This window comes from Thrips palmi, unplaced genomic scaffold (assembly GCF_012932325.1).
Source record: "Thrips palmi isolate BJ-2018 unplaced genomic scaffold, TpBJ-2018v1 HiC_scaffold_17, whole genome shotgun sequence".
Lineage (NCBI taxonomy): Eukaryota > Metazoa > Arthropoda > Insecta > Thysanoptera > Thripidae > Thrips > Thrips palmi.
Genome location: NW_023144626.1, coordinates 1 through 113801, shown reverse-complemented (window position 1 = coordinate 113801; position 113801 = coordinate 1). Strand labels below are relative to the sequence as shown.

The window sequence follows — 113801 nt, the reverse complement described above, 5'->3', positions numbered from 1 at the left end:
GCTGATACCAAATTCACCAGTTACCCCCTCGGTGGTGAAAGAAAAGTGCACCCTAATGGGGCTGATGACCTCCTACCTTGCGCCAGCCAGGGCCTGATGTGCATCATGGCGTGGACGAAGCACTCCGTCACCTTCGGGTCGCTCCACCGGCACTGGCTGATGTAGGGCGCTGCGAGACAGAAAGAGAAAGAACAGCCCCCAATTAGTGCCGAGCCATCGAGTCAAAAATAACGCGGCGACCGAGGCGACATTGCGCAATGTCCAAGCGAGGTGCGGGCGGGGCTAGTGCTCCGATGGGGCGTGGCGTGGCGTGGCGGGGCGGGGTGGGGCGGGGCGTGGCGGGGCGGCCAGGTCTCCAGCACTTTCACTGTCGGCACGTGCTTCTGTCAGGGCACCGCGGTGGCGGCGGGCCGCGCGGACAGCACACTGATTCCGAAAGTCGTTTTCGTCGCTCTGTCTCTCTCACACTGACGGGGCGTTCGGTCCTCTGCGAGAGAGACAGCGCGACGAAAACGACTCTCGGAATGAGTCTGCCGGGCGGGCCGGGTGCAGCGCCAGCGCTCCGCAGAGTGAGTGCGTTACGCCCGTTGCACCACGGCGTCCCCGCGGAGGGCGCAGCCTAGGCGCAGCACAGCCATAGGCGCTCTCAGGGCGCAGCACGGCAGTGCCTGCGTCCTCCTCATAAAGCCAGACGCTTCGACGCGTTTTGTTGTTCTGTTCCACACCAACAGCTTGCCAAAGTCCTGCAGGCTGATGCCGAACACGCTTTCGTCGCGCTGTCTCTCTTGCACTCATGGGGCGCCCCATTAGGTGCGAGAGGGACCAAGCGACGAAAGCGATGTTTGGAATCGCTCTGCTGCCGTCCTGTGCCACCCGGTGGCCACGCAATGCGGCCATCGTAAACGCGCCGGATCGTTTCTGGAGGCGCCGCCGGGCCACGCCACGCCGCGCCACGCCACGCCACGCCACGCCACGCCACGCCGCGCCACGCCGCGCCACGCCACGCCACGCCACGCCACGCCAGGCCACGCCACGCCACGCCACGCCACGCTACGCCACGCCACGCCACGCCCGCCAGGCCGCGCAACGCCACGCCACGCTACGCCACGCCACGCCACGCCACGCCAGGCCGCGCACGCCACGCCACGCCACGCCACGCCACGCCAGGCCGCGCACGCCACGCCACGCCACGCCACGCCAGGCCGCGCAACGCCACGCCACGCTACGCCACGCCACGCCAGGCCACGCCACGCCACGCCACGCCACGCCACGCCACGCCACGCCACGCCACGCCACGCCAGGCCAGGCCAGGCCATGCCACGCCACACTACGACGGGGCGATGGAGCGGCGGCCGGCCTGGGCAGAAGACTCGCTGACCAACAATGCCGATTCCGCGGCCCGACGCCGCAAGGCTGGAAGGTTGGAAGGAGCAGCGCGGAAGTCCTTAGCAGCCGCGGCGTGGCGCGGCGCGGCTTTCTCCACAGCCGGCCGCTCCTGCAGGCCGAACAGGGCTTCGTCGCTCTGTCTCTCTCGCACCCTCAGGGAGCACCCCTCGAGTGCGAGAGAGACAGAGCGACGAAAGCGCCGTTCGGTGTGCTTTAGTCACGGCACGCCGAGGCGGAAGCGCCTGGCAGGTAGGCAACGCGTGGCGAGGCGCGCGGGCCTGCGTTACGGGTCGGCCTGCCTGCCGGGCTGATCATTATCATTAAGGGCTAAGGAGGGAGATGGTGGCTGGGGCGTCTGCAGACTGATTCAGAGAGTTGTTTTCATCGCTCTGTTTCTCTCGCATCTTACGGAATGCCGCATGAGTGTGAGAGAGACGGACAGGACAGTGCGACGAGTAGACGATTTTCTGAATAGCCTGCTGAATGCATGTTGGATAAGATATTGTTGCTGGTCGCGGCATTTGGTGGTCGTGGTGGTGGTGGTGGTGGTGGTGGTGAGATGATGGTGGTGATGGTGGTGTTGACGGTGGTGGTGGTGTTAACAGTGGTGGTGGTGTTGCTTGTGGTGTGGGTGGTGGTGGTGGAGGTGGTGGCAAGGTGGTGGTGGTGGTGGTGGTATTGGTGGTGGTGTTGATGGTGGTGTTGGTGGTGGTGTTGGTGGTGATTGTAGTGGTGGTGGTGGTTGTAGTGGTGGTGGTGCTGGTGGTGGTGCTGGAGGCGGTGCTGGTGCTGGTGGTGGTAGTGGTGGTGGTGGTGGTGTTGATGGTTTGGTTGTGGTGTTGGTGGTGGTGGTTGTGGTGCTGGTGTTGCATGTTGTCTTGGTGGTGGTTGTAGTGGTACTCACGCAGGGTCTCTGCGGCGATCGCCACCCCCGCGAGCTGCGACAGGGCGACGCTGGCGATGACCAGGATGACGACCATGATGGCGGCTGGGTCTGCGGCAGACAACGTTCACTCGTTCACTGCGCGTCGGTCGACTTGCAGTGGTGCATACGCAGACCGGGCATTCCCCACCCCTTCCCCGGCCTCCTCCACGACACTCGTAGTGACGGTCGAAGTGACGGACGCCGCGTCCAGCTTTGAGGTGACGCGGTTTAATTGGCGCCCAACGACGTTTAATCGCGTTCCATTATTCGCACGCGAGGCGGAGTAAGACACGCAATCCTGCCCAACATGAGAGATTCTACTGCTTGGACCAATCAAAGCGCGTCTTTAGGTCATGACTCCATGTTTGCATTCACAAATATGCGAAATCGTTAATGAAAATGCTCTCAAGAAGCGCTTTGATTGGTCCAAGTGGTAGAATTTCTCATGTTCATCATGATTGATTGATTGCTCGTTGCTCGCGATCTCTTGACGAAACACGGCTCAGGGGGTTCTGCATAGGGGTGCGAGTGCAACAGAGCAACGGTACGATTCTGCTGAATCGTTCAGCAGCAGACTGATTCCGAGGGGGTCGTCGTTCTCTCTCTCTCTCTCTCTAAAATTACTTTCAATAAAAAAAAATTGTGTTAAAAGTTATCAAACAAAATGTAAAAACGGCATTCACCACTTACATCAAAACCTCAAGAAGCATAAAAACAGCATGCTCATTGTACCAAATTGACTCTAGTCCTACATCATCCCAATGATTGTTAATTCAAATCCCCCCAATAAAACATTTTTATAAACTAAACTCTCTCTCTCTCTCTCTCTCTCTCTCTCTCTCTCTCTCTCTCTCTCTCTCTCTCTCTCTCTCTCTCTCTCTCTCTCTCTCTCTCTCTCTCTCATTCCGTGGTCTCTCCGTTAGGGTGCGAGAGAGACAGAGAGGCCGTCGGCACTGACGTGAGTCACGTGGCGGCTGGAGTGGACCGCACTCGCCGACTGTGCGGCCGCCTCAATGCCGGTGTCGATTCATCTTGCACTAAACACTTTCTCTCTCTTTCTCGCTATCCTTTCCACCCTTTCACGGTGTGTGAATGTGTGTCCTTCCGACTGTTGCGTAATGCGTCTATGGGGCGCCGCTGTTGGTCTAACGTCGTGCTTGAGTGTGTGTGTGTGTGTGTGTGTGTGTGTGTGTGTGTGTGTGTGTGTGTGTGTGTGTGTCTGTGTGTGCACCCACACTCGCACGCGAAACCACACACACGCGTACACACACGCGTACACACACGCGCGTACACACACACACACTCACACACTCACACCTACACACACACCTACACACACACACACACACACCTACACACACACACTTGCACCCTTACGGGTCAACGCCTCGGTGACACGGCGGCGCCAAGTGCTCCGACCTCGCCTTCGTCATGATTGCGGTTCGAGAGAGAGAGAGAGAGAGAGAGAGAGAGAGAGAGAGAGAGAGAGAGAGAGAGAGAGAGAGAGAGAGAGAGAGGGAGAGAGAGAGAGGCGCCGCAGCTTCTGTACCGCGCTCACCCCAGTGAATCCGTTCCGGGCCGCGTCGCCACCACACAGTGGCCTTGCTTCGCGGTGCTTTGCGCTCCGCGCCAGTCAAACTGATTCCGAGGGTCGTTTTTGTCCCTCTGCCTCTCTCGCACTTTTAGGCTCCCCGTATAGGTGCGAGTGAGACAAGAGAGACGACAACGACTCTCGGAATCAGTGTGCGGGGCAACTGCAGGACGGCATGGGAAGGGAAAGGGGAGAATCTTTCCGTCGGCGATTCAAAGAGAGGCCGGAGCGGCCAAGCGGAGCAATGCACAACGAAAATAAATACAGTGTACTGAATGCAATGTACTTACATCAAAAATTACCCTTTCCTTTCTGACTCTTCAGTTTGCAGGGTACCATTCGTATAGTGCCGTTCAAAACAGAATAAGGCTACTTCCTGCCTAAAAATAACAAAAAGCATAAGGGGTAACGTGACTTTTTGTAATATTTATTGTTTTTAACGGCACTATGCGAGTGGTACTCTGCAACCTGAAGAGTGAACAAGGGTGACTTTTAGAGAGTCAACCCAAAGGTTGGCGCTTGCTACCGTGTGACAGGCATGCTGAAAATAAGCGAGTTCATGGATGGCTAGTACAGTCTAATTTGCGGCCGTCCTGCCCCGTCCAATAACAAGCCATGTACACTTGTTTCTGTCAGTAAATAGACAATCATTCCCAATCATTAGCATCCTTCTGGTTGACTATCTGTAAGAGTCTCTATGAGCGTCGACCATGTACAGTCAGTTGGCAGAGTATGAAAGAAGCATTCACTCTGTATACGGAGTCAAATGCCAGTTGACAATGACAACCCTCCAACACCTCCCGGCTGTCCGGCGGCGCGGTCCGGCTCACCTGCGCGACGAGAGACTCGCTAGTCCTCCGGAGGTCCTCCCACGGGCTGCGCGCTGCGGCTTCTGGCGGTTCGCAACTGCAGTCCCCCTGGGACTACCGTCAGGCCACCGTCGGGCCAGCGTCAGATTCGCACGCCGACCCGGCCGAGCCTAAGGAAGGGAAGTGCCGGCCAGCGGGGGAAGGGGGCGGGGCGGGGCGGGGCGTGCGGGGCGGGGCGAGGAGAGGTAGGGCGGGGAGGGCCTTTGTATACGGGGCGGGATGCACTGAGGGTAGGGATGGGAGTGCTGGGTGGGGGCGAGTGGCGGTTTAACCAAGCGTGCGGCAGCAGAGTGGAAATAAATGCAAGAGCAGCCGAGCGATTCAGAAGACCAGTCGCTCTGTCTCTCTCGCACCCTTACGGAGAGCTCCGTGAGTGTGACAGAGACAGAGCGACGAGACGACTCTTTCTTAATCGCCCGGCAGTCTGCCGCCTGTATTAACGCACAGCGAAAAAAAGACAGATTAAAAGTTTCGTAAAACAAAAAGGAAGTGACTCGGGGGCTATGCACCCATTACTCATGGAGTGCTTCGCTGCTTTGCTGCTTCGGGCTTCGAGGCGGGTTCTGCATGATCATCTCGCCGCGTTTGCATTTCCCGCGTCTTTGTCCGCCAGTGTGGCGGCAGTGGTGGCAGTGGCAGCAGTGGCGGCGGTCGGGGGCCGAAAAACTCGACTGGAGTGTTGGCTTTCCGACTTAGCGACTCTTATTTTTATTTGAGACTGGAAAGGAATTTCAGCTGAGCTCATCGGAAAGGTACGTGCAGGAATAACAGCGTACGTTCGTTGCACCCGAGGCGGGGATTCTCCTCAAGGCCATCTCTAAAGAGTGCACTTTTAATTAAATTAAAATTGGTAGGAATATTAAGCACTACTAGCTGTTTGCACTCTGAATGTCTTACGATGGAAGGCTGCACCAACATATGACGGTGAAGATTTTCTCCATAATATAAACTAAATTCGTCAAAATGTCTGTAAATCTCAGAGGTATCTTATAAAGTGAGCTGCACTTCCATAATTCTACTCTATACGACTTTAAGAGCGTCCATTATGGCCCATCTTTAATAAACATAAAATTTGTAAAGTGAAAAGAAAAAAGAAATACCAGGAAGAGTCATTCTATCATGACTCAAGGCTTGGAATTTGAAACGTAACCCCTAAATTGAGCTCAGTTTGACTGCCGTGACCCTCGCCTGTCTAAGGGCACTCTCACACACTGTGCGTGGGAGAATATCATGGCGTGACCTCTGAGCGTAGTCGTACACTTTATTCTAGCATACGCTTGGAGACTTACGCTCGAAGTCAAGCAAGCCTAAAGAAGAGATTCTCCCATGAATTCGGATGGGAGGAAGAGGAGCTGAACGCAATACCACGCTTGATGTCGAATATAAAAAACACTTTGCGTACACTGGTAAAACAAAGGCATAAAAATTACGCCCTTTAGGGCATAAATACTCTTTTACGCCCTTGCAAGGGCATAAATCGTTTTATGCCCTTGGGAAGGGCGTAAATGGTGTAGGAATTTCAAGCAAAATTTTAATGCCCTTCCCAAAGGCATTAACGATTTATGCCCTTTAAGGGCGTAAATCGTTTACGTCCTTAAAGGGCATAATTTTTATGCCTTTGTTTCACCAGTGTAGTAACCACTATGCGAATATGCGTAGTAACCACTATAACCACTATGCCCAGTAACCACTATGCCTAGAAACCACCATGCCTAGTAACCACTATGCCTAGAAACCACTCTGCCTACTATAGAAACCACTATGTGACCATGCGTATAGTACTAACCATATGTGACTCCGCAGTCACCACTATGCGCTGTAGCCACTACGCTTAAAAGAAAAGCGTAAAAGATCGCCAATGGAGCCGAGGCAGACGGCCAAACTGATGTGATTGGGTTAGGGAAATACTCTTAATTTCTTTCGCGATGTTTATTTTGGCTGTATCGTACACTGGCGTGGTATGCAAATCGCGGCGAAGGCGGCCTCTAGCAGCGGCGCCGTGCGAGGAGGCAACCCAACCTACTCGCCTTCTCTCGCGAGGCGCGGCGAGTCCCGAGTCCTGCGGAGTCGGTTGGGTTGCCTGGCAGCGAGGCGCAGGCTTGCGCAGGCTGCAGCGCACTCTTCTTGTCTTGGGAGGTCTTTTACTTTCACTTGCGTACGGAACGGATGTTTTGACTAGACTGGGTTGTTGACGCGAGCGAAGGGCCGTGCGTTGGACAATCACTTGGGAAACAAGTCCTCCAGCGGGAACTTGTCGAACACCTTCTTGGCCACGTCCCGCAGCAAGGTGCTCACGGCCTCGTTGATGACGGGCTTCAGCTCCGAGTACACCGCCTGCCAGTTGTCGCTCATGAACTGGTTCATCGTGTCGCCTTTAAACAAAAAAAATAGTTCAAAATTTGTTTCAGTTATTTTTGGCTGTGATACAAGGAATGTGACGTCATAGTCGTCAGAATGTGAATCTTTTTCACGTTCGTTTATTCAAACGATATCATATTTGTTCGAATGTGGCACTTTCGTTTTAGTAGGATGGTACATTCGTTTGAGCGACGGCCACCATATTAAAACGGTCAACATTGTAACGACTGTGTCACATTCGCTTGAACGTGGGTCCACATTGAAACAAATATGTAAAATTCGTTTGAACGTGGGTCAACATTGAAACGACTGTGTCACATTCGTCTGAAAGTGGGTCAAAATAGAAACGGACTGTGTCACATTCGTTTGATCGTGGGTCGGCATTGAAACGATTGTGTCACATTCAACTGATCGAGGTGAAAACGATATCGTCTGAACATGGGCCACCATTGAAACAAATGTCGGATTCGTTTGAACGTGGTCAACATTGAAATGGCTGTGTTTCATTCGTTTGAACGTGGGTCAACACATTGAACCGAATGTATAACAGCATATTTAAATGAACGTAACAAAATTCACTCTTATACAAATATGACGTCACTATTCGTTGATCGTCGTTGATCAACAGCGCACGTCACTCTCGATTTGCTCCACGCACCGAGGACTTTGTTGCCGTTGAACAGGTTGTCCATGTGGATGGTGGCGTGGCCGACGTCCACGTCGAACTTCATGTCGTCCATGCCGAAGTAGGTCTTGTTCTTCTTGGTGACCTCGTGGCCGGTGATGGCAGCGCGCCCCTTCACCATGGCTGCAAAACAAATAGGGGAAATTGGTTTCTCGGTACTGTGGGTCGAACGAAGATCGCCTTATGGTAATGCTGAGTGTCGCGCCGGTGCGTCACCCGCCACCAGTGCTGCCACCGGCTGCCACACGACACGCAATTCCAACCATTTGCCAGTGCCGAAAGAGTTGCCAATCTCAACCACCCACTGTGGGAAAAAATCACAGTATTCATTTCTGATATGAAGAATTAGTCCGTAAATTACGAAGCTTTTTCTTTGTAAGCAAATGCATGCTCAAAATACTTAGTTAACAACCTGCTTTTGTTTGTGAGGTCTATAGTACAGTTTGTAAGGTTTTCTGAGTTTATGCAGGCTGAGTTAGGCAACCCTATTCTGCACTGGTGCATGGTGGAAATTTTTCGCTACTTATGAGACAGCACTGCACGACACCCGGCCAATAATAGGGTGCGTACTGTAGTTGCTCCAGCTGGGCCCGCTGCCGGTGATGGGCAGCACGAGGATCTGCCCCTTGATGTCGTAGTCGCCCCAAGTGTAGAACCAGTCCAGCGACACGGAGATGTCGATGCGGTAATTCGGCAAGTCGACCCTGGGAAGCAGAAGCCATGCCGTGAGACGCACAGTGGACTAAAGGCTAGTTAGTGGAGGTGGCCAAAACTCTAGACGCGTTTTGAGCTTCGGAGTCGCTGTGCAGAACTCAAACCAAACGAGTGACCCTACCAATGGATTCCTTGTTCAGAGAGCAATCCATTGATGGAGTCGTGCGGAGAATCTGGAGCCTAAACCGCGTTTAGAGATTTTGCCGCCTCCACCAGTCCCACCCACTGTCGGCGGTGCCAAGGAGGAGAGGTCGGCCCCCACCCGAATCGAGGGGTCGACAACTCGCATATTTCTTCGCACGCGTCCAAGGAACGGAAAAAGGTCACGGTGACGTCAAAGGAGCTCAAATTGATGAAACTTAGTCACACATGGCATCAGTAACCTTAATTTGCACTCTGCGAAAAAATGACGGTAAATCCTGGATAATTTTTTTGCCAAACTTTACCGTACTTCAAAAACCAGTATCCTCCGTACAGTCTACAGTATTTACCGTACTTGTTTTACAAAATATTCCGTAGTCTTTTAACAGTAGTTACCGTTCTTCCGTACAGTTCATGCCGTAGGAAAGACCAGATCTGGTCCCATCAAAGGCCGCTTCCAAGAAGTGCCCACATCAGGATCTTGAAAAACGGGGGTCGACCGACTGAAAAATTTTATTGCACCTTTCAATAGGTCTCGTCAAGACCTTTCCAACGAGTGGTCGGAAGAGGGGTCCAGGAGTCCGACTTCAGCAGTTGCGTACATCAGGAACTTGGAAAAAGAGGGTCAATCGACTGAACAAAATTATAGCAGTTTTTGATAGGTATTAAAAGTACGGGATTGCCGGGGGAAAATGTACGGGATTCCCTGTAAAAAAGTACGGCGTTTCCTGTAAAAAAAGTACGGTATTGCCTGTAAAAAAACGACGGCATTGCCTGTTAAAAAAAGTACGGTGAAGTCTGGAGTAATCAGTACAGGATTTACCGTGATCTTTTCTCGCAGTGTGTCTCGGTTTTTTGTTTTAAGTTCACATCACAATCATTAAAAGGATATCCATTGACGGGCATGTGTACACTCCCTCGTACACAGATGCTAATAGCAGTTGTCGTCCCTTCGACGCAAATAAAGACGGTAGTTTCTGGTAGGGAACTAGGTATGATTGGATCTTGTGGTGTCAATGGTCTTGAGCCTAGCGGAATTTGGTTACAACTAAAGAAGTCTCTTGGTCTCCGCACGGCAAAACCAACGTCCGGGTTTCCCAGACGCACCCTGGAAAAACAGGGCATTTTTCCAGGGTGCGCCTGGGAAACCCGGACGTTGGTTTTGCCGTGCGCAAGAAAATAGCTATCAACAAATTCAATCACCCTTAGAGCACTCCTTACTTGACGTCGTGGACTTTGACGTCGCTGAAGCCCTGGATGTGCAGTTCCTTGAAGGTGCTGGTGATGGACACGGGCCCGTTTCCTTGGTTCAGCGAGATCTCCGACACCACCATGGGGTCCAGGGAGTTCACCCTCAGTTCCGGGATGCCTGAACACAAAGCAGACAACGGTTAGCTCTTCACTGGTACAGCTAGGCGTACACCGCAAAGCCGGTGCCAAGTTTGCCTGCCACAAAACTGGCAAGACTGGCCCTAAAATACTTCCCAGCTTGCCAAAATTTGGCCTTGCTGGTGGCAGAAGCCCCAAATATTGGCTAGCTAATGAAGATTTTGGGTCAAAGCTTGCCAATGTTCGGGATTTAAAACAGGTTTTCAATTTTGTACCACACAAACCTGCCAGTGTATTTGCAATGTAAATGTGTCTTAGAACCAAGCTCTTGAAGATTTTACGCTTGAAGTTGACTGGAGAAAAGCACCTATGCATTGAAATGTCTCTTAACAGACGGGAGAGGACCGACCGAAAGTGTTCCCACATCTCCACTGGTAAAACTAAAGCGTAGTATTACCCTCTGTTTTCAAGCGTAATCAGGTTACGCTTGAAATCAAGCGTAACAGGCCCCACCGCCAAGATTCCCCCTATCTAAATGCATGGGGGAATTTCCAGAGTGTGCTTCATTTCAAGCGTAACGTCTTCAAGCGTAACTTTATGCTTGACTCAAGCCTAGAGTTACGCTTTAGTTTTACCAGTGTCCTTACCCTTCTTGAAGGTGGATCTTAACCCCATGATGGACTGCTTGACGCACTCGTTGAGCTCCGGGTCACTTCTTTTGCAGAGCTTGAACAGGTCACCTGTCGGCAAAGCGAAGAACAAGATGAGTCGAAAATATAACAAACGAGCAGTCGGCAACAAGGTCCCTGCGTGCGGAGAAGTTCAGAAAAAGGACCAGAAAAACGTGAATCCCTGCATAATCAAGGAAAAAGAGAAGTAAAAATTCGACTCGTCAGAGGGTCTGAATATTTATCACCATTTCCGCCGGCTGCGTCGTTGTTGCACTCAAAATGTGCATCCTCGAAATCACGCAGGGTCGTTTGATGTCTCGGATTTCAAAGCGATCGAACCGTTTATTAAAAATGTTAATTTAAAACAAAAATTAATAAGGACACAAGTAGCTACGAATGTGACACGGTAACCATTGGTATGTCCAGTCACATCATTGTCACGTTCGTTTGAATGCGACTTGCCCGAATGGTCATATGTAAACAACGTGGCATTCCATAATGAGCAAAATCAACTAAGACGGATCACTTCTTCCAGCGACCCTCTCCGATTTGCCTGATTTTTTGTAGGCTAACAAAAGGAGAGTCTAAAGCCAAAATATTATGTCCGGCAAAAATTTATTGCCAGAGATATGGCCAACTTTAGTTTAACTTTTGGAGAAAAAAACACGAATTTGGGTATTTTGGACTAATTTTACACTTTTCATAGTAGAGGGCTAAAATTTGGTTACATGATGTAAAATTGGCCAAGGAACAAGAATATAACCTCAAATCTGACCTCCGGCGAATACCTGAAGAGTAAACCCTCCACCCCCCCTCCAAAAAAAAACCGTTTTTTCTTGGGGTTTCTGGGAAAAATATGTGGACAAAATTTCTGATTATCTTATCTTGTAGAAAATGACACGATGAATCGAATTAGATCATGCGCAGATTTTTATGTCAATTCGTTTAGGAGATATAGCTGTTTAAAGTCTGCAAATTTTGCCATTTATGTTTTTAAAATGCAGGTTTTGAGCATTGTTTGACGTTTTTTGCCTCCTTGGTGTGTGTGGGTGTTCTTACCGTGTGGAAAAAGACGCGCTGAATTGAATGAAACCACGCACAGACGCGCACAGAGTTGTCTCTCAAACCGTTTAGGAGATATAGTGGTTTAAAGTATGGGCACGAGAGCTCCTGCAAACACCCGACAAGGCAGGCCCGCCAAACACGCCTGTTGGGCGGGCGGACTACCGTGCCCATACTTTGAACCGCTATATCTCCTAAACGATCCTATTATGCTTGCACCAAATTCACGGTGTAACATGACTCAGCTCAAATTTTGCTGTAAATCACGTGGAGCACTCTTCTTCTGCTTCGTTTCTTTGTTCGCCGTTAATTTTGGAAAACTGCCTGGCTGCACTCACCTGCTTTTATGGCCGTGACGGCGCCGCTCAACGACGCGATCACCAGCGCGCAAAAAGCGAGACGGGACGCGGACGGCGACATGGCGACCTGCAGAAGAAAAAGAGAGACAGACTGTACCATTGTGTTAATTGTGATACAATGCGCGTGTGAGCGAGCGCCGCTGTCGCCAGCGGACTGACCGCCCGTCTTCGGTTTGAACGTGTGAGAAAACCGAAACCCAGGCAGCCAAAGCAGACAGAGCCGTCTCGCGGATTTCCCAGAAAATAGTACGACCTTTCAGAGAGGCGTCTGTGTGGTGTGAAATTTGCGCAAGGAGACGTGCTGTGCCGCACTGTTGAAACAGTGTTCTGCACACTAAATGTTTTTTGTACAAATTTTGTACGAGACATCAAAGTTTTTTGTGCGCACGAACTTCTCGTACAAATTTGTACAAAATTGTACAAAATGGCGAAAAATGTCCACATTTTCGTACGAAAGTTGTACGAAAATTTCGTGTGCACTAAAAACTATGATGTCTCATACAAAATTGTACATAACATTTGGTGTGTGTCAAAATAACTGAAACTTTCATTCTTTGTCGCGTGGAACCCCCTCCCCGCCCCCCCCCCCCCCCCCCAAAAAAAAAAATAAATAAAAAAAAGTGGGTCCTTTTGCTTAGAGTGACTCATGTCAAGACATGAGCCTAAAAAACTTGCATCATGATGACAATCGAATTATCTATTATCTTGACTATCGGCACTTAAAAAGCACTCAAAAAAGCACTTAGCCACACTAACACACTTTTTTGGGTGCACTGTAATTGTTACATTATCGCGCAAAAGACTTTTTCTGTCAAATCAGCTGTTCGAAAAGAATTGCTATTTTATTCGTTTTGATTTAAGGCTCGTTCTGTGAGTGCGTAGCCGCCTCGCTCCACGCAAGGCCACGGCAACAGTGTACCCGCACTACGCACTGGCGCTGCTGCTCCTCCGTCTGCATTCAGAAGCATTAGAATGGAGTCGCCGGAGGACAGCGGCGACTGTTGTTGTTTTGATCCGCTCCAAGCCAAGAGCATTGTAGCGACTCGGAGCCGGGAAGGACGCCCGGGGCCACCGCGACGCAGCCTGCCCTCTCCCCCTCTCTCTCTCTGCCTAGCAGCCCAGTCACACGTCGGGGCGGACGCAACACCTCGCCCCGCCCCGCCACGCAAGTCAGGGTCAAGGGCGCGGCGCACGCACGTCTGGTCTAATCGGCCCCGGCGTGCACCGAGTCCGGTCCAGCCTAGCAGGACGCCGCCGGTACGCGTCCACACTGCAAAGGTCTTTAAAAAAAATATTTTCCTGAAGATGATTTCGCTGAGGTGAACCAACTTAGGGCCATGGGCCAGTTCGATACACGGTAAGATTCAGTCCTGGAAGATCCAGGACTGAGTCTTACCGTGTATTGAAAAGACACAAAAACACACCGGCAGCCACAATCCGCCACAATCTAAAGCTTGTTCAACGACAACTAGGGTGTGTTTTCGTCTACTGCCTGGAATGTATTGAGCCTATCGAACAGAGTTGATCACGAGGGGGAAAACGACTGAGAAATTTTGTGTACATCGGATGGATAACCCCGGATAACTCGCGGCTTACCTCCGGATTCCATGGAAAAATTTCCAGGATTATCATTGGATTACGCCGGATTACCCCGGATCACCCCAGAATTTCCCCGGATTACCCCGGATTACTTCGAAATTTCGTGTTATCCGGATAACGGAGTACCAATTCCGGATAACTGAAGTCGTTTCCCCCTCGGTTGATCAAGTCCTACAAGTCTTTTCTTCCGTGTGTATTTTTTTGAAGATTTTGGTGCACTTGGTACGGTAATGCACACTAGGAACTGCTGTGGAGGCCTTCGAGGGTGGGAGCGCGCCGCCAGGACGACACGGTGGGAACTCCTGCCGGGCCACTCCGAAGGATCACTTCGTCACTCATCTGTCTCTCTCGCACCCCTACGAGACGCCCCATGAGTGCGAGAGGGACGGGGCGACGAAACGATCCTTCAGAATCGCTCGGCTGCATCGGAACTCGGAACGATCTGCATTCTGCAGACTGATTCCGAGAGTCGTTTCCGTCGCTCTGTCTCTCTCGCACCTACGGGTCTCAAGTGCAATAGAGACAGAGCGACGGAAACGACTCTCGGAATCAGTCCGCTGCGGTGGCGTGCGCCAAGGCGTGCGACGGACGGCGGAAGCGTGCGCCGCTGCGGAACGACCGCCCCGATCGCCGGCAAAACGGCCATTCTCTGCCTTCGCTCTGTCTGTCTCGCACCCCTTCAGGAGCCCCCGGAGTGCGAGAGAGACAGAGCGACTTCGGAATCAGCCCGCCGATAAAGCCTTCGGAGCGCGACGAGCCCCGCGGAACGACAACGATGCCGTCGATGCCACGCACCGATGGCGCGGCGGGGCGGGGCGGGGCGGGGCGGGGCGGGGCGGGGCGGGGCGGGGCGGGGTGTCGCAGTTCCGTTGCGTACTCGGCATGCAGTGGGCGCTCTGCGCGACGCGCCTGGCGCTGCGGGAGCGGCAGACTGCAACCGCAAACCGCAACACCGCGTCACAGCGAAGCCAATAAGTGTCGGCGAAATCTTCCACCGTGGAAACGGGCACTCGTTCAAAAATGGGGCGGGGAAGGGGTTGCTCTCCAGAAACAGACGCGATGGGTCAAGCAAGCGGGTTGGTCTCCGGACCGCCGCGATTCGGCTGTGCACAGTCATGAGTGTGGTGTTTGAAAGAGAGTCAGCAGACTGCTTTCCAGGTCCGATTTCGTCGCTGTCTCTCTCGCACTCATGGGGTGTTCCGCAAGGGTGCGAGAGAGACCGAGTGGCGGGCAGTGCTCGGAATCAGCTTACCGCCGCGGTCCACGGAACTGCGGAGAGCTGCGGTGGCGGTGCCGGCGTCTCGTGGTCGCCGTTCCTACCTGTCCGGGGTCTTGTTCGCAGCGACGACAAGTACACCTGTAGGCAGCCGGGGCTGGCGCGGGCTGGCGGCACGCGCGACTGGTGCGGCGTTGTCTTGGGGAGACACTGCGGGGGCTGCCGGTGCCGAGCAGGCAGCACACTGGCCGCCGCCAGGCCGGCGCGTCGTCGAGGGCCTCGCGGCCAGCCACGCACCGCCACGCCACGCCCCGCCGGCCGCTGTGTCCGTGGTGGCCTACCAGCCGGGCGGAGGCTGTCTGGGGAGGGCAGCGAGGCGGATTGGTTGCCTGCCGGCCGGGCGCTGCGCACAGTGGGCCAGAACACCGGTGGCGGCGGTAAAAATTCTAGATGCGTTTTGAGCTCCAGAGTCGCTTAGTAGGATTCGAACCGAACGTGTGACCCTACCGATGGATTGCTCTCCGAACGAGGAATGCATCAATGGGGTCTCACGTTCGATTCGAGTCCTGTTTAGCGACTGTGGAATGGGAAACGCGTCTAGAATTTTTTACCGCCCCAACCGGTCTTCTGGCCCACTGTGTGCGTCCGCCAGACGGTTTGCCTGCCAGCCGGGCGTAAAGCGACTAACTGACTCTTCGCGCTTCCGCCGCCGGAGTGCGCTGTGGTGCGCGCCGGACTCGAACCCGTCCGTGGCCGCGCCGGGCTGGGCCGGGCCGGGCCGCCCTGACGAAACTTGGCCCCCTTGACCTCGAGGGAGAATGCACGCCTGTGCGTCTGGCTGGGCCGCAGACAGGGACTCGACTCGAGTAACTCGACGTCTCGATGCCGTTCCGTGCATTCGTCGCTGCGTCTCTCTCGCACTCATGGGGCGTCCCGAGGGGACTGCGAGAGAGGCAGAGCGACAAAGCACTGTTCGGTTGGAATCATGCTGCAGGCTTGTGCGCATTGCGTGTGGGCGTTGTCCGAGGGGCAAACAACTTGAATTTTGGTGTACATTTTCCGTGAAATAACGTGAAATAACGGTGAAATAACGTGAAATAACGTTGAAGTAACGTTGAAATAACGCTGAAATAACGCTGAAATAACGTGAAATAACATGAAATAACATGAAATAACGCGAATTAACATTGAAATAGCCTTGAAATAACGTTGGAATAACAGTGAAATAACGTGAAATAACGTAAATTTGAAATAACTGTGAAATAACGTGAATTTGAAATAACAGTGTACAAATTTAGGCGAAGTTGTTAGACGGCGTTGCCGCGCTGCGCAGACCGATTCTGCAGACTGCAATCCTTACAAACTGTTTCAGGCCTTACAAAGGAAAGCAGCAAAGAATGTTGAGCATACACAAGCTTACAAAGCAAGTACTACGTAATTTACGAAATTTCATCGTGTAAATTTGGCTGAGCGATAGCGAAGCCCTTGCCGAGTTTGGGCGCTCCAAAAAGTGACTGGTCGTGCGTCTGTCTGTCTGTCCGTCCCTCTGTCTCTCTGTATGTAATCACTCACGTTTCTCAGCAACTACTGGACGAATAGTACCCAAATTTCACACCTGATGTCTCCTAAACATCCTACAGGGGGAGTTTATCTCAGATTAACAATTATCATCGTTTGAAATATTCAAAACATCGTTTTGAACTAGGTAATTAGCGTGGTTAGGTTGGTAGCAGTGTGTGGTTGACCAATTTCTCATACCGGCTGCCGCGCTTGCAAGCCATCCTCAAGACGGGACGGCACTTATGCAAATAAACAAACTAAAGAGCAAGGGGTTCTCAAATAGGTACTGAGATAGTTTTTTAACATTCTAGAATGATTGAAACCCTTCCGGGGTGTCAACAGAGGAAAATACGGAAACTAAATGTGAGAATGGTTTACGTGTTTCGTTCCCCTGTCCCCCCTCCCCCGTCACAGGGGAATCTTCCTTCAGGTCAGTGCACTGTGTGTAGTTGTGGATTGTAAATAGAATGTTTTCTTTGCCTTTGTGTGCATTTACTGATTTTATTCTCTCTTATACTATCCTTATTTTTAAATTTCATAGTAAATCAAATCAGGTAAATGCATAAATAAATTCTGTTGAAATTAGAAGAAATGTTAATTGTCTTGGTTTGTCTCGGGGAAATGACATGCTATTGCAATGCTGCAAGCTAACATAAATATTCTAGTACTAACATCTATTGATTAAAAGAATCCATAAATAGATGTATTTAGTGCAGTAAATAATCCATATATTTAGTGCTAACAGATTGAACTGATATTCGGTTCAATGAGACGATTCAGGTTTTGAGCGGCGGGTGACTTGGTAATTGGATTTAATGACACGATTCCTTTCACTTCACCAAAGCTTGTGTCCGACAACTGGAACTAAGTATTGGTAATGGTTTAAAAGCTGGGTCTCTGAATGTAAGCACAATGTTAATACTATACTGTATTCTTTTACTCTAAAGACAAAATATCACGAGGCATGAATAAGGTAAATTATGTTGGCGTATTGAGCAACAAGTGGCCTCTGCATTTGACTTTATGAGACGATTCACTGAATTTGACAAAACTTGTTCTCCGTCGAATGCTTCAGATCAGCCTGCCCTAAACTGAGTCACTTAATATAAACTATGATTACATATTCCAGTCTATATTGTTTAATTCACTGGTTTAAAATGAAAGAATGACAAAAGGCTTCTCAAATATAACTAATAAATTTGTGAATTTATAGTTTGAAGAAAAAGATGTATCGAATAGTGAGTCAAGCAGACGAGTACCTAATTAAGCGATTCAATGCTGGCAATGGAATGTTACTCGACTGAAGGAATCGCATTGGTGTGGCATCAGGGTATTGGTGACGACAAAGGGTGATCCATGAAGACCAACCCAGACCCATTCTTTACCCATAATTGACCAATTTGATATCGATATTTTTCAATCGAATCTTATATTGATTCTTGGAGTTTTTGGAGTGCTGATTATGAAAACCACCTCCATTTCGACTCTAGACTTGTATTTCCATCCCAAATTAGGTCATTTTGGACCAAAATTTTCAAATCGAGTTTTTTATTGTTTCCTGCAGTTTTTGATGCGCTGAATTCAAAAATGACTTCCAAAGTTTTCCCAGACTCACGCATTACCGAATTTTGACCAATTTTGGACCAAAATTTTGGAATTGATTTTGACGTTGATCCCAACAGTATTTTGTGTGCTGATAACGAAAATCACTTCCATTCATACCCCAGACCTACATTTCACTCAAGATGGGCCCACAAGCTGCACATTTCGTCTACCTAAGCAAAGTCCAAAGTGCACAAACTAATTCGCGTCGCTCAGCCACACTACGCGCCCACACTAAACGGCGCGTACCCCTAGTTATGTATGCTCAAAATACTTCGTAAAGTTCGTAAAGCGTCTGGTTGTTTTCGTCTCTCTGTGTCTCTCATAACTAGAGACGCCCATGAGTGCGTGAGAGACAGAGCGACGAAAACGACTCTCCGAATCAGTCTGGTGCACGTGCACGGGCGAGCGGAAAGCTACGCACGCGGCACAACCTAGAGAGAGAGAGAGAGAGAGAGAGAGAGAGAGAGAGAGAGAGAGAGAGAGAGAGAGAGAGAGAGAGAGAGAGAGAGAGGCCGTGGCGGCGAGCGCGCATCTTCCTGGTGCATTTTCTGCCGGGCGCGTAGAGCGTGGCGAGCCTCACCGCGTGCCCAAGGACGCGGCGCCTCGGCCAGTGTGTCGACGCGGCGTGCAATGCGTGCAATGCGTGAGCACTGAGCTGCAGAAACTGCGGGCCGACCGCTTCTGGCGAATAATGACACCATGGCCCAGTGCCGAGAAAGCTTTGCATTCAAAAATGGAAGCCTTGAATTTATAACACTGAGAAGTTTTCTTCAGAAAAAAAGACGAATAACGCGAAAAGGTGTTTAAGTGTGTGTGTGTGTGGGGGGGGGGGGTGTAAGTCTCGTGACGGATTCTTGTTCCACATTCGGGACGACAAACGCCTGCAATATGCCGGGTAGGCAACCAGTGACACAACGGTGCGCGCCAACCCTATGGATGCCTACCCTCCAGGCGTTTGGACCTTTCAACTTCATTACAAACAGATTGTTGGCCTGTAAATTTTTGTTCCTGGTGCATACCTTAATCATATTTAGTTGAAAGAAGTGTAGAGGATAGTTCATCATTCATTCATCCATTCATTCATCCATTCATTCATTCATTCATTCATTCATTCATTCATTCATTCATTCATTCATTCATTCATTCATTCATTCATTCATTCATAAAACTGTGCCGCCTGTCCGTCTGTCTGTGTCTGCTTGTCGGTATGTCCGTCCGTCTGCAGTGGGACCCATGAGCCGCTAAATGCGCCCTAGTCCCATCCTTGTCCGCCCAGTGGAGTAACAGGCCGCTGGTCCGCTACTCCGCCGGCCGGCGCGTCCAGTGTGCTGCCAGTGCCGGTGCCGATGAGGTAACCGAGCGGGGCCGGCCTGCAGGGCCTGCAGCTCCACTCCGAACCGCGCCGCGTCGCTCCGTCTCTCTCGCACCTCTACGGACCAGCCCGTGAGTGCGAGAGAGACAGAGCTGCGAAGTCACCGTTCTGTCGAGCTGCTGGGCTGGGCAGGCAAGGACCTCTGTGGGGCGAGGGAGGGGAGGGGGGATGGAGGGAGGGAGAGAGAAAGAGAGAGAGCGAGAGCGAGCGAGCGAGAGAGCGAGAGAGAGAGAGAGACAGAGAGAGACAGAGAGAGAGACAGAGAGAGAGAGAGAGAGAGAGAGAGAGAGAGAGAGAGAGAGAGAGGTGTAGGGACGCAGGGAGGGGCCCAGACCCTCGCGGCTGCATGTCCTGGTGAGGGAGATGGAGATGGGTCCCGGGCCGAGTATGGTGAGGCGCTGAGGGGCGAAAGGTCCAGGATGGCGTTTGCAAAGGCAGCCGGGCGGGATGCGCCGAGTGGGCGTGTGGCGTTACAGTGTGCCACGCGGGGCACCGTCGGCAAGGCGCGAGGCATGGGTGGAGCAATCGCGGGACTTCGAGGCACGTGTTTTTGGTGAAACAAAAAATTGGGGCGAATCGTTTGAAGGCCCAGCTGGGTACAGGTTGTCGCAAGGCGAACGTGTTTTAGGTTGATTTTTTTGAGCGTTTGGGGAAAGGGGGGAAGAGGCGGGGGAGGGGCTGTAGAATAATGCATGTCTAGGCCTAGACCGCTCGAGTTTGAAAAGTCAAAAACGTGTCACGAAAAGAAATGCAAGTGCTTGACTAATTGAACAGGGCTGCACGAGGGCCGACTGGATGCAGAAAGCTAAGGCGCATATTTTGAAACCGTTACCCGTGAGGCCAGGGCAACAACCTCGCGGTCCTCTTGTTGTCGTGGTCAGAGGAAGGGCTAGAGCAGATTCAGGTTCCAGCGGTCGTCATTTCGAACGGTGCTTTCGAGGTTCGAGTTCGAGGCGGGCAGCCCACCTCCTCTTGGCGTCTGGCGGTGCGCGAGGCGCAGAGCGGTGGGGAGGTGGACCGCACTGCCGCGGCCGCCGCGACGGGGGTGGGGGCCTCCTCGCCTTGCAGTGCACCTCGCCGGCCGGCCCCCCTCCTGGCCGCCCCTGGGCTGGACGCGGCGCGGGCCGCCCTGCCCGAGGTCTGGCCGATGAGAGTCTCAGTGAGGTGCAGCCATGTGGTCCGTGCTGGGTGGAGTCCTGCTGGCCGTCGTCGCCCTCCCCGCGCCAGGGCGCGCCCAGGACGAGCAGCGGCCCCTGCGTGAGTACGATGACCCGCGAACCACCGCATAGCGAAAGTAAAGCTACTGGCCAGGGCTAGGCCTCCAGCCTCTTTGCCTAGCTAGCACTGTATTAGTTCACTTAGCTTTGCCTGGATAGATTGTCACATAAAGCTGAACCTATTAAGCTTGTACAGTACAGCTTAGCCGATAGACTTAAAATCGTACGAAGTATTTTGAGCAAACGTACACTACCTGACGAGCACTGCACGAGTACTCCCTGCCGAGCACTCCCTACCGAGCACTCCCTATCGAGCACACCCAACCCAGCACTCCCTGGTGAGCACTCACTGCCGAACATTCCCTGACGAGCACCCCCTTGATGAACACTCCCTGACGAGCACTCCCCGACGATCAATCCCTGGTCAGCACTCTCTAAAGAGCTCTCCCTGACGAGCACTCCCCGACGATCAATCCCTGGTCAGCACTCTCTAAAGAGCTCTCCCTGACGAGCACTCCCCGACGATCAATCCCTGGTCAGCACTCTCTAAAGAGCTCTCCCTGACGAGCACTCCCCGACGATCAATCCCTGGTCAGCACTCTCTAAAGAGCTCTCCCTGACGAGCACTCCCCGACGATCAATCCCTGGTCAGCACTCTCTAAAGAGCTCTCCCTGACGAGCACTCCCCGACGATCAATCCCTGGTCAGCACTCTCTAAAGAGCACTCCCTGACGAGCACTCCCCGACGATCAATCCCTGGTCAGCACTCTCTAAAGAGCTCTCCCTGACGAGCACTCCCCGACGATCAATCCCTGGTCAGCACTCTCTAAAGAGCTCTCCCTGACGAGCACTCCCCGACGATCAATCCCTGGTCAGCACTCTCTAAAGAGCTCTCCCTGACGAGCACTCCCCGACGATCAATCCCTGGTCAGCACTCTCTAAAGAGCACTCCCTGACGAGCACTCCCCGACGATCAATCCCTGGTCAGCACTCTCTAAAGAGCACTCCCTGACGAGCACTCCCCGACGATCAATCCCTGGTCAGCACTCTCTAAAGAGCACTCCCTGACGAGCACTCCCCGACGATCAATCCCTGGTCAGCACTCTCTAAAGAGCACTCCCTGACGAGCACTCCCGTCTCCCTGTCAGCACTTCTAAAGCTTCCCTGACGAGCACTCCCCGACGATCATCCGGTCAGCATCTCTAAAGAGCACTCCCTGACGAGCACTCCCCGACGATCAAACCCTGGCAGCACTCTCAAGACTCTCCCTGACGAGCATCCCAGATCAATCCCCGTCACACCTCTAAAGAGCTCTCCCTGACGAGCACTCCCCGAAGATCAATCCCTGGTCAGCACTCTCTAAAGAGCACTCCCTGACGAGCACTCTTGCCGAGCACTCTTTGCCGAGCACTCCCAGACGAGCACTCCCAACAGAGAACTTCCTGACGAGCACTCCGTGATGATCACTCCGGAGATCACTCCGATCCACCACGAGCAATCCCAGCAACCCCTCGAAAACCCGCATGCAACCGCGTCTGGACGCATAATTTGCGCCCCTCGACCTTTGGGAACCAGGGACCCGTCAGTCCACCACACCGTGCATTTCGTTGCGGCACGTCCCGGCGTTGCGTGGAGTTTGGGACGTGCCAAGTGTGAGCGCAGTGTGTTGAAAGGAAAACCGTCCGGTTTGGGTATTTGAAACGTGGACTGCAGGCTGCCAGCGTGAAGCGTGCCATTTTGGCGTTAGGTCAAACGGCCTGCTACTGTTTGGATAGGACATTTTTTTCCACTTCTGTCCCGCACGGCGGCTGGACAGTGTTGTTTAAGATTCGCTTGCTTACCAGCCATTCCGCAACGCCTAGGCCGCAAAGTGGCAAACATTTGCAAGACGCTGGCAGCAGTCGTGGGAGAGAGAGAGAGGGGAGGAATCGATGCCCCCTTCGGAAAGAAGCCTATCTGACCATTTCCGGGAGACCTAGCCTATCTTATCGTTACCGTGTGAAAACGCCGATATCGCCCTTGAAAGGTTCTTAGAACGCACTTATTGTTTCTGTACAAATATTGTGCGAGATGTCACAGTTTTATGTGGCGATGACTCTTTCGTACAAAGTTGTTTGTGAGGAAAACGTACAGTTTTACATGTTTATCGTGCGTAAAGTTCTTTACAAACACTGTAACGTCTCGTAAAAATATTGTTAGTACAGTTAGTGTGTGTTCGTCATATTTGAACGTCAACACATCCGTTAAGACATTCCAAACATTCCTTTTACTTGCTATCCAGGAATGTCACATCTCGTTCGTTTGAACGGAAATCGTGTCACGTTCGTTCCAACATGATGCCACATTCGTATGAATTCACATGGATCTGACTCGGCGAAACCTCGGCCAAAAGACGCCTGAAATCACTTTCATACAAATGAGATCCACTCGGAAACGGCATCACTGTTTTTCAATGAGTGTGACATCGTATTCGCTTGAAAGTGAATTGTGTCACGTTCGTTTGAATATGATGAATATGAACGCAACACAATTCACATTCTAACGAACGCGACAACACATTCGTTGAAAACCAAGGAAGATAGGCTAGTTCTCTCGGCAACGTTCAGATGGGGAGAACATCGTAAAAAGAATAAAAAACCAAATACTTGTCAGCAGTGCGGAAACAGAAAACAGGCCTCTGCAATTACTCTTTATAATTTTTGGCTTGAGAATGGCCCGGCGTCATAATCGGTTTCTGCACGCACCAACGTGTGGACACCAAGGCCGGCGTTGTAGAGCAGTTGGGGTCGGAAAGTCACCTGTTTCACGCGGAATCCCAGCTGTCCCGGGGGGGAGGGGGGGGACGTTATGTGGGGGAAGCGGCTGACTTCAATAGAGCGTCGGTTGGGGTGCGCACGGAGCACTCAAAAAAGGCCTACGAAGCATCTGAACTACGAAGAAAATAAAGGCATTTTAGAATTGCTTCGTATTGTGAATGAAATGCTTCCTAGTACGAGGGATTTGGCTTCATAATACGAAGCATCTCTTCGTAGATTTTACGAAGCCTTCATTTTTTTTCACTGTAAATGTCTTACGGTGAAAGGCTGCCCCAACATAATATGGTGGAGATTTTCTCCATAATACCAATGAAATTCGTCAAAATATCTATAAGGTAGTGAATTCTCCATGGTATGTTATGAACTCAGCTGCACCACCCTAATATTGAACATTTCAACCATAATATGGAGAATCTTCACAGCCGAACATTTAGAGTGTTTGTGTTACGATGCGATGTTTCGTAAACTTATTTCTGTGAGAGGAGTGCCGGTATTACAAGAAGTATCTAAAAAGCCCATAAAAGGAATTCAATTTTGAACGTCCATTACTCGTAAATGATACGCGTTGCGAGCGTCATGCAAGGCAATTTGTTTCGGAAGTTTAATTTTAAAACAAAATTGGTTTAGTGTACCCACCGTAACGTTCTCCTTGACAGATTAGTGCGTACTCTACAAATCAAAGAGTGTACATAGTATGCTCTAACTGGAGCATGCCTGCAAGCACGCTCTAGCTAGCGCATGCCTGCCAAGCATGCACTAACTAGTGCATACATGCCATGTACACGCTTCCTGATGCAGAAAACTCCCTATCCCTTATGCAGTAAATGTATGCTTCAGTTAGCGTGTACATGGCATGTATGCACTAGTTAGTGCATGCTTGGCAGGCATGCGCTAGCTAGAGCGTGCTTGCAGGCATGCTCCAGTTAGAGCATACCATGTACACTCTTTGATTTGTAGAGTACAGCTGAATTCGGAATCAAAGTTAAGGAAGCTCTTCCTGTTGCGATCGGACACTTGCACTCTTAAAACCTTACGAACCATAATTTTAGGCCTTTCAAAGAAAGGTAGCATGTCATAACATAGTATTTTGAGCATATATAAGCTTACAAAGAAAGTTCTTCGTAATTTATGAACTATTTCTTAGTATAACAAACTTACATATGCTCAAAATACTTTGTAAGGTTCGTGGCAACCAGCTTTTAGGTCGCGGATTTTCGTTTGCAGCTCTCGAATCCAGCCTATCGAACAAAGTTGACCGCGACAGCAAACAAAGCATTTTTCCCGTGCGTGCGCCGGCCGGGCTTCCGCGGCTCAGGTCGGGCCCTCGACACTGGACAAGGCCGAGGACGCGGACCGCGGTCTGCGACACCGTAATGTCGCCTGGGAGCCGAGCTCGCAGACGGATTCCGAGAGTCGCTTTCGTCGCTCTGTCTCTCCTGCACTCGTGGGGTGACTTGTAGAGGTGGGAGAGAGAATGAGTGAGGAAAGCTACTCTCGGATCCGTGTCCTGGCGGCCTGGGGCACGGCGTCCGGCAAGGGGACCTTCTTGTGCAGGCGCTGCGTGCGTCCTGGCGCGCGAAAGTTATCTCAGTAATGACACCCTCGGCAAGGCTGCGTGTGCCCCCCCCCCCGCTCGTGTATCTTTTTATGGCTCAGCCCCAAGGGCGGGCCACCTTTGAAGGGCGTAAGCGCGCAGGCTGAAGGCGACTTTGCGGCAGTTGTTCCGGTCTCTTGCTGACAACAGAGATGGACATCACTGCTATTCCTGTGGCCTGTTCCCGCTAATAAGCTAAATGAGCAGCTTGCCTGATCTCCCCCCTTCCTTGCCCATCCTCACCCAATTATTGCTGACCTAGTGTGGCTGTTTGTTTAACAATGGACCGAACTGGGCAGAACTGGACTGAACAGGGCGCCAAATTAGCCTGGTGACTTAAACGCGGGACGATTACTGAAGTCTCTCAAAATGTACTCACAGGGAGTTACGCTTCATTTGGAATTACTTGACTTGAAACAGCTTGGACCATGAATGATCCTCCGCTTTTCGGGTCCATACGAGTGTTGACTGTTCTCCATCACAGCTCGCAAGTCAGCGGAAAGAGATAAAAGAATAACACTACCCGATAAAAAATAAAATGATGACCGACAACTTGTTCTTGTCATCCTTCCCGGCCTTCGCAAGCCCTTTCGCCCTTTCGCGAAACAATAAAAGTAGGCCGAGGGCGTTATTCGCACAGAGCGTTTGGGGGGAGGGGGGTCTAATTAAATCTGTCCGTAGTGGTCACAGCACTGGAAAGAGAGGGGGGGGGGAGAAGAGGTCCGAAATCAGGGGGCAATAACGGCGTTGATAATGATTCGGTGAGCAAACAGCAGGGTAGAATTGTGGACTAGTTGCAAAACCATTCCCGCTTTTTGCGAATGCTCAGCTCGTCATCCAACAACAGGTTTTGTTGGAGATGTGTGCGTGTGTCTGTGTGTGTGTGTGTTTATTCTTTTATGAGTGCTATGTGGCTGTGCATGCTCCTGTGTACGTGCGCGTGACAGCGTGTGTGTGTGTGTGCGTGCGTGTGTGTCCTCGTCGTTGTTTGGCCCACATTGTACACGGCGCACCGCGTGGCTCTGTTCCAGCCGACTACTTCAAGTCATGCATTCGCGGCCAGCCGGACTTTGACCGCTGCGTTATGGACGCCCTCAACCAGCTCAACCACCTCTTCCCAACCGGTGAGTAAAAGTAACAGTCCCATATCCTTCAAGGTCAAAGGAGGCGAGGAGACGGACTGAGGGAGTGGGCTGAAACCGTTTTGCCTCGTTCCGAAGCCATATTCTAAAGGAATTGTGCTAGATAAGTATAAATCGGTTGGTCCCTGGGCCACCCTGACCCTTCCGAACTGGTCCCCCGATCGTGTCTGTCGAAATGGATGTTTGGTGGGTTGGGTTTCCACTTCATCGCCATAGTCACCGGTCGAATAACCCAGCCCCCCCCCCCCCCGCTTTTGCAGGCGTCCCGGAGTACAACGTGCCGCCATTCGACCCCTTCTTTGCCAAGGAGATCATCCAGAAGCGCGGCAGCGGCTCGCTGCACTACAAGCTCACCCTCAGAGACGTGACCGAGTCCGGCTGGACCCGCTCCAAGGTCATCAAATTCAAGTAAGGTTAGGGGGAGCGTAGCACGTGCGGCACGCATGGGTGGGTCCAGGGGGTTTGGGGAGGGGAGGAGGAGGTGGGGGAGGAGGAGGAGGAGGGGGAGGAGGAAGGAGGAGTAGGAGGAGGAGGAGGAGAAGGAGGAGGAGGAGGAGAAGGAGGAGGAGGAGAAGGAGGAGGAGGAGGAGAAGGAGGAGTAGGAGGAGGAGGAGGAGAAGGAGGAGGAGGAGGAGGAGGAGGAGGAGGAGGAGGAGAAGGAGGAGGAGGAGGAGAAGGAGGAGGAGGAGAAGAAGGAGGAGGAGGAGGAGGAGGAGGAGGAGGAGGAGGAGGAGGAGCACAAGGAGGAGGAGGAGCACAAGGAGGAGCAGGAGGAGCAGCACTTTTTGCCTATTTTTGGCTCAAAACCTTGCGAAGAATGTGTTCGCATTACAAACCATTTGGTTTGCAGCTTGTGAAGAGTTTGGCTTGATTGTATTACGAACTGATATTCCGCAATTTTGCGAACAATGTGTTTGCAAAGGGTTCGCAATACAAACAGGTTGTTCGCAAATTGCGAAGCGCTTGTTCGCAAGCTGCGAGCGAACTACTAGTGCCTGGTGAACGTCAAGCGAATTGGACGAATACTGCAAATCAAAGTACTATGATGCCGCTTTGCACATCGATAGTTGGGTTTGATTTGCAATACAGATGCGTTCTTTCCATTGTGAACAAGTCAGGTTCGTTGCAAGCTTACAAACACATCGGTTCGGAAGGTTTTAATAGTGAGGGGCAAAGTGTTTGGATTTTGTCTAACCTTTCAGACGTCTATCTAGGGATTTAGGGTCTCTCTCTCTCTCTCTCTCTCTCTCTCTCTCTCTCTCTCTCTCTGGATCCGCGCTTGCCATGACGCAATATCGCGAGGGGCCGACTCGAGCCGATAACAGTGCCAAACAGTTTTTAGCACCGCTAGTAGCGGTTTGGTGGAACGGCGTTGTGCAGTAACACTACAGTAACAGTGTGTGTGTGTGTTGCTGCAGGAGCGACCCGCGCAACTACCGCATCCGCTACACCCAGTGGTGGCCGGAGAAGTACCTGGCCGGCGAGTACGAGTTCGACGGCAACATGATCCAGCTGCCCATCGACAACAAGGGCCAGTTCAACCTCACCCTGTGTAAGTCACCAAAATGCACACTATCATGTTTTTGGTACCAATTTCCGCAGTTTTTTTTTGTGCAAATGATTTTTTTTTTCAATTTTACACGCGATTTTTCACAAAAACGGGTGGAACGTGCAGTTTTATGCGTGAAAATCGCATGGAAACTTCATTTACACAAAGGGCTGTAACCTCGTGCAAAATTATTCATAACGTTTCTCGGTTTTAGAAAGTGCGCCCGGGAAAACACCCCTTACGAAAAAGAGAGTAACCTGTTTTTTTATTTGCTCCTTCTGCGAATAGACAACTTCACGCAGACGACGACGGTGACCCGAAGACCCGTGCTGGACAACGCCGGAGTCTTCGTCCGCTGGGCCCCCATGAAGGTCCAGATCAACGTGCTCAACTCGGGCGATATGGCGCTACACATCAGCCACCTCCTGGGCGGCCGAGTCATCATGGGTCAGTAGTCACAGAGCACTAGTGCGTCGTTGGTTCACGCTTGAAACCTTACAAAGTATTATGAAAATTACAAAATTTTCTCTTTGGTTTACGAAACACTAGTTTGAAAATTTCAAAGTATTTCGAGTATTAGCGTATGTAGGATGCTCAAAATACTTTGTTATGACAAAATTCCTCACTACGTGAAGCCTGAAACAGTTTGTAAGATTTTGAGAGTATTCAATTCTCAGTTCCCTCCGCTTTTTTTCTAGAGCACTTCTTTTGACCTTGCGTCGAATGCAGGGCTTAAAGTGTCGTTAGTCCCGCCTTGAATAGCAAGTGCCTTTCTCCGTTGCCTCGCTGGCTGGAACGCACGGACGCGCACACACACAGGCGCACGCTTGCCAGCGAGGCACCGAGGCGCTCGCACCGTTCAATGGCTTGTATCACACTGCACACCGATTCCAAGAGTCGTTTTCGTCGCTGTGTCTCTCTCGCACCTATACGGGACGCTCCATGAGTGCGAGAGAGGCAGAGCGTCGAGAACGACTCTCGGAATCAGTCTGCTGCTCCGATATCACTGCCTGGCCGCTCGGCGGGCGGTGCGGCGCGGTGCGGCGCGGTGCGTCGTCGGGCCGCGGGGCGTGGATGTAGGTCAGCAGCCGTTGCACCACCGCGATGCGCGCAGCATCAGCCTGCCAGGCCACCGTCCGAAAACGAAATAATTAAAACCCCTTTCTGTCGGCATTCCAGAGAACATTTTGGACCGGATCATCAACGCGGCGTGGCGGCCCGGCTTCCTCGTCCTCAGGTCCACCATCAACGACCTGGTGGGCACCGCCTTCACCAAGATCTTCAACGACGGATTCGTGGGCTTCGACCTCGACAGGATTCTGCCACCCGCGGTTCAGAATGCTGTCTAGAGACCGCCACCAGTGCCCACCCTGGTAAAACTGACACGCTTAGTGCGCGTTTACAATGACGCTTGGAGACTTTTCGCTTCGATTCAAGCGAAAAGAAGAAATTCTCCCTTGCATTTAGATAGGCGGGAGAGGGGCGGTTCAGTGTACTACACTGGAAGCCAAGCGCAGCAACCACTACGCTTTGGAAAGGGCTAAAGTACGTGTCAGTTCTACCAGTGAGCGGCGCCCCTTTCGACTGTGATCTACCGAACAAAAAGGCGTTGTCATTATTCCATTTTACTCTGTTTCTCGTCCGAAAGTGGGACGAGAACGCCGGTGAGGTTTCATCTTTATCCATTTATGTGTTCATTCATGACGTGTGAGAAGGTTCTCGAAAGCCCAGACGGCTGATTTATTGTGTATAATTTGTTGTTTTCTTGTATACTGTGTATATACTTCTGAAGCTCATTGTCACCTGATTCGAAGCTCAACTTGTGAAGACTGACGATGATTTGTTCGTAGAATATTGATAAAACGAATTTAGAATGTAAGGGAACGCCTGAAAGCAATAGACCGTTATGTGTCGCATGTTACACCAGGCCCCTGCGCACACGCAAAATGCTAATGGACATTTGGTGCGAAAGTATTGACGTAGTTGTGATCAAATTCGCTCATAAATTAAGTACAATAGTATAAAGACTTCCAATACGTAAAAAATAATACTTAAATTTTGTATGAAATTGTACAAAGCTAACAGATGTTCGAATGTGTCAATACTTTTCAACAATGAAAGTACGTAAACATTAAGTGTGCAGCGCAACCCACGGGGCCTGCCTGTCAGATGGGTTGCCTACCGTCAGGCGCCCAATGCGCTATGCCACGCGCTCTGCCCAAGGGGAAATTAATAACTCCATCCAAATTTGAACACCAAAATTCATCAAACTTGTAAAATTAAAATTCATCGAATTTTGACTGAAATTCATCAAATTTCGACTAAAATTCATCAAATTTCGACTGAAATTCATCAAATGTCGACTGAAATTCACCAAATTTCGACTGAAATTCATCAAATTTCGACTGAAATTCATCAAATTTCGACTGAAATTCATCAAACTTCGACTGAAATTCATCGAATTTTAACTCAAATTCATTGGATTTGTACACCGAAATTCACAGTGATTTCCTCTTGGCGCTGCCTCCGAGTGTGCTTCTTTGTCTCACGTGTTTTCCGCCAGGGACCTGAAAGAAATACACTGACTCGGTTAGATTTATAAATGTGTATTTATTGCTTAACTCGTGCTTCCACATAGAACTACATAACGTCTTCTATGACGGGGGAATATGGCACTTGGGGAGTCTCGTCCGGCCACCTCTCAACATCAGGTATCACATTACTAACTTACACGCTCCAATTCTTAACCGCTATGTAAAAACAGTCTAAAATGTGAGACTAGAAATAACGTCTTTCGCTTCATACCGATTCTCATGTTTGGCATGGGGAGGCAAAGCACCGTTCTGAAGATGACCCCTCCTCTCACGTTTGCACGATCGCACACTCACACACGGACAATGTACACACGCTCACACGCACGCGCGCACACACACACACACACACACACACACACACACACACGAAGAATGGGAGCGCTCCGGTAGTGGCGAGGCCGACAGCACCTGGAAGTGCACCGAGTGGAACCCACCGACTGCACAGCGAGGCACTGCAATGCGTTGCACTTGCTCACGCGCATGGCCGTCCAGGCCGTCTAGGCCGTCTAGGCCGTCCCAGGCGACAGCGTGGTCGGCTCGTCCACCCTGGTCGTCGTCGTGGTGGGGTCGCCCCTCCACGCCTCCAGAAGCACCTCGGCCGCTTCCGCGAGGATGTCCTTGGCCACTTCACCGACGGCCTGCCCGAGCGCGGCCAGCGACAGGCTGGCGTCCGCTGGGTCCGTGGCGTTGGCCGCGACCAAGAAGGCCGAGTCAACGGAGGCGGTGTCGACGGAGGCCGTGTCGGAAGCCACGTTGACGGAGGCCCTGTCCACGGAGGCCGCGTTGACGGAGGCCGCGTTGACGGAGGCCGCGTTGACGGAGGCCGCGTCGACGGAGGCCGTGTCCACGGAGGCCGTGCCTACGGGGGCCGTGCCCACGGGGGCCGTGCCCACGGGGGCCGTGTCCACGGGGGCCGTGCCCACGGGGGCCGTGCCCACGGGGGCCGTGCCCACGGAGGCCGTATCCAAGGAAGTCTCGTCCGCCGCGCCGCGAAGGTCACGGTTCAGAGCGAGCTGGTCGTCGTCCTCGTCGGCTCCCGTGGGGATGTTGTTGTCGCCCTCCGTCGTGTCCTCCAGCGCGTCTTGCGGCGTTGCGGTGTTGGACGCGGCCTCGGCGGCGTCCGACAACTCCACCACGAGGTGCTTCGTGTCCCCGAGATCCTCTTGAGGCGGTGTGGCGGTGCTGGACGCGGCTTTGGCGACGTCCAACTCCACCACGACGTACTCCGTGCGCTTCTCCTGGCCCTTGTGAACGAACACGACGTCCTCCACCGGCGGGGCGCTCGTTGGCGGTGACGGTGGCGACGGGCTGCTGCTGGCGACCAGCGTGAAGGCCGTGTCCAAGGACACGATGTCCCCGTCGTGTGCGTCGCCGGGGTCGGGTTCCACGGACTGCGCCGTGGAGGCGTCGTCAGCCTCCTTGCCGCTGACGGTGTCCTCGCCTTGCGCTGCACTGTCCACCTCCACCACTGCCACGACGGCGTCCACCTGTTCCCCTAACCTAACATCATCCGATTCGGAATGTGCTTCGTAGGCAACGCCCAGATCCTGGTCCTGGTTCTGAACCTGGTCACTTAAGACATCCCTGGGACCTCCCTCAGCTTCTTCAAGTGGTGCACCATCTTCTCGCAGCAGCGTGGAAGTCGAGGAGGATGTAGTAGTTGTGGTGGTGGTGGTAGGGAAGGTCGTTTGAATGACTGTTGGGGTGGTCGTTGGGGTGGTCGTTTGGGTGGTAGCTGTAGAGGTCGTAGTTGTTGGGGTGGTCGTAGGGGTAGTCGTTGGGGCAGATGCTGCAGTGGGCTCTGTGGTGGTTGTTGTGACGGGTGTGGCAGTGGTCGTCGTCTCAGGGGTGGGGATGGTTGTTGGAGAAGGAGTGGTCGTAGGGGGCGGCGTGGTGGTCGTGGTGGTCGTCGTCGAGGTGGTGGACGTCGTCGGCGGCCTGGTCCACTCGAGGGGCGGGTACTCGTCGGCCTCGTTGTCGTCCATGGGCACTTCCAGCAGGTGCAGCGGCAGCACTCCAGCCGGGAACAAGTGGCGGTACGGGATGTTCATCATGAGGCGGTTGATGCGCTCGCGGAAGATCTCGGCAAAGCCGCGCTGCACGGCGTCCTGGAACGACGCCCACGACTCCTCGGCCTGCTCGTTCAGCAAGCGGCTAGTCGCCTGGCCTAGAATAACGCAAGGGGAAAATGACCGTGAATTTCAGTGCGCGAATCGAATGGATTTCAGTTGACTTTCGACGAACTTTGGGGCAAAAACTACTGAATTTTGAGAGAAATTTCGATTATTTTCAATGAAACTCAGTGAATTTTTAATGCAAATCTTTGGTTGGTGTACAAATTGGGCTGAAGTTATTATCCCTTGGAATAGCGTTAAAAGAATGACTTCGGTCACGTTTTCGGTGTAAGAAGAGGACGGCAAAAGTGGCCAGGAGACTGAAATTGCCACCCCAGGGTCCCAAGGTTTGAGCGACTTTTCAAATGTGTCCAAATTGGCACCGCTTTGCAGACATAGATTTTTCACGACAAGAAACACCAAAAATGTAAACAAATATCACAGGTTGGGATAGTAAATAAATCAATTATCAAACATCAACAGCGATAGAAAGGTCTAAAACGACAATTTGGTATTTTTTAAGTTTAATCACTTTTTTATTCACCATCCAAATCTGTGACCTGTGTTGACGTAGTTTTCTCGTCGGGACGAGTTTACTTTAAGAAGCAATGTCAGTTTGAACCACTTTAAAAATTCTTGGCTTTTATCCTTTCAAGTTCCAGTTCGAGAGGGTGAAAAATGGGCAAAAGGCAACCCTGTACCACTGTAAGTGGGCAAAAAGCAACACATTGCCCCGCAAGTAGGCAAAACGTGCTACTTTGCCCCTCCCACCAATTCTGGATGGATGCCACTCTGTAAACCTTACAAACTACTTCATGCCTTACAAAGAAAAGCTTTTTATAACAAAGTATTTTGAACATACATAAGCTCGCTTCGTAACATAGGAACTACAACAAAGTAAATAAGTTTTGTACTATGTATTCTCAAAATACTTTGTGAGCGTGGCCCTCCTAGGGTGCCTTGCAAGGGAAAATAACTGCAGCCAAATTTGTACACCGAAATTCATCAAACATGTAAAATTCACTGTAATTCATAAAAAATCATCGAAATTTGACTGAAATTCATCGAAATTTGACTGAAATTCATCGAAATTTGACTGAAATTCATCGAAATTTGACTGAAATTCATCGAAATGTGACTGAAATTCATCAAAATTCGACTGAAATGCATCGAAACATGACTTGAAATTCATCGAAATTTGACTGAAGTTCATCGAAATACGACTGAAATTCATTGCATTTGTACACCTAAATTCACAGTAATTTCCCCTGGTGCCTTGACGCCGGCTACTCACTGTACAGAGACGGCTCGCCCTCGGGCGCGGAGAAACGGAACGACCCCCTGCTGGGCCGCATGGTCCATCGCAGGCTGGCCACCCGGAAGTGGAGGGCGTCGTCGGACACCCGGCGGACGAGGTGGCCCTTGACGAGGAAGACGTTCTCGACGTCGGCTGCGAGCACGGAGCACAGGTTGTTGTTCCGGCCGTTCATTTGTACACACAGGGGGTCGAAGTGAGGCTTTCAGGAATTCCAAAATAATTGCAGCGTAGTGACGTGCGGCGCGCAGCATGCAAAAGCGGCGCAATCCCCGCCATTTATGAAGTGCCTGCCCGCGTGACCGCGACGCGCCGCGAAGGCAGAGACACGTTCCCGGCGAATTCACTTCGTTCTCCGGTTGGATAAAAGTGATAAAACCGGGGAAACGTTATCTATACTGTTTTACGGGCTACTTACTCAGGTTGTACTGGCAAGTGCCGTCGCCGGATAGGGCGAGGAACAAGAAGCGGCCGTCCATGTGGTACCGCGCCCGGAAGTTGAGACTGGGAACCCTCATGGTGATCTCCAGCGTCAGCTCCTGGAGGTCGCTCCTGGGAAAAGGGCGACGTCAGTAGGGTGGGCCAACCGGCCACTTCACTTCCACTCAACAGAGACCTTTCGTAAAGCAAGGCCATTTCGAACAAAAGTGAATTCACTTGTAAAATTCAAGTAAGTGAATTTACTTGAAACATTCAAGTAAGTGAATTTACTCGAAAAATTCAAGTAAGTGAATTTACTTGAAACATTTAAGCAAGTAAATTTACTTGAAACATGCAAGTAAGTGAATTTACTTGAAACATGCAAGTAAGTGAATTTACTCGAAACATTCTAGCAAGTAAATTTACTTGAAACATTGGAATAAGTGAATTTACTTGAAACATTCAAGAAAGTGAATTTACTTGAAATAGTCATTTACGTGAATGTTCTGGAAACATTCAAGTACGTGACTTTGATTAAAACAATAAAGGGAGTAAATTTACTAGAAACAGTCAAGCACGTTCACTTGTTTCCAATAAGTAGGCAGTAGGGCATCTTTGTTGTAGAAATCACCGTTGGGGAAGTGATGTGTCCCTTACCGGACGCCGGTGACGACGTAGTCCCTGAAGCCCTCCATGGTGACGTTGGTCATCCTGAGGTTGACGCGGAACTTGCCGCTAGCCTCACTGAAGTGGATCTCGTCGGCAGACAGCGGGTCGATCGGCCGCACTCCGAGCTCCGGGATGCCTGGCAGAAACATGCCATTGCATTTGCTGCGATAATATTCCTCGGTCGGAACATGGAATTAGACTTACCGTCCACGAAGAGGGGCCGCAGCCCCTGGGCCGTCGTGGCCACGCAGTCGTCCCAGACCCTGGCACGGTGCCGGCACGTGTGGAAGTAGGGGCTACCTGGAAGCAGCATCATTTCAAATCAAAACACGGTCGCGTATGGCCATTTTATTGGGACGGAAACTGGCTCATCAAAGTGCGGAGAAGCTACGAGTAGCGTGTGAGAATTTCCAGTATAGGCCACGAGTGAACCCAGCGGGAAAAGAAGGAAGCCAAAAAATTCCGTTGCCGTCGTCCCAGCAACAGGGATCTATCCAGGCCTGCAAGCTGCCTCTCATGTGCCATTTTGCAGCACGAAAAAAGAAAGACTTTGTGAGGTGTTTAATTTTGTCCGACTGGCTGAATTCGATAGCTTGCTATCAAAAATCCGGTACCCACAACCAAAATCTGGTTGCGTCGACCAACCACTTGCCCGACATCCCGACAGCAATTTGCAGCTTAGTTATCCTCTTACAAAGGGTCATTCGAGGCTACCAGCTTTTTTGGTCGTGGGTATACCTGATTTTCGATTGCAGCTACGCTCTGAAAACTGCACGAACTATTTAAGCCTTACGAAGTGAAGTAGCTTCATATCACAAAGTATTATTGAGCATACGTAAGCTTACAAAGAAAAATGTCAGTAGCTCACGAACTTTTTCTTCGTATCACAGACTAAAAATTTTCTACCTGAAATATGCTCAAAATACTTTTCGTAAGGTTTTGAGCATGTGTCGCGCATTCACTCTATCGGACAAATTCATTCACCACTTCAAAGGTTTTTTTTATTTTTTCGTGTGTATTTACAGCAGTGGTTTGCGGGAAGCACTGCCTGGGAGACGGGCACTTTGTCGCGGCTAAACGGACCGGCACTGCGGGCTCTGCCTGGGCTCTGCCTGCTCACTGCACAGTGGGCCAGGAGACCGGTGTAGCGGCCAAAACTCTAGACGTGTTTTGAGCTCCAGAGTCGCTAAATGGGACTTGAAACGCTCGTGTGACCCCGCCGATGGATTGCTCTCCAAACGAGGAATCCATTGGTGGGGTCACACGTTCCTTTTGAGTCCTATTTAGTGACTGTGGAAGCTCAAAACGCGTCTCGAGTTTTGGCCGCTGCGCCGGTCTTCTGGCCCACTGCGGGCAGGTGCGGGTGGCGTGCCCAAGGCGTGCCATGCCGCTGCACTGTCATTGAACGGCAAGTGACGGGAATTTTCAAGTAGCGTTCTTGTTATGTCGACGCGGTCATCACGGAGTGCACAATGGGTTGCCTCTGGGCGCAGCGCGCAGCCGCCGCGGCTCGCTGCGAAGGTGATAATCAGTGTCAAGGTCGCGCGCTCAGGGGGCGAAGTAGCACGGGTGGCCCGTCAAGATGGCGGCGCGGAACAATGAGCCTCCCATACTACTCTAATGTTTCAGCCAAACAATGTCACAATGTGCTTTGATCGAACAGGCGAAAACACCGCTTGCGTTTCCGCGTCCCACTGCTAATGAAACGTGTATCTTATCCGAGCGCCTCCACGCAGAGCGACGCAGAGCTTGAAGGTGACCACAAGCCGTCCGTCCGACAACCGCAACCCGACGGTGGACCAGCCCTCGAGACCGGCTGGCGGCCGCGCCGTCAAACGACGCGAACTCCGTCAGCCTCGAAGCCGCGGACATGAACAAAAAATTCGATACGATCTCAATCATGCTCCTCTGACGGCGTTCTTCTCACGGCCCATCCAAGGCATCGCGGGCGGTCTGCTTTTCCCACCAGCTGTCTTCTCCGCGAGCCACACTCCCGACGCTCTGTCTCTCTCGCACCCCTACGGAGAGCTCCACGAGAGGGACAGAGACAGAGCGACGGAACGACTCTCCTGACTCGCTCGGCTGCCGGCAGCGTCATTAGAGGCGGATTTTTCGTGCCGCGACACCAGCAGACTCATTCCGAGAGCCGTTTTCGTCGCTCCGTCTCCCTCGCACTCATGGGGCGTCCCGTGCTGGGGGCGAGAGAGACAGAGCGACGAAAACTTCTCTCGGGATCGGTTTACAGGCACACAGTAAATGTCTTACGGTGAAAGGCTGCACCAACATATTATGGTGGAGATTTTCTCCATAATACCAACGAAATCCGTCAAAATCTCTATAAGGTACAGTGGATTCTCAATGGTATGTTACGAAGTCAGCTGCACCACCATAATATGGAACATTTTCACCATAATATGGAGAATCTTCACTGTAGAACATTTAGAGTGCAGACACAGGGCAGAAGGTGCAGCGGCGCATACAAAGCGCGCCATCCCAATATATAGCGCCGCATATCGGTCCTGCATGGGAATGAGCGCCTGTGTCGACACAGGAAGCACTCCTGCACATACTCCTTCACATACAGAGAGAGAGAGAGAGAGAGAGAGAGAGAGAGAGAGAGAGAGAGAGAGAGAGAGAGAGAGAGAGAGAGAGAGAGAGAGAGAGAGAGAGAGAGAAGGGAGGGAGAGAGGGACGGAGGGAGCAGATGAGTGCAGTGAGGAGACAGAGGGAGAAGAAGACAAGGCAGGAATGCACCGAGGGGGGGAGTAGGGGAGAGGGGGAGGCAGGCGTACAAACAGGCACTACCGTGCACATGCTGCCCTGCGTGCGTGCGCGTACGCCGACGAGAAGGCTGCTCACAACGTCTTCATTTCGACGTCACAAGCATTTCAACGTTTTCTTGAATAACAATTCGTTTTCCTCAAAGACGTGTGCGCGCGCGCGCGTGCGCGAATCCGAAAGGTGCGAGACTCACGAGACCAGTTTGCTAAACAGGCCTCATCCTCATTGTTAAAAATAATAAGAAATAAACAATACAAATTTGAAAGAGGTTGCCAAGCGGTGTGTGAGTGTGTGTGTGAGTGTGTGTGAGTGTGTGTGTGTGTGTACTTGGCGCGTGGTTTTCACTTTCGTGGACGCAAAGTATGCAAATCAGCGCCGCCGAAACACGTCTCGATGCCGCAGGGGTCATCCGACCGACGTGATTGGACAATTTGTCACGAAAGACCCCCGAAGAAGATCCCCCGGTATGTTTTGCCCCCCTCCCCGGCCCCTCCCCGCCCCCTCCCCTTTTGGACCCTCCCCTCCCCTCTTTTGGCGGTCGGTGCACGACATGGCGCGTTCGCCTTCAACCAACACAAAAGTTGTCACGTTCGCGGCGCACTTTCGTTGACTTTCCTGTCCGTGGCAATTATTTCTCATAACTCGCTGCGGCAAGGCCACACGTGCGTTAACAATAGCGCACGGCGCGGCCGCGGCGGCGGGCCGTGCGGACGCGACGATGAATGGGGAATAAAGTCTGCCGAAACGGCACATCGCGCCTCTGAGACTAAATTTAGCAATTTGGCACTTCCCTCGGGCAGCGCGTCCAGCACGTCCAGCGGCCACGCCCACCCCGCCGTGACAGCGGCGCTTTCTGGCGCTAATCGCGTGGCGTGGCGACCTCCGCATCCCCCGGCCACTTTACGCCGCGGCGCCACTGTAGCAAGTAAAGATCCAGGGGGAGGGGAGGGGGCAAAAGGACAATTGATCCCCCTCCAGCGCCCTAGATAGCCACCTGAAAGGTAGGCAAAATGTAAGTAAGAGTAAGCTCCTGTAAGTAAGTGAAAGAAAAGTACTACTTTGTTTCCGCCCTCCCTCCCTCAGGCTGCCTCTGGATGAGCCACTGCACTGCAAATCCGTGATGATTGTGACAAAAAGTCAGAGACACCTGCGGATCTTTTCCAATAATCCCGGCTCTCGACTCGACAAACGCCAAGAACTCGGTTCACCAAGGCAGACATGACAGGTGCCATGCTGCAGACTGATTCCGAGAACCGTTTTCGTCGCTCTGTCTCTCTCGCATCTACACGGGACGCCTCTTGAGTGCGAGAGAGACAGAGCGACGAAAACGACTCTCGGCACGAGTGCCGTGCTCACTCACCCTTCTGCCACGGTGCGGCCGCGGCCAGGGCCGGCGCCGACAGCAGCGCGACGACGGTGATCCACAGGGCGGACATGTCCATGGCGGCCGTCTCGGCCTTCTCGTCGGTCGGGGGGATCGGGCAGGGCCTCGGCCAGGGCGCCACGCTCACATTTTCCCCGCGTCAGGACGCCGCCGATGACGGACGCGGTCTGCCGGCCGCGCTGCCTCGCAAGGTTAGACTGCCGGCACACCACGGCACACACCGCCATGCCGTCCGGAGACACTCTACCGCGCTGCCGCCACCGCGCGCCGCTGTGTGTGTGTGCTTGCGTGTGTGTGTGCGTGCGTACGAGCGCGCTCACGCGTCGGCGTGCGAGCGAGCTGGGAACACTCGGAGGCTCGCTGAAAATAACGTCAGTGTGATCCGACGCTGTTGGGGTTGTCAGAGGCGGATCCAGGGGCGGCCGTAGAGTTGGGCAAAGTCGGGCAAAGTTGCACCTTTTTGCCCACTGACAAGGGTAAAGTGTTGCTTTTAATTGTCAAGAGGTCAGGGAGGAATGGGGGGTAATTTCCGGTTATTTCTCTCCCCCTCTCTCTCTCTCTCTCTCTCTCTCTCTCCCCCTCATTCTGGATCCACGCTTGGGGGTTGTCCGGGAAGTCCAGGGGGAGGGTGCGAGGTGGTGGCGTATGGCGGCGTTGTTTTGCTGGCGTCCGTCTCCGCTTGGCCACAGCGACGTCGCCGCGTCCCACACACACATGCATAAACATGAGATCGAAAAATGTCAACGGGCACGTCGCGTCGCTAGACAATAACCACAGTGGTACTCCCAAGCGCGCCAAGCGCCGAAAAGGCCCGGCGAAGCGAAGCACAGTGGGCCAGAGGACCGGTGGAGGCGGCCAAAACTCTGGACGCGGTTTGAGCTGCAGAGTCGCTAAATGGGACTCGAACCGAAAGTGTGACCCCTCCAATGGATTCCTCGATCGGAGAGCAATCCGTTGGTGGGGTCACACGTTCGGTTCGAGTCCTGCTTAGCGACTCTAGCTCAAAACGCGCCCAGAGTTTCGGCCGCCTCCGCCGGTCTTCTGGCCCACTGTGCGAAGCGCCGCGGAACCGTCGCGAATACAGTCGGAATACATTATCCGCGCGTCGCACGGCGAGGGGGTGGCGGAGCACGCCGAGGTTCAGCTTGCTTGGGATTGACTGGACGTCTTCGCTGCGGTGCGTGAAGGCGTCGCTGTGCACGTGTAAGTGCCGAGCATAGAGTTGCCGCTTGTCACCGCGTACTGGGGCAGAGAAGAAATGAGTTGACAAGCCGCTCTTTACTTTTAAGTACTGCGAGATAGGACTGGACTGCAGACTGAGAGTCGTTCCCGTCGCTCAGTCTCTCTCGCACCTATCCTGAGCGCCCCATGAGTGTGAGAGAGACAGAGCGATGGAAACGATTATCGGAATCAGTCTGCTGTTGAAGCTTTCACGTGGACCTGTGCCGTGGTGCTGATAATATGCCACCACGGCTATAGGGTTGCCACCCTGGACTGCAGACTCGCCGGGCCTCTGCACCATGGCTGAGACTGCGGCGCTGTTGTCGACGGCAGTCCCTGGCGGCGCTTCTCACAGTGGGCCAGAAGACCGGTGGAGGAGGCCAAAACTCCAGACGCGTGTTGAGCTCCAGAGTCGCTAAATTGGACTCGAACCGAAAGGGTGACCACACCAAAGGACTGCGTTCTGAACAAGAAATCCATTGGTGGGGTCACACGTTGGGTTCGAGTCCTGTAAAGCGACTCTGGAGCTCAAAACGCGTCTAGAGTTTTGGTCGCCTCCACCGGTCTTCTGGCCCACTGTGCGTTCCGGCCTAGCCCAGCCGCACTCGAGAGACTCTGCGTGGGGTATTGGCAATCACTCTTGCGGTGGCGCACTCCGCTGGACTAGCAGTGTACTGACGGCGAATTCCCGTGAGAACAACGTGAGCGTGACAATACTCCACGCGCTCCCATCCGGCCGGTAAAAATGACGCGCGATGCGGAGTATCGTCGTCCCAAGATGCCCCTCCCCCTCGCGCAGACAGTCTAGCAGTCTCCGAGAGTGGTTTTCGTCGCTCTGTCTCGCACTCGCGGGGCACCCCGTATAGGAGCGAGAGAGACAGAGCGACGAAAACGACTCTCGGAATCAGTCTGCTGAAGCGCTCCATTCCACTTCGCATTGCAGGCGGACTTACTTCCTGCACGCAGTACCGCCTTCCGTTCACACTTTTCTCCATTTTTTTCTGAACCGGTTCGCGCGCGAAGGTCCCCGCTGTGTTTGGTTCGATGACCCAGCGACTCGCGACATAGTCGCTGATGACGCCAGAGTGGTCGATGCCCAGGATTGAGCACCAAATGCGAGCACCGTGCCGTGAGCTGGCCATTTTCTCGGGCTGGAAATCGTGTTGTCACCGGTAGTCACCGTCCCATCCACCCCGTCCGAGGGCTCTCCCTCGCACTGAGAGAACCTTACAAACTATTTTAAGCCTTATAAAAAAAAATCAGTTCGTTGCACACTAAATGTTATGTACAATTTTGTACTAGACATCACAGTTTTTTGTGCTCACGAAATTTTCGTACAATTTTCGTACGAAAAACTGCACATTTTTCGCCATTTTTGTACACACAAAATTGTTCAAAATTGTAAAAATTCGTACGAAAAGTTCGTGTACAAAAGAAACTTTGATGTCTCGTACAAAGTTTGTACAAAAACATTTAGTGTGTATAACAAACTATTTTGAGCATACATAAGCTTACAAAGAAAATACTTCGTAAATTACGAACTGTTTCTTTGTACAACAAAGTATTTTAGTTTCTATAATGTATGCTCAAAATTCTTCGTAAGGTTTTAAGCGTGCGCGGAAAACGACAGTGTGAAAATTTGTTGTCACTTTATGACAAAATCGTGGATGATATTTTCATCACTTTCAAATGATGACGGTCTCATCACGAATAGATGACACTTTTATCAAATCTCCTATGCTTATTGCATTGGCGAGACAACAATGTCATCAATTCTTGATGACACCTCTTGTAAGGAAAATTAGCCTTGAAATTGTCATCAAGAGACGAGTCCAATTTTCACAGTGGCGGCGGAAAACACACACTACTAAAACAAGGTAGGTTTACGCCAGACCGCGTCTTGTCGTAACAGGCTTCGCGATGTCTCGCTGCCTGTTCCTCCAATCCACGCCTGGCGTACCTACCTTGGCCTGCGGCGCTAGCCTGCCTGCGGCAGGCAATGGCTTGTCCGTTGTCGGTTATTTTTTAACTTGTTGAATGCTGGGGGGCTCCGCCCCCCAGACCCCCCTACATTGTAAATAGAGTTTTTTATCTACAGATAACACGATCTTGACCCTTGTCACTTTTTAACTTGTCGGGGCTGGGGGGCTCCGCCCCCCAGACCCCCCTTTCTCCAAGACAGAAGTGGTCTATCTGCAGAAATCTCTATTTTTCGCCGTTTTTTAGGTGTTTTTCGCCTATAAAAACTGAACCAGTTGAGCTAGGATGGTGAAATTTCGCGTGTGCCGAGCCAAGGACATACCTAAGAAGTGTGCAAAATCTCACCGAGATCGGCCGAGCCGTTCAGGAGGAGTAGTGCGGACAGACAGACAGACCGACAGACAGACAGACAGACAGACAGACAGACCGACAGACAGACAAAACTTTTCAACCCCACTGGAGTAACAGGCTTCGCTATCGCTCAGCCAAAAAACACACACTACTAAAACTGAGGCGAAAAGAACCCTCTAATGAGGGTTAGGTTAGGTTTGGTTAGGAACCCCTTATTGAGGGTTCTTTCTCATTCATTTAGATAGAAGTAATTTGATGTTCATGCTCCTGTATGCTTCAAGAAGTACGCTAGCACTACTGGTACTACTAGTTTACTTGAAGAAAGGTGTAACGTTACGCCCGAGTTTTACCAGTGAGCACGGCGGCTGGTCGGAAAAACCGCGGCGCGTGGCGGCGGAACGGAAGAGCGCGTTTGTCTGCGTCCTGGGAGGAGGAGGAGAGTGGAGGGAGAGGGGAGGAAGCGGCGGGTCCGTGACACCCGGAGGATCCCAGGGAGGATCCCGGAGGCGGCGGGGCGGTGATATCCGCCTCGCGGAAGTGGATCGGTTCATGGTTCATATATAAGCCGCAGAGGAAGCGGCACATGTGACTCAGTTGAACCGATCAGTGCCGCTCTACCACCATGGCTCGCTCCACGTGCACCACCGCTTCCACCGCCTTCGCCCTGCTCTGTCTGCTCGGCTGCGTCGCCGCCGCCAACCTCGGTTAGTACCAGGCCCGAGTGCCACCATATTAGAAGTCACTCCACTATAAGGAAGAGAGCTAGTATACATAAACAGTGGAACGCCCAATGCTCTCCCCAAATGGAAGCTTCCATCGTCCATGACTATTGGCATATTTGTGCACACTCTAAATGTCTTATGGTGGAAGGCTGCACCAACAAATTATGGTCATGATTTTGCTCAGAATACAAACGAAATTCGTCAAAATATCTGAAAGAAAAGGTACAGTGAATTTTCAATGGTATGTTATAATCTCAGCTGCACCTCCATAATATAGACAATTTCACCATGATACACAGACAATCTTGACTATACAACTTTTAGAGTGCACATACACAGTAAATGTCTTACGGTGAAAGGCTGCACCAACATAATATGGTGGAGATTTTCTCCATAATACCAACGAAAATCGTCGAAATCTCTGGTACAGTGAATTCTCAATGGTATGTTACGAAGTCAGCTGCACCACCATAATATGGAACATTTTCACCATAATATGGAGAATCCTCACTGTAGAACATTTAGAGTGTACACACTAAATCTTTTTGTACAAATTTTGTATGAGACATCACAGTTTTCTTTTGTACACGAACTTTTCGTACAAATTTGTACAATTTTGAACAATTTTGTATGTACAACAATGGCGAAAATGTGCAGTTTTTCGTACGAAAATTGTACAAAAATTTTGCGTGCACAAAAGACTGTGATGTCTCGTACAAAATTGTACATAATAAGCTAGATGTACAACTGAATACGTAAATAAGAATCATTATTTCCAAGCTTAGAAAATTTAAGAATTTGTACCTTATTTGTGCATAAATTACTCCTGCACAAAAAGTTGTGTACAAAAAGTGCATGGGGATTTAAGCATTTAACGTGTGGCAGGGATAGCGCTGCTTATGATTTTACCACGGTAAAAACGGTACCTGGTTTTCCATGGTTTTTTGCAGGAAGCCTATGGTAAAGACTTAGGGGCTTTGCGATTTCCAGGGGCTTCCTGTGAAAACCAGGAGCCGTCTTTACCGTGGCTCATTTCAAAAAAAAACACTTCGTTCAAACTGGGAGGAGCTCTGGGTTCTGGCGGTCAACGTCTACTGCAGTGGTGGCCACGAGGGGTTACCCACTCGGTACTTGGGCGTACACACGATTCCGGATTCCCGCGATTCCTGAACAAATCTTGCATAAAAGGAAAGGTTTTTGAAGATTTTTCTTACCTTTTGAGTGTTTTGTGTCTAATTACATATCCCTCTCCATTGAAACTTTTAAGATTTTCGATAAAAATTTTGAGCAAATTACGAATGATTCCCGGACTGAGTGAACACACGATTCCCGGAGTGGGTAACCCCTCGGGTGGCCAACATGGTAGTGGCTCTCGTTGCGAGAGCCCGGAGTCAGAGAGCCCAGAGTTCTTTCCAGTTTGAACGCAGAACAGGCCTTAGATTTATCAGTGCGACAGTCCGACATGTCAGACAAAGGTGAGAACGAAGTAAGTCGTCGTCCCGGGCGAGGCTGGCGCCCGGTGCGTCGGCAGCCCATCGCACAGCGCACCGCGCGGCGCCAAGGAAAGGCACCGGCCGGGCGCAGCGCCGCGGCGACCTTCGAGGAGTCATTTCATTTCGTGTCCGTTGCATAAGGCGGTCCTGCCGTGCCCTGCCCTGCCGTGCCCTGCCGTGCCCTGCCGTGCCCTGCCGTGCCCTGCCGTGCCCTGCCCTGCCCTGCCGTGCCCTGCCGTGCCCTGCCGTGCCCTGCCGTGCCTGCCGTGCCCTGCCGCTGCCCGTGCCCTGCCCCGTGCCCTGCCGTGCCCCTGCCGTGCCCTGCCGTGCCCTGCCGTGCCCTGCCGTGCCCCTGCCCCGCCGTGCCCTGCCGTGCCCTGCCGTGCCCTGCCGTGCCCTGCCGTGCCCTGCCGTGCCCTGCCCTGCCCTGCCCTGCCCTGCCCTGCCCTGCCCTGCCCTGCCCTGCCCGGGGCGCGGCACCTTTGTGACTTGGACTTGAAACCGGCGTGCTTCTGTTCCAGCCGACTATGTCGTGCCGTGCAAGAGCAAGGACCCCGGCCTCAACGAGTGCGTCCGGCAGGCCGCGCAGGACATCATCGTGAAGGGCGCCAAGGGTAGGTGAACTCAAACTTGGAACTGACGCTATGTAAACTCGTCTGAAGCGTAGTGGTACGCTTCATTCAAGCCTAGAACTGCGCTGGAAGACCTTATGCTTGAAGTCAAGCGTAGAGCAGAAATTAAACCAAACATTTAAATTTAAGGGAAATGAGTCGAGCGGACTACTGCTGCGCTTGAAAACACGCGTAAAGTGCGCTTCAGTTACTCGGGCGCGAACCAGGGTCTTGGCCTTTCTGACACACTTCTACTCAGGCATCCCGGAACTCGGCATCCCCGTGCTGGACCCCGCGAAGGTGGGCAAGCTGGAGCTGGAGAGGAACGGTGCCCTGACCATGAGCCTCGTCTTCAACAACTCCACGCACTACGGGCTGGCCGGCATCAAGATCCGCAGCGCCAGGCAAGTCCCCGCGGCCTGGCAGACACCAGCACACTCTTAAAAGCCTATGAAGCATTTGCTTCATAACTACGAAGAAAATTACGAGCGACTCTTCGTAGAGTTTTTCCTGTGCTCACAGTGTGCGTCATCTTCAGCGGACTCACTCATAATCGTGTCTATTCGCGTTCCAGCGTCGATCCCAGAAACAATGTGTACAACTTCTCGGTGCTGATCCCGCACTACGTCGTGTCCGGGGAGTACGACATCAACGGCAGGGTCATCTTGCTGCCAATCAACGGCCGCGGCCAGGCCAACCTCACTTTCAGTAAGTCTCTCAGGCGCACTCACTCAGGCGCACTTACACACTCACTCACTCAGGCGCACTCACTCACTCACTCACTCAGGCACTCACTCCATCAGGCGCACTCACTCACTCCATCAGGCGCACTCACTCACTCAGGCACTCAATCAATCAGGCGCACTCACTCAGGCACTCACTCACTAATTCACTCACTCACTCACTCACTCACTCACTCACTCACTCACTCACTCACTCACTCACTCACTCACTCACTCACTCACTCACTCAGGCGCACTCACTCACTCACACAATCAGGCGCACTCACTCACTCAGGCACTCACTCAGGCACTCACTCACTAATTCACTCAGTCACTCACTCACTCACTCACTCAACTCACTCACTCACTCACTCACTCACTCACTCAGTCACTCACTCACTCCACTCACTTACTCACTCAGTCACTCACTCATTCACTCACCCACTCACTCCCTCTCGTTCCAGCCAACACGGAGGCCGAGTGGAGCTTCTCCGGCGTGCAGGAGCAGAGGGACGGCCAGACCTTCCTCCGCCTGGACAAGCTCGTCACCAGGATCCACGACGACTCCCCCAAGAGGGTGCAGGTTCACTTCGACGGACTGTTTGGCGGCAACAAGCTCCTCGGTGAGATAGACACATGGACCGGAAAACCGGTGGAGGCGGCCAATTTTCTAGACGCGCTTTAAGCCCCAGAGTCGCCAAACTGTTCTTGAAACGAGCGTGTGACCCCCACCAATGGATTCCTCGTTCGGAGAGCAATCCATTGATGGCGTCACACGTTCGACTCGGGTCCCATTTCGCGACTCTGCAGCTTAAAACGCGTCTAGGATTTTGGCTCCCTCGACTGGTCTTCTGGCCCACTGTGAGACGGCAGCCTAAATCCGATTCCGAGCGGTTGAATAGGGTACTTTCGTAGAATCCTGAACCGGATGCAAGCAGACCAGCAGACGCCAAATTGGCCGGAAACTAACCTCTCTTCGGATCCAAAACTATGGCCGAGCTGTACAAATATTGCTCGCGAAACACATATGCACTGCAAACAAGTATCAAACGACTGTTTATGTTCAAGTGTGGCCGATACCTTTGACGAACGTCTCTTTCCCATGTCAAGTTTGGATCTACTTCCGCCAACATGGCGTCTGTGTGCTTCCGGTTCAGGGATCTACGAAAGTACCCTATTGGGCGTAACTTTACTGAGAAAACAAATGTGAAGAACTACTCCGCAAATGAGATGACGCGGTCAATTTTCTAGATGCTTTGCCGCGCCAAATGATGTGGTTATTTTAGTCTGCATCCAAGCTGTTTGAAGCCTAATCCTTGAGGCGCAAACGTGGAGAACTCTGTGGTTCGAAGACGAGACAAACCGCGTTTCCTGGTGCCAGCCACGCACTCTGCGTTTGGCGCCGAGAGCACTACGTGCATTTGTACAATTTTGTACCTGGTCTCGCACAGTTTGAAAACATGCGAACCGTTTGGTACTAATTTGTACCTAGAATCGCACAAATTCATGTGAAATATACGCACGAATTTGTATGAAAAGCACGGATGCGCTGACGAGACCACGTACATTGAACAAAGGAATTTAGCGTTTGGCCAAAGTAAGCAAGCACCGCGTCACGTCATGCGTGAAACTGTCCGCGTTCGCAAACTTGTTTTCTCACCGCCGAACTTGAACTTGAACTCACTGTACCACCTGGTTTCCGACAGGCGACACGATGAACAACTTCATGAACACCAACTGGAAGGAGATCACCCAGCAGCTCAAGCCCAGCGTGGACGCGAGCTTCAGGCGCCGCATCCTGCCCGTCGCGCAGCGCATCGTGTCCAACTTCCCCCTCAGCCAGCTCTTCAGCGACCTGTAACGCACCGACCTCGACCGCTAGAGAGTCTTTATGCGAGTGCTGTAAAAATGTGTTGTCACTTCATGACAAAATCGTGTATGACATTTTCATCTCCTTGGAATTCACTGTAAAAAATTCCGTACTTTTGTACCGAAATGGTACAGAAAAATATAGTACGGAGGTACGGAGAAAAGTACGGAACGTTCCGTACTTGCTCCATATGAACCCATGTAAATGGGCACGGAAAAAAAGTACGGAACGTTCCGTAGTTGGCAAGTACGGACGGTCCAGGCAAATCATTGACCAGACATGTTCCGTACTTTGTCCGTACTTTTTTCTCACAGTGAATGATAAATGATGACAATGTCATCTTGAATACATTTTCGTCACAGCTCCCATTGTACGGGCGTGACAACGATGTCATCAACTGATTCGATCAAATTACGGAAAATTATCCTGGAAATTGTCATCATGTGACAACCAAAATTTTCACAGTGAACGCTCGCATGCAATGAATGACGCCAGAACGGAGCGCTCACGCCCTCTGCAAGAAGGCCGTGGCAGAAGGGTTGCCTGTCGCCCGGGCGCTCCTGGTCTTCCTACCTCATAGCAGCCACTGTTTGTCATTTATTAATTAACTTATTTTGTCAAGTATTTATTTGTGTGAAATGATGTGTGTGTAGAGTTTCTACATTTGTGTGATCGTGTATGTGTGTAGATTTGTGTATGTGTGTGTGTGTGTGTGTGTGTGTGTATGCGAGTGGGGGGTCTCCTTTTTCATTCATTTCTCATTCATTTAATACGTCTAGTCATGCATGTCTTTGTGTCATTTCCATCTTGTTTATTTTCAAGTGAATTTGTGCAGTGTGATCAAATAGAATACAAATAATCATAAGTATGTTTTCCCTATTTTATTGAACACAAACAAACCGTTTATCCCTGCCACTACCGAACAAAAAAGAGGTCTAGGTGACTGCAGCTACGTCGAGCCCATGTGTCGAAAGCCGAGCCGAGTCGAGTTGAGCCGAGCCGAGGCGAACCGAGCCGAGTGGAGCCAAGCCGAGCCGGGCCGTGGCGAGCTGGCGTGCCGGGGCTGCCGGAGCCGGGCGGGGGTGCCCGGTGTGCCGGTCGACCGCGTGCTGGGCAGCGCCATGGCACCGCCCTGCTGATAGTCTTGGACCAGTGGAGCTCCGAGTCGCCGCCGGAGCGCCCTGCCATCATCATGCCGTCTGTCTGGGTGGCGGTGTGTGTCCTGGTGCTGGCCGCGCACCAAGGAGTCGCCATCAAACTACGTGAGCAGGCCAAGTTTGCTTGACTTACTTCGCCAGGAAGGCCGCAGTCTAGTGCTGTCTTTTGTTTTATCGCTGTCATCGCAAGAGGGTGTTATGATTTCTCCGTCTGCAACCGGATCTTGTGGCTTGAGATCGATACCATCGTCTGCAGCTTGAGCACACTCTCAGCCGGTTACTGACTTTTTCTGATTACGAGACACATTTCTGAACCATAATACTATTGAATTATTATGTACACTATTTTACAATACTAAGTATTAAATTGGCCATTGCTCATTACTGCAGTATATTTTTTTTTTTTTTTATCGATCACAAAGAATATTTTACCTTCTTATGAAAGAAATCTAAGTACTAAGTTAGCTTACAGGAATACGTCTTCTGATGAGAAAGTGTCAGTAACGGGCCAAAGAGTGCATGTCTGCAAGAATGCTTTAAAAAAATATTTTTAAGAACAGTTTTCAATGTCAGGTGGCTTATTTTATTTATTCACAAATGAAAGAACGCTCTTCAAAAATCTGCATCTCAGTGGGAAATAATAATTGCTGTGGGTTAAAATGTAATCTATCGCTGAAGCCTTTTCCTGTGTGTTCCTCGACGGAGGCACGAAAACATGTATCTCTGTACTGACTTCCACTTGACACACACTCAACTTCTTATGCTCGTTTTTATGCGTATTACGATGGTTTTTCATCGTAAGGTACGCATAAATTTGCACATACGTAATATGCATAATTTTTCATCGTATTACGCATGAATTTCAGCGTATTACGCATGTATATCATCGTATTACGCATGAATTTGATCGTATTACGCATGAATTTGATTGTAGTACGTATGTTCTCATTTCAACGTATGTTACGATGGCCCTTTCATCATAAGAATCTGAGGGTGCACCCTCTAACTGTACACACCCCAAATTTAGGTGTGAGCGAGTGTAGGTTAATATTGGACAAGCTCGTTGTACACACGGTAAATGTTTTTGAACTGTTTTGTATGACCCTGCTCTCAGACAATTTTGAGCAGTTGAACTTCTTGTGCGAGTTGTGTGAGCAAAGTTTTTTGAGACAGTTTCGTTGAGGCAGTGTTCACTCTACGATTAATTTCTTCTTTTCTTCGTAGTTATAAAATAGGATTCAATGAAAATATTGCACTCTTGACCTGCATCCAAATTTCCACAAGCGTCACAAGTGGAATCCATCGCGTTCTTTTTTTTCTAGTACAGATGAAGCCATGCAACAACACAGCCAAACCGGGGATTCCAATGCTCCATTTTATTATCTCTGAAAAATGAATCACTGACCAACTGACTTCCATCAAATTATAATAAAGAGCCCGAAACGACAAACATTTATTGAGTTTACAACTTCTGTAGCCTTAATGTGTTACAAATTTAATGTGACATGTGCAGATGTACTTTTCGTTCAAATTTGTACTTGAAACTGCCAGGGCAGCTTGGGATCCATGCACTAACTATCCAATTTTTTCTTGTAATAATAGCTGTTGGGCTGACGTGTTACTCTGGTCACTAGCACTGCGCAGAAAACGTGTACTTGGTACAGACTAAATGTTATGTACAATTTTGTACGAGACATAACAGTTTTTTGTGCAAACGATTTTTTCGTACAATTTTTGTACGAAAAACTGCACAAATTTCCCCTTGTTGTGTAAAATTTCGTACAAATTTGTTCGAAAAGTTCGTGTGCACAAAAAACTGTGATGTCTCGTACAAAATTTGTACAAAAACATTTAGTGTATAGGCATTATCCAGAAATTTAAATCAAAACTAAAATTCTTCGAAAAAATCCTTTTTATTTCTAAGCATTTTTTTTTTTTTTGGGAATACGAAGCCATTTTTAGCAATACAAAACCCTCAGCGCCTTCCGTTCCTCCAATTTTCTTCCTCGTTGTGAAACAAATCTCCGTACAGTAGATCTCTTGCTGTGTTCGTGAATGAGAAAAAGTGGCAGCATCGCGTACGACCCTGCGTCATGTCGAAATTAACTTACTTCAAGGACAACGGTCGCCGGGGTGTCCTGCACCCCTCGAGGGTGCTCATGTCGCGGGCGGGACAGATTGGAAAATCTTTTTCCCCTACTCTACTCACACGGTTTGACCAAACGGACGGCTGAGGACGTCCCGTCAACTTAATTAACCGAATCGAGTCAGTGCAGTAAGTGATACACAATCGGGGTCCCCGCTGTCCGTTTCAAAATCCGGGCTGTGTCGGCAATGGTCGGTGGCCGGCACCTGCACGCCGCGGCGTCTGGCGTCTCCGAGCCGAAGCCGGTTCTGGGGCCGCGCCGCCGCGCCGCCCAACGAGTCGCCTTGGTGACCTTGAGGACGAGCATGTTGGCCGATCTGTGGTCACTAATTGCAGCATTGCGCGGCGCGTGGATTCACCCTGTTTACTGTTTGTCCAGCATCGTACCTCACCGCCTGCTCGCGCTCGGACCCCAAGCTCAACGAGTGCGTGATTCAGAAGGCGTCCGCCGCCATCCCGTTCATTATCAACGGTGAGCTAAACCGACTAACCGGTCGAGTAAACGGCAACGCAAACACCGTGACCGAAAACATGACATTCGCAGGAGACCCCAAGTACCGGGTGCCCAACATGAACCCCATGGTGATCCCCGAGCTCGCCCTGTGGCAGGGCACCAGCGCCGTGGGGCTCAAGATGGCCTGGAAGAACGCCGAGATCCACGGACTGAAGGACGCCAAAATGCTGGAATGCGAGTGAGTGAGACTGACTGGGAGGCCGGGGCAGTGACCTGGGACCTCGGCGGGCAGAGCGGTGCTGGGCGCAGCTAGACTGGCTACGTAGCCCAGCAAGTTCCTGTTTTGTGTAAACAAAACCAGCTGAAGGCTCATTATTATTGCTTGAACTCCGTTCAAATCACTTTCACGATCCAGTTTTGCATTTGTACTCATCACATCCCGCGTCTGTGCTTGCGTTTTATTGCGCTAGTTATCCTTTGCGTGTGAATTTCCTCGTGAGTTTCCACCGCTTACAGAGTGCTTAAGGTGCGAGATCGCGGACCGGGGTCCAAGCAACGGCTAAAGGAACTTAGACCGTTGTATTGACCGGAGTCCTCTCATGCGAATACTCCTTGCCATTTTCGTTCAGGCAGTTCAGGCAGTGTAGCACTTTCCCGAGAGATGGCACCACAGTCGAGTACTTCCAAAAAATTAAAAGGTCCTTGTTGGGGGTGGAGAGTCCTATCCTCACTGTGCATCATCTTCGTGTCAATGCCGCCTGATTTGGCAGTGTAGTTGCCGGTGCGGGCGAGGCGAGCACCGGCACCCTCGTCAAAGTGCACAAAGACAGCTTGACAGGTGCCACTCAGCATGGGCACAGCAACGGGTGAACTTCTGAGATTTCAAATTTATCAAATCAAACTTGTTTTAGCCGTTTTCCTCGTCTCATCGCGGTACCAGGGGTATATAAATTTATCCCAATAGTGCAAAATGAACGGGTAGTGTCCGCGGCCTAATCCTGTTGTTGGCCCTTCTGGGGCTGCCCCAGTGGCCGAGCGCGCTGCCGGTCCTGGGCTGCGTCTCCAGCGGGGGGAGGGGAGGGGGCAGACGGAGCGGAGACAATAGATCGGAATGCAGCGAGGTGTCCATCATAAACGCGTCGCACCGACTCGGCCGTCCTGCACGCAGTTCTGATTCTTTCCGCCGCGCCACCCTCCGATGCCTCAGGATTCGACCGCCAAATTCAAAACGTGTGAAAAGGACGGAAAAATGAGTGAAACGGCAAGAACGCCTACGCAAAAACTATGATAGGTACAGCGAATCCGAAAACGGATCCGTGTAGGGGAAGGGTGTCCGGAGGGCAATTGATCAGTCCGAAAGTAATCCGACAATTATTAGTGCCATTGGGGTAGCGTCAAAGAAAAGAGCGAAAGTAGTCGGTTTTGAACACCTCACCAAACGTACAAATATTGATCGCGCGACTCCCAGCCTGATCAATTGCCCTCCGGACACCCTTCCCCTACACGAATATGCTTTTGGTTTCCAGATCAGTCGCATAGTTAAGCCGTAGGCGTTTTTTTCCGTGAGCGCTGTTTTCACACTTTCATCGTTCAATATTTCGGTTCAAAATTTTTTGAAAAGAAAATCCTTTGAATGGGGTGCTTGTATTGTCGTCCTTAATGAATGTACAAATTTTGAACGAAATCGGTGACCCAAAATTTACGCGATCTAGCACCTTAACGATTGTTCGCCCACAGCATGGACGTCCCCAAGAAGCACACCAGGCTGACCTTCTTCACGCCCAGCATTAGCTTGACGGGCACCTACACCGCGTCCGGGAGGGTGCTGCTGCTGCCCGTCACCGGGACGGGGCCCTCCAACATCACAGTCAGTACGTATCACCAAACCGCACAAATGTATTTGCAGTTTCGTTTCCTTGAGCATGTGAAATTTTTCGTACGAATCTCACTTAGAAAAAAACACAACAAAAGTACACAAATTATTGGCAAATTTTCTATCAGGAATTAATTGTAATTTCAAAGTACAAGGAGTATTGTTGTACAAAGTACGATGAAACCAGCATGACGAGTGCTGTGCAGTCCAGGCCTCGTGGTTTGTACAACTCTCGTTCGTTGTACTTTCTACACGGTAAAAACGGAACCTGGTTTTCGCAGGAAGCCAATGGTGAAGGCATAGGCGATTTCTAGGGAGTTCCTGGGAAAACCAGGAACCGTTTTTATCGTGTACAATCCCTGTTGTACTTTTGATGTACTGTTTTTGTTGTACTTTTCACACTTTTGCATAGAGTTACGCTTTAGTTTTACCAGTGACTCGCACACAAAGACACACACTACTTTAACTGTCAATTTTGGAACTGATGCAGAAAACATGAGGATCAGCTTCGACTACGACTGGCCTGTGAAGAAGCGCGCCAACGGCAAGGAGTACATCGACATCCTGAACCACAAGATGACTCTGCACGAGCTGGGTTTCATGCAAGTGCGCTTCGAGAATCTGTTCAACGGCGACCGCCTACTAGGTGAGCAGGAAGCATGCGTCAAATTCTTCTGAAAAAAAAAAAACGCGTGTTCACAGTTTGAAGAATTTAATTTGTGTCACCGTCCTACACTTTTTGTCAATGCGTGGTCTGTGGTTCAATGCAACCACAGGGCCGGTGAACGCACCGTGTGGGTCAGACCGTTTCTGACACCTCCAGGCGTGACACATTGGTTTATCACTCTTGCAAGCGTGAGGCCTTTTTGGTTCCAGCCAAATAGAGTCACTGTGGGACAAAATAGTGAAAACCAATAATGAAAAATAGTGAAAATAGTAAAAACAAATAGTGAACAACTTTTCAACCAAAAAAGTATGTGGATTAAAAGCCCTATACCTGTTGCTTAGGCGTGACAACAATGTCATCCATGAACTAGTTTGATATATTCTTGTTGGAATGAAAAATAGCCTTAACATTGTCATCAAGTGCATTCTCCTAAATGTCTTGAAATAAAAATTCCGATAATACGAAGGGAATGGCGCAAGCATCATAGTGCGAAGGGAGTTTCGTTTCGTACTACGATGGTTTTACTTGTTTCTTACAATGAAAATGATTGAAACGTTCGTATACGAAGAGATATTGCTTCGTGCTCCGAACTCACTATAACATAGCTCAAATTTCATTGTAAGTCAGTTAGAGAGTGAAGTGTGCACAGTATTTCGCGGTGTGCAAAGACAAAACTTAAGCCGTACTGGTCACGCGTCTGGTTCCAGGGGAGAACATGAACAACTTCATCAACGAGAACTGGCAGGAGGTGTCCAAGGAGTTCGGTCCCGGGGTGACGGAGGCGATCGGCGAGGTGTTCAGGCTGGTGCTGAAGAACATCTGCGACCTCGTGCCGTACGACACCGTCTTCAAGCCTTGAGGCGGTCGCTGTGCTGCGCGCCCCCTCGCCGGGCTGGGCCGGGCCGTGCCGGGCCTTGCGTGGGAGTCTGGAGTTGCACCATTCACTGTAACGGTCGATCGAGCACGCATCGGCGCGCGCGCACGACGCCTCGCGTGCAGTGCCTGTCGGCATGTGATAAGACTTTGACTACTTTTCATTTCACCTACACGGTAAAAAGTCTACGAAGCAACGATTCGTGACACGCCCCCAAAAACGGCGTTTCTTGAACCAAAATAATATACTTGTTATAAGTGAATTTTCTTGAATGTGTCAAGAAAATTCATTTATGGCAAGTGAGCGATTCTCACGTTTCGGGGTAGTTTTGGCGTCTCTGATTTGCCGAAAGTGAGAAATATCCAATTAAGTTTCTCTGATTATTGGGGTCCTGGATGATACTAGAGTTATGGCAATGGTATTTATAGTAAAGACCTTGTACTACCTTCCTAAAAACATGAGCCATAAGGTATTCCCATACGTTTTAGTGGGTGTTTTGATCACGGAAATTACGTTATCACGGAAGTTACAAAGTGTGAAAATCGGCTTTAACGGCTGACTCGGGCTTGCTGTGGCTTAAAAGTCGTTCCAGGGTCAAATGATACTCCAAGCCCGACATTTAAGCGGAAAATTTTTTCACCTAGTGCTGCTGCAACATTGGGTAAAGGGTGCCACGGAAGTTACAGGTAATTGTTGATACACGCCATTTTATAATGCTCTAGCCCGCTTTGAGACCGTGTACAGCATCTTAGATTTCCGCGACCCATGCAATTATATCCCAGGGACTCCACTTTGATGGCTTGTGTCATGGAAAGTTAAAAGTTTGGCTTGGGGAGAAGTCCAGAGCTGCCTTTTCGAAATTTGTGTAGTGAAATTGAATATACGGAGGACATTTTTCGTTGCAGCATAAGTACCTTTGAAAGAAGTCTGGCGTATTGGTCTTCGGTTGAAATAAGCTCGAGACACTGGTGAAACAACGGCATAAAAATTATGCCCTTTAAGGGCGTAAACGATTTACGCCCTTAAAAGGCATAAATCGTTTACGCCTTTGGGAAGGGCATTAAAATTTTGCTTGAAATTCCTATACCATTTACGCCCTTTCCAAGGGCATAAAACGATTTATGCCCTTGCAAGGGCGTAAAAGAGTATTTATGCCCTAAAGGGCATAATTTTTATGCCTTTGTTTTACCAGTGGACATGCCAAGCTTCGAATCCCCATCGACAGTTGGCAGCATTTTCGAACCCCACCGCCACACTGGGGGCGGGAAGTTCGAGTATGTTCTCTTTGGACAATCACGGAAGTTACATTTGGGGTATTCCAAACGCTACGTAGACCAATCCAACGAACGTAAACTTTTCGAAATGTGTGCGTTTAGTGGGCAATGGCCCTCCCTAACATCAGAAACAAACCCCATGTCGATATCTGCGCTCGTTTGGGCACAGGAGTCAGAAGAAACGAAACTACCCCGAAACGTGAGAATCGCTCACGTACGTTATCTTGGTTCAAACGCCTTTTTTTGGGAGTGAACAAATCGAAGGCGAACCCGTGGAGAAATGATTCGTATACACGAAGCGAAATCCCTCGGCATACTAAGCATTTCTCAAAAAGGCGAAGCAGTTCCACAATGCCTTCATTTTCTGCGTCGTTCCGAAGCAGATGCTTCGTAGGCTTTTTTTAAGTGCTGTCATTACTTTTTTTTACTTCGTTTTGTTATCAAACTTATCGCATGATTTGTTTGTTTGTTTGTCATTTGTTTTTTGAACGTGTTTGTACTTTGATTTTGAAAGTTTCATTTGTCTGTGATACCGAATAAAATCATTTTATTTTTCAAAAAAGACAAAACTGGTGAACTGTGAAGTGTATTCGCGCGACTCTGCCATCAAAACACCGAACTACCGAACTTACCAAATATTATGTACAATTTTGTACGAGACATCACAGTTTTTTTTTTTTTGTGCAGATGAGCTTTTCATATGGATTTCGTAAAACTTCACATATTTCTCCATTTTTTGTAAAAATCACGCACAAATTTGTACGGAAAGTTAATGTGCACATAAAACTGTGATGTCTCGTACAAATTTTTTAAATAAACATTTAGGGTGTACAGACGCATAGGCCAAGCCGTTTTCAGAGTGATTATAACAGTGTACAGCAAAGTGGAGAGTGCACATGGGACTGGGAGCAGGCTTTGTTGGCGACCCGCGTAGTGCTAGGGAGACGTCTTGGGTAGGAGATGCATTCCCGAGGCCTCTCTCTCTCTCTCTCTCTCTCTCTCTCTCTCTCTCTCTCTCTCTCTCTCTCTCTCTCTCTCTCTCTCTCTCTCTCTCTCTCTCTCTCTCTCTCTCTCTCTCCGTCTGCACGAGCTCACACGCTTTAAACTATGTACACTCATCGCAATGGCCGGCGCAATTTGCCGACCTTGCTGCTCGCACTCATCCCTACAGTGAGGCTGCAAGCCAGGCGGCATGACACAGGCAGGTGTCAAGACTCTCACTTCCCATTAGCCGCGCCAGTGCACGGCGACGTGGAGTTTTTTCAGTAGGACATTGTTTTCGCATAACGGAGCCATTTTTCATGTAACGAAGATTATTTTCATGCAACAGAGACGATTTCCATTCAAGGAACGGTGATTATTTTCAAGTGACTGAACTTATTCTCAAGTGGTGATTATTTTCAAGTAACTGAACTTATTTTCAAGTAACGGAGATTATGTCCATACAACGCACATCATTTTCAAGTTGCGGAAATTACTGTTTTGCAAAGTGGAAAACAACCACCCGGCCATAAAGTGAAGTAGCAGCAGGAAAAATAAAGGAGCGTCGTTTTGCCATCGGGACAGGTCTCGTTTTCTGGAGGGCCTTGTTGGCCTTGAACAGGGCCATGCCAGGTCAGGCGGTCGGCCGGGCAGACCGGACTGTCTGGACTGGCCACGAGCGTGCGTTGGGTTGCTTACCCACTGGGCGCAACAGCGGAGGTCCTCGCCGTCTTCAAATACTGGCAAGGAATGGAGGTTTCTCGTGGTTTTTATATCACACGACAAAATCTGTTCCTAGTTTTCCCAGGGAGCCTATAAAAGACACGACACAGGTGATTTCTAGGGAGACCGAGCCTGTCTGTCTTTCAAACTCATCTGACTTCAAGGGAATTCCTGGCAAAACCAGGAACCGTTTCTGCCGTGCAGGTTCTACAAAGGGTATAAAAGGGATCTTAGATTTCACACACTTCACAATCTTTGCAAAGTACTCTCAGTCATAATTATTTTCGTTCATGGGGAAACAGTTGCTATGCGAAGTTCTTTCCTGTACATGCTTTTCAAGAGTGAATAAGCGCATAAATTTACAAGCGGTGATGCGACTGAAGGTACCTGGATTCATTCCTGCACTGACCTCGCCAAACTTATGCAGAGCGACCTCACTGGTGAAACTAAAGCGTAGTATTACCCTCTGTTTTCAAGCGTAATCAGGTTAAATCAAGCGTAACAGGCCCCACCGCCAAGATTCCCCCTATCTCTAAATGCATGGGGGAATTTCCAGAGTTTGCTTCATTTCAAGCGTAACTTCTTCAAGCGTAACTTTATGCTTGACTCAAGCATAGAGTTACGCTTTAGTTTTACCAGATTTCGTGCCGATAACTCGCGTTGAATATCAACGGGACTCAAACGTTGGATGGACGGGGTGTAAGACCAGAGTGTCGGCGTCAGTATCCTCCCATCCACCCCCAAAGAGCCGCACCTTGAACGAAAGATAATGCACTGGCCAACCGAAATTTACTGAAAACATGCCAGTTCCCTTGTAACAAGTGTATCATCAGTGGTTCAAGAAGCGACATTTTGGGTGCGTCGGAAGTCGGGGCACTGGTGTGGGCTGGGCGGGGGGTCTGGGCGACACAACCCACATCAGCGTCGACGCGAGAATGAAAGAGTAATGATCATTACTATAATTTTGAGCGAGGAATTCTTTATCACCCAAATTTGGGTGGAAGGTTTCCTCGCCCAAATTTGGCCTTGGGTCATAATACGTACTATGGAGCTATGTTGGTAGCTGATACACCCTTCCTCAGCCAATTTTGGGCGAGGAAGGCTTCCTCGCCCAAATCCTCGCTCCAAATTGGGTATTGATCATGACTTTTTCATTCTCAGTGCCCTCTCGGACGTTGCCTGCACTGCCACCCCTCACCGCCACCCCTCGCCGTTGACCTCCACCTAAGTATGTTCAGTGGACGAAGGGGAAGTCACTAGCTCGTCCGCACGGCGCCCACTTCTGCACCAGTGCGCTCACTACCGCACCGCCATAGAGCACATCGACAAGTGGGCTGTCTTCTTTGCCACCTCATCGCAAGGAAGCGTCGTCCCACGAATTGCGTAAGTCGTCGAAGGTGAACCTGCGATGGAAAATAGAGGACTGCGAACCCCCGCGGTGCCAATATATATAAAAACATGTTAACCCAAAAAATCCCAAACAAATAACAGAATGCCGCCGTCTTCGTGGGGCGTGCGAGAATTTCCTGGGTAAATTTGCCAGGCGGGCTGGGACAACAGCGGTGCGCGCCTAGGACTGGGGATACTGGTTCCGCGTACTCACTCGCATACGACGCGCCGGGCGCTGTCGCCGCGTGGGTCCCCGGCCCAGTTCGTTGGGACGCCGGAATCTTCCTTTCTTTTCTCATATCGAGGGTTCAAAAGATCTTATTTGGGTGCTCCTGTTCAAAGAATCTTATCTGCAACGCATGCGAATTTCACTAAGTTCAATCATTTCAGACAGCTACAGTCAAGAAACTAATAGTGCGTGTAGAAATACGTTCCATTTACTCTCTTGTCCGTCCCAAAATGGTCAAACTAGTGAAATTCGCTTGCGTTGCATAAGATTATTTGAATATGGGTGCCCAGATGAGATCTTTTGAATAGGACCCCTCGGATATCCACCTTACTGTCCACTACGTGGTTGTCCACCTCACTATCTACCTCGTTGTGCACCCTGATTTCTACTTCTCTGTCCAAATCGCTGTCCAAATCGCTATCCAAATCGCTGTCCATCTCGCTGTCCATCTCGCTGTCCAACTCGCAGTTCAGCTCGCTGTCCAACTGCTCGCTGTCCACATCGCTGTCCACCTCACTATCTAACCTCTCTGTCTACCCTTCTTTCCACTTCTCTGTCTAGCTTGCTGTCCAGTTCGATGTCCACTTCGCTCTCACTGTACACCTCACTCTCCAACTCGCTATGCAGCCCCCTGGCTGCCTCGCTGTCCACTTCAGCTTTCATTTCACTGTCCACCACGCTGTCCACTCCGCTGTTCGCCGCATCAAGGCTACGGCGACTCCGTACCGCTATTTTCGAATCGGCGGTCGCTGGGAACGGTGGCGTGGTTTCACACACTGTGGGGCCCCTGTTACCTTCCAGGGAATGGAGAGGAGGAAAAGACGGGCCGAGATTGCGGCGTTTTGCGGCGCGGATGGACCGCGACCGTCGCACAGTGGGACTGGTGGAGGCGGCCAAAATTCTGGACTCATTTTCAGCTCTACCCCCGGACGGCAGGCGCTCGGTGTCTGGCGGGCTGGCCTACCCTCGGACGGCAGGCGCTCGGTGTCTGGCGGGCTGGCCTACCCTCGGACGGCAGGCGCTCGGTGTCTGGCGGGCTGGCCTACCCTCGGACGGCAGCGCTCGGTGTCTGGCGGGTGGCCTACCCTCGGACGGCAGGCGCTCGGTGTCTGGCGGGCTGGCCTACCCTCGGACGGCAGGCGCTCGGTGTCTGGCGGGCGGCCTACCCTCGGACGGCAGGCGCTCGGTGTCTGGCGGGCTGGCCTACCCTCGGACGGAGGCGCTCGGTGTCTGGCGGGCTGGCCTACCCTCGGACGGCAGGCGCTCGGTGTCTGGCGGGCTGGCCTACCCTCGGACGGCAGGCGCTCGGTGTCTGGCGGGCTGGCCTACCCTCGGACGGCAGGCGCTCGGTGTCTGGCGGGCTGGCCTACCCTCGACGGCAGGCGCTCGGTGTCTGGCGGCTGGCCTACCCTCGGACGGCAGGCGCTCGGTGTCTGGCGGGCTGGCCTACCTCGGACGGCAGGCGCTCGGTGTCTGGCGGGCTGGCCTACCCTCGGACGGCAGGCGCTCGGTGTCTGGCGGGCTGGCCTACCCTCGGACGGCAGGCGCTCGGTGTCTGGCGGGCTGGCCTACCCTCGGACGGCAGGCGCTCGGTGTCTGGCGGGCTGGCCTACCCTCGGACGGCAGGCGCTCGGTGTCTGGCGGCTGGCCTACCCTCGGACGGCAGGCGCTCGGGTCGGCTGGCTGGTTTCACAGCGCTCGTGTCTGGCGGGCTGTCTACCTTCGACGGACCTGGAGTGGCGGGACGGCCGACCGAGGCGGCGCTCGTGTCGGCGCGGTGGTACCGCGACCGTCGCAGGCAGTGGTGACTGGCGAGGCTGGCCAACCTCTCGGGCAGCCTCGTTCTTCGCTCCTACCCTCCGACGGCAGGCGCTCGGTGTCTGGCGGGCTGGCCTACCCTCGGACGGCAGGCGCTCGGTGTCTGGCGGGCTGGCCTACCCTCGGACGGCAGGCGCTCGGTGTCTGGCGGGCTGGCCTACCCTCGGACGGCAGGCGCTCGGTGTCTGGCGGGCTGGCCTACCCTCGGACGGCAGGCGCTCGGTGTCTGGCGGGCTGGCCTACCCTCCGGATGGCAGGCGCTCGGTCCGCCCTAGCATGTAAATGTTTACAGCGTCGTCCATCAGACCCGCGGACTGAAATCTTATTTGACTGTACTGACGGGCGGGCCACCCGAAGCCGAACGAGTGCGCCGTCAAGGCGCGTCGTACCGCCATTCCTCACTTATCAATGGTAAGTGAAACTGCCCACATTGACGACCGCAAGGGTCTAAATACACAATCTCTCTCTCTCTCTCTCTCTCTCTCTCTCTCTCTCTCTCTCTCTCTCTCTCTCTCTCTCTCTCTCTCTCTCTCTCTCTCTCTCTCTCTCTCTCTCTCTCGGTCTCCGGCTGTACGATTTCAGGGCGTCCCAGGACACCCAGCCCGTACACGCAGGAGGCCTCCGTGCTCGGCCTGGCTGACATGCACTTTGACGCCGAGCGATCATTGTTGCTATCTCTCTTTCTCTCCCCAGAGCGATCTTGACCCGATTCCGCCCGGGATTCAGAGGTGAATGGTCAGAAGAAGGAAGGGGTGGGGGAACGGGCAGAGGCAGCACGCCGAAAGTAATTACCCACACCGCCCGAGGCGGATAAACACTCTCGGCCGTGACTGCAGACTGAGAGTCGTTTTCGTCGCTCTGTCTCTCTCGCACTCGTCGACATCCCGTATGAGAGCAAGAGGGACACAACGACTCTCGGAATCAGGCAACTGAGTCCGTAATAACAAGTTGTTACGTTTCCCCAGTGCAGAGTCGACTTGCAGCGGCGTCGCATCAAGTGGGACTTCGCCGCCAGGAACGTGGAGATCCTCGACCAGTACAACGTGACCGGGCAGGTGCTGCCCAGCCTGGGCTTCGGCACCGCCAACACCGCCCTCGAGAGAGAGGACACTCACAGTGGGCCAGAAGACCGGTTGAGGCGGACAAAACTCTAGACGCGTTTTGAGCTCCAGAGTCGCTAAACAGGCCGCGAAACGAACGTGTGACCCCACCAGAGGATTCCTCGTTCGGAGGGCAATCCATTGGTGGGGTCACACGTTCGGTTCGAGCCCCATTTAGCGACTCTGGAGCTCAAAACACGTCGAGAGTTTTGGCCGCCTCCGCCGGCTTCTGGCCCACTGTGACACGTCTGTTGTCCCAGGCGCCGATCCAGGGCGGTCAATGGGCCCTCCAGACCCATTCAATAAAAACCTTTTAAAATCTCTCTCAATCTCAATGGGCCCTCCAGACCCTCCCTTGGCCCTTTATAGCTGCCGCTGAAAGACAGCGGCAAAAAGAAACACTTCCCCCTTGTAACTAGGCAAATTTCGACCAGCTGGGGAGTTTTGCCAATTTTTGGCATTCAAAAATTCTCGACACAACGCCTTCCATGTGCTCACAACGCTTCGGGAAGATTTTCACCGTGCGACTCGCGTGCTTTCTCGAACTATGACTTCCGCTGCAAAGCTATGCTTCCGCGAAGCCGCTGCACCGTAAGTGGCGGTGGCCAACCTCGCATTATCAACGTACAGGATGGCGTTCGCCGAAATCGGAGCCAGCCTGCAGGACCCAAGGGGCGGTCAGTGCCAGCGGACCGTGGGTCAGTCCAGCCAGTCGCGGCGCACGTTCGAACGGACCATGGCGCCCACGCCGGGGCAGCTCAGCGACTGGCTGCAGGGCAACTCCACCGACATGTCGGGGGCCATCTCCGGAGCCGTGGCGGACCTCAGTGAGTCGGCCGGGCTCTCTCTCTCAACGCATCGGTTTCACAACCGATTTTGTAGAGTGTGCACCGTAAAAAGTGATCGGAATTTTACCCTACAATGCTCTTGCAAATTTCCTGTCCATGTGTGCACTGCAAAGCCGGTGGCAAGTTTACTAGCCACAAATTTGGCAAGCCGTTTTGAATGCCAAAAATTGGCAAGCTTGGCCCGGATATACGCCCCAGCTTCCCAAAATTTGGAAAGCTTATGAAGATTTCCGACCAAAGCTTGCCAAATTTTGGCATTCAAAACAGCTTGCCAAATTTGTGGCAAGCGAACTTACCACTGGCTTTGCAGTATGGGACCATACTGAAGTGTGCTCTGGAGTATTTTTTGGTTCAGATTGTCGGACGTTATCGGGGTTCCGATCTGAAACGAGACCGGAAGCTTCTCACTGTGATTGACTGGATGTGTGACGTCACGTTCGTTAGAATGATGATCATATATCGCGTTCATTTGAACGTGAAACGCCCGTCCAACTGCAGTGGCGTGGCATTCTGAACGTGGGGTTTCTAAGCGTAGATTCACGTTCCAACGCCAACACCATAACGATAGTGACAATTCACATCTATTCTAGCGAACGGTGTCACAGTTGAATAACATATCATTGGGCTCACAATAGTGTTTGCCTTAAAAATTTTTTCTGCGTTACTTCACTGCTGAAATAAATCACAGAGAAAGAGTCTGTTTCTCTTATCATAAACATTGTCCGTGCGTGTCGCAGGTGAGAACATGAACCGCTTCCTGAACGAGAACTGGAGGGAAGTGACTCAGGAGGTCGGCCCCACCATCGCTGACGCCATCTCTGAGGTGTTCCGGAGAATCCTCAGCCAAATCTCCGACCTCATACCCTGGGAGTACTTTTTCCCGTCGTCCTGAACGCCGCAACGCCTATTGCAATCACCTGTCAGCGCTTCCCAAAGACTTATTAAAGTTCGTAACAATCGAGTTTCATTTTCTCATTCTAAGGGAAGAAAGAGGTTAGCAGTCAATGAAATGGACAACTGCAACACTACTCTGTCATCTCTAGAGAGAGTTTTCATCTCACACAATAAAGCCTTAAAAAAATTGTACAACTATTTTATGGTGTTTCAGCGCTTTAACGAAGTGTAACGTTAGTACCTGTGTATTTGTAGGCGTTTTTGTTCTGTTGTTGTTGCTGTTTCTGCCCACTGTTAGTGTCGTTTTGTTCTTGTTGCCTAATCTTTGCCTATCCTTTCTTCTGGCCGCACTCTTAAAATCTTACGAAGTATTTGGAGCATACGTATTACATACCAGAGCGCTGCAATGGGCGGGTTTGGCCCTCTGGCGGACCCGTCACCGAGCCTCGAGTCGGCCCGACCCGATCCAAAGTCCGCTTCGGGCGGGTCGGGTCGGGTCGGGTCGGCAAACCCGTACTGCATTTTATCTATTTTTCACGATTCCTTTCAAGTTATACCCATTCGGACCGCTGGTTCGGTCAAACCTTGCATGGACCCAGTGGTTTCACTAGGTTCCACCTCATTCTAAGACGTCTATGTTTTATGTAAACAACCTGTAACAAGCTGAGTCCACCTGAGTGCGACGAAGCGACGGTGCTGCCGCTCAGCGGTATCGCTCGGAATCTCTTGGCGGGTCTTCGGACCCGCCCATTGCAGCGCTCTGTTACATACTAAAATACTTTGTTACACGAAGAAATAGTTCGTAAATTATGAAGTATTTTCTCTGTAAGCTTACGTAAAATACTTTGTTATACAAACAACTTTTCTTTGTAAGGCCCGAAATAATTTGTAAGGTTTTCTGAGTGCGCGTTACGCCTGCTTTCCTGCTCCGCTCAGCCTCCCTGACGCGTAAGCGGGAAGGGTTGCCGGCAGCGCGGCGCGTACAAAGTGTCCAGACACGTCGTCAAATGGGTTGCCGGCCAACACGGCGCGCGCGGAGAGAAGAGAGCGACGAGGGACATAAACGCCCCCCCCCCACACACACAGACGCACACCTACACACACACACCTACACGCGAGCGCGCGCGCACACACACACACTGTCTCCCTGGCGGCTCTGCCTTTTTGTCATACCCACGTGTGGGGAATGCCAAACGCTGCCATCCCACTCGCTTTTTTTCTACTGCGATGATCGCACTGTCGTCGTTTTACGAGGCGGGACTCTCAATTCCGTCCATTTGGACGCCTTTCGCGAATGCACCGCGGAGACGTTGCCGTCGTTATGCAAGCAACACGGTGGAGAGGAGATGCCACCGAGTTGTGTTCAATCGTCGCGCGTGGTTGCAGTCTGGCCGCACAGTGCACCGGACCGCGATGCAATATTCTGGTCGTGGAATCACACGGTGCAGCTTCATCGCTGTGTTGTTGTTGTTGGGGAGATAGTGGTGGTGCTGGTAGTTTTGGTGGTGCTGGTGGTGCTCTCAAAACCTCTTACCGTGAAATTCACTGCCATTAGTGTACGGAGAAATTTGTGCTAACACAACACTAATTAAATTCATTCATATTTCAAATCTTCTCTGGCTTTTCTTTGTAAGGTACGAAGAAAAAGCTTCATATAGCCTGAAAAATGGCTCCATAATGTGTTTGCACAAAACTGTTCGTATTATAAAGAAACTGTGTACGTTTTCGTCGTAAGACTTTTTTAATGGAGTTCCTGTCTCAGTTTTGGATGATTCACCTTCCCATTGTCCTCGGCTGGCGCGTTAATGAAGGAAGGCTCTAGGTATTCGAAATGAGTTTTATTCAAGAAAAAAAGAAGACAGTAACGAATGAGTCGCGATAAATTAGTGTCTCTAATGATGACAGTGTACGCTCAACACACAATAACGATGATTCTAAACAAAAATCTTAGCCTAATTTCACCTACAGTTATGTGTTCATTAGAAGAAAAACACATGCCAGAGGTATTTCTCTAGTTACAAAAGTAAGATCACAGACAAATGCTAGCTCATCTCCAACAAGGACATGAACACTAGTTAGCGGTGATCGACAATCTACCCTACTATGTCATAAAACGCGTTAGTTTACAAATTTTTGGGAGCCAAAAAAGGCTCAAGTACAACAGAGTATCACTTTGGTTTCCCTCCTCGTTTCGATGGTGAATGAGATTTTTTTCGGTTCTCGTCCGAGTACACCAGTAGTAACACTGCAGTCAAACACACGCACACACCCAAAACACACACACAGGCATATCGACACATACTGATTCACATACACACCTATATACACACACGCACACGCTTAAAACCTCATGAGGTATCATGAGCATATGCAAGGTACAAACTATTTAGTCTGCTCCCCGAAGAAATAGTTCGTAAACGACGAAGTGTTTTCTGTGCAAGCTCACGTATGATCATAATACTACGACATGGCAAACTACTTTCCTTCGTAAGGCCAAATTCGTTCGTGGGGTTTGAAGAGTGCACAAAGAAAAACCCGTACTGGCGCCCATCGGCACACGACTGTCAATCCGACTGAGCTGCAGTCAGTCGCGCAGGCGCGCCCTGCCAGTCCCTGCGGCTAGAGCCTTGCTGGGGCCTGCCGAGCCTGCCCTAGTCGACGGGGAAGATGTTGTCGTACGGCACCACGTCCACAATCTGCTGGATGATCTGGCGGATCACCTCGCCGATGGCGTCGGCCAGCGAGGGACCGAGCTCGTTGGCCACCTCCTTCCAGTTCTCGTTGAGGAACACGTTCATGTTGTCGCCTGTGAAGCAATACGAGTGACATTAACGAACGGCCGGTCTCGCCGCGACTGTGTTGCCATTCTCTCTCTCTCTCTCTCTCCCTCTCTCTCTCTCTCTCTCTCTCTCTCTCTCTCTCTCTCTCTCTCTCTCTCTCTCTCTCTCTCTCTCTCTCTCTCTCTCTCTGCCGCGTGCCAGACACACGTGCTCACCCAGAAGCCTGTCTCCGTTGAAGAGGTTCTTCAGGTCGAAGTAGGCGTGCCCGATTTCGAACTTGACATTGCTGGTCGTCAGGCTGATGTGGTCCTTGCCCGTCTTCTTCTTGGGCACCAGCTCGTAGTCGAAGCCGAAGGTGACGACGAGGTCCGCTGAAAAAAGACAATATTAGCCAGGCGATCGAGAGCCACCGCTGGCACCGGTCTGCCGGTCGGTCTGCCGGGCGCAGTGCTGTTAAAGTTAATTTAACGATTAACGAAGTTACTTAACGCCGTTAACGTTAATTAACGAATTAACGTTAACTCGTTAAAGTAGTCAGAATGTCTTAACGTTAACGAGTTAAGTTAAGTAGGAATGTTAACTTCTTAACGCCGGTAACGTTTACTTTGTTCATCTGGTAAACAATTTTGTCGACATTTGGGTCATACTATGTAGATGATTCTTGGGTGAAAGAAAATGAACAAAACCTCAATTTTTGTGAAAGGTTTTGAAAGCTAGTCATTTTTTGGCATCTTGAGGACTGAAAATCTGTCAAAAATCAAGAAATCACACAACGTCTTCGGTTCATCAAGAAGTAAAACTAACTTTAACTTCGTTAATGCGTTAATTTAACGTTAACTCGTTAACTAATGCTGAAGAGCCTTAACTTTAACGAGTACGTTAATTCGGTTAGGTTAACGGCTTAACTTTAACTCGTTAACAAAAAAAATTAACTTTAGCAGCACTGGCCGGGCGGTCTGCCGGGCGCGCCTCGCAGTGCACCGCACAACCCGCACTGTACTCACTGACGGTGATGTTGGCCGGGCCGCGGCCCTGGATGGGCAGCACCAGGACCCTGCCGTTGATCTCGTAGTCGCCAAGGACGTAGAACACGTCCCACACCAAGTCGAACTCGATGCGCTTCTTCTTGAGGTCGAATCTGGTGGCTTTGATGTCGACACCGCCCAGGCCGTGGATCTGGGCCTCCTTGAAGTTGAGGTTGATGCCGACCGTGCGGCTACCGCTGTTCACCGCGAAGTTGTACAGCGTCAGCGGACTCAGGTTGGGTATCTTGTACTTCCGGTCACCTGCAGCAATCAGAGCGGGGGGAGGTGGGTTAATTTACTGCTACCTTTGGCGGAAGCGGTCTGTCGCGTCAGTCGCTCCGTCTCTCTTGCACCCTCGCGGAGCGCCCCGTGAGTGCGACAGAGACAGAGCGATGAAAAAAGTGTGCGCGCGCGTCACTCACCATTGACGAACCTCGATACCGCCTCCCTGCCGTTCTTCAGGCCGCACTCGTCGAGCTGGGGGTCGTTCCGGCGACACGCCTTGATGTAGGGAGCTGCAGCGGAAAAACAACAACAGTTGCAAACGAAAGCAAAAACAAGACCCTCACGGCCTTGGCCGGCCTTGGCCAATCTCGCCAGCTAAATTCGACGGCTTCGTACTGATTGGCGGGCGCACCAGACCCTCACCATGCACTTTTTTTGTTGTTTTTCAGAATTGAAACTGAATGCCGATACTGCACCCTAAAAATGTCATGGGGCTTTTTTTAATCCCATGAATGAAGCAAGTTTAAGCACATCTGTCGGTTATACCATTTTGTGTTCACGTGGTGGTGCAACTTGTCTGATTCCTATTTCAAATTGCTACTTCGACGAACAATTTGCCTCACCTGCTGAACACAAAACTGAATCATGTATGGAACATAAAAAGCTCCATGACATTTAGTGTGTGCAGACATAGCAATTTATGGCTTTTTTGGCCCGTTTAGGTACGTTGCCCTGCGAACGTAGCAAAACACTCACGTCGGGACACTTTGCATCGAAAGGCGGTACAAACGAAGGCGGTACGAAAATCGCCACTGATTTCGTGCTCTACAAAAGGCGCACGAAAGCAGGAACAGTGTTCCCGGTCCCCGGTAAGGGTCAGTGCGGGAAAGAACCAATCATCTTTGGGACGCTCCATTTTATTGGGCTGGATTCACAATGAGACTTACTCGTACTAGTAAGCGGTAGTGAAGAGTACCAATAACCAGAAGGGGGAATTTCTGGGTGTGAAAATGACGCAAGTTAGTTGCAAATAGGGGTGTGCTATTTCTCCCCGCTCTGACCCTTTCTACAATTACCACCTTAGGCTGCCCGATTAAATTGCCGCGTTTCGATTTATAATACAGGGGATAGCCGGGCTGCTGGGTGGACGGTTCGGACACTACCACCTTTTGCACTAATCACTCTCACCCGACATAGTGTGATGTTGTCACTTGAGAGGATGATAAAAAAACCGTTGCCGCAAAGCAAATTATGCTGGGCTCAAGACCACTTAAAAGAGTCACTGACAGGCAAAAACAAAAGCGCAGTTGCACGCTTCATTCAAGCATACGACATCGCTTGAAGACTTTACGCTTGGAGTGAAGCATAAAGAATAAGTTCTTTTATACATTTAGATAGGCGGGAGACGGGCGGGAAAGAGAACTACGCTTGAAGTAACCACTAAGCTTGAAGAATGGCGGAAAGGAGCCTTTCCGTTCTGCCAGTGCTCTTAGGGCAAGAACCATCTTTCCTCCTAGCAGTACTTACGCAGCTTGAGTGCCTCGGTGACGCACAGCACGGCCATCAGGGCCACAGCCCCGAACAACAACCCCCTGGCCATTTTCCCTTCACTCGGAAACGAAACTGTTTGTGCCGCGGCGGCGCGAAGCGGCAGCTCTGTCCGGACGGAGACGAGTGGAGCGAGTGTCGTCCGGGACCGGCCGAGCCGCTTTATATATGCGAGCGTTCGATCCGTTTTGTTCCGTTCCGGCCGGCCGGCCCGTTCCTGCCGGACGCCAAAGTGGCCCTAATCAGACCCCGCCGAGCCCAGCGGACCTGCCGAGCCCTGCCCAGCACTGCCTGGGGCCCTGGGCCCAGGGCCAGGGCCTGCGGAGGGCATGAGAAGGGTCATCCAAGCGCCAGAGAAGGATTTGGCCAAGGGATAGCCAAGGGTTAGCCAAGGGTTAGCCAAGGGTTAGCCAAGGGATGGCCAAGAGATGGCCGAGGGATGGCCGAGGGATGACCAAGAGATGGCCGAGGGATGGCCAAGGGATGGCCAAGGGATGGCCAAGGGATGGCCAAGGGATGGCCAAGGGATGGCCAAGGGATGGCCAAGGGATGGCCAAGGGATGGCCAAGGGATGGCCAAGAGATGGCCAAGGGATGGCGAAGGGATGGCCAAGGGATGGCGAAAGGATGGTCAGGGGACAGCCAAGGGATAGCCAAAAGATGGCCAAGGGATGGCCAAAGGATGGTCAGGGGACAGCCAAGGGCCAAAAAAGATCCGGCCAATGGTCAGCCAAGGGTCCAGGGTCCAGTCAGAAGCCAGCCAAGGAACGGTGAAGGGACAACCAAGTGACAGCTAAGGGCTAGCCAAGGGACAGTGGCAGGCCAGCAAAGGGCCAGGCGGCGGCATCGAAGGGCGCAGCCAGTGTTCAGCCATGCACCAGCAAGGGTCAGATAAGGCACAGCCAAGCGACAACCAAGGTACAGCCAAGGGATCGCGAAAGGACAGCCAGGGGACAGCCAGGGGACAGCCAGGGGACAGCCCAGAGACGGCCAAGGGACAGACAAGGGGACAGCCAAACGGATAGCCAAAGGGACAGCCAAGGGACAGCCAAGGGCGCGCCAAGCGACAGCCAAGAGACAGCCAAGGGACACCCAAGGGACACCCAAGGGACGGCCAAGGGACAGCTAAGGGCCAGCCAAGGGCCAGCCAAGGGCCAGCCAAGGGAAAGGCAAGGGACACCCAAGGGACGGCCAAGAGACAGCCAAGAGACAGCCAAGGGATAGCTCAAGGACAGCCAAAGGACAGCAAAGGGCGCGACAACGGCCCTGCCCCAAAACATACCGCGGGAGGACAGGAAACGGACGGCGCGACGCAGTTGAGAGAATGCATAGGGAAGAGTTTCGCTCCAGAGTTCAATGGCCACAGAAAAGTGTCGTGACCGCCAAACCGGAGAGCAAATGAGATAATTACTATGAAATGGCTCGACTAGAAAAAGACCAGAGCCAACCGTAGGTACCTTTTTCGTGGCAAACTTTATTGTTGTGTCAACTATATTGCATGATAGGACAAGTCACGCTGTTAAAACTGAGGCATAAAAACTACGCCCTTAAGGGCAATGCCTTCAGGGTAATGCCTTTAGGACACTAAACTTTTGCCTAGAAGTCCCATATTAATTCACATCCCTTCCAAGAGCATAAGACAATTCACGCCGATCCAGGGACGCAAATTATTTATGATGTGTAAGAGTACAGTTTTAGGCCTTTGTTTCTCCAGCGCATAGTCCCAGTGCATTACAAATATAATGCATAACTTGATTGAAAATCATATGTTAAGGGCCTTGGCGTAGAACAGCCGTCATCATGCGGAGGAAACTTCCTTTAATTGACGGTTTGGGGACGGTTTGTTTTCTTTGCGAAAAGGAGATGGGCCAGGCAGGCGTGGAACGGCTTTTGGCCGGTCGATGACGTGTTACGCGCTTCAGGCACGCACGAAATCCCTAACAGAGCCGTCGAACGGGCCTGTCGACTTGTGTACCGACGTCACCACTTGGAACTTGGAACTTGGCGGGTCAAACGGTTGGGGAAGGGGGGGAGGGGGGGAGCACACTGGTGGCATTAGCGGGGCTTCTCTCATCAAAGACAAGAAACAAAGAAAAAAGCCGAAACTAAGAGAATAAGCCCGCTGCTCGCTCGCGCAGGCATGGACCGTCCCGGACACGCTGCGGTCGAATCAGTGTCTAATTCATGGTGTGCTCGCAGACGTACGCCGTGTCAGTCATGTGGAGGGCTACGTGCGTCACTTAGAAATTAAAAAAAAAAACTGGCTAGCCCCCAGTGGAGGTTTTGTTGGGCTAGGTGTGAATCAAATGACCTCTCGCTGGCATCATTTTGTTTTTTCAGTTTGTTAGTTTTTTTAGAATGTGGGTACGCTGTAGAAAAAAAATTGAAAAAAAAATTGAAAAAAAAAGCTCTGGGTCTGATAAGCTGAACTAGTTTCTCCTGGGAAGAAAGAGACCAACTTTTTTGTGCTCGTCGGAAGAAGAGGGAGGGGAGGAGGTGAGCATCCCTGGGTGGCGGGGGGGGGGACACTTTCTGAATTTCTCACTACTCAATAGCAAGTTTACGTGCCGCCGGGACACCAGGAAACCCTGTCACGGCTGGCCCGGCGTGGCGATCGGAGCGTTCGTGTGTGGTTCTCGGAAGCGGAGAGCAAATGAGGCCTGTGACCACGACAACACACATCGGCGCATGCACCGTGTGACAGTGTGTGTGTGTGTGTGTGTGTGAGAGAGTGCACGCGCGCGTGTGTGTGCAAGTGTGCGCAAGTGTGTGACCTGTGTGTGCGCGCGTGCATATGAATTATGTTTTCGAATGCGTCTGCATTTTTGCACTTCCCTTTTCTTTAATACAAATATATGCTGCTGCAGGACGGTTTATGCGGCGCGTCATTTATTTTCGATGCCGACCCGCCTGATGTATGATGGTGCAGGGCGTTCGCTTGACGGGGACGGGGACTTGCATCCGATGCGTCCTGCGTGCCCGGCGTGCCCGTCGAAGCGAAGGGAGCCCAACCGGCCCGGCGAGAAGGATGCCGGGTCCCCCCCCCTTCTCCCCGTCGCGGCCGCCACGGTCACGGCCACCTGTCACCAGCCCCACCAGCCTAGGGCCGGCCGGGCCGGCCCACTCGCGCCTTTCTGCCTTTTTGCGCGTCCGCCGCTCAAACAGCCCAAATCGAGTGGTTTGCTCACGTGGGCGCGCCGCGCGCCGCGCACGCAAAAAAAGAAAGCGACCCGCAACGCGAGGAGATACAGTGCGCGACCAATTCAAGTTCAAGTTCAAGTTTCTGTACGGGGAAAAATGACTTTGTTGGGGAGATCAAGTCTGTCCGATTGGCGGAATTAGACATAGCCGCAATCGAGAACCCAACTCTTGGTAGCCGATTGCTAAGACCGGGCACTTGTACGACGACAACAAACCCCTTGTCCGCGAACAAATGTTCGGTCGTGGCTGCCAGAATTTGATTGCAGCTATCGAATTCAGCCTATCCGACAAAGTTGATGACCATTACAAAGTCCCCCTTTCCGTCAAGTTTGGGCCTTCTAAATGTCTTAAGCGAAAGGCCGCACCAAATTACTATGGAGATGATTTGCTCCATAATAAAAAAATTAATTCGACAAAATATCTCTAAGGTACGACAGTGAATAATTTTCAAAGTAGTTACAAAGTCGGGTGCACTACCAATTTTCACCGGAACATAGATAGTTTTCACCATAATTAAGAGAATTTTCACCAGATTATAGAGGATTTTCAACATAGTATGGAGTATTTTCAACATAATATAGAGTATTTTCAACATAGTATAGAGTATTTTTGGCATACAGGACATGAGCCCCGTCCCGTTTGAGCCCCGATGGTCTGAGCCCCGACCTGAGCCCCAACCTGAGCCCGGGTTGAGCCCCGACTTGAGCCCCGACCCAAGCCCCAATTTCCAGAGCCCGGATTGAGCCCCGACCTGAGCCCCGTTTGAGCCCCATTTGAGCCCCACTTGAGCCTTATAGCAATAAATTATGCAAAAATGCGTGATTTCAGGTCGCGGGGCTCAAATGGGGCTCAAGTGGGGCTCAAATGGGGCTCAAACGGGGCTCAGGTCGGGGCTCAATCCGGGCTCTGGAAATTGGGGCTTGGGTCGAGGCTCAAGTCGGGGCTCAACCCGGGCTCAGGTTGGGGCTCAGGTCGGGGCTCAGACCATCGGGGCTCAAACGGGACGGGGCTCATGTCCTGTATGCCGTATTTTTAACATAGTGGAGAGTATTTTCAACATAGTACAGAGTATTTTCATCACAATAGAGAGTTTTTACCATGATATGGAGAATCTGCACTAACACTACAAACCAAACCTAACTGTCTACTCTTGCTTTTTTGTAGTGTATAGCATGGAGTTATATGGCGCAAAGCATGCAGTTGTAAGTGCGTACCTGCCAAGCATGCGTTTAAGTGTGTACTTGAAAGCATGCATAAGTGCGTTCTAAGTAGACAGTTCACTGAAAATAGAAAGGTCAGACTTTTGACCCCTTAAACGGTCTCACTGAAATGTACGACCGAAAAAGGGTCATACTGAAATGTAAGACCGAAAAAAGGTCATACTTCGATGTATGACCGAAAAACGGTCATACTTTTTAGTGTATCACGGGTAAAGGCTGATGTATCCCCCAGCTAAACAATAGCCAGTCTCGCTGATATCTGACCTTATTTTGGTCATACATTTAAGTATGACCGTTTTTCGGTCATACATTTGTGTATGACCGTTTTTCGGTCATGCTTTTTGAATCACCGAAAATCGGTCAGGTCTCACCCTTCGAATTTCAGTGTTAGGTTTGCAGTGTATGCGACTTTAAGAGTGGGGTTCCTACTCGCAGTCCAGCAAACACATTTAGTTTTCCGCTCCATACGCGTTGGACGGAAACACCCACGACCGGTCACGAGGAAAGCAAACTCCTTTTCGGCTGCAGCGCACGCGGCGCACGCGAAGCACGCGGCCGAGGCGTGCCGGCGCACAGTGGGCCAGAGGACCGGTGGAGGCGGACAAAACTCTAGACGCGTTTTGAGCTCCAGAGTCGCTAAATGGGGCTCGAACCGAACGTGTGACCCCACCAATGGATTGCTCTCCGAAAGGGGAATCCATCGGTGGGGTCACACGTTCGGTTCGAGGTCTGTTTCGGGACTCTGAAGCTCAAAACGCATCTGGAGTTTTGTCCGCCTCCACCGGTCTTCTGGCCCACTATGCGGTGGCGTGCCGTGTGGACGGGGTGCGTTGTGGACCCGGCTCACGTGCTCCCGTGCGGTCCCCGTGTCACTGCAGACTGATTCCGAGAGTCGTTTTCGTCGCCCTGTCCCTCTCGCACTCACGGGGCGTCCCGTCCGGGTGCGAGGGGGACAGATCTAACATCGGCCTGCTGGTTTCACTCACGTCGTGGCGTGGAAAACAGCAAGACGCCTTTTCGGCAGACCTTGAGGTGACCCCACGCCCCGGCGCGGTGCGCTCTCCGCCGCGTCCATCGAGTACCCACTCGAGCCCCTCTTCCGGCCACCGCGTCGCAATGGAGTACCGGCGTGCCTCCCCTGCTTTCCGTCTCTCTCGCACACCCACGGGACGCCCCATGAGTGCGAGAGAGACAGAGGGAGTCCGCTGCCAGCGCTGCCGCTGCCCTCCCCGTCGTCCTTCCTCAGGACGACATCGGCGTGCCGGTCTGGCCACAGACTCACTCCGCGTTGCGTTCCGTCGCTGTCTCTCCCGCACCAATAGGGAACCCCCCAGCGCGAGAGAGACAGAGCGACGAGGGCGGCGTTTCGGAATCGCCTTGCAGCAGACTCATTCCGAGAGTCGTTTTCGTCGCTCTGCCTCTCTCGCACCCGAAAGGAACGCCCCATGAGTGTGACAGAGACAGGGCGACGAAAACGACTCTCGGAATCAGTCTGCAGGCGCGCCGAACGTGATTCATGACAGATGTGCCCCTGCCTGGCCCGCCGGGCCCGCCGGCCCGCAGACTACTCGATGCTCGCGTTTTTCTGGTTTTTCTTCCGCCAGTCTATTGTTCTTCTCCTTCTTCTTCGCGACGAGGAAGCCAGGGGACGCCCGGGGTGACGACAGTGTGGCAATGCGCGCGTGTGCCGCCCGCGACTCCGCGACGACGGCCGAGCCATTTCGGGGGGTCGTGCCGTCGCTCTGTCTCTCTCGCACTCGTGGGGCGTCCCTTGGGGGTGCGAGAGAGACAGAGCGACGAGGCGCACAGCGGGGCAGAAGACCGGTGGCGGCGGACAAAACTCTAGACGCGTTTTGAGCTCCAGAGTCGCTAAACAGGACTCGAACCAAGCGTATGACCCCACCAATGGATTCCTCGTTCAGAGGGCAATCCATAGGTGGGGTCACACGTTTGGTTCGAGTCCCATTTAGCGTCTGGAGCTCAAAACGCGTTTAGAGTTTTGGCCGCCTCCACCGGTCTTCTGCCCCACTGTGAGGCGGTCCCTCGGAATGAAGCCGACTAATGGCAGTCGGTGTCATCGAGAGAAGAAATGGGGAAAGCTCGGTGGAAAGCCGCGCTTGGCTCTGACGCCCGTGAGGTGTCGTGGCTCGCCCCGCGCGGCCCGGCGCGGCCCGGGGCCCGCCGCGCAAAACGAAGAGGAAGCCGCGGCAGGACGATTCCGAGCGCCGCTCTGTCTCTCTCGCACTCGTGAGGCGTCCCGTAGGGGAGCGAGAGAGACAGCGTCGAAAGCAGTGCCGGAATGAGGCTGCTGGAAGCTTCGGCAGCAGCACGATGTAGCGTCGCGGCGTCGCCGCTCGTCACCGCGACCAGTGTCCCGCCGTGTGACCGCGGCACCGCACAGTGGGCCAGAGGACCGGTGGTGGCGGCCAAAACTCTCGACGCGTTTTGAGCTCCAGAGTCGCCAAATGGGACTCGAACCGAACGTGTGACCCCACCAATGGATTGCTCTCCGAAAGGGGAATCCATCGGTGGGGTCACACGTTCGGCTCGAGGTCTGTTTAGGGACTCTGTAAGCTCAAAACGCGCCGAGAGTTTTGTCCGCCTCCACCGGTCTTCTGGCCCACTGTGCACCGCGCGCACTCCATGAAAGCGCGGAACGCCGCATAAACCGTCTTGCATGCGAATGGGATTTCCCGGAACGATGCGGCAATATCGGTCTTACCGCACCGCTTACGGCGGGTCGCGAGCGTCGCGAGTGATGTCCCCCTCGGCGGCGGCAGACTCATTCCGAGAGGCGCTTGTGTTGTCGTCGCTCCGTCTCTCTCGCACTCATGGGGCGTCCCGGAAAGGTGCGAGAGAGGAGTGATGAAAGCGACTATCGGAATCAGTCTGCAGCAGGCTGACACTGCCTCTTCGCTCTGCCTCCCTCGCGCCCCTACGGACCACCCTATGAGAGAGAGAGAGAGAGAGAGAGAGAGAGAGAGAGAGAGAGAGAGAGAGAGCGACGAAAGCACTGTTCGGAATCAGTCTGCAGGCCGGTAGGCGGGTTGTAAGTTTGTCCGCACTGAGGGCGGTACTGCGCGGTACTGCACCTTGCGTCGCACCTGCCCGCCACGCCCACCCAGCCGTTTATCGGCACAGCCGCGCCCGGCGTCGCCATGGCAGCGGCAGGGAGGGTGGGCCACCCCGCGCTCCGCCTGTCGACTGATTCCGAGGGCCGCCTTCGTCGCTCTGTCTCTCTCGCCCGACGAGTGCGAGAGAGACAGAGCGACGAAGGCGGCCCTCGGAATTAGTCGACTGCTCCGGCACCGCGACCTCAGTCAGTGTACGGGCGCCACCAGGGCGCTACCGAGCCGGAGGCCGTGTGCCCGGAGGCCGTGTATACCAAGAGGCTTTGTACCCGAAGTTCGTGTGTCGGGAGTCTTCGCGCGCAAAGACCGAGTTCGTGCAACAAAAAATGTAGCAGTGCCGTCGACGTCTGACTCGACACTCAACTCTCGGCACCGCGGGGGCATCGGAGGCAGAGGCGCACTGCTAGCATTGCGACGACATGGACGGCGCCCAGGACGACGCGGTGGCGGGGACGGAGGAGCGCCGCCGCCCCGCCCGGGCCGCCCCTGCCCCGCCACTCACGCCGGAGCGCTCCGGTCGCGGCCGCCGCCGCGCCCCGCCAGCGCGCGGAGCACGGCGCCGTCCTCGGCCACCGCGGACGCGGCCCGGGCGGCCTCTGCGGACGCCGGCCACAACGTCGTGGCCCTTCCCCTCCTGTGGTGGGTGCATCCAATGCAGCAACGCAGCCTCCCCGCAGTGGACCGGCAGACCGGCGCAGGCGGGCCAAAACTCTAGACGCGTTGTTGAGCTCTAGAGTCGCTAAATGGGACTCGAACCGAAGGTGTGACCATTGGTGGGGTCACACGTTCGGTTCGAGAGTCCTGTTCGGCGACTCTGCGCAGTAAAAACTCTACGAAGATCGCTTCGCAATACGAAGAAAATGAAGGCATCATTGCAAAATCTACGAAGAAATGCTTCGTATTATGAAGCAAAATCCTTTGTAATACGAGGCATTTCATCACAATACAAAGCAATTCTACAATGCCTTCATTTTCTTTGTAGTTATGAATCAAATGCTTCGTAGGCTTTTAAAGAGTGTGGAACTCACAACGCGTCCAGTGTTTTGGCCGCTTCCACCGGTCCTCTAGCCCACTGTGCTCCCCCGACACTCACTCTAAGAAAAAATAACGGTAAATCCTGGATAATTTTATTGCCAAACTTTACCGTACTTCAAAAACCAGTATCCACCGTACAGTCTACAGTATTTACCGTACTTGTTTCACAAAATATTCCGTGGTCTTTTAACAGTAGTTACCGTTCTTCCGTACAGTCCATGCCGTAGGAAGGACCAGATCTGGTCCCAACAAAGGCCGCTTCCAAGAATTGTCCACATCAGGATCTTGAAGAAAGGGGGTCAACCGACTGAAAAATTTTATTGCACCTTTCGATAGGTCTCGTCAAGACCTTTTCAACGAGTGGTCGGAAAGGGGTCCAGGAGTTCGACTTCAGCAGTTAACGCACATCAGGATCTTGAAAAAAGAGGGTCAACCGACTGAAAAAAATTATAGCAGTTTTTGATAGGTATTAAAAGTACGGGATTGCCGGGGAAAAATGTACGGGATTCCCTGTAAAAAAAGTACGGTGTTGCTTGTAAAAAAAAGTACGGTATTGCCTGTAAAAAAAATGACGGTATTGCCTGTTAAAAAAAGTACGGTGAAGTCTGGAGTAATGAGTACAGGATTTATCGTGATCTTTTCTCGCAGTGCTGCTGGGTGATTTAGAAAAGCGGTTTGTCGCTCTTTCTCCCTTTCACCCTTTTGGTGAGCCCGTGCGACAGAGACAGAGCGACGAGACGACTCCTCGACTGGCACGGCGGCGACCCTCCTGGAGGACGCGGGGCGGACAGACCGGCCCGCAGTGCCGGCCGCGCCGGCCGCGACTTGACCGAGCCACCCGGTACAGTGCCGGGCGTCGCAGCTCGTAATTTTTGTATAAAAGTGTCAAACCGACGAGCGGCATTAAAACCGAATGACTCCAGGAAAAAAACGACAAATGAGTGCGACGCGGACGCGACGGACTACGATACACTGTCCTCGACAACATTTCCGCGAATGTTTGCATGGAATGGTCGTGGCGGTACGGTTTAGGTCCACCGCTGCGATTGATCTTCGGGATCATGAAGTCTTGCAGTCTCCTTCCCCCTCCCCTGTCGGACCCTGGTCATCCTTGCTGTCCTGGAGACACATTCCGAGTGTCGTTTTCGTCGCTCCACAGTGGGCCAGAAGGCCGGTGGAGGTGGCCAAAACTCTTGACGCGTTTTGAGCTCCAGAGTCGCTAAATGGGACTCGAAACGAACGTGTGACCCCACCAACGGGTTGCTCTCCGAACGAGGAATCCATTGGTGGGGTCACGTTCGGTTCGAAGAGCTCAAAACTCGTCTAGAGTTTTGGCCGCCTCCACCGGTCTTCTGGCCCACTGTGCGCTCTGTCCCTCTCGCACCGATGCGGGACGGCCCGTGGGTGCGAGAGAGACAGGGCGACGAAAACGCGACTCTCGGAATCAGTCTGCTGGAACCAGGTCTGCAGCATCAGGACGCTGCTGCGTCTCCACCGGTCTCCACGTGCGGAGAAGCGCCGGCACGGGTGGAGCGTGGACACGGGCAGACACGCGCACGCGACGCCGGTCTAATAATAAGGTGTGGGAGTGAGAGAGCGCGCTCGCGCTGTGCGTGAGCGTTTGCGTGAGAGTGAGAGACAGTGTGTGCGTCGGAGGAGCGCAGTGAAGACTCTTGCGGCATTTGGCCATGCAGAGTTATGCATATGTATTCGACCGCAGCACTTTTACTGGATTTGTTTCTATAAATCGAACCAACACTGTGGTCACAGAAAAAAAGAGGTACAAGCCGGTTATCCGAGCAGGAACATTTTTTTTAGAGTGGCCTTTTGACCGACACACACGACGACGACACGCCCGCTTGCTGTGGGAAGTGTCTTGGCCGCACCTGGTCACTGCAGGCTGCCCCCCAAACGGTGCTTCTGTCTCTCTCTGCCTCGCCCTGGAACCTGTCGGAGCGCCCCACGAGTGTGAGAGAGACAGAAGCAGCTTTCTGGAGGCAGCCTGCTGTCATGGCCCCGAGTGTCGCGGTGTCGCGCCGCACCCGAAGGCGAGGGGCAGCCGCCTAAATTGAAAATGAGTCATGAGATCAATTTCTACTGGGTCTTGTTTCGAATGTTCTTGTTCCAAGGGATGTGCGCGTGATGAGCTGCGAACGGATCAGCGAGGTGGACGAGGAGGAGGACGAGGACGACCTGGTGGACGCGTCGTCGTCGCCGGCGCCGTCCGCGTCCACGGCGTCCCCGTCGGCGACGGCGTCCTTCTCGCCGACACTGTCGGCGACGCCGCCGGACCTGCAGGCGGCGCGCGACGACGCCACGCTGGCCGACCTGTCCACGGTGTCCAGCCTCTCCGACGAGGACGCCGACGCGGCCGCGGGGCTGTGTTGGCACGAGGACGAGCTGCGTCGCCTGGCCGACGACGTGCTGCTCATGGACTCGAGCGAGGGCCTGGCCGACGGCCTGGCGAAGGAAAGCGCCACCGAGGAGCACGAGGTGAGCGCAGTGGAAGACTTCTGCTGCGTTTATCGCTTTAAATTCCTGTCAAATGCAATTATGGCATTTGCATTCAACTCGCAGACGGCGGACTCCCAGCCGACCGGCGAGGACAGCGGCAAGGAGGACCAGGGCGACGATAGGGAGGCGGCCGACCGGCGCCTGGAGGCGGTAGCGCTGCGCTGCGTGCTGGAGGACGCCGTGAACCAGCTCAGCATCCTGGCGCACACGACCCGCGCCGCCAAGCTGGCCCCCGCCCTGGCCAGCCACTCGCTGCACGAGAGGCGCGTATGCGAAGCAGAGCAGGCCGACAGTGGGCCACAAGACCGGTGGAGGCGGACAAAAATCTAGACGCGATTTTTAGCGACTCTGGAGCTGAAAACGCGTCTAGAGTTTTGTTTGCCTCCACCGGTCTCCAGCGGTGCAGGGCTTGCAGCCGAGGGATTCAGAAGATCCGTTCGTCGCTCTGCCTCTCTCGCACCCTTACGGAGAGCCCCATGAGTGCGACAGAGACAGGGCGACGAAACGACTCTTCTGAATCGCTCGGCGGGCAATGCCGAGCACGCCGCCGCCCGCAGTGGCGGATCCAGAGCGAGCCTGCACTACTGCAAACGAACGAACAGTGTGCACGCCACACTCCACCTGGGAGTGTGCCTGCTGCTTCTTGCACACTCGTACGAGCAGTACTGTGCCTGGATGCGCACTGTTCCTAAGCGTGTGCCATGCGTCATGCAGTCCCGGTCAGTCACACGCCAACAGTGTGCACGCCAAGCGCAGATATAGAAGCAGTGTGCATCCGTTCGACTGTGCGTGTGCGTGCAGGCACGATGCAGGTGGAGTGTGATATGCACACTGTTCAGTTTGTAGAGTGAGCAAGGCAAAAGTGTTGCTTTTGGCAATCTTTCAGGCTGGCATCCAGGAGTTTGGGGGGAGGGGCAACTGACTCATTGCCTCCTCTCCACCCCGCACCCCCACCCCCTTTCCTGGATCCGAGCTTGACCGTGCGCTGCTGCACGCGCGCCGCGCATTGACGCACTTGCACCGCGGGGAAAAGTCGAGTATTTTGAACCGTTTGAGCGCTTGCCAACACGGACTAGTTGACGAATCGTCCGGTGTGCGCCAGAATAACACACTACTTCCAACTGCTGCAGGCTGGAGGCCATTGATGCCCGCGAGGTGGAGCGGCGGGCTCCGAGGGGCTGCCGCAGCTGAGGCCGGCGAACCAGGATGACGAGAACGCCAGGGTGGACAAGATCCAGCGAGACAGGTGGGGACGCGCGCGTGACGAGCACCGGCACGCCGTCAGGCGTGCGACGTGCAGGTCAACGAGCACGCCGTCGGGCGAACGACGTGCAGGTCAACGAGCACGCCGTCGAGCGAACGACGTGCAGGTGCACGAGCACGCCGTCGGGCGAACGACGTGCAGGTGCACGAGCACGCCCTCGGGGGAACGACGCGCGCCTGCACTAGCACGCCGTCGGGCCAACGACGTGCACGGCGCGAGCATGCCGTCAGGCGGCCCTGACCCCCGGCCTTTCGCGGTGCTGCAGGGCCCTGGTGCAGGAGGCCCTCCGCCTGCAGCTGGTCTGGCTGCGCAGCTCGGCGCCCGGGGCGGCGAAGCAGGCGAAGCGCGGCGCGGAGCAGCTCCGGGAGTCGCCGCTGTGCCGCCTGGTGCGCGACGAGGAGCGGCGCGCGGCCGAGGAGGCCGTCATGCTGGCCGAGAGCTCGCGCGCCGCGGGCCGCTCCGACCGCCTCAAGGACACGGTGCAGCAAGGCGAGCGCGAGGCGCAGCGCCAGCTCAGGGCCATGCGGGAGGAGCGCGCGCAGCTGCAGGTACCAGGTTCGGTGGTTCAACCACCGCCGTCGCCTTGAACAAATCCGTGAACAAATCGCTTTTGCGGAACAGACGATGGGTCCAAATGGCGACTGCTGCTCGGCATCGACCGCCGTAGATTATCTTATCACGGGCCTAGCCCCTTTCCCAGTGCAAACAAACTTGATGTTGTTGTTGTTGGTCCGCGTCACCGCGCAAAGGGCTGTGGAACCTGGTGCGCTGCTTGATGTGCAGGAGGAGGCGCGGAATCTGCGTTCGCGCACCGCCCTGGGCGCCGCCGTCACGGAGCGCTGGGAGCGCGCGCGCCTGCAGCAGCACCAGCGGCACCTCCAGGTCCGGGAGGCGGGGCTGCGCGCCGCCCTGGACAAGCTCGCCGAGGACTACGACCTGGAGCTCCGCGCGCACTGCGAGCTCGTCGAGTACCTGCACCAGGCCACCCAGGTAGGCTGGCCGTGGGCGCGCGCCGTGGGCTGTTCGAAGTGTATTGGTGTTGTAAAATATCGCTTTCCCCCATGTAGTAAATGTAAAATATCAATATCTCGATACATAGATGTAAAATATTGATACATAGATGTAAAATATCGATACATAGATGTAAAATATCGATACATAGATGTAAAATACCGATACATAGACGTAATACATACATCGTTGTAAAATTTTGACAACCGCAATGTTGATACATTGATGTAAAATTGTGAGCCTGCCCTTATAGGTAAAATATCGATATGCTAGTCATTTGAGTTATCGATATGATAGAGCCCTTCCGTACCGTTATGTTTGGCGGGAGTCACTGCCGGGTAAAGAACGTTCTCCGCTCGCTGGGGGCCGAGCAGCCGACGCTACGAAATCCCTCAAATCTCGGGAATGCCAAGTCTTTAGGACTAAACAAAACCTGTTCTGGCATCACCTGATTTTGTACTTTCATACTGAGGACACGAAAGATACCTACGAACAGTTTTTAAAATTAAGTCTGCAAGCGAAAAGCCGCGGCAGTTCAAACAAGGTTACGCGTCGCACCATGATTTAACTCTTAAATTCACCCGCGGGAGCGAATTCTGTGAATGATATTGCGACAAAATGTTTCGGATATCTTAAGGAACAAACTGGTAACAGTAATCTGGTGGAAAACGCTGACAATACAAAAATATCGCTAGTTTCAAGCGTCTGGCAGGCGTCTTCTGCTGGCCCTCAGCGAGCAGGTTTCGCCATACTTCGTGCCGCCATATTTCGCATATTGGAAGTGCTTTATGTAAAATACAGTATCGAAAAGTACATTCAAAAACAGCGGCAGGAAGGAAAGAATCGATACCCCGACATTAATATCATCATCCACCACCTCTGCGCAGGGCCTGCAGCACCAGAGCGAGGAGTGGCAGGCGCGGTACGACGAGGTGACGGCGTCCTGGGACGCGCAGCTGGCCGCCCTCAAGGCGCAGCGGCAGGAGTACACGCGCCAGCTGCGGGCGGTGCGCAAGGAGGCAAGCTTGCAAGCGCAAAGCGCGGGGCACTCGCGGACTCGCGAGGCGCATCGTGTTGCGACACGAGTGGGCCAACATTCCCGCCCCGCGATGGACCAGTGTCCAAAGGGGTGCCCTGCCTATTAGGCCACTTCTCGTGACTGCGGCCCAAGGTATTGCCCAGGAGGCCGGCAACCCTTTCGGCACTGGTGCACCGTGGGAAGTTTTGCCTACTTGCGGCGACACTCCCTGCACACGGTGGGCCAGAAGACCGGTGCATGCTGCCATAATTCTAGACGCGTTTTGAGCTCCCGAGTCGCTAAATGGGAGTGGAACCGAACGTGTGGCCACACCAATGAATTGCTCTTCGAACGAGAAATCCATTGGTGGGGTCACACGTTCGGTTCGAGTCCTATTTAGCGACTCTGGAGCTCAAAACGCGTCAGTTTAGGCCGCCGGCGCCGGTCTTCTGGCCCACTGTGCTGCAGGGCCTCAACGCCCGCTCCTCTCTGCTGCAGTTGGCGCGCCGGGAGCGCTTCAAGCGCGAGTTCCTCGCCTACAAGACGGCCCGCGACCAGCAGGTGGAGGAGCGCCTCCGCAGACACAACGCCGCCACCAGGATCCAGTCCTGGTGGCGCATGACGATGGTGCGCAAGGGACTCGGGCCCTGGAAGCGCATGGCCAAGAAGAAGAAGAAGAAGAAGAAGTAGACGACGCGCTTGTTTGTGTCGCGTTTCCCAATAAAGGAGAGATTACTGAGTCAAAGTGCACGCGTGGCTTTCAAATCCACACACTGACCCACAGACGTTCCAGGAAAGAGTCACTCACACACGCACACACACAGAGGCGCACTGGCCTTAGACTAGTCCGGAATGATTCACCGTTCAGTGGCACTCGGAGGTGCGCCCGCACTCGGCTCATGTCTCATGACGAGGTCGTGCTCGCGCGCTTCCCATGGAGGTTCGTTCAAAACAACGCAAAGCCAGGACACGTGGTCGCGGTCCTCGAGCCGAGCCAGCAGACCGATTCCGAGAGTCGTTTTCGTCGCTCTGCCTCTCTCCCACTCGCGGGGCGTCCCGTAGACGCGCGAGTGAGACAGAGCGACGAAAAGGGACTCTCGGAATCAGTCCGCAGGTGAGCTGATAAAGTTCTCACGGCGTTATCCGGCCGGGCTATCCACCCGCAGCCCCGGGACCCGGGACCTCGGACGACGGGGACCCTCGCGGGGAGCAGACCGCCGGGATCGCGGCGCGCACGCTCGTCGGCGACCTCTTCTTGGCGACGATGTTGTTGCGCGTGGTGGCGGTGCTGGCCGTGCTGGCGCCCATGGCGGTGGCGCGGGACGCGGGTCCGACTCCGACACCCGCCGTCGGCGTGGCCAACTGCTCCCTCCCCCGGCCGGCCGTCCGGCTTGCCGCCCTCGCGGAGAACAGCTTGAGGCTGCGTAAGTATCAAATCAAGTGCCGGGCGGCGCACAGTGGGCCAGAAGACCGGTGGAGGCGGACAAAACTCTAGACGCGTTTTGATCTCCGGAGTCGTTGAATGGGACTCGAAACGGACGTGTGACCCCACCAATGGATTGCTGTCCGAACGAGGAAACCATTGGTGGGGTCACACGTTTGGTTCGAGTCATGTTTAGCGACTCGGGAGCTCAAAACGTGTCAAGAGTTTTGGCCGCCTGCGCCGGTCTTCTGGCCCACTGTGCGGTGCCGCTTGGACCGCCCGCGCGGCAAGGCAAGGGGTCTGCCACTACTTGTACTCGTTTTCAGTGTTGCCAAAAGAGAAGCCCAAACACACCGGGGTGCGACGGGCTCGGCGACGGGCCTACTAGGCAACTCCTCGCCACATCTGTTGGGTAGCTGAGTAGCTGCCTGGTGGGCAGACAGCCCATCGCACACCAGTGTGGTTGGGTGAGGGGTAGGTTGGGGCAGAAAGGTACAGTACAGGGTAAGAAAAGAACCACCCTTGTGGAGCTGATGTCCTGAGTTTTAGTCATCCCTTGACCAGTGATTTCAACTTAACATGAAAATCTGAGTGTGAAAACACTGTTAAATGGATGTCATGGACTGGAGCAGTAGGCCACAAGGGGGGAGGTTTTTCCTTACCCTGTACTTTCCCAACCTACCCCTACTTTTTGTTTTGTGTCAAAACTGCTGGTTCTTCACGCCCGCCCTTAACCGACTCACACTCAGATTTGATCTGAAAAAAACGCCTGCATGTACACGACGGACACCAGGGGAAACGCGTGGTTCAACTCACAGGGCAGCCAACTAGCTTACACTCGCACTCAGTCGTAGTCAGTGACAGACCCTCGGCGGCGGTGTGTTGGTGGTGAGCGGGCTCGAACAGAGTGCAGCTTTGAAAGACGCACACGTGGGTTCCCAGTGTCCTCGCACTTGTCGTCGATGGAGGCGAGGGAGGGCAGTGCGTCGCAGGCGTCGCAGCGGGCGCGGGACGCTGCACTGCGAAGCATCTGGAGCATCCTCGAGGAGCTCCTAAAGGCCGTCATCAACGCCCTGCGGCTGCTGCTGGACCCCGCGCCACTCGGAAGCTACGACATCAGTCTCAACAACTCGCTCATCAAGTACGTCATCAAGTCCGTGCCGTGTAGCACGGCCAGCGCGGCCAGCGTGGCGCGTCACGAGCAAGTCGTGCCGCTTTTTCCAGTGGACCGGCGCCAGCGCGGCCAGCGTATGGCTGACCGGCCGCCTGCCGCCACGACCGGCTTCGGCGCTCTAGAGGCTCCAAGTCAAATTGACGTCACCGTTTCCTCGTGTTTTTGTGTGCTCTTTATTCTGGCGTGTCTTATGTACTTTGAGAGGTCGCCTGGCTGTCCACGACCTGCTGGCGCGCCACCTCCGTGACACCCAGTTCCACGTGGGCTTGCCGAACCCCTTCACCATGTGCTCCGAGGTGCGCGTCGCGCTGCCGAACCTCACCCTCACGGCGTTCTACGACGCGGACCTCGACGTCGGCTTCGGCGCCGCGGATGGGGAGGCCATGGCGATCTTCGGCGACGGACGTGCGCAGTAAGGCCAGTGGCGGATCCAGAGTCGGCCCAAAGGGGGGGGATCGTCTTTTTGACAGAGCGGGTGCGAGAGAGCAAGAGAAGATGTGTGAGATAGGCAGAGGGGGTGCGAGAGTGACAGAGCGGGTTTGAAAGAGCAAGAGAGGGAGCGAGATAGACAGAGAGGGTGTGAGAGACTAAGAGGGTGCGTGAGAGGCAGAGGGGGTGCGGGGTGCGAGAGGGATAGAGCGGGTGCCAGAGTGACAGAACGGGTGCGAGAGAGAATGACGAAACGGTCTTTCGGAATCAGGTGACAGGGCGATTCGAACCCAACTTTCTTTCTCCGGCTTTTTGTTTCAGAATCGACTTGCACAACGCGAAACTGACTACGAAAGTCTGTATAACATTGAAAGAGTTCTCCGTCAAAGTAGCCGATATGAAGATATCTCTTGAAAAGGCCGAGGTGAGTAACAGCAATCTCTATTTCGTTGTCTTCCGCCTAAATGGTTTGCCTTCCTGAACTCAGCCGCCTGTGAGGTAGGCAGCCCAACTAACTAGCCCCCAGCCGCAGCGCGCCTGAAAGGCAGGCAACCCATTTGGCTCGGAGTACCGATTCGACGAGTATTGGCAAAATATTCTGCTACACTGTGGAAACAAAGGCTGAAGAGTTATGCCTTTACAGGGCGTAAATGATTTGCGCCTCCGAAACAGCAAGAATTGTTTTATGTCCTTGAAAGGACCGTGAATCAGTATGCGACTTATAGGGCTTAGCTTTTACGCCTTGTCTTACCAGTGATTGTATTTTGTTACCACTCAGGATATTCCAGCCACTGTGCCTCCCAACTTTGTGTCTGTTTTAGATTTATCAAAGTTTCTTGGCCTACAGGTCAACCTGAAGGGTCTGTTTGGTGGCGGAGCAGTCAGTGACCTCGTCAATAGCATTGTCACAGACGTTCTTCCTGACGCGGTTGAAGAATATGAGCCAGAGATAACTCAATTGGCCATGAAATACATTAACGAATTTATAAAAAAGATGCTACATAGAGGGAGCGCTACAACAGCCACAAGGGTGACTAACAATTGTCAAAAAGAGAAGTATGTCATTACCGTATTCAGAGACATGATAAAAATTTAGAATTGCTGCGACAAAGGCTATGCTATTTTAAGGAATCCAATTATGAATGTAGTCATATTTATGAATGAAAATATTTATTCCTTGCAGGGTTTATCAAATTATATATTATTATTTATTACTATGATGGTGTACAATCTGCAACTTTATTTCACATATTCCATAGCAAAGTTTTGACCAGCTCAAAATTGCAATACCAATGTGTTAGCAGACATACACAAAAAAAAAGTACAATTACTTGTTGAAGATACACAGAAGTTTTCTTTTTGAATCCTGTCTATGTTTTCTGCTACAAATTGAAAAAGGACAGCTTAAAGTGAGAACTAGAAATCAACATGGAACTTAGCTTGATTTAAGCTACCCGTACACCAATGTGAATACAATCAAAAAAATGGAACAAGTCACAAAATGGCACTACCAACATTGGTACCTACATGGGTACACAAAACCAATAAAAATTAAATAGCTTTGTAAAACAAAACAGTTACAATCTTACTTTGGTGATATTAGAAGCACTGGCATTGACTGCATTGTCATTGGTTTTGATTATAACCAAAAATCCAAAGAAGAATATCTACATTTAGAAAACAAAAATTACTCAAAAGGAAAACAGTAACTTCAGATGGATAGGAGATCAAAAGAAGTTGTGATGCAATGACGGTTTCAAAAAAACAGCATGCTTAAAAATATACTCAACTTTGAAAATGTTCACAAATTTCAGAGAACCACAGAAACAATTCTCAATATATTTCATATGATAATGTAACTGAAATTGGATATAAACCAGAGGAAACTTAGATGACAGATCCAGATCATATTCCTTTCATAAACAGTAACATTTGTACTTTAAGGAATACTATGTATTTACAGCACAGTATTTAATGACTATAAACATCAAACTAGAATACAGTAGCATAAACAGTTTTCTCTATCAAATTTACAAATTCACAAAAATATTTTTTAAACTATAAATGGTCCATAATTAATAAATTTTATTTTAACAGGTAAATAAGGTACATGACTTGGTTGAGAACTCACTTTCCCCACAATAATAAAAGATTTACTAGTTACAATTCCATTTTCACAGAGAACCCCATTGACTCCTCTAGAGTACACTGTCGTCTTTTCTCCTTGGCAGTTGTAGGAGCTACCCTTGGCTTTGGTTTCCTCCGAGGAGTCACAATTTTTGACTGATTTTTCTTTGGGGTAAGAGGCGCAATGCTCCTTAGTTCATAGGTCCTATTCTGGCTCTCAGTAGCATTAAGTTCTTTTTGAAGTTGTAAAGCAAACTCATAATCCTTTTGTTCTTGGCGGTACCGTCGTTCCACCTGTTCATTCTCTGTAAGGTCTTCTAAAGATAATGGCAGAAGAGTGCCTTCAATATTATACAGTCCATTAACAGGTTTTGACTTAGGTAACTTTTTGGGACTGTCCTCTGTTGAACTGTCAACCACCTTGCGGTGTTCAAATTCACCCTCGCAATCTGTTTCCGAATCTGATGCTCCTTCCTCATTTTGCTGCTTTCCAGGTGAATTCTTTTGCTCAGCGCCGACAATTGTTTGAATGGTTTGTGCCCTTGTCAATTTCTTTGGTGACTCTTTCTTGCCCCTTTTAGGTGACTTGCCAACAGGGCCAGTAGGAGATCTTCTCCTTTTGTTGTCTTTCTTGGAAATAGGACTAGTTGCTTCACCTTGAGATGTACTCGGCTCAGAACTGGGATCTGAAATTAAACCAATTTTGTTATGTATTGAGCTACAAGAAAAGCAAGAGAACACCATAACTTAATTTATTGACAAAATTATCTTAACAAGTACCAGTACCTGCTTTGAGCCACGGCCGAAGGGTATTAGAGCTACGCCCAGGAGAAGCCCACCCATCTAAACTACGCATAACTGGAATGGGTTTGCAGACTTGACTATTATCACTGTCTGTGCCATCTGAAAGTAAGAATGGTCCATTAGTGAGGGTGTTTTGAACATTTCTGAACAACAATAAAGTTGAGTTGAAATGCTTAGGATGTCTTAAACAAGGACACAGTACCTGGTGAAGATTTAGGTGGTGTAGTTGCCACATAATGTACAGGCCGGAAATGGTGCAGTTCCCCATTTAAGCTGTCAGTGCTGCTTGAGCTATTAGTTCGTGTTGGTTTTCCTAAGTTGTCTGCAACAATTATTAGGGATTATTATAACCAAACTCCTCCTTCTACCATTGCACATCATGTTCTTAGAACAATCTCGCTTACTTTGATGCAGAAACACATCCATTGGTCCCTTTTTGGGAGGTTGAGAGGGAGGAAGAGCCGATGAAAGTGAGGCAAGCCTGACAAAAGCACTTGAAGCCTAAGGAACACAATATGGAGTTATTAATGACTATCATTGAGCGACATGGCAGTGGACAGACCAGATCAAAACCATCAAACATGGTACTCACTTCCTCCTCTTCCAGAAGACGCCTTAGATTTTCCTGCTCTTCAGCTTCTTTCCGAGCGTCCTCAGCTGCAAGCTGCTCGGCAATCTTTTGAGCAATCAAAGCATCTTCTTCTTCAGCTTTTTTTCTAAGGTCTTCCAGATGCCTTCTTTCTTGTTCCTCTCGCTCCTACAATAAGACAGATAAGAGGGAGAGGCATTTTAACTAACACCACTGTCATGAATATGATTATCATTGGAGACGCTATGAAAACATCAGAAAAGATACAGCAGATTCCAACATACATGAATATAATGAAAGACAAACCTGAAGTTCTTTGATGAGCTGCTCACTTGCACGAACTTCTACCTCTTGCCGTTTTAGAGCTTCTTCTTGAATACGCTTCTGTTCTGCTTCATACTCTCTACGAATCAATCCTGGTTCACTTATTTTAGGGGCTTGGATATTTAACTCAGCAAGACCTTTCAACCAAACAAAGAGACAAGCTGTTAAACGCACTGAAATAAACATAGTCAAACATTCCAATGACAGAAAGAATTAAGAAAGAAAGCTTAAGAAAACCACTACAAAACTCACTGTCAATCTCTTCGTCATCCTCTCCCTTCATTTTCTTTTCAACATGATGGCCAAATTGTTGCTGGATGAACTTCCACAATTGTTGATTTACCATTAAGCCGTTCTTTTGGCGTTGTCGGATCCATCCGCCGACATATTTCCGACATAGTGGGCATGCCAGAGTATTGTTATCAATCGTCTTCTCGAAGCATACTTTGCATACAGTGTGGAAGCAAGGCAGGGTTACAGGTTCAACAAAGATTCCCATGCAAACGGTGCACTGGACATCGTGCAAGGTTAGGCACTCCGGCTTGTCGAACTTGTTTTCCTCAGTTTTCAGTCGTCCAGCTTTGATGTTCTTACTTCTTGAGCGCCCTGTCATTTTAAAAAGCTATTTAACTAATAAATTTGTTTATACCATCCAGCGTTATCACAATCACTTCTAAACTCGGAAGCATTTATCAAAGGATAAAGTTTGCCTCCATCCTAAAATGTGGTTGTAATAAAAAAAACGATTGTTTGTGTGCTAGTCTCGGTAGAGTATGAGAAATAAGTGCCCCAAGGAGTCAATTTCTCATACTCATGCCAGCTGACGACAACCGTTCCAACCGTTCGACCTAACCCTTGTATTCTTTCGGCTTTCGCTATTTCTGTTAGTTTATGTGCTGTCATTCCTTTAATTAGAAAATTTCTCATTCAAACACTTTATTGGTTCAGCGGTGTTGGATGCTAACGGCGCCCAATCCAACTTTCTGTGAATCAAATTTTAGTTTCCTCATTTTTTACATCAGAGGTGGGAACTTATTCTGGTTCAAGTGTTTCGCATAGATTTCTTTTCAGTGAGGCTCATTCAATTTCAAGGGTTCTAATTCATTTCTTTTTATTATATTCAGTTTGGTCTTCTTCGTTCCAATGGATCTCACTGAAGAACAGAAGAAATTTCTGATGGATGTGGAAGAGGAGTTTTCGAATCGGTTCACAGAGTCTGACGCTGTTTATTGGGAAGAACTTACATCACCTCTTCCTTCTCCTCCGATCATGGAACCATGGTACAATAAGCAGCGAAGGAGGTTTGACTTCTCAAGAGGACGAGGAAGAGGAAGAGACAATTTCAATTTCAATGGAAGAGGTAGAGACAGGGATCAAGGCAGTCACAGCAGATATGATAATCAGAGAGACAGAAGGGACTACAGAAGAGATGAAAGAAGAAGTGACAGGAGAGACGACAGAAGGGATGATAGAAGAGATGACAGAAGGGATGATAGAAGAGATGACAGAAGAGATGACAGAAGACGATAGGAGGGATGATCAGAATGGTGACAATGGAGCTGCGGGTAGAGAGAGAGATAGGAATTTTCGTGGCTCAAGAGATAACCATCGGGATTTATTTCCGCAAAACCGTCATTCATTTTGATAAGTATTGCTACTTAATTTATTTCTTTTTAAATCAATTGTTAAATTGGTACAAGAAATGATTGAGATTGTAGGGTTAAACCTAATTATTATGGTAAAATGTAAAAGAAAAAAAAACTTTTTAAATGGCACTTCCAGTCTCATTGCTGTCAGCTGTCAAGGACTCTCTTGAAGCTATATCAATAGTCTGTGACACTTGTATATTGTTTAATGGTAATGGCTGTAAAGGAGACCTATATTTGGTAGATCTCATCATTGAAACTCGGCCAGACCTTTTGTTAAAGTCTGTTCTAACACTTCTTGACCATTTCTTCTTTGTTTGGATACAGCATATCTGTGAAGAAAAATGAATACTTTACTTCTTTATGATGAATTTTTAAGAATCTTTGACTGAAATCATTTTTTTAAGAATATTTTCTTGTGCAGAAGACTGAATTTTCTACTTACATTAGATGTATACTTGTATGTTGGATCTTGTTGAGCTCTCTTAAAATTGGCAATACTAATAATGATAATATCGGGCATTATGGCCACCCAAATAGAAAGAAAGGTAATAATCCAGAAAAGTGGTGAGCTTAGTAGCTCAAGATATACGTAAAACATTTGTTGATTAATCAATTTATCCCTGAAAATGAAAACAAAATTTGTACTCGTAGCCTAAGCATATTTTATGAATTTTTGAGAAAATGTTGAGTTCTTACAAGTCAATGACAGAGTATATCAAGTTAATAACTAGCAGAAGTAGGAATGATCCTATTATTGATAGAAGGAACGGGAGGGTCCAATACTGAGAGGTTATCAGTAGCTGGAAAAGGAAGATATAATAATGAAACTAGTTTTTCTAACTCTTCTTTAAATGATGCTGCTATAGAATAACTTTCCATCAAAATATCACCTTAAAGTTGACTACCAGTACTGCTGAGCTATACACCAGTGTGCTAAGACATAACATGTCACCCTCTGAGCCATTGTTCAGTATCACAGTGTTGAAACTCAATGCCATGACTGGGACAAAGAAAACAACAACTGAATGCCAAAGGCCTGAAAATAAAAGAAAAGGTTTTCACAGACTGTTGTTATAGATGTGTTAGTCAGTTAACTTTGATTTGTTAAAGCTTTGCCACATACTTCTCTTGAAGCACTGTCACACCTCGGCAAATCCATGAGTTGGCTTCTCGTTCTTACATTGTTATCTGCTACCTGAAAACAGACAAGCAACTCTTATGTGTCAAAATTGTTAATGTACTTCAATATTTTCTGGAACTTTTAGAGTTAATTTTTTGTTAAGTCTGTATTCAATGTTGCTTTTATTATGATGCTTTTAAAAGGAAAATATATTTTGGGTGTGGTTCAGTGCTACCAAGGAAAAGAATGTAACTCAACTTTCCAAGTAAGCCAGTAAAGTCATTTTCATTTCAAAATGACATTAACTGGACTCATAAAGTCACTTTTGTAAGGTCAAGATGTTTCAAGATGACTTAAATTGACGTCCCTTGATCTGAAAGTGACCACTGGCTTTACTTGGGTTTGACATACAAGTCTAAAAATAAATCAATCTCACAAAATAAAAGAAACGTGCTTCCTTTTTTTCTTAAGCTTTACCTGCAGCTAACCATGTGATAAAATGACCAGTTCTCATCAGCTTGTTGCCTTGGTGCCTTTTATATAGTGCTGGATATTGCAACAGCTGGTAGGATGGCCGGTTTTGTTCCAGCAAACCATACACTAACACAGGGACCGATGTAAAGATAATGTTGAAGCAGGTGAGAAATACGGATGTATACATGGACTGAAAGTTTTTCAAACATTAAGAAAAGCCTTAATTTGCACCAATTTCGGAACCATTTTAAAATGAACAACACCACTCACCTGAGGGGAAAATGCAGTAAATAAAATGAAATAAAATTGGGGAAGGACAAAGACGACATTTTTGTAGAAGAAGTAATGGACCAGGTTGGAGAGTCGGAAGTAGTACCAGTGGCCGTGAACCAGTAACGCCCTTTGCACGAAGCGGAAGCGAGCCATGGCGAAGTCAGCGCAGCGCTCGGCCTGCCGGCCCTCCTTGCCCATCAGACCTGGAGCAGGAGCGAAGAGAAACTTGTGGTGGGGACTCCAGTAGCAAGTAGGCAAAAAGGAGCCCAAACGGAGAGCGACGGGCTGCATCTATTCCTAGGCAGCTACTCGACAGCTGTTTGGGCTTCTTTTTGCCTTCTTTTCTACTAGCAAAACGACGGCTCCCAGCAAAAGAGGCATATCTTTAATCCGTGGGGAAAAGGCAACTTTTGATGGGAGGCGTCGACACTGTTAGAAGCTTAGAGACTTCAATTCAGTCCCGCTGAAAGACTCTGAGGAGCCACGAGCCTGAGCGCCTGCCAAGTAGGCAACCAAGTCAGCCCAGCCACAGGAGCCAGTTGGGTTGCCTACCCTCATTACCATTACCACTACGGGCTAGATCTCAACTATGCCATTTCCTCGTGCGTCAGTGGCGCGGAGGCCTGAGAGACGGCCCTCACCCAGCCCGATGTGCGCCTCCTGAATCATGGACACGTCGTTGGCGCCGTCCCCGATCGCCGCCGTGGTCGGCCGATGTTTGGAGTTCTTTATAAGTCGCACGATCTGCCGAAAAAAGGCGACAAATTTGCTAGAGCGCGGATCCAGGGAGGGAAAAGGGCCAATTGCCCCTCCCTTGACCCCCAAGGTGGCCGCTTGAAAGGTGCGCTAAATCAACACTTTTTTCCTGTAGATAAGCGAACCCCTCTCTCTGGATCCGCCACTGCAAAGTTGAGTTTGTGCTTGATGGACTGGGACAGTGGGTTTCAACCCTACCGCCAGCCTCTCACCTGGCACTGCAAAGTTTGTGCTTGATGGACTGGGACAGTGGGTTTCAACCCTACCGCCAGCCTCTCACCTGGCACTTCTGCAGTGGGGACAGCCGGCAGCAGATGACCGCGGGGCTGGCCACCATGACGTCCAGCAGGAGGTCCGGCGCGTGCTGCAGAGACAGCCCGAGGGATTCGCCGTCCAACACCAGCCCGTAGTTGTCCCCGGAAGCCAGCCGATCTCTGGAAAATTTGAAATTTGTATAGTTTTTTCTTTGTTTTCTTTTTCATTTACCTTTTGGTGTTTCTTTAAAGTTTTGCCCCTTGGACTTGGCTTACTTGATGACGCGCAGCGTCCTGGTGACGGCGGTGGCGCTGGTGTGTTCCGTCACGAACAGCGGCTCCGCCTCCAGCTCCAGGTGGCCGCTCGAGTAAGAGATGCTGAGCGCCGTCTCCACCTTGTCCCCTGTCAGGATCCACGTCTGGGAACGAGAGGGAAGCGTTTGAGAGTGCCCACCCTGCCCCCAGTCGCTTTCGTCGCTCTGTCTCTCTCGCACCAATGGGGCGTTCTGTACAGGTGCGAGCCTGAAGCCCAGCGATTCCAAAGGACCGTCTCGTCTCGCACCCTCACCCTCATGAGACGCCCCATGAGTGCGACAGAGACAGAGCGACGCCCTTGGGCTCCACTCGGCAGACATGTCGTCAGGGCAGACTCCCCCAGACTGACCTTGACGCCGGCGTCCCTGAGGTTGGACAGCGCCTCGCGGACGCCGGGCTGCAGGCGGTCCTCCACCGCCGTGGCGCCCAGCAGCGTCAGGCCCTGCTCCACGGCCAGGCACGCCGACGACACCTGGGACTCGCGGTTCCCCGCCAGCGTGCACCGCGCCGAGCGCACGGCCTGCAGCACGGCCGAGAACTCCTGCCGCGGGATGCGGCGACACGCCACCAGCATGGTGCGGAGGCCGCGCTGGACAAGACCAACAAGGCACTGGTGGTGGTTAGGTCGCGGTGGCGGGGGCAAAGGGACCATTGACCTCCGCCATCTGGCTCAGCCGCCTGGGAGGAGGCACGAGGGGGCAAGCACTCTAGAAACCTTGTGTCCCCTTGGCGCTACAAATCTCTGGGAAATCTGAAATCTTGCCCCCAAAAAGGGTAAAAAAACAAGCTAATTTTGGTCGGAATATCGGTTAAAATCTTGCGAAATCCGATGAAATCTTCAGCCTTAAGGAATCTTGTATCCGCTAACATCCAATGTGGTTGCCCCCTCGCAAGAAGCCCACTTTGTTGAAGTGAGGTAAAGTACTTCCTTTATCCAGGTGCGGATCGAGGGGTTGCGGGTGGGACGATAATGCCAGGGGATGATCCGGGGGAGGGGGAGGGGGTTCGTCGCCGCGTCGCCCCAGTCGAGCGATTCCGCCGCCAGCACTCCTCGCTCTGTCTCTCTCACACCCCTACGGCACCCTCCGCGAGTGCGAGAGAGACAGAGCGAGGTCGGAAGGCAGCAGAATCGCTCGCCAGGCAACAAGTTGCACTTTGCCCCCCACTTTTTTCGAACCCGTCTCTGGATCCGGCCTCGCTACCAATGCGGTCCCGTCTCCGTGGTGGCGTGGCACCGAGGGGGAACAGCTTCCCACAACATTCGTTGTACAAAATTTGACCACATTCCACATTCAGGTGGCAAAAACGCCAGAAATCTTGCACATTCTTGCACATCCACACAACCATTGTACAAAAAATTTTACAGTGGGTGGCACGCACCATGGCGAACTCGTGGATGCACTCCATGGTCCTGGTCTTCTGGCCCTGGCTGACGAGGGGCAGCACCGTGGCCTCGGCGCCCTTGCAGAACACCCAGATTTGGTCCGACGGGTCGCGCACGATCACCGACATCCTCTTGCGCTCTGCGACACGGAAAGCGTGGCACAGTGGGCCGGAAGACCGGTGGAGGCGGCCAAAATCCCGGACGCGTTTTGAGCTCCAGAGTCGCTAAATGGGACTCGAACCGAACGTGTGACCCCACCGATGGATTGCTCTCCGAACGAGGAATCCATTGGTGGGGTCAAACGTTCGGTTCGAGTCCCATTTAGCGACTCTGGAGCTCAAAACGCGTACGGGATTTTGGCCGCCTCCACCGGTCTTCAGGTCCATAGAGCACCTCGGGCAGGTTAGGTTAGGTTAGGTGTGGGGACGACTTGGCGACTGGCTTACCTGAAGTGAACTCCAGCACTTCGAGGCGCCGGAAGGCCTTGACTCGCCCTTGGACGCGCACCACGTAGTAGCCGCTGGACTCGCCCAGGAACACGACGCCGAATCTGGAAGTCCGCAAGAACCACTTCATCAATCGATACCGCGCGTACCCCTTTTTTGCCCAGGTGCGGATCCAGCAAGGGGGAAAGCGTCGCTCGCCCCCTGAAGGCGGAGGCAAAACCACTGCAATTCCGTTGGTAAGTTTGCTGATCACCACTCTAGTGCCAAAGTGTCCCCCTGGCCCGGCGAACGCCAAAATTTGGCGCCCTAGGCGGCGGGACTGCCAAAATTTTGGATTTCTATGGGAGCAGTTTGAACCAAATTTCGGCATTGAAACCGGAGCACTGTTGGAGTGATAAGCAAACTTACCAAAAGCATTGCAGAGAAGTCGCACTTCTTCCCCCTGTAAGTAAGTAGGCAACGTTTGCTCAGCATCGCCTGCTTGAGATCCCCCGTCCCACAGTGGACCAGAAAACCGGCGGTGGCGGCCAAAACTCTAAACGCGTTTTGAGCTGCAGAGTCGATAAACAGGACTCGAACCGAACGTGTGACCCCACCATGGATTCCTCGTTTGAAGAGCAATCCATTGGTAGTGTCACACGTTCGGCTCGAGTCCCATTTAGCGACTGTACTGTAGAGCTCAAAACGCGTCAAGAGTTATTCTGGCCGCTTTGGCACTGGTGCATTGCACTGGTCTTCTGGCCCACTGTGTGTCCCAGGCAATGGTTCCACATGCCGTGTCGCGCCCTCAGGCCCGGCACCGCCTTGCTTGGCATCACGTTGCCACCCTCACCTCGCGCACGCCAGCAGCAGGGCCCTCTCGTCGGGGCTGCAGCAGGAGTACTGGAACTCGGCGCCGTCCAGCTCGTCGAAGCGCTCCTCGTAGTCCATCTGCGACGAGTGGCACAGCGCCAGCGCCAGCAAGAAGTGCTCCATGGCGGCGCTGAGGTCGGCGGCGTCGTCGGCCGCGCCCAGGTCCGCGTCGAGGTCCGCGCTGGCGCGCGTCGCCATGCCGTGGGGCAGCTCCCGCAGCGCGCCGCGCACGTCGCGGTACGGCACGCCGTTGATGCAGCAGCGCCGGAACACCATCGAGTTCTCCGTCAGCGTGCCCGTCTTGTCCGTGAACAGGTACTCCACCTGGAAGGCACAGGTAAAGAGGAAGGGAGTGACCAATGGCAAGGGCGGATCCATGGAATACGCCCGAGCTTGAGGCCCGAGGGGAGCGCACGAATGGGCCACTCGTGTAAACTTTGTCAGAAACATGTCCGGAATCCTGACAAAAATTCGCGCACCTCCTAAAGCTGATATTCGGAAAGCTTTCAGAGGTGCGCGCATTTTGATCAGGATTTCAGACAGGTTCAGACAGGTTTCTGACATACGCGGACAAAATTTACCCGATTGCCACTCGGTTGCCGACCCAGTGGCCACGCCGCCTGCGAAAGGCAGGGTAGGCAATGCGACGCACGCGTGCACACCGGGTTGCCTACCCGACATTACCATTACCATTACGGGCTAGACCACACATGATCGTGCCCACGCCGCCTGCGAATGGCAGTGCAGGCAATGCGACGCACACGTACGCGTGCACGTGCAGGGGGCTGCTTTTTGCCTACTTACCGCGGCAAAGTGTATCTTTTCACGAACAGAAGTCCAAAAAAAGGGGAGCTCGTCTCTTTTCTTCTTTAAAATGCACCCTTGGCCGATGGAATGTTCCCTCTCGGCCGCCAACTTACCAGGCCGAGCTCCTCGTTGAGGTCGGACGTGTTGCAAACCGCCGTCCGGTTCGTGTCCGAGCAGTACATCTGGTTGTCCCACGTGAAGAAGAGCGAGCCCAGGAACTTCTGCATTTCTGAACAGAACGCGACCGAATCGTTGTAAGAAAAGAGAGTTTCTGTCCTTGTGCGGTCTCCGTTTTCTGCCGCTAGGCGGCACCACCTACCGATGGTAACGTAGAGCGAGATGGGGATCAAGTAGTTGTAGAGGATGAGGTAGGAGAGGACCTCGTTGGTGATTTCCGATGACGTCATGTCCTCTATGTCGCCGAGGTGCGCGTCGTTGAACGAGGCTGCAAACGAGAGGAACTGAGTTTGTAGAGCTTCAAACCGAGTGAGGAGAACTCCACACCTCTTGGTTAGGAGCCGTTCCCTGCATTTGCACGAGTGGAGTTTGCAGTCTCTACACTTGGACGAGTGGAGTTTGCAGTCTCTACACTTGGACGAGTGGAGTTCACAGTCTCCACACTTGAGGGTGTGGAGCAGCCGTGTAGAACTCCCGAGTGCTCCCCCTGCAAACTCGGCACTTGCAGTGCGGAGACTGAAAATTCTACACCTCCGCGTTTCAAGTATGAAGTCCTCCACGTTGGTTTTACAGTGTTCCCCCTCAAGTCGAAGACACCTTTGCACTCACCCATGGCGTCGGAGCCCTTGTACAGGCTGGAGCCCACCACGGAGGCGGCGACGAGTAACAGGAGGCAGGACATGGCGAGCAGCAGCAGTCGATTGATGGACCTGCAAGCCAAACCACGCCGCGGTCAGTTATTCTACAAACTGAAGTGTGTACTCTGTATGCGTCTACAGATGCATACTTGCAAGTACACATCTATAGATGCATACTTGGATAAGTACACATCTGCAAACGCCTACTCAGCTGAGTACACACCAACAGAAACCTAACTCATCCAAGTACGCATCTGCAGATGTGTACTTGCAAGTATGCATCTGTAGACACTGAGTACACATTTCAAGTTGCAGACTAGTCGCATCGGGATCTCGACATAGCGAAAAACTACCAACTTTTCCATCGCAGAGAACTTGTTGCGCGTTATGAGTGAGTTGCGCGCCACCTTCGTGTCGGCGCCGGCGTAGACGGCGCAGCCTGCAAGCAGGAACGAAAAGAACAGCCTGCGTGGGGACGCGAACCCGCGACCACACTGGAAATCCAAGCGTGAACCAAACTGTCTCACGCTATTGCAAATGTGAGCCACGATTTTGACACGCTTGCAAGTGTGATAACGGTTGGTCGGACACTCCCACACAGATAAATTTCTACAAAGAACTGCTCGTTGCAATACAAAGGAAACGGAGACGTCGCAGCCTGCGAAGGAAATCGTTTGTAACACAAAGGATTTTGTTTGTAGTACAAAGAAAAAATCCTTCGCAGGCTGCGAAGAAGTTCTTCGCAGGATACAAAGCATTTTTCCTTTTGTATTACAAACAAAATCCTTTGTTTTACAAACGATTTCCTTCGTAGGCCTCAAAGCCTCCGTTTTCTTTGCATTACAACGAGCAGTAGTTCTTTGTAGGGTTCTAAGTGTGCAAAGCGTGTGACAGTGGCACTGAACCACGGGGACCACGAGGGGAACCGTGAGACAAACCAGGCGCGGTGTAAGGAGCCCCCGACAGGGAGGTCGATTGTGCATATTTTGCCTACCTACAGGGGCATGTGATGCTGGTTGCCTACTATGAGACGTTTAGAGAATCTCACGGGAGGGCGATCGCCTTTCCCCCCTTTTCAAACCGCGCCTGAGACTAGCCTTGTCTCACTCTTGCAAGTGTGAGACCCGGTGGTGCCTCGCTCTCTCTCGCAATCGTGGGACAAACGTGGCTCACACTTGTAAGCGTGAGACACGTTGCTTCACGCCAAACAGTGTGAGAGTGTCCCACACTTAAACACACTGGCAAAACAAAGGCATTAAAATTATGCCCTTTAAAAGCGTAAACGATTTACGCCCCTCGAGCGGCGTGAATCATTTATGCCTTTTGGAAGGGCATTAAAATTTTGCTTAAAAATCTTACACCATTCACGCCCTTCCCAAGGGCATAGAACGATTTACGCCCATAAAGGGCCCTCTGTTTTACCACTGCAGCGCACTCACCGAACACTTGGTCCGTGTTGCGCAGGCGCGCGCCCTTGAGCAGCAGGTGGTCGGCGGACAGCGGCGAGGACAGCGGCTCCTCGTCCGCCTCCATGAACATCATCTGGCTGAGGCGCGCCGTGAGGCTGTCGATGGACGTGCGCTGCGCGGAGTGCTGCCCGCTGGACGCCGTGGACGAGGACGTCGCCGTGGCCGAGGCCGCCGGCGGCGGGGCGGGCGGGGCGGGCGGGGCGGCCACCGGGGTGGACAGCTCCAGCCTGCGGGGGCTCGCGGTCATCAGCCGAGCCACTCCACCGCCCACTCTCGCTCGGTCTCTCTCGCACCCCCACGGCACACGCCATGAGTGCGAGAGAGAGCGAGGAGTGCTGGCTTCGGAATCGCTTGCCAGGGCCGCAACTCTGCCATGGTAGAGCATGCACAGCTGCTTTGTTTCTAGGCGACCAAGGTGAACAGATTCTGAGCACCATTGGCAACTTTGCCGCTGGCGAGGCATGAGTGCAGGCACGCAGCCCCTTTGTGCAACCCGAGACTAGGCGCAAAGGTGGCCAGAAACTGGGCGACGTTTGGCGCCCTAAAAAGTGGGGCGCAAGTGACAAAGGCGCCCAGTTTCAGGTCATGCCAAATTTAGAGTGTAGGCAAAAAGTGCTACTTTTGGGCTTCCCCGGACCTCAGAGGCCCGCTGCTGGCGCTCACTCACCGTCCGTAGAAGCGGTACAGGTCGGGGTGCGGCTGCTCGCACTCGATGACCCCCTTGACGCCCATGAGCTGCCCCGCGGCGCGCACGTTGCGCAAGGCGCCCGGCAGGAACACCGTCTGCAATGTCACGCGCCTCTTTAATGTCGGTCAGTCCCCTCGTTGCTTGGCCAGCTTAAAAGTTGGCCGAAGGGTTGTGTTTCACTGCACGGTAAAAACGATTCCTGGTTTTCCCAGGAACTTCCTGGAAATCACCTATGTCTCTACCATAGGCCTCCTGGGAATACCAGGTACCGTTTTCACCGTGTGCAAAGCCAGTGGCAAGTTTGCATGCCACAAATTTGGCAAGCCGTTTTGAATGCCAAAATTTGGCAAAGCTTTGGTCGGAAACTTCATAAGCTTGCAATTTTGGCAAGCTGGGTGGTATTTCCAGGCCAATCTTGCCAATTTTTGGCATTCAAAACAGCTTGCTAAATTTGTGGCAAACAAACTTGCCACCGGCTTTGCAGTGTTACGCAGTGCACCTGGGTGCGCCAGTGCTCACGCACCATGCACCCGAATGTTCCATCATCGAAAGGGTTTGCAGTAAGGGCGAATGGCGTCACGTTGAAACGAACGTGACACAACGCCCAGAGGAGCAGGAAGCAGGAGCGTGACATTCCTGATGGCAGTCTCCTGGAAGGAGAGTGTTGCCGACCTCTGCCTCTCTGAACTTCATTCGAGAGAATCCAGATATTGCCTTGTTGGCAGCTGAGGCAGGCAAACACTTTCGACACTGGTGCATCATCATGGGAGTTTTCCCCTACTTTAGTGGCAACACTGGGCACTGCGTGGCACTGTTTGCACCCCGTCCCAGGCTACGCCTCACCATGGCCTCACCTTGAGGTTGCTCTCGCCGTCGAGGTTGGCAGTGGTGACGTAGCAGCGCGCGTTGGGGTGGCTGCTGGCCACCAGCACCATGTCGCAGGGCACGTCCTGGTCGCACGCCACCATCACCAAGTCTCCCACCTGGATGCGCTCGGCGCTCAGCTCCTGGATTGCAGCATGGTTGCAGCATGGTTGCAGCATGGTTGCAGCATGGTTGCAGCATGGTTGCAGCATGGTTGCAGCATGGTTGCAGCATGGTTGCAGCATGGTTGCAGCATGGTTGCAGCATGGTTGCAGCATGGTTTCAGCATGGTTGCAGCTTGGTTGCAGCTTGGTTGCAGCTTGGTTGCAGCATGGTTGGATGGCAGCATGGTAGTGCAGGGAGAGAGAGAGAGAGAGAGAGAGAGAGAGAGAGAGAGAGAGACAGACAGACAGACAGACAGACAGACAGACGGAAGCGCAAGCTGTCCAGCTTGTCCAAACCTGCGAGACGCCGTTGCGGATGACGGAGACGGGCGCCAGGTTGACCTCGCGGTCGCTGCAGTGGCGCAGGTAGTCCTCGTAGCCCTGCTTGGCGGCCGTCACCACCACCACGAAGAGCAGTGGCAGCAGGCTGGTCCACGGACTCACGGGGCTGTTGATGCTCATCTTCCATTTCGGCCCAGAATAGGAAAGGTCAGGGTTTTTTGTGCCGGGGGGAGGGGGGTCAGTTACACGTCTTTTGAAAAAAAGTATCCCCAGGAGAACAATAAAGTCTAGATCATGTCTATAAGGCTTCAAAACGAGCGATTTTTGTCAAAATTTGGTCTATTTTGCTTTCAAAATATCATCATGCGACGTCATTTTGATCTGGTTTTGAAACATGTTCTCCTGGGGATGACCTCCGCGTGGTTTTGCTGCTGAATGTACTTACCACTATGATGGTGGCCACGAGGAAATAAAAATTGGCAATCCGGCGAAACTGCTCCAACAGGTTGTAGGGTAAGAAATTCCACACCGTGTACTGAAAGACAGAATTAATCGGTTTTTGATTTGTGTACAAAAGTGTTGCCTTCTGGTCTAAGGGATCGCTGACGTTGGCACTGCTGCTCACCTTCGCCGAGACCATCTTGTTGGTGGCGTAGGCGGTGGGGGCGGTGCGGCCGATCGGAACATGGCGGACTTCCCCGGCCGAAGAGACTCGGTTACCCTGTCAAAGGCAAGTTTTTGAAAGAGGCGACTAAAACTGAAGGATGTGCGTTCTTTGGCGGTACCTGAACCGACGCGGCAAACGCTATGCCCTCGGACCAGAAGCGCCTCAACATGGCACTGACAGACTGACGGCGGGCACCCTCGGCTTGCACAAATCCTTGTTGATCCTTCCCCCAACAAAGAGGATCGACTTCGCGCGCCAAGTCGATTATTGCTTGGTATGAGAAATTGAGGGCGCCCAGTTGTCCATTTGCCCAGGGCAGTGCGAGTGCCCCGCGGGGGACGCGGCGCCAAGCAGCCCACGACGCGCGACTTTGACATCACGGTGCAAACGAGGCGCGAGGTGAAAACGCCGTCCGGGACAAAACACGAATTTCAAATTGAATGCGCGGAGCGGGTGCACGCCCGAAAAGAAACCTCCTCCTCCGGGGTCCATGGACTTCCCCTTGCCTGCAAGGTTCCCCTCTCTGTGCAGTGTGCAGGCAGAACCTGAGTTGGAACTTCTTCGTCGACCTTGTTTTCTTCCCGTCCCACTGCGCATCGCCCGGTTGGGCTCGACGCGGCTCGGGAGAAAGGGAGGTAGGGGGGGGTCACGTCGCCCCTTTAGACGGGGGTAGGCCAAACGTCGCACTTTGCCTCCGTCAGTGGGCAACTTTTGCTGCACCCCCTGAACCTGATCCCGCCCCTGGATCCGCCTTGGATGGCCTTGGCCAAAGGCCCTCGTTGGACCCCTACGCACCTTGGTCCACGACGGCGGCCCCGTCCCGCTGGCCCTGCTGGCCCTGCTGGCCCTGCTGGCCCTGCTGGCCGCGCTGCGCGTGGACCCGTTCTGGCTCATGGCGTGGTTGCTCTTGCAGTGTACACCATCGCCGCGCCCTGGGCCCACACAACTACATCGACGTTTGCACCACGACGGCCCTTGTCACACTGAATGACTGAAAGCGACGGTTGTCCTGCACGGTGGGGCGTGGCGGGGCGTGGTGGGGCGTGGCGGGGCGTGGTGAGGCGTCCGGGTCCGCGGTTCGCTCGCACCCACCCGCGAAACAGATGCAGGTGGCTCGCAGAGCCCGCGTAGCTCTCGCCCAAAGTAGAGACCCACGAATTGTCGTGCGTTCCAATACCAGAGAATCGGAGGAAATTTTGTTGGCGCCGTGTTTTGTCTGGCGTGGCTGGGGAAGTCCCTGAAACAGAGGTTGCCGTGGCTAAAGAATTCCTTTACATTTCTCAGTTGGGCCTTCCCTGGTACTTGGGAATGGATTATGGGAAGAACCTGTGTAGCAAATGCTGGAATCTCGCTGTTTTCTATCATTTTCGTCGACGCATTGTGCTCGAATACTCTCAAACTGACACCTGAGTGTTTGTGTGTGTGTGTGAGTGAGTGATTGAGTGAGCCCAGGTCTGAAAATCCGCTACTAAGGGGTAAATTTCACATCCGGTAAGAACGGGATCCGCTGCCACACACCGATCCGCTTTCACACAGGATCCTGTATCGAACCGGATCCGGTGTGTGGCAGCGGATTCCGTTCTTACCGGATGTGAAATTTACCCCTTTAAAGCGGATCCGGTGTGACCACAGTGGATCCGCTTTCACTTTAGCGATCCGGTGGTCAACACAGCGGATCCGGTGTCAACATAGCGGATACGGTAACCACAGAGGATGGCCTTAGCGGATCTTGTATGATCTTAGTGGATCCTCTTAGCGACAATGCAACCTTTATTTGGAAGACAATAAAAGAAATTTAAACTCTGAAAAGAGGGTTCCGGGTTAATGAAACCGAGTCCGATCCGAATCTGCAATCCGTTTGTCGCTATCATCGGCGGTTTTAAAGATAGCGAAGTTATGTTGTTGAATTGCAATTATATTCAAATGGCCCTAGTGAATTCTCATCAATAAACCCTGTACCAATTTTGAGGTCAAAATACCAAAAACTTTCGATTTTATAGCCTCTTTATTTTGGAAATCCGTAGAGGATCCGCTGAGGTTAGTGGATCCGGTAGAGCTGAGCGGATCCGGATGGCTTTAGTGGATCCGGTATGGCTTTAGAGGATCCTGTACAGAGCGGATCCTGAATAGCCTCAGCGGATCCTGTGCTTAGCGGATCGTAGAGGATCCTGTGCGGCCAAAGCGGATCCACTGTGCCCCATAGAGGATCCACTAAGAGCATAGCGGATCCACTACGACCTTAGTGGATCCCGTAAAGACTAAGCGGATCCGCTGTGCGCAGAGCGGATTTTCAGACCTGGGAGTGAGTGAGTGAGTGAGTGAGTGAGTGAGTGAGTGAGTGAGTGAGTGAGTGAGTGAGTGAGTGAGTGAGTGAGTGAGTGAGTGAGTGAGTGAGTGAGTAGTGAGTGAGTGAGTGAGTGAGTGAGTGAGTGAGTGAGTGAGTAAGTGAGTGAGTGAGTGAGTGAGTGAGTGAGTGAGTGAGTGAGTGAGTCAGTAAGTGAGCGAGTGAGAGATAGAGATAGAGAGAGAGGGAGAGAGAGAGAGAGACAAAGAAAGAGAAAGGGAGAGAGACAGAGAGAGACAGAGAGAGAGAGAGAGAGAGAGAGAGAGAGAGAGAGAGAGAGAGAGAGAGAGAGAGAGAGAGAGAAGACTCGCCCAGAGACTCGCCCAGAGACTCGCCAAGAGACTCGGCCAGAGACTCGGCCAGAGACTCGCCCAGAGACTCGCCCAGAGACTCGCCCAGAGACTCGCCCAGAGACTCGCCCAGAGACTCGCCCAGAGACTCGCCCAGAGACTCGCCCAGAGACTCGCCCAGAGACTCGCCCAGAGACTCGCCCACACGGTTAGACTTGGTCCTGAAAGATTCAGGGCCGTAACGCGTCCCTGAGGTAGCCGGACACCCGTTTCCAGGACGGGAGTGGCGAAATTCAACCAGTTTGCCGTTTGGTCCTGGAAACGGGTGTCATTGGCGACGTTTGTCACCCGTTTCCAGGACGGTTCGGAATGTTTGGGGCTCTCGGTCCTGGAAACGAGTCTCGGCGGGCCCAAGACGCCGAAGTAAGACCAGTTCGCACCTGGTAGCTTGCACACTGAACTACATTGTACCGCTGGGCAATGATGCGCCATTCCCGCAGTGCGTTTCATGGAAAAAATCGGCAGCAAGAAGTGGCAATACGAAAGTCTCAAGGAGACCCGCCGATCAGCTTCGGTGTTCTTATGGGAACCGGGCCTTCATCCGACGCATCCCTGCCGCGCAATTCGACAGATTAGTGGAGTTCGTATTGGGCTGGCCCACCCGAAGTGCGCGCGGTTTCTGTGGTGCAGTGAGAGTCCAGATTCAGAGGCCTTACCTCAGAGGGGTCACATTGGGTATTTGAACCCGCGACCCCGAGTGCCGATTTAGTCAACTCCTCTACCCTGACCGCTCAGCCACCGAACCAGCTTGTCGGCGGCGATGTCGCAACTCCTCTTGAGCTGCCGTTCGAGAAATCGGGTCCCGAAAAAAGGGTACCTGGAGCGGTCTCAAACCCCGGGACTTGCCGTTTTCCCACATCATGCTCTTAACCACTGAGCCCCCGGGGATGCCATGGCACCCGCCCTGCCTGCGCAGGTACCCAATCTTCTGTGGTATACCTCCCCAAGCAATTGGTCGCCGAAAAAATTGTGTATACCACCGGTCCCGAACCCAGGACCTCCCGCTTCCCGCGACATGCTCTTAACCACTGAGCCACCGGGACGCCATGGCACCCGCCCTGCCTGCGCAGGTACCGAATCTTCTCTGGATATACCCCCCAAGCAATTGGTCGCCGAAAAAATTGTGTATACTACCGGTCCCAAACCCCGGGGACCTGCCGTTTCCCCACATCATGCTCTTAACCACTGAACCACCGGGACCCCATGGCCCCGGGCCCCTGCCTGCGCAGGTACCGAATCTTCTCTGGATATACCCCCCAAGCAATTGGTCGCGGAAAAAATTGTGTATACTCCCGGTCCCGAACCCGGGACCTCCCGTTTTCCCACATCATGCTCTTTACCATTGAGCTACCGGAGGACCATGGTGCTCGCTCTGCCAGCGCTGGTACTGAATCCTCTCCGGATAGACCTCCTCAAGAAGTTTGTTGCCGTTTGCCGAAAAATTTGCTCATGGCACTAGTCTCGAACCCGAGACCTGCCAGCCAGGAACGGAGCACTCTAACCACTGCGCCATCAGGTTACTGTCCACGCCACCCACCTAGCGCCAAACTTGAATAGCCACCCATCTTGCTTGATGCTGGACAAATTATAAGTTCGGCGCTAGGAGAGCGGCGCTCATAGCAAACTGGTGGCGCAGTGGTTAGAACGCTGCGTTCCAGACTGGCAGTTCTCGGGTTCGAGACTAGTGCCATGAGCAAATTTTTCGGCAACGGCAACAAACTTCTTGAGGAGGTCTATCCGGAGAAGATTCAGTACCAGCGCTGGCAGAGCGAGCACCATGGTCCTCCGGTAGCTCAGTGGTAAAGAGCATGATATGGGAAGCGGCAGGTCCCGGGTTCGGGACCGGTAGTATACACAATTTTTTCGGCGACCAATTGCTTGGGGGGTATATCCAGAGAAGATTCGGTACCTGCGCAGGCAGGGCGGGTGCCATGGCTCGCAGTCTCGGACACGACAGTCGACAGGCGGCGGGCTGCGATTTCGAAGCGGTGCTTCGTCACGCTGTCCCTCTCTCACGCGCGAGTCTGTCACCATGAGTGTGACAGAGTCCGACGAGGTAACATTTCGGACTGTAGCATCGCGATGTCGCCTCCACGCCGTACTCGGGGAGGGCCTGCAGGCTGCTTCCGAACACCGTCGCTCACCGCTCCGGAACTCTCACGCCCCTACAGTACGCCCCATACCCATCGAGTGCGAGAGAGACAGAGCGACGAAGCGAGTCGGCCTGCCGCCAGACCTCCACTCCACTCCGGGGCTCCGGACTCCGGCACGGGCCCGGGCCGCACTGCGTTGTCTGGCGTGCATTGGTATGCGCGGCACATCATCTGCATTCAGCCTTCGCGGGTACTTACATCGCGGCCCATATCACTCGCCGGGGGCAGCCGTCGCGGTGGCCGTGGTGGAGCGGCATGCGATTGCCGGGCAAAGGCCGAGGCGCCCGGGGGCCCCGGGGTTTGAATACCAGCCTGTCACTTCGTTTTTACGCCCGTTTTACACACACTAAATTATTTTCCAACAGTAGATTTAAGGATTTTAAAACTAAAAGCGTTCCGGATTGGGTGGGCGGTCAAAACCCGATGACTCCAGAGCGACTCTAGAACTCCGCTGGTTTGGCTTAATCCTACATTCTCCAACGTCCACTGTACGGACAAACCCGAATGCTAGGCAACTCATGAAACATACACTGCGGCATTTTGTCATATTAATGACAAAGGAACAAAGGAACATGTCTGTATGCGTTTCTTTGCATGTCATTGCTATGAGAATAATTTATATAAAAAAACTGAAGCTATAAGAGTCTGACTTCACCCCACAAACTTAACCTGTAAAATAATTTCATGAGAGAAGACGAGCAGGGTGAATAATGCAAACTCTTCACTGGAAATCGTTGAACACTCTCCTCGATAATGCATCTTGACGGCGAAAGGGCACGATTACTGGACGATCACACCTTTGAACAATGAACTGCTCTTAATCTTTGACAACTCAACTCAGCAGCAGACGACACAGACCGATTCGCAATGTGTGTGTAGCCTAGCGGGCCGAGCCGAGCCGCCGCCGTTCGGGCGCTCCCGTGAGGATAATGGGCCATACCCCAATCTCTGCCGGATACGACATTAGCGGCAACGCCGCCCTGCACCGCCCTGCACCAATCGTCACGAAACGTCCACTGTCCACTGTCTGGCTGTTCCTCCAAGCCTTCAGAAGCAGAAGCAAACGCAAACTGATCGATCAGTTCAGTACAGTAATTCAGTTCCGTCTCTACTGCCATGGCTGTGTTCACATGTCCGCAATGTGGCACCAACTTTTCGACTAAGTGGAGGTGTAAGACACACTTCTTGTCTCTTCATAGTGAGTATGTGGCGAAGAGCCAAAGCGATTGGACGTTTGCTTTTCTTACAGTGCAGGGTTTCCATGCGGCAGGCGAGGTTATATTTGGATACAATCCACCTTGTTTGGATCTGCTGCTTTCTGCTGGGCGCATCAGGTGTGATGAGCACTTCATCAGCAGTGCCTGTATCTTTATCCTTCTCCTAGTTCTGAGCTTAAGTTACATATTATTCATCAAATTTGGCGACGAGTCATCCAAGAACTCATCGCATTTCATGTCAATAGAAGATTCTTTCATTAGACCATTTAATATTTTCTCTCTTAAGGTTTACTGTCAAGTTCATGGAACAGCTTTTCCTTGTACGTCCCTATTAACCTTTTCATTCAAATTCATCTATCTTGCATTACCTTGGTTCAAACATTTTTATGGTAAGTCACCATTCAAAGAATACACCGAAGCAGTTCCAAATTTGTCTCATCTGTTACCTATGTACATGTATTGCAGCTCTCTCTCTTAATCTTTTCTCTAATAAAACTAATACTAATACTTTCATAATAACTTTCCACAAACATATTGTCCACTTTGTTAAAGTAAACAACACATACATGTCAAATATTAGTTTAACGATGGATGGAGAGATTTCAATTTCTAGATTTCTTTCTATAGAATTTTCACCTTTTACCAGACTGTTAATGGTTTCTCCGTGTGTCTTTCAAGACTGTACTCATGCCGGCCTCACAAATGTTGCAGGTGAATATCGTCTACCATTGTTCCTCATAAATGCCAAATCTGGCCGGAAGCCAAAAGTGGTATGTATGAATGAAATACATTGGATGTATGGGCTTGGTGGTTTTCATGGGGTACTTTATGAGGCCTTAGTTGGCGGGCCTGCCGTTCGTGCTTTTGTCTGAGTTTCCCCCGTTGTTATTGCAGGTAGCTACCAAATCACCGCAATCATCTTCATCGTCATCTTCATCTAGCTTGTCGCCCTCACCGGTGCCCGTAAGTACGGCAGCACGGCCGCGTGTACCGCTTCCCACTCAACTCAAATTTGCTCAGTTTCTCCACCATGGTATTAAAGGGCCTCAGACCACCCTCTTCCAGAATCTGACAACCTTTAGCTGGAATTTGATTCTGTTCTGCCTCAAGAGGCATTTTTGGTAATCTATTTACACACTTTGGGTTACAAGCAGATTAGGACTTCAGAGCCGTTTTTCTCAGTTGTTGATCTTTGGAGCTTGTGTACAAGGTTTTTAGAGAACAGCTTGAAATATCGCCCTTCGAAATTCGCTGTTTGGTTTGGGTTTCAAGATTGATGCATCTCAGTTGAAAGACAATGACAAATTTCAAAAGGTGTTTTTTATGGTTTAAAAAAATTAAGTTTTGAAATATTCCCTGATGTTCTTTCTTAAAGCTACAGAGTTCTTTTTACTGCCAAAGTAAAAGTTTTTAAATTACCAATATTCTTTGGCGTCTTGTTGATGTTGTTTTTGAAATCCTCTGGTGAATGTGCAGTGTTTCCTTGTGCATTTCATCTTTTTTCTAAATCATCTCCACGGAACTCTCTCTTTCAGCGATAGTAGCCAATTTCCTTGTAGACCTATAGAAAAGCTCTTACAGACGCAACTTGGGTAGAATTTATCTGAAAGGATGTTTGTAACCTGTTGATCATCTTGGTAATGAATGTGTTGCCCTTGTGCATGTTCTTGCAGAAAATTCGGCGCCGCGTGAGGAGGCTTCCAACTGTCTCATCCCCAAGTTCATCCCCAAGTTCATCCCCAAGTTCATCCTCCAGCAGTTCATCCTCCAGCAGTTCATCCCCCATTTCATCCCCCACCCCCAAAACAACTGATGGCAGTATAGACAATAAGCAACTGAAATAGTAAGTTTGTTCCATTCTCGACCATGAATTTACTTGTGGAGGAAACATGTTGGTTTTAAACTTCTTTGTGTATGTTGCAGTGCCATACTCAAGCTGAAAGCGGACAAACATGAAAGAGAATTACGAATTACACTTTGTACAAGAATAAGTGTGGAGCTCAGTGCGTAAGTAATCGGTGCTAAATGCTCTACACTTTGAAAGAGTGACGTTATGTTGCTGGGAGCACAATTTTATCGCTTAATTTTTTTTACTTTTTCTTAGGAAAGTGGTACATTTAACACAACTTGCTGAATACTCCTCCAATTTCCATTTAGAGCTAAACAACACCTTGGAAGGCGTCTGTACAGAAATTAATGTATATGAATCCGTGGCCGACCAACTGCTTCCTTTGAACATTTCAGAATTTAAGAAGTGAGTTCTTTGTGCTGGATGTTGTGTTCATGCCTGCATTTTGAGGAATTGCATGTGATTGTCAACTAATTGTAATTATTTTGGTTTATTATTTTATTTTTTTTAATTTTCAGGCGTGATGAAGAACTAAAGGTAAAGAGAATAAAGCATCAAGAATGTGAACACGAAGCAAGCAAAAGAGAATTTTCTCTTCGGAAGGAGGAAGAGGCCCTGGAAAGGGAACTCCAACTAGAAATTAAAGAACACGAGGCGATCAAGCAAGCATGGGAGAAGCTTGTGAAAAAGGAAGGTAAATAGCAACATCTGTAAAACGTGGAAGGCTGAGTCCTGCCACACCAGATTTTAGTATTATTTGTATCTTAACCCTATCTTTTATGACTATTTAAAAAGCTCATGATGAATATTATTTTCAGGTGCTCGGAAGCAGTAAGAGGACCCTGGCCTTGGCTGCCCCTCACAGTGCTCCTCAACGGACTCTGACATCAAAGCGGAAGGCCACATCCTGAAGAGCCGTGGTATTAAATCTCCAGCTCCAGGGAATTCTGCTAGACTTACAACTCCTAGCAGCCATCTTCCCATTGTATTCTAGCTTTAGTCAATTGTTCAAGCTGAAGATAGTTACTTGTCATTTAAGTTTATGATATATATGTATTGGTGAGAATGTAATGTTTATTTGTAAGTGAATATTTTTATGTAAACTTTTTAATGCTTGTTCGGTTTCAATCTCACTTTATTGTCTGTTGTAATACTGCTGTAATCAAGCTGAAAATAGTTACTTGTCATTTAAGTTTATGATATGTATTGGTGAGAATGAAATGTTTACTTGTAAGTGAATATTTTTATGTAAACTTCAATGCTTGTTCAGTTTCAATCTCACTTTATTGTCTGTTGTAATACAGCTTTATTCAATTAAAAGCATATGATTTCAA

At 51.8% G+C, this 113801-nt stretch overlaps 13 protein-coding genes across 17 annotated transcripts in view; 6 read left to right on the top strand and 7 right to left on the bottom strand.

The window, feature by feature from the left end:
* LOC117643827 overlaps window positions 1-4868 on the bottom strand; it is an 8330-nt gene extending 3462 nt beyond the window's left edge. For both annotated transcript variants that reach the window (XM_034382942.1, XM_034382941.1), the window contains exons 1-3: window positions 4733-4868; window positions 2291-2380; window positions 77-169 (exon numbers count right to left, since the gene is read on the bottom strand). In XM_034382942.1, coding sequence (XP_034238833.1) covers window positions 77-169; window positions 2291-2366 — 169 coding nt within the window. In that variant the 5' untranslated portion in view covers window positions 2367-2380; window positions 4733-4868. The remainder of the gene's footprint in view (window positions 1-76; window positions 170-2290; window positions 2381-4732) is intronic.
* A 1817-nt stretch (window positions 4869-6685) lies between these two features.
* LOC117643825 (protein takeout-like) lies at window positions 6686-15139 on the bottom strand. Its single transcript, XM_034382940.1, has 7 exons — window positions 15010-15139; window positions 12070-12157; window positions 10646-10738; window positions 9891-10038; window positions 8385-8518; window positions 7788-7937; window positions 6686-7143 (listed from the first exon to the last, which is right to left on the bottom strand). Exons 2-7 carry the CDS (start codon window positions 12149-12151, stop codon window positions 6992-6994), a joined length of 759 nt encoding a protein of 252 aa, XP_034238831.1. The 5' UTR covers window positions 12152-12157; window positions 15010-15139; the 3' UTR covers window positions 6686-6991.
* A 5466-nt stretch (window positions 15140-20605) lies between these two features.
* Window positions 20606-30139, top strand: LOC117643574. The gene is made up of 6 exons (XM_034382532.1): window positions 20606-20699; window positions 26101-26193; window positions 26472-26619; window positions 27630-27763; window positions 28049-28207; window positions 28940-30139. Exons 1-6 carry the CDS (start codon window positions 20615-20617, stop codon window positions 29107-29109), a joined length of 789 nt encoding a protein of 262 aa, XP_034238423.1. The 5' UTR covers window positions 20606-20614; the 3' UTR covers window positions 29110-30139.
* A 211-nt stretch (window positions 30140-30350) lies between these two features.
* On the bottom strand, window positions 30351-39214 carry LOC117643573 (cell wall protein DAN4-like). Its single transcript, XM_034382531.1, has 6 exons — window positions 39014-39214; window positions 35077-35172; window positions 34861-35008; window positions 34202-34335; window positions 33763-33918; window positions 30351-32521 (listed from the first exon to the last, which is right to left on the bottom strand). The coding sequence occupies exons 1-6, from the start codon at window positions 39093-39095 to the stop codon at window positions 30861-30863; spliced, it is 2277 nt and encodes a 758-aa protein (XP_034238422.1). The 5' UTR covers window positions 39096-39214; the 3' UTR covers window positions 30351-30860.
* Window positions 39215-43194: 3980 nt separating this feature from the next.
* LOC117643729 (protein takeout-like) lies at window positions 43195-48156 on the top strand. The gene is made up of 6 exons (XM_034382793.1): window positions 43195-43293; window positions 45326-45418; window positions 45675-45819; window positions 45990-46123; window positions 46602-46760; window positions 47844-48156. Exons 1-6 carry the CDS (start codon window positions 43212-43214, stop codon window positions 47996-47998), a joined length of 768 nt encoding a protein of 255 aa, XP_034238684.1. The 5' UTR covers window positions 43195-43211; the 3' UTR covers window positions 47999-48156.
* A 957-nt stretch (window positions 48157-49113) lies between these two features.
* On the top strand, window positions 49114-55602 carry LOC117643730 (protein takeout-like). Its single transcript, XM_034382794.1, has 6 exons — window positions 49114-49269; window positions 51690-51782; window positions 51855-52002; window positions 53502-53635; window positions 54128-54283; window positions 55012-55602. The coding sequence occupies exons 1-6, from the start codon at window positions 49200-49202 to the stop codon at window positions 55161-55163; spliced, it is 753 nt and encodes a 250-aa protein (XP_034238685.1). The 5' UTR covers window positions 49114-49199; the 3' UTR covers window positions 55164-55602.
* LOC117643732 lies at window positions 54247-54774 on the bottom strand. The gene is made up of 2 exons (XM_034382795.1): window positions 54429-54774; window positions 54247-54311 (listed from the first exon to the last, which is right to left on the bottom strand). Exons 1-2 carry the CDS (start codon window positions 54727-54729, stop codon window positions 54280-54282), a joined length of 333 nt encoding a protein of 110 aa, XP_034238686.1. The 5' UTR covers window positions 54730-54774; the 3' UTR covers window positions 54247-54279.
* Window positions 55603-63409: 7807 nt separating the features above from the next.
* On the top strand, window positions 63410-64525 carry LOC117643733. Its single transcript, XM_034382796.1, has 2 exons — window positions 63410-63519; window positions 64278-64525. Exons 1-2 carry the CDS (start codon window positions 63429-63431, stop codon window positions 64430-64432), a joined length of 246 nt encoding a protein of 81 aa, XP_034238687.1. The 5' UTR covers window positions 63410-63428; the 3' UTR covers window positions 64433-64525.
* Window positions 64526-66257: 1732 nt separating this feature from the next.
* LOC117643749 (protein takeout-like) lies at window positions 66258-70150 on the bottom strand. Its single transcript, XM_034382822.1, has 5 exons — window positions 69992-70150; window positions 68662-68754; window positions 68219-68500; window positions 67430-67585; window positions 66258-67240 (listed from the first exon to the last, which is right to left on the bottom strand). Exons 1-5 carry the CDS (start codon window positions 70062-70064, stop codon window positions 67086-67088), a joined length of 759 nt encoding a protein of 252 aa, XP_034238713.1. The 5' UTR covers window positions 70065-70150; the 3' UTR covers window positions 66258-67085.
* Window positions 70151-85654: 15504 nt separating this feature from the next.
* On the top strand, window positions 85655-88908 carry LOC117643401. Of its 4 annotated transcripts, none has more exons than XM_034382270.1 (6): window positions 85735-85829; window positions 86155-86295; window positions 86771-86969; window positions 87205-87414; window positions 87753-87855; window positions 88279-88908. In XM_034382270.1, exons 3-6 carry the CDS (start codon window positions 86791-86793, stop codon window positions 88525-88527), a joined length of 741 nt encoding a protein of 246 aa, XP_034238161.1. In that variant the 5' UTR covers window positions 85735-85829; window positions 86155-86295; window positions 86771-86790; the 3' UTR covers window positions 88528-88908. The 4 variants fall into 4 exon arrangements, with proteins under 4 accessions (XP_034238159.1, XP_034238162.1, XP_034238161.1 ...); XM_034382269.1 differs by having other exon boundaries at window positions 86155-86302; XM_034382268.1 differs by lacking the exon at window positions 86155-86295 and having other exon boundaries at window positions 85655-85829.
* On the bottom strand, window positions 88657-92026 carry LOC117643400 (E3 ubiquitin-protein ligase rnf168-like). Its single transcript, XM_034382267.1, has 7 exons — window positions 91528-92026; window positions 91258-91412; window positions 90955-91119; window positions 90767-90863; window positions 90565-90684; window positions 90345-90461; window positions 88657-90244 (listed from the first exon to the last, which is right to left on the bottom strand). The coding sequence occupies exons 1-7, from the start codon at window positions 91886-91888 to the stop codon at window positions 89592-89594; spliced, it is 1668 nt and encodes a 555-aa protein (XP_034238158.1). The 5' UTR covers window positions 91889-92026; the 3' UTR covers window positions 88657-89591.
* Window positions 92027-92104: 78 nt separating this feature from the next.
* LOC117643402 (protein PIF) lies at window positions 92105-93125 on the top strand. The gene is made up of 2 exons (XM_034382272.1): window positions 92105-92299; window positions 92400-93125. The coding sequence occupies exon 2, from the start codon at window positions 92419-92421 to the stop codon at window positions 92803-92805; it is 387 nt and encodes a 128-aa protein (XP_034238163.1). The 5' UTR covers window positions 92105-92299; window positions 92400-92418; the 3' UTR covers window positions 92806-93125.
* On the bottom strand, window positions 93016-104724 carry LOC117643403 (probable phospholipid-transporting ATPase IF). Its single transcript, XM_034382273.1, has 25 exons — window positions 104673-104724; window positions 104513-104608; window positions 104333-104422; window positions 103903-104067; window positions 103432-103584; window positions 102557-102672; window positions 102053-102116; window positions 101860-102013; window positions 100778-100859; window positions 100392-100492; window positions 99925-100050; window positions 99719-99834; window positions 98779-99122; window positions 97947-98050; window positions 97497-97639; window positions 96466-96705; window positions 96078-96220; window positions 95828-95981; window positions 95433-95535; window positions 94789-94994; window positions 94522-94708; window positions 93815-93960; window positions 93621-93724; window positions 93367-93544; window positions 93016-93253 (listed from the first exon to the last, which is right to left on the bottom strand). Exons 1-25 carry the CDS (start codon window positions 104721-104723, stop codon window positions 93041-93043), a joined length of 3579 nt encoding a protein of 1192 aa, XP_034238164.1. The 5' UTR covers window position 104724; the 3' UTR covers window positions 93016-93040.
* Window positions 104725-113801: the final 9077 nt, after the last annotated feature.

Excerpts from the sequence above, each read along its gene's own strand:
- LOC117643400 (XM_034382267.1), bottom strand. The coding sequence starts at position 91,888 with ATGACAGGGCGCTCAAGAAGTAAGAACATCAAAGCTGGACGACTGAAA. Across the intron at positions 90,685-90,766 it reads GGATGTGTTTCTGCATCAAA|ACAACTTAGGAAAACCAACA; the intron begins GTAAGCGAGATT and ends TAATTGTTGCAG. Across the intron at positions 90,245-90,344 it reads TCGGCCGTGGCTCAAAGCAG|ATCCCAGTTCTGAGCCGAGT; the intron begins GTACTGGTACTT and ends GTTTAATTTCAG.
- LOC117643402 (XM_034382272.1), top strand. The coding sequence starts at position 92,419 with ATGGATCTCACTGAAGAACAGAAGAAATTTCTGATGGATGTGGAAGAG.
- LOC117643403 (XM_034382273.1), bottom strand. The coding sequence starts at position 104,723 with ATGTTGAGGCGCTTCTGGTCCGAGGGCATAGCGTTTGCCGCGTCGGTT. Across the intron at positions 98,051-98,778 it reads CTGCTGCTGGCGTGCGCGAG|ATTCGGCGTCGTGTTCCTGG; the intron begins GTGAGGGTGGCA and ends GCGGACTTCCAG. Across the intron at positions 95,982-96,077 it reads AGGACGCTGCGCGTCATCAA|AGATCGGCTGGCTTCCGGGG; the intron begins GTAAGCCAAGTC and ends CAAATTTTCCAG.
- LOC117643749 (XM_034382822.1), bottom strand. The coding sequence starts at position 70,064 with ATGGCCAGGGGGTTGTTGTTCGGGGCTGTGGCCCTGATGGCCGTGCTG. Across the intron at positions 67,586-68,218 it reads CCCGGCCAACATCACCGTCA|CGGACCTCGTCGTCACCTTC; the intron begins GTGAGTACAGTG and ends GTCTTTTTTCAG. Across the intron at positions 67,241-67,429 it reads CAACGGAGACAGGCTTCTGG|GCGACAACATGAACGTGTTC; the intron begins GTGAGCACGTGT and ends ATTGCTTCACAG.
- LOC117643574 (XM_034382532.1), top strand. The coding sequence starts at position 20,615 with ATGTGGTCCGTGCTGGGTGGAGTCCTGCTGGCCGTCGTCGCCCTCCCC. Across the intron at positions 26,620-27,629 it reads TCCAAGGTCATCAAATTCAA|GAGCGACCCGCGCAACTACC; the intron begins GTAAGGTTAGGG and ends GTGTTGCTGCAG. Across the intron at positions 28,208-28,939 it reads GGGCGGCCGAGTCATCATGG|AGAACATTTTGGACCGGATC; the intron begins GTCAGTAGTCAC and ends TCGGCATTCCAG.
- LOC117643573 (XM_034382531.1), bottom strand. The coding sequence starts at position 39,095 with ATGGACATGTCCGCCCTGTGGATCACCGTCGTCGCGCTGCTGTCGGCG. Across the intron at positions 33,919-34,201 it reads CACTTGCCAGTACAACCTGA|CCGACGTCGAGAACGTCTTC; the intron begins GTAAGTAGCCCG and ends CCGTGCTCGCAG. Across the intron at positions 32,522-33,762 it reads GGGCGAGCCGTCTCTGTACA|GCCAGGCGACTAGCCGCTTG; the intron begins GTGAGTAGCCGG and ends GCGTTATTCTAG.
- LOC117643825 (XM_034382940.1), bottom strand. The coding sequence starts at position 12,151 with ATGTCGCCGTCCGCGTCCCGTCTCGCTTTTTGCGCGCTGGTGATCGCG. Across the intron at positions 8,519-9,890 it reads GTCAAAGTCCACGACGTCAA|GGTCGACTTGCCGAATTACC; the intron begins GTAAGGAGTGCT and ends TCTGCTTCCCAG. Across the intron at positions 7,144-7,787 it reads CAACGGCAACAAAGTCCTCG|GCGACACGATGAACCAGTTC; the intron begins GTGCGTGGAGCA and ends TTTTGTTTAAAG.
- LOC117643733 (XM_034382796.1), top strand. The coding sequence starts at position 63,429 with ATGGCGCCCACGCCGGGGCAGCTCAGCGACTGGCTGCAGGGCAACTCC. Across the intron at positions 63,520-64,277 it reads CGGAGCCGTGGCGGACCTCA|GTGAGAACATGAACCGCTTC; the intron begins GTGAGTCGGCCG and ends TGCGTGTCGCAG.
- LOC117643730 (XM_034382794.1), top strand. The coding sequence starts at position 49,200 with ATGCCGTCTGTCTGGGTGGCGGTGTGTGTCCTGGTGCTGGCCGCGCAC. Across the intron at positions 49,270-51,689 it reads AGGAGTCGCCATCAAACTAC|CATCGTACCTCACCGCCTGC; the intron begins GTGAGCAGGCCA and ends CTGTTTGTCCAG. Across the intron at positions 51,783-51,854 it reads CATCCCGTTCATTATCAACG|GAGACCCCAAGTACCGGGTG; the intron begins GTGAGCTAAACC and ends TGACATTCGCAG.
- LOC117643729 (XM_034382793.1), top strand. The coding sequence starts at position 43,212 with ATGGCTCGCTCCACGTGCACCACCGCTTCCACCGCCTTCGCCCTGCTC. Across the intron at positions 43,294-45,325 it reads CGTCGCCGCCGCCAACCTCG|CCGACTATGTCGTGCCGTGC; the intron begins GTTAGTACCAGG and ends CTTCTGTTCCAG. Across the intron at positions 46,124-46,601 it reads CCAGGCCAACCTCACTTTCA|CCAACACGGAGGCCGAGTGG; the intron begins GTAAGTCTCTCA and ends CTCTCGTTCCAG.
- LOC117643401 (XM_034382268.1), top strand. The coding sequence starts at position 85,670 with ATGTTGTTGCGCGTGGTGGCGGTGCTGGCCGTGCTGGCGCCCATGGCG. Across the intron at positions 85,830-86,770 it reads GGAGAACAGCTTGAGGCTGC|TGTCCTCGCACTTGTCGTCG; the intron begins GTAAGTATCAAA and ends GTGGGTTCCCAG. Across the intron at positions 87,856-88,278 it reads TATCTCTTGAAAAGGCCGAG|GTCAACCTGAAGGGTCTGTT; the intron begins GTGAGTAACAGC and ends CTTGGCCTACAG.
- LOC117643732 (XM_034382795.1), bottom strand. The coding sequence starts at position 54,729 with ATGCACTTGATGACAATGTTAAGGCTATTTTTCATTCCAACAAGAATA. Across the intron at positions 54,312-54,428 it reads GAAACGGTCTGACCCACACG|AAGAATTTGACGCATGCTTC; the intron begins GTGCGTTCACCG and ends TTTTTTTTTCAG.